The sequence below is a fragment of the Catharus ustulatus genome, chromosome 6 (assembly GCF_009819885.2).
Source record: "Catharus ustulatus isolate bCatUst1 chromosome 6, bCatUst1.pri.v2, whole genome shotgun sequence".
In the NCBI taxonomy this organism is placed as follows: domain Eukaryota; kingdom Metazoa; phylum Chordata; class Aves; order Passeriformes; family Turdidae; genus Catharus; species Catharus ustulatus.
In genome coordinates, this window is record NC_046226.1 from 31,576,768 (window position 1) to 31,709,108 (window position 132,341).

Here is a 132,341-nt window from a genome sequence, read left to right on the forward strand (position 1 = left end):
CTTAGTGTTTGTCTACAGTTTCCAAAATTATTTAGAATGTGAAATTCAGACTTTACAAGGAATTTAAGGCTTTATGCATTTCAGTAGCTGCTTTTCACAGCCATGTCTATGCACTGTTCAGAGTTTACCATGACCTCTGTGCAGAAAAAGTGTTTAACAGTTGTAGTGTCATGTAACATACTTCAAAACTAAAATATCTGTGATAGATACCCTAACACAGTCAGAATTATTAGAATCAACATTTAATTAAGGATCAAATTTATGAGGCTCTTTTAACTGGGCAACTGATTTAACAAGTTGCTGTTACAAGTTGAAGTAATTTACACTTCCTTAATTTGACAGAATTAGGCATGTTTTTTCAGAAAATACTTACTACCTGCTCAATTTCTTTTTTATTTTAAAGATTTCCAGCTGTTGTAATTTCAATTTGCATATCCATGGCATGCAAAGTTCACAATTATTTTTTATGCTGGTGCATCAGTGTAGCAGATGTTTTCTCATTTCATAAAGCTTACATGTGTGACTAGATTTAGTTCAGCAGTTCTATAAAGCCAATTCCATTGAGTTGATTACCTATCTAAATGAAGCATGGCTTTAAAATAATCATAATCGTGTGCTCCATGGTAACTTAGTGACAAAAGATGGGCAATATTTTCACCTAATGGGGTTCAGAGAGTTTCTGTTATTTTTCTGACTAGGTTTTACTTTTATCTTTTACACATGAAGGACTGCTTTGTAGAATCTTAATGACCAATGAAGGAAATAATGCCTGTTTAGGGGCAGTTTTAAAAGACACCTGGAAAAAGAAATGTAAATCCTCAGGTAACTTAAAGCAATGAAATATGTTTACAAGACTGTGGCATTTGTAAAAGTTGAAACTACAAGGGGAATGCTGCATCTTCTGTCTAACAAAAACAAAACAAGCAAAACAACCCGCAAAAAAGTATATTTTTCCTGTCTTTGTCTTATTAAAATTGAATGCAGCAGCAAATGCTATCCATGGGCTTAGATTCACCTCAAAATCCTTAAGCAGCTTTAGGACAGTTGTAGCTTCATAGTTTTGCTATGCAGAGATTTGTGAATATTTATCTCTTGTCACATGCAGGAGAGTTAAAATGAACTACAAATCTAAGTGTTCAGACTACCATGTTCTCAATGTTTTCCCATGATATTGGCTCTGATTCTCAAACTTCCAGAAACCTTGTCTCTCTTTGGAATATGCAGTAAGACCGTACATTAAAATTCAGTCTCTGCCCATTAGCACTCCAGAAACATGAGCCTTCTATAAAAGAGATTATCCCATACTTGTTCTTACACAGAAAACAGAAGTTGACTTTCAGTCGGTTGTGTTTGGGATAATGGTTAGTGAAATTATTTAGGACATGGGAGATGGAGATCTAATGTCATTCTCAGCCTGAGGGTTTTTTAATCTACCTCTCTCTCCTCTCTGTTGCAATTCTGTAATCATCCACTGACAAAGCAGGGTGAGTGAGATGTGGTGATACTGAATTACCACAGAACCACCAGACAGAAAAGAAAGGTTACTCTACTCTTGCTGTGTAATACTCAACCAATTTATTTTACAGCACTGAATTGGCTGAATTAATAAGTAAACAGAGACATAAATAGGCCATTTTGTGACTATTGTGACAGTGTAATTAAACCAGTTTACAATAATTACCTGTTCGTGCAATTCCTAGAGAATATTGATATTATTTAGACATCCAAAGCATCTAGCATCTTTGTATATTAGGCCTTCATCAACATAACAATACATGTTTAAACATGGTAATTGTTTAAGTATTTTGTTGCATGAAGAACTGTGTAGCATGTTTCCCATCAGACGTGATAGTTAGATGAAGAAAGTATTTTATCACAACTTAAAAACTTGTTGTCTCTTTATGCTTGTGAAATTAGAGCAGAATTATCATCCTCACCTGTAAATGGAAAAGCTCAACAAATTATTTTTTCAAGTACTTTATACAGCTACAATGGTGGTTTGAAATTAGACCCTGACTGCATAATCAGCATGTCTTCCTTAGCAGCACAGAATGGTCCTGCAGTTATTTTCATCTGTGGAGAGTTCTTGGATTCAAAATCTCTCTCATTAGTTTTTATTGTATTTAGCATTCTAGAATACACTTCTGCCTAAGCACCTTTTTCAGTAATACTCTCTAGTTCTGCCTGTGCCATACGTGCAGGAGTATGAAAGGATGCAATATTCCAAACTTTAATATCTAAATTGTATTACAATTCCTGCCATAAATTGGAGTATATATACTCAGTTAACTAAATTTTGTACTGTAGCCACCTGTGAAATATAATGCACTGCTGCAAAGTTGTCTTAATTTTTCTTGTACCCTCATGGAGTCCAGCAAATGGAACACCCAAAGGATTTCGTATCTTTTGCAACAGTTATACCATCCTTCATTTTAGGGGATTACCAGCATTCAGCTACTTTGGTCTGGGCAAGAAATCAATGTGATGCTCTATGGAGTATTCTGAAATTCATAATAAAGCAAAATTATGAGTGAAAAGCTGTAACAAATACATGCATGTAGAGAATACCAGTCCCTTTCAACTCAGGTTCACAAACAAATCAGGTGTCAGTCACAGCCTTACAGTTTCATTGAGTTCTGGACAGCTTCTGTACACATCATCATAAGAAATACCGTCTTTTTCTGTGCAAGATCTTGAAGTTATTTGCTTCACATGTCCTCAAAACTTACAAACAGAGAAGTACAAAAATAAAAAAATCAAAATCTCACTAGCCAAAAAGAGCTGTCAAAAAAATTCATTGCAATCATTGCAACATCTTCATTGTAACCTTCAGTTACAGATCCATGCTCCGTTCTCCTCAGTTTTGCATACACATTAACTTAAGACTGTACAAAGTTTCTTCTGCTGCTCTGTGCAGGGTGACACTGTAAAATTGGTCCACTTGAGACAGAAAAATCCTGACAACTCTTCTTTCCCCTCTAGTTTCAGCTTCTTTTACCTGATCACAGGTAGGTCAGTTTAATACGTATTTGTTTGCTTCTCTGAAGTTAAAAGGATTCCTGATGGAAACTGGCATTTTAAATAAATCTGGTCTCTGTAACAGGCTAGATTCTGTTCAGGTCCATGTTGGGAAGGGGGAATGGAAGACTATCAAAAATCTCCAGGGCAATTAAATGAGGAAAAAAATGTAATGGGATCTGTAAAAAGTTCAGTCTTGCAATACACTTGTAAAAAGGCCTAAAATTGAGAGAATTTTCCTAAGTCTGAAAATTTAATTTAATCTGTTGTAAGTTTGAATAAGAATATATTTCTTGACCATTATTCTCCTAAGGTGGGAGAAAGGAAGAGTAATATTGACTGATCTCACAGGTGAGCATTCAGGATGAATAAATACATGTTTACATTAGGCTTTGATTATGTAAATTGATTTAGTAGAATGAAAATAAGCAAAAGTCAGGCACAGTGTATAATTCTAGTAGCTTATGTGCATTTAAAATTTCTATTTCTTACATAAACTATCAGAGTTATTGAAATCTCAGATTTTTAAAAAGAAAATTAAGATATTTCAAGCCGGATTATGACTCAGAACCCTGTCCTTAAGATCCTTTGTGGTGCCTGTAAGATCCACAAAGCAACAGGGAGGACAGACTTTATATGAGAGGCAGTAAAAATGCTGTCAAAAGCTAACATAAACAAACATAAAATATAGAGAAAAATAAATGTGCTTTGCCATTCTGTATGACTCAGTGATGCATTATGCTTAGTAGTGTCAACCATATGTGTTTAAGGCAAAAAGGGATTGTATTCCAGCTGATGCTTTTTCTTTGATGTTACAATATACCTGAATCTTGTGCAACTCTGTATTATTCTGTGAGACAAAGGATGAGCAAATGAATTCAATATATCAATAAATTACAATTCAATAAAATTATTTCAATATATTTACTGCTAAAGACAGTAAGAACAAGATAATCAAGCTCCTTTCTACTTTCCCTGTTCATCTCTTTAGCCATTTTAAGCACTTTTTTTTTTCTTTTCTTTTTTTTTTTTTCTAAAGGGGTTAAAGGAAACCTAGTGGGCAATGTAGTAGCATTTTTACTGTATTTCTCTGAGTCACTAAGTGTCGTGAGAGACAATGGTCTCTGAATTTGTCTGCTTGGTCCCCTCCTTGCATCTGACATAGTTTCAGTGTCAGAAACAGGAACAAAGATTTGTTTAAAACAAAAAGAAAGCAGCAGGACTGAAAATTATCTATGCATATTAAGAATGTGCACAGCTTGGGAAAAGAGTGTCTTCTCCCCTACAGTCTCCAGTTCACCCGTTTCTTAGAAAATCACAGCTATTCAAGTTTACAGTGACCTCTTTATAAGCTGGACATTCAGAGATTTATGGAAAGATGACAAATTTGACAAATAGCATTTATAGCAAGATGAGACCAGCTACTTCTACAGATTTTGATTTACTGAAAAATAGTGCTGACAGATGTTTCTCAGTATACAATCATCTAAATAACTAATATGTTATTAGGGCAGAAATATTAAAAGAGGGGTTATTATTTAATCCATTTGTGAATATTTTTGCTATTACAATGGTTTCTGTATTGGGCCTCAGAGATGGTTGTATGTGATAGACATGAAGTGTCTAAGGCCTTCCAAAAGAGGATATAAACATTATTGCAACAAATAAATAAAATTCTCCAGAATTAATGCCATTTAGAAAAATGCCTTTCAAAAATATTTCTTCAGAAAACAGAGCAAAAACAAACTAACAAACAAACAAAAGAAGACAATAAGTAAGCAAAAAATAGTCAAAAGTAGAATACTGGGCCCTGGAATGGTTCTTACAATTTTTTTTTTATTTTCCTGGTATTTGCAAAACTTTATTTGCTAATTGAAAAGTAAGTTCATATGCTATCATCTCCTACTGTTTACAAAGTATAAAAAAAATATATTTTCTGAGACAAGGTCTTCACAGAAAGTTGCTTACATGATAATTTATTTACTCGCTTAAATTCTATAAAGGAATTAGTTTTTCCCACTAAGGCTTTGTGATTTTTTGTAATAAAACCTGATGACATAGTCAAAATCCTAACATGAATACACAAACAAAAAGAGAAAGGGCATAAAAATTAAGTATAAAGGTTTTAAATCTGAAATTTATGATTCAGTGTTTCTCATGCAGCAATTTACTATAACTGAAATAAGGACACTGTGTCCTTATAAGACTGATGTTAATTTGGGTCTAAAACACAGGACATCCCTCATAATGAATATGGGTTTGGGTGTGTCAGACACGTGTGTGGCTTCATTTGAAATTAGCTCCACAACTGAACATTACAGGAAAAGAATATGCTGAAGTTTCTTCCCATAGCATAGCAGAGAATGTCACAAATGAGTGACTCATTGCCCGAGCTATATTTTCAGTTTCTGTTGTGTTTGGTTGTCTTTCTCCTGTGTGGGAAGATGGCATGCCTGCTCTCCAAGCCCCACTTTACGTGCAGTGGCTGAGATATGGCCAGCTGCAAAGATGAAACAATTGGAAAATAGATCTCTTCCCCGTATTTTTCCAGAGGAGCCATGTCAGACAGCTGGAAAACCTACAGTGAAATTGCATTGACTCTGTGCTCTTCCACACATGGTGTGTAACATACAGAGTAGGTTCAGCTCTTCAACACACCATGCTGTGCTCCCTATGTGGCTCTCAAGGCCCCTGATGTGGCACTTTGGGACATGGTTTAGTGCTGAACAAGGCAGTGCTGGGTTACCAGCTGGGCTTGATGATCTTTGAGGTATTTTCTAAATTTAATTTATGATTCCGGAGGTTGTACCGAGGCAGGGGTCAGTCTGTTATTCCAGGTAAGATGCAACAGGATAAGAGGAAATGGAAGCTATGGAAGTTATACCGGGGTGGTTTAGATCGGATATTAGGAAAAAGTTCTGCACGGAAAGGGTGGTCATGGATTGGAACAGGCTGTCCAGGGAAGTGGTGGGATCCCATCCCTAGAGGTGTTCAAAAGGCATGTAGATGTGGCACCTGGGGATGTGGTTTAATGGTGAATACAACAGTGTCAGTCAAAGTCGGACTTGAGGATCTTCGAGGCCTGGTCCACCTCTAACAATTCTATGATACTAATGAGAAGACCTCCATTATCCATGCATATCCGTGACAATCTGTATCTCGTCTTTTCTGTTTTTGAAGATGGCCTATTTATGTAATTTCAAACAGAAGCACCCTTGATTTAATGTAAACAACCATACACTTGCATACAGAGAGGACAGCTGATGCTGGGGAAAAAAAGGAAAATAAGAATAATATTTAGGACCTTTTCAGGACCCTTCACAGTAAATGGAAAACATCAAAATTCACATGATTGCACTGTGGATTTTACAGGCTACATTCCCTCTAGTATTTACTTTTATCAGGTACGAAAGTCACCAAATTGCATGGAATACAACCTGAGGCAAATTTCTGTCCAGATCTTTCAACAAGCTTTATTTAGCCAGCTTCAGTTTCTAACCAGAGCCCTCACTGTATGGAAGCTACATATGGCTCTTGTGTGTCTGTGAGTCTTTCTTATATGATTTATTATTTCAATAGCAGGTCAACCAATTCAGTTTCATGCCAGAAGCTGCAAAGGTCATCATGTCAAAACGACACCATGGATTCTCATGTACTGCACTGCCCACAGTGTAGTATGCCAGGGTGTGGAGGACAAGCTCATTTATGTAGATAGTACTTGTTGGTGATGAAATATTCCTCCTAAAATAATAAAAGAAACAACTGAACACACTGCAGCAATAGAAAGAAATCTGCTGATGATTTGTATGCAAAACAAGAAAGAATGCTTCCATTTGCTTGACAGACTACTGCCTGCTTGCTCTGAACTAGCTCACTCCTTTTATTCCTCTCTTTCTTCTCTTCAAGTTGTACAAGATGGCTGAGTGTTTTACCATGCTAAATTCTGATATTTATGCAAGTGTACTGAGTACTTGCTATACATCTCTGTGCACTAGAAGCTGAACTTCAACACCCCTTTTGACTGTTGAAAAGATGTATCATGTGTATATATGGAGAAGGAATAATTATGGGACTTTCTTTCTTTTTATACTTGTTTTCTTTTCCTTTTTTCAGTTTAATGCATCCATCGATTGTTGTCACAATCATATATCTTCTGTGTGATAAAAAATATAATAGCATGAAGAAATGTATTTCTTATCTCCTTCAGCACCTCATCTTACAACCATACATGCTTTACATCTTTCAAATACTTAAAACAAAGTGCACAGTTCTCAAATCCTGTCCTCCCCACAGAGGTTTATCTCATATATACGCTCATTTCCACTGGACTTCACAAGCATCATGACAGATAGCAGGACAATTTGGAGTATGATGATCTTTCTGGCTTATTCCATTACTTTCTTTTCTTTGATGATAATTTTAAAAGATCTTTTTTTCCTCTGTGCTCACAAATCTCGTTATTTCTTTGTATGGAGAAGTTGCCTTGTGTGCTCAATCACTTCCTTTCTATGAGAAATTCATTAGACATAGATACAGTCACTCATGGTATTTTTTGAATTCTGTTGAACATGTATTTCTGACAAATGCTACGTGTTCACTCCAAGGCATGATGCAGTGTTAGTCATCTTTATGTATTCATACTAAAAATAGTCAACCCCACAGCCAACTACCTCTGTGTTAGTGGAAGCCAGCTCTGTGACTGTGGAAGGGTGACTAACTCCTAGAGCAAACATTCTCCAGAATGCCTCCGCTTACTCAGTTTAGCTAGGACATTTCCTCCACTCTCTACATGATTAATGTTCTTACCATTGTCTTCAACATTAGCTTTGTATTGACAATAGTAATGAGAAACATTCAGTGTGAAACTTTGTTCCAAATTTAAAAGATGTTCTTTAGTGAGTTAAAGGGGATATCTTTATTGTTTGTACTGCCTCATGTTCCATTTTTGCTAAATCACATGAGATCAAAATATGCCCTAAGGCATCTTACATCACTGTTACAGTTTCTAAACTGTGTGTTGGCCATTAACTAACAACAATTGATTGCTGTCAGATTTTACCAGGCATCACAGAAGGGGTCAAACTGATAAAAAATTTTACATTTTACAAGATTTTACTTTACAAGTATCTTTCAAGAGAATGTGAGAATCTTCCTGGTAGCAGAGAAGGAAACTGTTACAGACTTTTCTATTCTGGACTAAGTCAGATCTCTGCAATGCCAAATAATGGTTACAGTTAGCAACAAAGTGAACATTATCATGTCTTTTATATGTATATGCATGTTTGTATACAGCCACAGATATATTTGCTTGTGTGTAAAATATTTCAATGTCGATATATACATATTATTGATAAATAAAAGGAAACATGGACAAAAACTCACACGTGTCATTTCCAGCTCTTATTTTTGCAAACTACATTCCAAGTCCTAATTCTGAAGTTAAAACTATAGTTCACTCTTTAACTGAAACATATTTTCAGAAACCAGGCAAACATAAGTCAAGCCAAGGTATTAACACCAGTTAGAAAGAAAACTCCAGTTTGAACTTTCACCTGGAACTTGAAGCATTGCTGCATCCACTTCTGGGCCTCTTTCTTCAAGAAAGATAGTGAGGTGCTGGAGCATGTCCAGAGAAGGGTAATGAAGCTCATGAAGGATCTAGAGTGTAAGTCCTATGAGAAGTAACTGGGATAGCTGAGATTGTTTAGCCTGGAGAAAATGAGGTTCAGGGGAGACCTTATTGCTTTCTACAACTCCCTGAAAGGAGGTTGTAGTGGAGTGGGAGTCAGTTTCTCCCACCAGGCAACAAGTGATAGGACAGACAACATTGTCCCAAACTGTGCCAGGGGAGGCTCAGGATGGACGTCAGGCAGGAAGAAATCATTCATGAAGGTGGAGCCACCATCCCTGGAAGTGTTCAAGAACAACTGGACATGGCACTTAGCACTGAGGTCAAGTTGACATGTTGGTGACTGGTCAAAGGTTGGACTTGATGATCTTGGTCTTTTCCAACCAAAATGATTCTGTGATTCCATAATACATAAAAATAATAAGTTCAGAGGAAATATATCAGAAGTTGTCTTACAAAGTTGTTTTAATGAAGTGTGGTTAAAAAGATGGAAGGACTGAGATTTCAATCCTTGTGTTTAAAGCTAAGTATTTGTTTTGCTATTATATTACTATTTGATGAAAAGTTGGACATGCGCCAACACATGTGCTCACAGCCCAGAAGGCCAACCACATCCCAGGTTGCCCCAAAAGCAGCATGGACAGTTGGCCAGGGTAAGGGAGGGAATTCTGCACCTCTACTCTGCCCTAGTAAGAGTGCAGAATTTCCTGCCTGAAGTGCTGCATCCAGCTCTGGGGTCCTCAGCATGAGAATGATGTGGACCTGTGGGGCAGAGTCCCGATGAGGGGCATGAAGATGACCAAGGGCCTGGAGCAGCTCTCCAGGCTGAGGGAGCTCAAGCTGCTCAGCCTGGAGGAGAGAAACCTTCAAGGAGATTTTACAGCACCTTCCAGTACCTAAAAAGGGGTTATAAAATCCCTCTCTAGGGATTAGTTTTATACAGGCAAATAGTGACAGGACAAGGGTTTTAAACTGATAGAGGGCAAATTTAGAGTAGAGGTTAGGAGGAAATTATTTACTCAGAGGATGGTGAAGCACTGGAACAGGTTGCCTGGAGGGACTGTGGGTGCACCGTTCCTGGAAGCGTTTTGCGGCAGGTTGGATGGGGCTTTAAGAAACTAGATACAGTGTATGGCACCCCTGCCTGTGGCAGGGGACTTGGAATGGGATGATCTTTAAGGGCCTTTTCAACCCAAATCATTATCTTGTTCAATGATTCTATGATTCTGTTTGAAATGAAGGTTTGTCTCCTCCCTGAATCTTGGACATTTTCCTTTCAGAATTCAAACAGAGGTGACAAGAAACTGTGGTTAGTTAATTTTGTTTCAATGCTAGTCATTCTAAAAACAGCTATCTCCACAAGGACCTCAGAAATTAACAATTAACGCTCTTACTGAATGTTCAAAGTAATTATTTTTTATTGTTTCTAAATGTACTTTTTGTCAAGGACACACTATTCTTGACTAGTTTCCTGTCTGCTCTTGACACAGCAGAGATCTAGAACAATATTAGCATGACAAACAGAAATAACATCAAGGGGAATTATATACAAAACAAATTACTTGCTTTTACCTCACTGACTTCCCAGACTGTCTTAATAAATAATACCCTGGCTCCCATTCAACTCCCTGCTTGCAGTTCTAAAAATTATGGCAGATACTCTGCTTCAGTGTGTGTACTGAAAATGAGAGATACATGCTCAAGTTTAAAAAAAAAAAAAAAAAAAAAAAAAAAAGATATCAATCTTTAGCTATGTAATTTCATTTTTAATCTGGCCTTGGAAAAGAGGTGCAAAAATATCTCTCATCTGGTTTGTGCAACAGTTTTAAAGTAGTATACTCTAGAGGATCAAATTATTCAGGCAGCTGAATGAGAGGCAAAACAAGAGCCAAGGATTTTGAATAAATACTACAGCTGTGGGAAATGAGTTGCAGAAATAAAAGGAGGAGGGACTAGCTGGTTTTGAGGGTAATAAGCATATGAAATCTAAAGGAAACAGAGCAAAACTGAGTCTGATTTAACCCTAAATAACTTCACTGAGTTCATTAGAGTTCCATAGGATACTGAATACATAATCTCAGAAATTGGTTGGTATATGATGGCTGTGAATAAGAGAGGGAATTCTGTAGAAATACCAGGCCTTTTGTCTTAAGGTTTTTACATTATACTGTTTCAGAAAACTTGGAAAGTGACAGACTCAGAGTGGTAGCTAGGGCCAACAGTATTGCAAGCAGGTGTTACACAACTCCCCAGCTCCCCCAGCTCGAGTGCTCTGCCTTCATCCACAATTCCTCTGCTGCTCTCAGTTTGGATCACTCTATGCTGTTTTGTGATGATCTGGATAGTGCTCTTGTTACGCATACAGATGTGCAGCACCGACTAGAAACAGACCTCAAGATTGTTTCCACTCTAGGTATCTTGGCCTTTTGTCAGAGCTTTTCTGTTTTTCCGTGCTTTTCAGTCCTCTGTGTTTGTAAGGTTAAAAATAAAATAGGCTGAGCCACCAAAAAGTGATTCTCCACTAGGGACTGTTTCTGCTTCTGCAATTCTCTTCTGTGCACCCTTCCTTCCTGTTGACTTTGTTGCTTTGGATCTCCCATGCTAAGTCTCTTATTGCCAGGGAAAAGATTTTGCTGTTGTCCAACAGTTTTTCCTCGCTACCATCCCCATAAATGTTTGGGCATGACTAGCAGATGAGTATTGCTTCATATGGAATCTTGCCTCCTGTCTGTCCGAAAAAGAACGCATTTCTGTCCTCATCCAAAAGGCAGAGAAACAAATAGTGCATCCTTCACAAGCAAACTGTGTTTTATTTAAGATACACTGTGTACGAAAATATACACCCAGCGGTAACTGTGATTTCCTGTATCAGACCTAAGTTTTTCCCGCCTGGGCAATCTATCTGAAGTGGTCCTTTGAAGTTTCACCTGTTTCAATTATTTCCTGTAAGATTCTACATTTTTTCCTAGCTTTCCTGAAGATGAAAGACAGAAACCTGAGATTAACCCAAAGAAGGAGGCCTACCACTCAGAAATACCAAGAACTACATAGGCTAATTTTCAGCATTTCTTTACCTAACTGTGAAGTCAAAAAATGGAATCTCTGCCAATCCCACCCATCCTTCTTGTTCAAAGTACTCCTTGGTTACAATCTTGAAGTTCTTAGGTGCACTGCATTTGCTTTTTGCATAGAGCTCAAACCAGGTCCACCTCTCCATCTAACTGCTAACTTCAGGCAGTGCTGATGGTCAGCTCAGACTGTTATCACTTAGAGTACAACTGCTCTGTGCAGGACACTGACCCAGTTTCATGTGCTGGGTGCACTGCAACGAGAACCCAAGCCATGTAAAAATGTGCTGGTTTTGCACTCAGTTTCTTCTGAATGGAATAAATTCCATGAGTGATGCTTCAGTCCCAGCCCTAAATACTGAGAATTCAATACATTTGGCACTCAGGGGGAGGGGTCAGCATTGTGGTGGGGTGCCCACCAAAGCCACTCTGTCATTCAGCTCCTCAGCTGCATAGAGAAGAGAAAATACAACGAAAGTCTCATGGGTTGAGATAAGGACAGAGAGAGATCACTCACCAATTTCTGTCATAGGCAAAGCAGATTCATCTGGGGGAAATTAGTTTGATTTATTAACAAGCAAATCAGAGTAGGGTAGCGAGATATAAAACTAAGTTTTAAACCATGTTCCTTCCACCCCTCCCTTCTTCCAGGGTTTAACTGCCCTTCCAAATTCTGTACCTCCTCCCCACAAGCAGCACAGGAGGGTGGGAAATGGAGGCTGCAGTCTGTTCATCACGCGTTGCCTCTGCCACTCCTTCCTCCACAAGGGGGACTCCTGATATGCTTCCCTTGCTTCACCATGGGGTCCTTCCTCCAGGAGACAGTTCTCCATAATCTTCCTCCAGGCTGCAGTTCTTCATAAACCATGCTGCAGAACTTCTCCAGCGTGGAATTCCCACAGGATCACAGTCTCCTCCATGCCTTCACCTGCCCCATTATGGTGTTCTCCGCACACTGCAGGTGGATATGTGCTCCACTGTGGTCTCCATGGGCTGCAGGGGCAAAGCTGCTCCACCATGGTCTTCTCCATAGGCTGCAGGGGCATCTCTGCTTTGGCACCTCCTCCCCTTCTCTCTTCACTGATCTTGGTGCCTGCAAAGTTGTTCCTCTCACATATTCTCACTCCTTTTTTCTGGGTGCTGCTGGTGCTGTGCAGCAGAGTTCCTAACTCTGTAATGCCCGAGCTGCTAACACCACTGCTGATGGCTTCAGCCTCGGCCAGCAGCAAGTCCATCCTGGAGCTACCTGGCATTGGCTCTGTTGGACACGGGGGAAACTTCTGGTAGCTTCTCATAGAAACCATCCCAGTAGATCTCTGCTACCAAAATCTTGCCACATAAAACAAATACAAGCACAAAGAACAAATTAAACTAGGGGAAAGGATAAAGCAATAAATGTTTTCTACTTTTCACTCACATTTATAGAAGAACAAAATTCTGGGAAACATGATCTGGAAGGAACTTTTTCCTCACCTGAGGTGTTCATTTTCTGCAGTAAACTGCTGTATTTACTCACCTGAGCGTAGTAATAATAGTATTAGGATCTTAGGCAGTGTGAAAAAGAAGCAGTTGTAGAGTAAGCTATTTAGATGGGAAGATCTTTTCAAGAAGAAACAGGAATCCAAGATGTTTGTCATAAAGGATGGGGATAAAACATGAGGGAAGCAAACCAGTATTTGGCGCAGTATCTTTCCAAAGCATATCATTGCAGTTACCAACTCTCATGAAATCAAGACTAAGTCCATTGGAACAAAGAACATACAGCACTTTTGGTTTCTTAAACGCTTAAATGCAGAAATAGAGTTTTGAAAACTTCATAGTTTTTAACTATGGTTAATTGAAAAAATTTGTGGATATACTTGGAAAGCCAACAGATGGCTCCCAGCCACTGTATTCTTCCACACATCCTGTGACCATGACCATCTTTAACTACAGGTGTCTTTATAAAGCTTTCTATCATGACTTTGGGAGAAGGCCAAATTATCAATTGTGTCTTTTCTCCCTTCCAGGGGCTTCTCTCCCAAAGCTGGAGGTGGTCAGTATTTTGGTAGATGTTATCAGACTCTGCCTGACAGGAAGAAAGGAGGAATGTATCACATGTATGAAAGATAATCATAAGAGGTTTTGGGTTTTGGGTTTTTTTTTAGAGTGATAAATGTAAGGTTTCTTTTATTATTCTTTCTTATGTTGCCATTTCAAATATTTTCTATGGAATTATTCTTAGAGTACATACACATACATACATACACTGAGGAACTTCACAGTCCACACACAAGAATTTGTTCATGGATCTCAAAAAAAAAGGGAAAATACTACTCTCACATCTGGCAGTCATTTGTTCATCATAGAACTGTGTATCTGAAAGCATTGCATAATAGGTATGCAGGGCCAAAATCATCCTGGGTGTAACAGTACTGACGTCAATTCCCTTACACCACGAAAGAATTTTTTGTGTAGAATGCAAACTGTTTTCATGAAAGACAGAGAAACACTTCAGTATGGATGCTTCTTGACTTTATTTTCTTTAAACAGCTGTCAGCTGGTAGATATTGGCTTGCTGGCCAATTGCAGTAAATGAGATGGACCATGAAAAGGCAGAAAGGAGAATGGGTATGGAGACTAAAACAATTGGTATTGAGGATTTGAAATACGATGTGCTGTATGTCAGGGATGTTATTTCAGACTATATGTAGAATGATCACTTGAATTGTGTACCTACTTTAAGCTAAAAAACACAGGATATGGTCCTGAAATGCCTAGGTTTTCTTCATAATTAACATGCTTCAATCTCCTAGAAACATGAATATTTTCCTACTAACAAAGGGTAAAATTTTTAGGCATATCTATGTGATTTAAAAAGCAGAAGAACTCTTGAAAAAATGCAGGAGTAATTCGCAATTCTTACATCATCACTTAAATTTTAAATCTTCAAGTACATTTCCTCTCTTGTTTTCAAGGTGGCTATAGTTCTTGGAGCACTCCCTAACTCACAGTGTTAAAAACAGGCAGACTCCTTTAGCTGACATTTGAATTTATCTCCTGGTTTCATCTGTTGTGGATTAGGAACCATTCTACTAGCAGAGAAGCAGGAAGGGACATTGCTTGCAGAAAGGTCATGAAAAATGGGGAAATTAATATCTGGAAGCACTGACTGATGGCTGTCAAATTAATATTTCTGTAAGTTTTGTGATGTTAAATTGTGATTTTGAAATCTAGAGATTTTTTGGGGTGATCCTTTGTGTCCTAAGAAAGGCACATGTTGTACATCTTTCCAAAAGTAACAATGCAGATTATCAAAAATATTACCATTGAAGCATAAGATATTATAAAGGTCTTTATCCTTAGCCCAAATCAATTAAAATTGTTTCACAGATCACCTATGCTTTTTCAAGCAATGTCTGTAATTTACAAATTGTATCTGTCTGTAATTTGCTAACTGTATTGTCCTGTGCAGAGGAAACAGCATGACACAGCTTCCTCCCTTATTCTTCTGCATCCTTGGGTTCCTGACTCTGCTCAAAAGGAATTCCTGAACTTCTCTGAACAGTGTGCATTTGCTGTGGATACTTACAGTAGGCACAAAACTAAGCAGAGGTAATGCCACTCACAGCTTAACCTAAAATGCTAAATCAGGTCCTTTCAGCTAGGAATACCACCACTTCAAAAAATTGTTCTTTTTTTTCTTTTTTTTTTTAAGTGGTACACTTCTTTCTTAGAGAATTGAAATATTAAATGTATCTGCTGAATAACTTCTGTTTGTTTTTTTTAAACTTCTGTTCCTTTACAGTGTTCTCTCTTTGATTCTATTTAGTGAGAACAGGATCATGATACAGGCCCTGGACACATACACATTTAAACATACGAAATACAAACATTTAGAAAAATATATGATGGGTATATCTTTTATAAATTTTACATTGGAGTTGGATGTGAATTTATATTTTTTATATTGTTCAGGTAGTTTGCTTCAAGAGAAACTTAACCGAACTAAATTGAACTACATCAATATAAACTAGCTCCTGGAAAACAAAAGGAAAAAATCTCTGCGTGTGCATATGCACAGCTTTGAATTAAGACTATTATTATTTCTTTAACTGAGCAATTTCAGACTGAAAAAAAATCAACATTTGCAACTTCAAACACAAAACATCAAATAACATCCTTAGTCTAGTCACAGTTAACCACATAGTGACTAAATTTAGCATCAGCTAGTCTTCAGGATGTGTCCACAATAACAGATTACTCAAAATGTTCTACTGCTATTCCTTACCTAATATTATGTCTACAACAAAATGTGGAAGTTTAAAATATCTCTGTAATTATGGTAAACAGACAACAATCACTAAAATTGCAGAGTACTGTCCACTGTTCCTAATCTACAGGCTGTATATAGAAAACTAAATTAAACAATTCTGCCTACCACTAGTAGCCAAATGCATACTGAATTCCAGGTGTTAGTGAAGCACAGGGGAATTGTATTTTGAGTAAGATATAAATTCCAATCCTGATTTTTGTTAAGATTTTTAGATGATTTCTAATTCTGAACAATTAGTGTACGTTTCCTTACTAAGGAAATTCTAAGAATTCTCTGTGTTGAGAATTTTCACAGATGTTTTAAAATGTAGAAGTCATCAGAAAAATGACAGTATTTCCTCTTGCTTCCTTACTTTGAAACAGGGAAATTACTCAATGTCCAAAAACCTTTATTCAGGTTAACACAAGCCAAATTCCTCTTGGGATTGAATGCAGAAAGAAGCAGGTATCTTTAAGTGTCTCTCCAGGCATCATTTGAGGAAAGCAGTTCTTGTTTCCGGGCATGGTTTCCACCCCTCCCTGCCTGCGACCCCGCTGGTGCCCTTCTGCTTACGTACAGCAGCCTTTGAGAGAGAGCAGGAAGAGGCGAATCAAAGAAGCAGCTGTTCTCTGAATCACAATCCTCTCTGGATTTCTCTATTAAAAACACTAATAGAAAGATAAGAAGGAGAAGCCTAACATTCCTGGAAGCCACCTCTGCAGCTGCTACCGAGAAGCTCAGCAGCACGGTGATAAAGATGGATGTGAGTGCACACAGTGTCTTTTCTTTACAGACTGAGGGTCTCTCTCGCTTTGGCTTGTACAGTCTGCAGGGCTGGGTAGCTACAAATTCAGACTCATTTGTACATATGGTCTGTCAGAAGCTGCCTTAGTTTGGCTCCAGGAGCTTCCCTTCCATCGCACCCTGAGTAAAGTCTTCCCAAGCCCGCTTCTAATATTTTCAAAGCTCGTATTTAAGAATCAGCTCTTTCCTATTCAAATATATACCCATTTTTAGTCTACTTGCTTCCTGGCCTAAATGAACATGTAGAGGCCAAAATCCAATATCAACACCCTGTAAGAAGATTTCTATCAAGACACCTAAGAAAAATTTATAGAATGAATAAAGGTTGTTTTGCAAATTCAAGAAAATCTTTCCTTTATTTCACTTTGAACTGCATTATTTCTGAATTCAGATTATCTGTTTCTTAATTACTTCAGATGTTTTTTCAATTAATAGCACTGCAAGATGTCCTGAATTTCAAAACAAACTTTCTTTTGTCTTTCATATAACAGATGAATTAAACAGATTTTTTTAAAGATTCTCTCAAGATAATTGTAAAATGGCCAAAAATCAGTCATTTGTGGCATCTGAAATGCTTAGAAACATGACTGAAACAATAATCTATAAGTAGGGTTCGAGTTTTCTGGCCAGAGACCTGGCTTTCTGTTCAGGTTTTGCTTGGAATTTCATCAACAGTTAGAGATCTTAGCAGCAGCTAAGATCATAAAATCACAGAATATCCTGAGTTGGAAGAGACACACAAGGGTCACAGATTCCAGCTCCTGGCCCTGCACTGGACACTCCAAGAGTCGCACCCTGCGTCTGAGAGCAGTGTACTGACACTTGAGCTCTGTCAGGCTGGTGCTGTGACCACTGCCCTGGAGAGTCTGTTCCAGCGCCCAACCACCCTCTAGGTAAAGAATTTTTTCATGATATCCAACCTAGATCTCTTCTGACACAGCTTTATGTCATCCCTTGGGTCCTGTCCCTGGCCACCAGTGAGAAGTCAGTGTCTACCCCCCCACCTTTCCTCATGAGGAAGTTGTAAACAGCCATGAAGTCTCCCCAGAGCCTCTTTTTCTCCAGGTTGAACAAGTCAAGTTGTACAGATGCTCCACATGTGTCTTCCTCTTTAGACCCTTCAGTAGCTTCACAGCCCTCCTTTGGACACACTCTAATACCTCTGTATCCTTCTTATTTTTAGTGCCCAAAGATATACACAGCAAAATGAATGTAAGCATTCCTATATTATTAGAACCATAAATTTGCTTTTCTCTTCCTCCATTAAATTGTACAAAAATTGAGAAGTACATTCATTCACAACTGATCAGTTTCCATGCCAATTCCTGGAAGCTTCTTACACTTAATTCCTTCTCTTGGTTGCTATTTCCCTTGTGCTATTTTGAGAAACAAAAAACAAACAACAAAACAAACAAATAAACAAAAACAAGAAAGAAAACATTAATGATTCTCCTTCCTGGCTCATACTTCCTTCCTTTCTTTCTGCCTTTACCGAGAAATTGTATTCTGCATGATCTTCTTGAAAACTAGACACTCAGTTATTCCATAATTTATGTATCAAATCAGATGCAGACTTACTTAGATTAATAGATATTAATATTCCCTAGACTGCCACTTTTTATGCTCTTCCACAGTACAGCCATACGGTTCTGAAGTTTTACCTACACTCTTCCATTTTCCCATTCAAACCTAGATTTTTTTTTTTCATAGTCTAATACCTTTTGGTTAAAGGAATCCAGGAACTTCTTTTAGTGGGTCAATATGAAAAGAATTTCTAGTAAGTATGTACTCAAACTACAGGAGCAAGGTGGTGAGTATTATACATTTAGCATAATAAATCCCTGCCTATTAATTCAGCAGTCTCTTTGGTCAAATTACTTGACCCACTCCTGGAAGTGTTCAAGGACAGTTTGGATGGTGGTTTGAGCAATGTGATCTAGTGAAAGGTGTGCCTGGTCATGGCAGGGGGGTTGGAATTGGATGCTCTTTAAGGTCCCTTCCAACCCAAACCATTGTATGATTTTGTGTTTGTGCTTCCTTGCAAAACATTTACGTTCCTTCAATGAAATAATACAATCATATAACTAATGGAAGGGGCTGCAGAACACTCGCAGTTTTGAGGATATAGAACAGGTTTTCATGTGTTGAGGGCAAAGTCTGTCACTAAAATTTCAGATTTCCAGTGTCTGACATGAAACCAGAAAAATGTGACCACAACTTACTTGAAATATGTTTGTGGACAACATGAAAAATGCATAGACCTCATTGGATGAGGGAACTGCTACATTTCACCATGACTCAGTTAAAAATGAAAGCCTGATATGCAGAGAGTGCTGAAATTGGACATTTGGTACACCTCGTTGCTTTGTCGATATTAAAAGTCACCATGGACATTCAGAAACCTTTTCTCCTGTTCATTGTGCTTTTAAGCATAGATGTTAATAAATTTCATAATGTAGAAGATAATGAAAAAACAGGTCTGTCTGTTCTGACGTTATTAAAACTATGTTTTAAATTCCCATTCTGGTAATTTCTGCAGACCTTTTCCCATATATTTTGCATGTGGTACTAATATGGGCAGAGAAAAAGGACTTTCCAACAACTTTAGTTGGTGACCTTGGATGACACTTTACATTACATAAAGAGTGAAAACAGACCTAGATAATTACTTAAAACATTTGTTCTCTTGATTAAACATTTCATGAATACATGACTTTAATTTTCATGGTAACTTGGGCTTCTGAATGGAAAAGTCACTATTGAAAAAGAGCTTATATGCCTGACTTGGAGATTTTTTGATCATCCTTTGTTAGCTTTAGCATTAAAAAAAAATTGAAGCACACATTCCTGTAATATTTCATCAAGTTCTGACTAACAGAGAATCAGAAATCTTCTGAAATGTGCAATTACAAACAGGCATAAACTCTGAGACATTTTTGTGGTTTCAGAGAAAACTGACTTAAGTACATATGTCTGGAAAGTCCCACCAAGAAGCCACTTCTGTATTTTCAGGAAATTAAGCAAAAAGGCCTACTGCAATTCTTCTATTGTTTTTTGTTTATTTATTTTAAGACACATAATAAGAAATTTGTGATCATAGGTACAGTATTTAGACCACAAAGAAATATTTTGAAGATAAAAGAGTTGTTTATATAAACAACTGCTCTTAAAAATTTTGAGACCAATGGTCTAACAGTCTTATATTCTGTGAGACTGTGAATACTGGGAGGGTTCAAAGCTTTTTTGTAGCCATGGAACCAAGTCACGATCACAGTCATTCTCTTAAGTACTTTGTCTTTACTTCCCTTTTCTGGAATGACCCACAGAGACTACTGGACAGATGAAAAGTAATAGCATATGCCAGAAGATGCCTCTGAAAAGTCTTGATGAAAAGGGTGACTGGAAGAGTAGTATCCTGAATTACACTCTGAATTGCTACTCTTGAGCAAAACGGCAGCTGTACTAGATCTGAAGGACCCATAGCCCCACATCCTGTCTCCAGCACTGGTCAACAGCGGGGCCCTGCAGAAAAGTGTAAGAGGAAGACTATTAATCTCAAGATCCCAATGACCAGTAGCTTGGAATTCAGAAATTTCTTTATATAAGAACCTTGGGTTTGTCTAACCCCTTATTCTATTACCAAAAACATCCATAACTAGATATATAAAATCCAGTAAAAGTGGATTAAACATACACTTTCCCAGTCTACTCATTCTTTCAGATTTGAAGACTTCCTAATCCTTATACCCTTTGTGCAGCAATCCACCAACAGGTCTCTCTTGCAGCTAGACAACTTTTCCCCAAAACACTGTAAATTGCCAAAATCCATAATGTTCTTTGGTAAAAAGTTTCATAACCCTCCTGCCCCTTCTGCTTTGAATTTTAGTTATTTACTTATTTAGCTTAATTTGATTGTCACTACTTGCAGTTGATAGGGACTGCAAGAAGTTGGTCCATGTTAATAAATACGAGAAGGATTAAAATTACAGTCAGGGGGATTCTGATATAGCTCAGAACCACATTTCCCCTTTTCAAAAAGAAACTGTCTTCACCATGCATACTCTCTGCATTGACAAAAAGGAAAGTATTTTTCCTTTTGTTCAGTAAAGTTTACCAGATCAAAGGCTTTACCAATTCTCTCAGTTTCTGGATTTCAGCAGCACTTTCTGTCTAAAGCCCCTGGCAATCCAGAATCCAGGCAGAAGGCACTTGAAGGATTTCGAGTATGAGTAAAGAATCCTCTTCTGATCCTGAGAAAACAGATAAGGAAATCTGGAAACCAGAATTTTTGTAATAATACAGATATCAGACAATTAGAGACTAATTGCCAAACTGAAGGATGATCTCAGGATACTTCAACTCTGTCCCAGATGGCCTCTAAGCAATATTGCAAAGCTGTGAGACTCAGAGTGAGCCCTAAGCTGCACAATTAGTGATCACATTGGACGGATCACAAGTTGAAGCTTAAATAGAAAGTATCTGTTTCATATTATTGCTGTGCAATCTTTGAGTCTTTGTGCTGAGAAAAAAGATAAATTCTATACGACTAACAGAAAATGGAAGGAAACAAGAATATTTTTCATACTGGCATAGTGAGTACTGAAGTTCTGTCATATTTGTGCCACTGAAAGAGTGATGAGTTTGCATAGTTTGTACAATCACACCACAGGAATTGTACAATTCCACAGCACATTGTGGAATGTCCAGCAGCAGTTAAAGACACAATTCCTTTGTTCAGCAGCCTCTCTGGTGTTGTGAAAGCATCTGTCTTCTGAAAATGCAGGGTGCCTTTTCTTATTATTACCTTACAATTTGTTTTTGTTTTCTATTTTTAGGATAAAGTCCTCAAATATCTTACCTTATTAAAGGTAGAATGCTGTACAGAGTAGGCATTTTTGTGAGGGTTTAATTGTGAAAAATGTAAGCAGTGATGTGAATTTACAGAAGAACCATCCTGTCATCCTGTATCCTGCTACTCCCACACACAGCACAGTGCTGTGTGCAGTGTCACGGCCTTACCTTGCATAAGCCTCCAATCTGACAAGACATGACAGCTGAGCTTGCACACACCACCATGCCTTAGTGAGATGCTAGGATTTCTTATGCATAGTGACATGCTGATAAACTCTTAATTAGCTGCTGTTTATGGGTGTCTGCTTCTACTGTAGATCCTAATTCATTTGCCTCTGCCTGTACAGTGTCTCTGTGCCAAATATGGATTATATTGCAACTGGTATCCTCTTGTGTGTGCCTATACAAAGGATGATTAGATGTAAAGCCTTCTGTGAGACATTTTATATGGAAAACTACTTACTAAATATATCAGGTTGCACCAGACAGCTGCCTAAATTCTGGAATGAATATCTGCTAACCACTCATATGCCAAGATTGCCATTCAAAGTTACTTGTAACTATATCCACTAAAGCAAAAAAGCTATTTGGCACATAAAATTTTTCTGACTCCCAGTTGCTCTGATACTCAACATTATACCAGCCCAGCACAAGGGTGTCATTATACTTTTTCTCGTGTTACCACTCTCTGTGGTCTACTGTGTTGTCACTTTAAATTTCAGATGTCTGTTTCTAATTGAATGCTTCCTTCTGTGATAATAAAGGTGATCCATATAGTGATACAATGTCCTAAATATTGTAGGGTGTTTTCAGAACACACTAGACACTTTTGCTTTAATGCCACTTAATAACTGTTCTTTAATTACACACACATTTCTCAAGAGGGGATTAAAAAAGACAGTGAGGACTGCAGATAATATGCTCTATAGGGAGATCCATGTGAAAAAGGTATAAAGATATAAACACAAACTTTTTCTTTGCTCTGGAACCAGTGAAAGCATTCTTGACACAACTCCTTTTGTGACAGTATGTATATTCTCTGGTGTCTTCCCTCTTTCAAAGACACATGACATTCTTTTAGAACATGGTCTTCAGTAAAGATGCTGAATAAAATTAAGCTGCACTTAGCAGCAGATACCTGTTATATGCTGTCTTAGGGCAGCAATGAGCACAGTTGAAATCTGTGCTTCTGTTGGCATCCCTTGTCCCTCCCACAATAAAAACAACATGACTGTGCTGAGTAGATGTGACCTCAACTTTTATTTACATTGCCTTTTTTTTCATTATTTACACCTGTATTTAGATTTCACTCTATTTTAAACTGCTTTGTCATAGCTCATAATTTATATTTCCCCATCCCCTTTTATTTTGAGTCCAAATCATAGTAAAGCTTGTAAAACACAGAACCTTGTAGAGATGAATAGGGAGAAACAGCACAGGTTGTTTCACTAGAACAAAAATTTTTTCCCTCTTCAGATACCAAGAGACTTTATCTGTGAACCTAATGTGTGACCTTAAATCTCTAAAAATTCACAAACATGCTGAAGTCCTGATTCCCTGCCACTTTAGGTTTAGCAAAGTAAAAAGAGTTACAAAATGATCCTTGTGGCTTGCTACTTAATATATCTATCCAGTTATTCCTCTCAGAACTTGCAAGGATGGGTAAAAATAATATTCACCCTACTTTGTCACCCACCTACATTGCCCTTTTTTACCTCTCTGAGCTTTTCCTTGTCTGATGGACATGGGAGTGACAGCTGAACTTCCTTAGTTTGGCTGCCAAATCCTCTTTTCTTGTGGGTGTTGGGAGACTTGCTAGTAAAGGTACTTTCTGCATATTCGAATTTGAAGGTCATTGTCTGGCTTTGTGGTACTACTTACATAGTAAGCTCAGTGCTGATAATACAGGATCCCTTCTTTGAAGCTTTAACCCTAAAAGACACCATTTCCATTTGGCAGTAGTTTCTGATTCACATATTCACTGAAGTCAGGCTTCCTCTTTTGAGAACTGGAGGAAACTAGATTTGTCATTTGAAATGTCAGCAGCTTTTACATAGCAAAAAATAAAAAAAGATTGGAAGTAAAGCCAATGTATGATTTGTACTTCTATCAAAACACTGGTAAGACCGCTGAAAACAGGAACAAGAACAGGTCTAGGAATATTTTAAGTGTGGCGCCAAATTAGTTCCTACCTGTATCTATTAAGAAATAGAAGTCAGCAGGAACACAAAACACTGTTGCTTTTTGTTCCTTAATCTCCTCCCAATGTCATATTACTCTCATTGTACAGCTGGGTTTACAAGCTCCAGCAAAGGACTGGCAACACCAAAGGCAATGGAAAGCCCTGTGTACACATGTAGAGAAAAGGAATGTCATCTCCTTAAACAGCAATCTTACTTCTCGCTGTGTGAGACTGGAAATTGTAATACTCACCACTGTCAAAAATACGCTTTAAAGATATTTTTTTAAAATTTAACATAGAACTGTCCTTTATAAACTATTTTACGAACAACCAAAGGGCATTATTATCACACGGACAGAACATCAGTTTTTGTCAGAATAAAGTCAATTACGAAATCTAAAGCAGTATTTACATATTGAAAACCACAACCACATAATGGCAGTGCAGGACAGTTTCTGATCTATTGTCCATTTAAATGGGATCATTTGGCCTATTTTCAGAAAATCTACCTTGAATTAGGTCAGCAGTCTGGTGACTTCACCAATTACAATTACATTTCAGTGCATTCACCACAAGAGACTGAACACAAGACAGACAGACATGAAACTGAAGAATCAATAAAAATAAAATCTGTGGAAAATGTAGTCTGAGAGCATCGCTAAAAACCCAAGGTGAATGAAATGTTTGTAGATACAGGAGTGCCACGTGTTTGACACAGGATGACAGATGGGTAAAGGTGTGATTCACAAGCATTTACTGAACAGAGAATTAATCTCAATATTACAAGTAAATTTGTGCTGCAGAGGAAAGTCTGAGAGAGACCATATGGCTTTAAGTCAGGAAAATAACAGGTTTGTTGCCTGAAAAAAACCCCTCTCCTACTGAGGTATGTGGTTTTGATGGCAGATTTAGCAAATGATTGGCACAATAAAATAGAGTGTAATCTTAAGAACCACAGAATTATCCTACATTAGTGCTAAATGCTTTTATTGTATGGGCTGAAGTCTCAGCCTGTCTCTAAATGTTTGTGTCTATCTCTTGTTTAATATTCATTATTCATTTTTTTCACAAAAGATATTTTGCTTGAAGCAATGTTCAATATCATTCATCTATCCACTGATTTTAGATTTACTTATTTGGGGGAGAGACTCTAAAAAGCAATTTATTTCCATTTGGAAATGTGAACAAATAACAGGAAATTTCTGTTAATTTTGCAATTAATTTATTTTTATGGATGCATAAGTCAAAACTGAAAAAATCCATGTTTGAAAAATTTTGTCCCATTTTGAAGATGATATTACAATCCTCCACAACACTTTAAAAAACAAAAGAAAAGAAAAAGGCTGAGGGAAATCACTAAATCACTTATGTGTTTATTCTAAATATGTTTGAAGTATACAGAGGAAAAAATATCTAACTGTATCCTGTTTAGCATTCCTGGAAACTGGTGGTGACCTCTTACAAAGAGGAAACACATGGCAGAGGACAGAACACGATGCAACAGCTTCCAGAAGTCACACCTGAGCTGCACAAAGGAATTTGTGCTGTGTGTTGACTAGAGAACTGGTAGACAACAAGTGCTCGTAGTCCTTTCCATGGAGAGCACCCACACTGCTCCCTTCTGCAGTGGCAGTACCCATGGAGTGCAGTGGCAAAGGTGCTCCTGTGCCAGCTGCTGAAAGAGCAACCCCTGGGAAGCAGCGTGGGGGTAGAGGGGAGAAGGAGAGCAGCCAGAGTGCAGAGCTCCCCTCCAGCAGCACTGCTGTCTCCTGCTGCCACGTTTCCTGCCCGGCTAGGAACCCTCCCTCCCCACCAGCCCTGCTCTGGCAGCAGACCTGGGCAAATTACATGCGTGAAGTCTGCTTTAATCACAACCCTCGCAGCCACAGAGACACAACTTGTGATGCATCCTCTCAGTAATTCACCCGAAGGCAGACCAACCAGTTGAGGAAATGAACAGAACATTTGCATCCTCTTTTAGCATGATTCTTTCAATATTTCTCAAATGTGGGACTAGAAAACAATAACAAAAACAAATCTGAAGTGCTTCCTAGCAATTCTTGCATTTCCATGATGACCTTCAGTCTTCTGTGTAGCTGTGGAGAACCTTTATCTTCTGTGTAGCTGTGGAGAACCTTTATCTAGTTTCTTAAAATCTCTTTTGACCACTTCTATAAATCTAGTCAGGGTACCAACTCAAGCGCGTAACAGCAGTCCTAAGTGCCCCTAAATTACCTTCAGAAAATACCTGAGATGCCTCTCTTCCATTTACATGCCTGATTAAGTGCTTATTTGCTATGCAGAGCAAAGCTCTTGCTTTGAAAGTTCTGTTTACTTAACAATTATCTTTTTGAACTAGAGCAATGCTAGAGGTTTCTACTCTGGTATTTCCAAATCCCTTCTTGGCATAGTTAATCAATCCAAAAGCCTTTTTCTTGTTTAAACAGAAGACTGGGTTTATGAAGGCCACTAATCAAGTTTCTTTACTTGATGTTATAGTTTGAGTAGTCTCTGAATTTCTCATCTTTAATATGATCACACTGACCTACACGTTAGCTGATCACCACAGTGAGACAAAATAGTTTTAACTTCTGATAAGTTCTTTTTTTTTCTTTTTGCTTTCCTTCTGTAGTTTCAGTAGCTACAGAATGTTTGGCTTTCCCTTTTCCAGAGACTTGGCATGAACAGCTCTCTGGGAGAAAGAGCGTGTGTTCATGTCAGATTCATCTCTGCCCAAAATGTGGAGTTTAAGCAGTGGTCCATTAACGTCTCTGAATGATAATTTTTTCTTTTTTCACTCTTTGTTCTTTTTCAGAATCAGTTCACTTACAGGAGAACATGATCTGTCACCTTCTGGTGGGGCTGGATGCTATTTTAGCCCCCAGATTCAGTAAACACAAAGAATTTTTTTAGTTATGTTCACATCCCTCTTAAGATAGGCTCTCTTCAAGTATGCGTCAGTATTAGCCAATAAATAAGGCAAAGTATGTATATTTTCATTCTTCCAAGAATAGCCTAGTACTAAATAATCATAAATAAGTTGGACACTGATCCCAGCTAAGATCAGAACTCAAAATTCCAAACTCAGAGCAGAGCCCAATGTTTGAATCGCTTCTGTACAAAATGATATAAAACTTCCATGAATGTGGCTAATGTATTTCAACATAGAGATCTTCAATTGTTTTCTGTCTCTGCTTAGCTCTTTTCATGGCCTCAATCTTGTCACTTTATCTTTCTCACACTCAACTTCTCCAGCCGTAAAATGGTGTCAAACTGTACCTCTTTGTAAAGTATTACAAGATAAACTGGGGAAATTTTTCTGAAGTCCTGGAGTTCTATTATAGTAAAGATTGTACTGAATATAAAGCAACAGATTTCTATGCCATTCATCACAGGTACAAAACCAAAACATTTTTCTGGATATCAAAAGTGACTGGACTGCAGTTGTTGCCCTCCAAGTAATAATCCATTTGTGAGAGACAGACATAGTTACTAGGTGATGTATAGCATGGAGTATCCACCTGAGGACTTCCAGTAAAATGGATACCCTTGTTCACCTTTAGTCTGTGATCTGGCATATAAATGAAAAGTCAGAGGATTTAAAAGGTTTCCACATTTGGTAGGCATGCTGGTAATATTAAGACTGGATTTGTTAAGGAAAGCATTATTTAATCAAAATGTACTTCCACTTTTAAAAGACAACATGCATTTCTGGCAGATGCTTCTCAATACAGGACAGCAGTGAATCTTTTACTGCTTTGCACATGCAAGTCATTGCCAATTATGTAAATAGGGTAGATAAGAAACTAGAGAATCTTAGATCGGGCAGTGCTCTTTAATAGGATAAATAATTACACAAATATAGAAGTAATCAACCTTGGAAAGTTTTACTTTAAAAACATATCACTTTTGCAGTAAACTCAGTTACCCAGTCCTTGCATCATCTTGCCTTACAAATTGGCCACATACTCATGCTGACCTAAATTACTGGTTTGTAATTGGACACAATCTTTGAAAAGTTTCTCATTTGGGACTGAACTTTTTATGACCTGCATAGAAAACTGCTCTTTGCAGAGGCAAAAAAAAAAAAAAAAAGAGACAGAGACCATAATTTGAGCTGATGAGTTCCGCTCATAGGGAGAAAACAATTGATTTGGGAATTTAATTCATATAGAGATCATTCCAAGAAACATTTTACAAATACAACAAGCATAGAATGCTTTTCTGCAACTCAAGAGTTAAATTTAGCCCTTAAAAAGCATTTAAAGCAATTTCTGAACATTTTCTTTTGTCTTTCCTGTCCTTTCATGCTTTCATGCATGAAATGCAAAACAAGTCCTTCACCTGGGATTTTTATGCATAAGTTATGTCATCAGCCTTACTGCTGAAATTGGTTGGTTGTCCCAATGATAAATTAGTGATTTACTAAATAAAATCATTCTGTGCTGCAAATTTATTTGCCAGTGCTGGGCTTATGTATGTGGACAACAAATCTGAAAGTATGGTTGTTGTTGTAGCCAAACAAACCTGAATTTGAACATGTCCAGTTTATAAACTGCCAGCTAGATCCAGAAAAGCTGACTAGAGATAATACGTAGTTTTTGCCTACAAAGCAGGGGTGTAATGGGTCAGAGTTACTCCAATTACAACTTTTCTTCAGAATGCTTTCTCAGGATGGTGTAGACAGTTAAGATCAAAAATCTGTTCAGCAAAGTGTGAGTCATATAAGCAATAGTTTGCTGAATCATCCATTTTTACAGTTGAAGGGCTTCACTCATTCTTCTTGCATAGCAATTGCAAAAGTGCAGCCTAAACTGGGTATAAAATGCTCCTAAGTGTGGAGATGTTACTTTATATTCTTTGCACTCAGTTCCAGTGCAAATATTACTCACCATAAAGAGCAATGGCAAACAGAACTTGAAAAAGAAAATCCAGGGCACTGTATTCTGGCTATATGACATGCTGTATGGAATAAAACATACAAATTCACACACACAAAAAAAAAAAAAAAAGAAAAAAGGGTTATTTTGTTATTTATTTTGCAGTTTAGTTTTTCATCATGTGGCTTTGGGTCAAAGATTCTACTATTAGGTTTTAGAAATAGTCTTATGCTTGTAGAAAAAAAGAAAAGGAACTTATTTCAAACCAGTTACTAGGGCTAACTTTGCTTTAGAAAAAGCTTGTTTTGAAAAAAAATTTGAACATGTTCATTCCCTTAATTTTGTGTCACTAGCATAATATCTGAGTTATGAGTGCTTCTGGTAGTCATTACATAAGTCAGAACTTAGTTGCTTGTTTTTAATTGACTTATAAAATAGGAAGAATTAAATCATGTTTTGCAGTATCAAAGGATCTTCATGAAAGTTTCATTATTGAAAGTAACTGCTATCTCCACTATGCCTTTTGCATAAAACCCCCAAGGGAATGTACAAATATTCTAAGCTAAATCTTACAACCCTAGCATAAAATACTGATAATAATGTGGGCTCAGGCGCACAGAAAGAGCACTATAAGATATTAGGTTCACTGCTCATCATTATCATCACAACAGCCAACACTGAGAAGAAAATAATTTGAAAAGTACCTTGCATCTGCAAGTCAGCAAGAAAAACTCCAAGGAAGATGCTGAGACCAGATTGGCTGGATTCAAACTTCCAGTCTTTTCAGACTTGTAACTCCATTCATCCCTGTAACATTTTTCAATGCTGGAAATCTTTTGCCATGAATGTATGTTTTATGTTTGTCTATTTCAGTAGCAGTGACAGCAATAGTGGTATGTATTATTATTTCCTTAATGTGCAAAATACTAGTTTCTGAGCACCAAGGATACTCAAATGTCTGTGATCTCAGACCTGACAAAAGCTGGGTCACCAGACAAAAACTAACCTGTACTGAGTTACAGCAGCATCCATGTCATAGGTTACTGTTATTAAAGCACTACCAAAACTTAGCTTGGTTCTGCGATTTTTGTTGGAAAAAATTACTGTTTCAACTTCACTTAGAACTTAGCCTGTTAGCAACAGCAGCCTCTGAAGGATTTATTTATTGAACGCTTTAAAATAATGTTAAGAGAAGTGTTAACACATAAGCAACTCGATGCTGCCCATTAGGAAAGAGGAGTGACTAAGGTGGAGACTGACACACATCAGAGTACGAAAAACTTTTCTCTCTGCATGTCTTTTCTTGAGGTGTAATGCAATTGTAAAGCTCCATTTTAGAAACACAGAATGGTCAGGCATTAGTTCATAATGTATTTCTGTTAAATTATAAAATATGACTGTTTGTACTATGAAACGCTGAAATGGATTTTGGAGGGTTTTTTGGATATATTACCAACCCAAAATGTTTTTCATTCATTAATAAAACTAGTTAATCTATTTTCCAGTCTTTAACCAAAACCAAGCACTTCTGAAACCCTTAGTAACTGTGTTATAGCGCACAAACTCCTCTAATGAGCTTGCCCAAATCTGCCTTAAGGGGGCTTATTTGAACATTTCTATCCTCCATGTAAAAACCTCAGTCACCACAGCCTGCTCCATTATGGCAAAGCTGTAGATCAACCTATAGATACATATAGAGACAGCTTTTGCCTTGCACTTAAGGTAGGTCACATTCTCTTTGTCTGCAGGTGTCCTATCAAGATACTCATTTACAAGTTACTTTACAACATTATTCTCCATCTTCTATTCTATACATGCATATGTGTGTACAGAAAGACACAATACATTAAGATGAAAACTGGAAAGTACACATAAGTATCCAATCCACAAAGGGTTTTCTAAATTTCTAACTCTTCCTTTTCATCGGCACAGCCAATCTTACTGATCTTTGGTAGGAAGCTGAAGTTCCAGGATAATAATATGACACACAGGGTTGTTCCCTGCCTGATGAACGAAATGTGGATTTCAAATTTAGGAAATATTTACTGCATATTTTAATACACTCAAATATATTTAAAGTCTTTTATACAGCAAGATAATGCTAACTAAATGATCATATGTCAGTTCATTTACATGTGTAATATTTGCATGATAAGGTGTTGTGTTATGCGTTTTGTTGACATTCTTATACTCTGCCAGAGAATATGCAGAGTTAATGAAAGAAATTACATGATTTTCCTTGTAATTTTTATTTTCTGTATTATCACCATACGATTTAATTACTCTGATCAGTTGAGACCTGACTGTCATTACACTCACATAGAGTGTGAGTGGGCAAACATTTGGAACTATAATTGGTAATACTTTAACCACTTTGCATGAAATTATAGGCAATACTTAAATTTCTCTCCAAACTAATAATAATTTCAGCCTGGGAACATACTTTTTACTTCAAGTTTGGGGGCTTGTTTATTTTCCTCCCTAGTAACCAGGATTATATCTAAGTCATTTGAGTTCCTTTAAAAATCAGGCTTTTGTGTGCATATAGATTTGCTCTTGAAGTTTAATAAACAGTTTTGATTTGGAAATTAAAATTGGCAATTGATTACACCACTCTAAAGCGCAATATAGCTCCACACTGATGAGAGCTACTCATATAGATTTTACTGAAGTTAGGCAGGGCAAATTGCAGCTTACATACAAGCACCTTTCTTAGAGAGCTAAATGACAGATACTTGCTTTTTCATTGACTTGAACTTATTTGCAACCAATAACACAGATGTGATAAAAATCTGGGTAGTAAAAATGCATTTGCTTAGATTTTAAATGGTTTGTTTGAGACCTAATCTTGATCTTGTTAAATTTGCCAGTAAAATTCATGTAAACATCAGCTGGAGGTTTAATCCTTTAGCAGATTAAAATGTTCTTGCCCATAAGTGGAGATGTTAGCTATTGGTCTACCTGAAAAAAAAACCTGTATAACAATCATATCTGCCTGAGATTTAATTCGATGGCTCCTTCAATATTCATACTTGTGGTTCAGCAAAAGGGGAGGCTATCTTTCACAAGACACAGCAGACAATTACTGCTTTAGACTTACTGAATAATTCACTAAAAATGAATACTGGAAGAAGTGTACTTAATGCTTTACTCAATTCTGAAAATCTGATCAAAATGTGTTACTGGATCAAGCAGAAGCTTGGCACTAAAATCTGATACGCCTTTTCTAAGAGGAAGACGTTCAAAAGATCTTGAGTATTTTGATTAGTAAATTGGCAATTGTGATTGCCTGGGGGAGTGGACAGGGGTAGAAACTGTTTTATTGAACAGATGAGAATTCTGAACACAGCAGGAAACACAATATACAATGCTTTCCAAAAATGCCAGCACTGATATTAAACATGTATGCCTCATCCCACTTGAGCAATAAGAGTACTGTGACTTAAATTTATTTCCTATAGTGGGGAAAAACACATCCCACTGTGATAAAGCACCAGAATAACAATGAGACAACCTGGAGGACAAGCTCTGTGCTGTTCACTGTACACCTGTGCTGTAGTACCTGCCAGACAGGTCCCATGGCCCCTCTGTCCTATCCCTATGCAATCCTGTGCCAAACTGAATCCCAGCAAAAAGACTGCTGGTAATGTTGCTGTGCTGCATGACTCCCAAGCTGAAGTTCTAGCTCATGAGAACTAATGGCAATGGTATTAACCATTTAAGCACTATTTGAATGCTAAAACACGAATTCTAAGTTGTTTTCTACTTCGTGCTCATTTTTACTTCCTGATCCCAGAGGAACTGCAACAAAGCGTCTGTCCCTGTCTTCCAATATCCTTATTTTATAATCCAAGAGAATCTGGGATATAGAAAACACTTCTGGATATGGGGAAAATATCTCATCTGCATAACTGCAAGGTCCATTTCTTAGAACTTGCCTGGCCCGGTTCCCTAAATGTGGCAATTCCTACTACTTTTCCTGGACAAGCTCAGCACAGTGTCATGCGTGTGTCCCATGAGCAGGAAGCTTACCCTGATCCAAGGACACTTGCACCAACAACATGGTTTTACTACTGAATCTTTTTCAGGATCAAAAGAAAAATTATATTGCTTAAAGCCTTCCCCTGGGTGCCACAGGCCACCAACCAATCTTACTGCACAGTGAGAAACACCCCGTGCTTTCTTGTCCTTCTCTGCATGGACCCTATATCAAGCTACATTTGGAGGTGACGGGAAGTACAGCAGTAGTAGCAGTAGCCCTTGGTGTTGTTGGTATGGTTCTTTAAATAAAAATATGGGTAAAGAAGCCATCAAACAGTTCAACCAGGACAACATACTTCAAGCTGCATCTCCCTGTGCTTAGCAGATGACAAAGACACTGAACATCAAAAATGAAACCATATGGACTAAATTTTTCACCCACTCCATTCCCAGTTCCACTTTTTCTTGTGGCAAAGTCTGGTTTTGGCATTTGATCTGTTCTACTCACCCATCCCATTCCTCTGAGTAAATTAGTTGCATATGTAGATTTGCATTTGTATGTTTTCTAATGTCAGATAGTATCTAATACTGCATCTCTTTCAAATGAGGGTAAGAAGAATAGGCAAAAGCTACATTTTATCAGTGGGTTTCTCTACTGTCTTCTCAAAGAATGTAATACTTTTCTCCTCAGACTTCTGTCTTTTTTTGCCCTATCTTCTATATCTTGAAGAGTTCTTTGTGTGCTAGTTTCTGGTAGCTCACCCTCCTCTATTGAAAATACAAGGATTGTAAATAAAAAAAAATAGATTAAAAAATAAAATAAAGGTTTAAAAAAGCTGAAAAAAATCAAACTGCATTAAGAAAATAGCAACAGGCAAATGTGATCCCACACCATTTCCTAACTTGTGGTGTATGAGGAGGCAGTGATGGATTTCATGCTGTGAGTGTTTTATAACTACACTGAAAAAATAGCATTTTATTATAGGTTTGTTTCAGACCTCAAAAGCCTAATGATGGTCATGCCAAAATAGCACAACATGGAAGTCGTAAAATAAACCCCAAGCAGATGCCTCATAGGAATATTCTGTGCTGTATGATTGCAGGGTTTTATAGGGAAGGTTTTCTTATGCAGATAGTCCAATGGATCATTAGTGAACCTGCAAGTCTTAGTGGAGATTTCTCTTCTCTTCTCTGTGAAGATATAAGTCCTCCTCCTGATCCTGAAGGCTTTTTTGCTCATTTATTTTTGCATTACAAAATCTGAGAGATTCATATATCATGCTAAATATACTAGATCACCAATATGTTGCAGAGGAAATCTATTGAAAGTAGAAAATAAAATTTACAGTGATGCCATTACAAAGATCTTAATATTTTGTCACTTTTTCAGGTGCATTACTGCAATTTTCGCCAATTCTAGTTTCCATGTAAGAGTTACCAGACACATGCATTTGGGGAAAAGGATGTGTAGTATACATAGAAGAATGACTCACAGAAGAAAAGGGCAGAAAAAGAAGAGAGAGAAATATCTAAAACTGGGAAATGGATGGCAAAAGAGAACACAAAATCAGAAAAGTGTGAAGCCAAATCGGGGACAGTTTTAAAATCTAAAAATAAAGCTTTCAAATAGACACAAATAGGAGTAAAATTAGTATGATCCTCTATAAGGGATCTCTCCTTAAAATATTATTTGCAGTCAGACTGAAAGGGATTTTATTTTAGAGTTGATCACATTTTTTGAGATGCAGCCTGAGAACCATGATTTATGTAAAGAGACTCCTATGTAATATTAAAGATAAAGAGAATATTTGAAGCTAGAGAAAAATACTCCAGCTCAGTTCTTTCTTCATCCTGGCTGATTAATATTGACTTTCCCAGCCTTTCCTGTATTGCCTGATACCTGCTACTGCTTTTTCCAACTGGTTATTATTCGCTCAGCAGTAAGAGGAGAGAGCACTGTTTCTTTTACCTGGGTGGTAGTCACGTGTTAGTAACAATCTTGCTTGGAAAGATCCAGTGATTCATCCAAAATGATGGAATGGGGTATCCTGATCCATCCGAAAGTGGCACAGAAAGGGCTTCTCAGTCTCTGTGGGTTTTGAGATGAAGCAGGATTTATTCGTGATGGTGCAGCAAAAGAAATGTTCTCAGAACTGTTTCTAAGAATAGCAGGGTGACTTCTATAGCAATCCTGTGAGTAATTTGAGAGCAGCATCTATTCTGTGCTTCTGAATCCCATGAGAACATTTGAAACATAAATATATATAATGGTACAACAGCTTTTTTTTATCTGATTTTTTTTCTTACTTAAAATAGCTTGACTTGCATAATAAATATTCTGTGGTCTACAGTGTTTGAAGAACCTTTGTGTTATTTGGAAAGCAAGAGCATGCACCAAATCTTAGGCTTCATATTTCTTTACCTTACCTGTGAGCTAATGATGAAAGTCTATGGAAATGTAAGTGGTAGATTTGAGAATAAAATATCTGGGAGTTTCAGCAAGGCAGCTGAACCACAAAAGAATCATTCTCAGAAGATTCATTAAGATGCTGGTAAAGTTTCTTCCATGTGTTTCATTTAATAGAAGCAATCACTATACAGTAGCTAGCATTTATGATCGGTGAAATATACTCACGGCCAACGTAGGAGACAGCAATGGTCTCACAGTTTGAGGTAATCCCAAAGCAAATGTCAGCCACTCACCAATCTTGAAAGCCATTGATTACAACTCTGTTTCTAATGGAAAATCAAATAAAAGCATTGACACTGTTGAAGAAAGAAAAAGTGATGTGGAAAGATTAAAGGACCGACACCCTGATCTAGATGGACCCTGCTGAATGCAGCTGAAATGTTCAGATTAGTAGTGGCAAGAGGCAGTTCCTTTCACATTCTCAAAGTCTGAAAGCTGTTGGTTCCAAGGTCAGACTGCTTCAGGGCTGCCTGGTACCTAAATCATGAGATCTGGAAAGTGTTTCTTAGCAAATTATTGCAAAACTATATATTGCCAGTAATAGTGTCTTTCCTTTGGAGACATCCTTTGCACTGCTGGGATGGCAGATATCAAACAGACTATTTCCTGTAATCTAGAAGAATATGATTTCTTTACATTTCATATATATTTATGCCTGCAATAAGCTTATGTTTCTCAGTAATATCAATAATATAGTTTTACATTCTCACACCAGGCAGAAATTTGATCCTAAACCTACAAGCCATAAAAAGCACAGCAGCATTTCTAAAAGCAAAACTGAAAATGTAAAAATATGCATATTTGGAAATTCGTAATATTTGTTAGATCAGTAATACAGTGAAGAACAGAAAATTCCTAACAATAAGACTCATATGGCATAGAACTTGAAAATATATACAGGAACAATAGGCTGTAACCAAAGATTGCCTGAAAGTCCAAGTTAACTGCTACAGTCAATGTCATCTACATAAATGCTAAAGTAATAAAAGCCAACAAAAGCTTATTGCTACATACTGTAATCAATTTCTCCACCTCAAAATTCAGCAACTGATTTTGAAAGTTTATAAGTACTAAGAAATTTAGCACCAGATCAAGAAAAATGGTCTCCTTGATTCTTTCAATTATGTCTTTCTCCCACTTTGCCTATTCCTGCACTTTTAAAAACTTTAACAAAAAGCATGCATCCTATCAGATCATTAATACAGTGAAGCAAAATTTTTCTGATGGTCTCAAGAGATCAGGGACAAAAAATAGGCAAATGTGCTGAATGACTGTTTTGCTTGATGCCTTCTCATTCCTGCAGATAAACTTACCTTCTTTATCTGTTTTGAACAGTGGTTATACGAGTGCTTCTCAGATGGCATTTTTATTTTAAAAAAGGTATTGTATTGCTATGTTGATTTAGAAGGGCATATCAGCAAAGGGGTGGTATCTCAAGACTTCATTGATGGTAATCTAAAAGACAAGAGCTCAAAGAACATCCTCAAAGTGTATTTTTCACTGGATGGCCTTTTGCAGCTCGCCAGGACTCTGTGTCCTGAACGCAGCATGTTTCTAGTCAAATGACTGAAAAAAAGTTATTTGCTTTTACAGTAACATTTGTTTTTGCACACTAGGTGGATTTCTGTATAAAATATAAGTCAGTCAGCTGGTTTCTTCCAAGAAAGTTTCACTCTTTGATGTTCTCTTGAGGTTTAATTTCTTAATTCCCCAAAATGCTTTACCAGTCCACTTTTAGCATGCCCACTCTTACTGTTTGAAATTGATGCATAGCCAGTCAAGCTAAATAACAGTTCCCAGTAATCTCAGATAAACAGCACTTTCAGGCACACATTTTCTAGTCACCGCAGGAAAATAATGTGGTATTAAAAGAGTGAAATCAAGAGATCTAGAATCAGTTCATGCTTTTACCACAGGGACTCAGTACAACCTTGGGCTAATATAAGAGAAAACAATATACAGTACATATACTTGGGCCTCTGATGATCTAGGTGCCTCACTCACAATCTAGTCTTCCTAGCCAATTCCAGGCAACAGACATATAACAGTTGTAGGTGTTTCCCATTTCTGTCTGCAAACAGGACTGGACTTCCACTGTTTATTGGATTATTCTCTACATGCTCATTCAATGGCCAGTGCAATGAAGCCCAGATTTTGAGAATCATAGACACTCTGACACCAGCAGCATCAGCAGGTATAACGTCATGGAAGAAAAATAGTTAAAAATGTTTATTAATTTTGAAATGCTTAATTTTTCAAGAACAACTGAGATACAAATTTTCAGAAATATCTGGAGCATCCTTTTCTGAGGATAGGTTGAGGGAGCTGGGTCTGTTCAGCCTCAAGAATAGACAACTGAGAAGGCACCTTGTCTAAAGGGAGGTGGTCAAGAGGATGGAACCAGGCTCTTCTCAGTGATGCCAAGCAATAGGAAAAGAGGCAATGGACAAAACTGATGCACAAGAAGTTCCATTTGAATATGAGGAAGAACTTTACTGTGTGAGTGATTGAGCACTGGAACAGGAGTCTCTCTCACTGGAGGCATTCAGTAACTGTCTGGACACAATCCTATGCCATTTGCTCTAGGGTGATGTGGAGGTCAGACCAGATGACACTCTGTGGTCCCTTCCAAACTGACCCCCTGTGATTCATGCACAATATATGTGTTTATACTTATGTCTGTATATCTGTGCACACACTTGTGTATGTGTGCGTGGCTATACAAGCATGTGTGTCTGTGGATGAGTGAATAAGTGTACGTGAGTGTGTGTGTGTTTGTGTGTGTGTCTGTGTGTCTGTGTGTAAGACATTTTAGAAACGAGGGTACTTCACAAGCATTTAGAAGATTGATTTAGCAATGGAAGAATTCAACCAAAAACCCAGAGCACATTTCCAGCCATGTGTTCTTCATTGTACTTGTCGGCATTTCCATCTAGAATGAATAACTGGAAACACTCTGTCAGTACACCAGATCACAAGAGGAGCGGGATGCTTCTTGACTACCACACATTTCGTAAAAGGAGAAAAGGCTGTTTGCTGTAGTGTAAGTCAGATCAGGCTGAAGAGAAGCAATTCTGTCTCTTCCTCCCACACACAGACAATTTACACCTGCACAATTCAGCTGTGCTGAAGCATTTTAATAAATCTCAGAAAATAAAGAATAGGGTTTAAAATTCCCTTCTCAGGAAAGATCAGAGATGTAGGAATGTCATATCATGTATGTTGCAGCTGGTGTGTACAATGGAAAGAATTAAAAATAGTTTCTAAAACCTTACTTTTTTTTTCATATATTTGTGAATTGGATTTAGTCATTAAATTAACTGAACACTGTTCTTTGTACAGAAAATACATGTACTTTGTTATTTACAGTGGGAGATTTTTTTTATCCTTACAGAATGTGGAGGCTAAGAGGAAATATGTAAAGCATTACTATTATCCATGATTCATTGACAACAGGGCAGTTTTTGTCCATACTTCTTCAGAAATGGTGTTTCTTACAATAGTGCCAACTAAGAAAAAGAGCCCATTTTTCTAAGCACTATGGAAACAGAATAATCTTAAAACAAGCCCTACCTCAAACAGTTTACAACCTAAGGAATGAGAGAAAGCAGATAGCAGTTGTTACTCTTTATGTCTTGCCTTGTATAATGAAACTGTAAAGAATTATATAAATTGTTGCTAGTTCTGATGTCTCTTTGTGATTTGCAGATTAAACTGAAACTAAGTATGGTTTCTGCCTTACTGTTCCAACACATTTGAATTTCTGGATCTGAATGAACCTGACAACCTTCTTTCTCACAAAGGCTTTTAGTTTTACTTCCACAGTTTTTAAATCAAACTTGGATGAAAGGGGAGACCTGTTGAAGGTTGTTTTCTAGTGCCTTCTAATAAGAATTCTAAATCAGATGCGGCACCAAAATCAGATCACACTTCTTTACACTTACTCTGAATATTAATACTGTTTATTTGCCCTTAATTGTTCCGAAGTTGTTAACATGCTCTCATACAAACTAGTAAACGGCCGGTAAATGTTTGCAGACTGAGGTAGCAGGGAGAAATTTGATGGACAAAAATAGCTTTAAGGTTTTGAATGATAATTCTAATATCTTTGGGGAAGAAATAGTTACCCTGTCTCTACTACTTCTGTTTACAAAATGCCTCTTCAAATCTCATTTAAAAATATATGCAGGAGCAGTGGTCTCCATGCCACCTTACAAAATGCAGATGTGTCTCATCAGTTGTTCAAAGCAAATCATCAAGCTGTAAAAAGGCAGAAAGTAAGTAGAGTTCCTAAAGAACTGCTCTTGGATTAGTCCTATTTGCATCTAGATGGATGTAGATGTCACTGAAAACAGCTGTGATTATGAGATGGACTGACAAAGCAAAATAATGGCAACAAAGAGAGATATCACACCAGAAAACTGGGTGACTTTGAGGACTGGAGAAGCAGAAATGAAATTCAAATGCTAAAAACAAGCATTTTGAAACGAAGACCAAAAGTTTTATAGTAAGATCCAAGATTTTCAGCTAGAGGAGACCCAGGAGGAGAAGGACATGCAAACATCAGCTGAATACAAAATTATTTGAGCTACCAATCTACTGTAACCAAAGAAAAAGAGAAATACATTGATAGGCTGTATCAGGGATAAGGAAGGATTAACACCACTAATGCAGAACGTGGCAATAACTCATACGAATTGTTCTGCACAATTCATGTTCAAGAAGAATGAATTCAAGCTAAAGTAATTGCAGAGATGGGCTATCCAACTGTTCTTGGAAATAGAGATCCATGCATATGAGAAGAAAATGGAAGACTGTGGTCTGGTGCTTCTAGAGTATGGGGACTGATGTCATGACGGACTAAATACAACAACTGGGGAAATAACTATTAAAGTTAGCAGACAGTGTTGTCATAAGAACACATAGATATAATCTGAATAGATTGAACTAACAGATTTAGGCTGGATGATGTTTTCTCTTAATTAGGGAACAAAGAGAGAGACCAGTTTCCCACTAAGAACGGAGGAGAAACACATTAGGTTGTTCTAACACAACAGTTTGTTCTAATACTAACTATCAGTACAACAGAGAAATTATCTAACACAGGTGCTCATGTGAGCAGAGCCACATAAGTTAACTTTATGGTTTTTTGTCCCTATTACTTCATAAAATTCCTTCAGCTATCTATGCAAACCCTCATTTTTGAATTGATGTTTCAGCAAGGTAACTGAACCCTTTAGTCCTTTATCTATATACCCAGTCCCCCTGAACTAATCAAATAAAATATATGGGTTAAAATACTGGAAGCCAACTATTTTTGCCCAAATGATTTATCTGTGCCATACTGTGCTGTGTAAGATGGGGACTCTGCCATCGAAAAAGGTTTTGATATTATTGTAAATACAGTGTTTTCCAGGGCTTTCCAAAAGCCAACCGTTTAATTCCTTCCTAATTGATATGTTTACCATCCACTGTATAAAATGCTATTATAAAAAGAAATTTGTTAGCTTTATTGTTTAAACCCTGGAAATGTCAACTATTCCTAGAGAGCTGGTGAGCAGGCATTTTACTGACATGCCCATGTAACACTGAAATACACTGAAAATAACTAATAAATTTTTTTGGCAGATTTGTCCCTAAACTTGTGTGTGATCAGTCCACTAACAGGTACTGTCTTAACATCTGACAGACTACTGACAGCTGCAACATCTTTTCCATTTGTAGATGACTGTGATGTCTCAAAAGAATTAATTTCATCATTGATAACTAAGTTATTCTTGAGAAAGCAGAGAGAACAATGCAAAACAATTTATTGAGTCCAGTCTTTTTACAGAAGGATTAAGTGTGTCCTTTTCCTTTATAACTCAGCTCTCTCTGAGATCTGAGACTACCTTTTTATGGTTCACAAGTTGTTGTTGTAATCGACTTGGCTGCAGGCCCAAAGCAAGCTGTGTGACTCAGTGACAGTTGCAATCAGTGCAACCAGGAAAAAGACAAAGAGCCAATACATTTGGAATCCACAGCAATGGATGAAAATGTTTGGAGAGCTTTTCAAGAAGTCTATTGGTTGAAGAGTTTCAGATTAAACTGATGTTTAAAATATTAAATATCATTACCAAGAAACAGCATCTAATGTTGCCATTAATTTTTTTTATTTAAAGAGTATTATGCTTCAATTAGATACAGTTTTGCTAATGTCCCATAATAAAATGTGCCACTGTTGCTGTGCACTACAAGACTATTGTTTAGGAAATGCTTAGACATGTTTTAATACAGGCAGCAAGTTACACTATCCTAAAGCCACAAAGAGGTCAAGAATGCCATTAGCTGTATGCATGAGCCTAGACAGAAAATTAATTGATTATGACCATGCACCATCCCAGAGCCCAATACACCTTGAAAAATAACACATTTCCTAATTGCAATTTTCAGATTGCTTTGAAATAAAAAATGTTACTTCAGTAGAAGGTACCTAAAATTTTTCTTCTTATAAATAATAAAGTCTCTTTATGCAAAGTTATTATGTAAATTCTCTCAAAAGCATTTTGGTAGCATTTGTGTGATCTGCTTGTAAGAGCAGTCAGGAATCCACACTAACACTGTAGAGAGGAGTTGAATCTAGGGTGAGATACAGACAATGTTAAATAGTTACACCTGTTCTGCGCTTTCTGCAAGGAGAGGAAAAATGCACAAGCACATGAGAACGAGTTAAAGATATCCTGAATAGCTCCAACTTATGTAATAGCACTCCCACTTTCTCTGCTAGCAATTCATTGCTTCTTCATGAACAGAAATGTACTTAAAAGTCACCCACAATCACACATATGAATACAGTCCCACTCGCACATTTGTACAGCGATTCCTGTAATATTACCTTGTATCCAGCAGCCTAAAAATGAACTTTTAAGGAAGATCATACAATACACATTTTAAATAGCCCTGGGAACTCAGCAGATACATCAGTGAAAACTATGACATGTCCCCTTGTCACAAAGAGCCTTTGGTTACATAAAAATTGCCAGATTGGCTCAGATTAGTTGTCCATCGAGTCTTGAATCCTGTTTTTGAAGGTGACAAGTACCAGATGCTTCAGAGGCAGGTGCAAGAAACCCCCATACTGAACACTTATGTAATAGAAAGGGTTCTTCCTAAAATCAGGCAGTTGGTGGGTGGCTTGTGCTTCACAGCAGGAGAGTTTATAACGCCGTGAAATGTTTATCTTCGTTATGTAACCATGGATGTGATTACCCATCTATAGTCAGCTTGGGCAAAAAGTGCCACAGGGCTTTTAATAAACACTGCTAATCAAGACCTTGTTTTATTTCTCAACTGAGAGACATCAGAGCAATTGAGGATCTGAGAGACCATAGAGTATTACACCAATTTGCCAGACTAATAATCTTTTACAATATAGAAAGTACCCTTAAGTAGGGTTTGTTTGGCCATCTAAAAGCCGAGTGTCTGGTCTAAGCTAGTCACTAAACCAGAAATACGTGTTGATAACTAGAAGCAGTAATTTTTAGGGTAACACATGATGAACTTGAATTGGGGAAATAAGCAACAAGACTTTTTCCTTCAAGTCCTTCTTGGGAGAAAAAAAAATAAACCAACAAAACCAACCAACCAAACAAAAAAAATCTCTTAGGCAAATTGAATTAAAAATAGCCCAGATCTGAAGCAGACTACAATTCTGAAATAATATTCATCATCTCCTCTACTCTAGATGAAATACAGAGTTTTTAAGTAAAATGAAATGTTGAATTTGATCCACAGTAAAGAAGTAAGAACGGAAACTTGCAGTAATAAAGTAGGAATGGAAAAATGCAGTATAAATACCAAAAAACTCATCTGTACTGGATGCTTGATTTTTAAATAAGTTTATATTAGTGTTTCAGATTTTTATTATACTTCTCCAAGTAAAGCTTTTCTCCAAGAGGCAGCATGCATATATAATGATTAAATTGAATTTGTTTGATGGTACAATCATGTCATTAGTTAATTTAGCACAACTCTGTATGGTTTCTAGAAATAATGGCACATACAGAGTAGTCATCACATTGGTTTGCAGCACAAGACCATTCACAGGAAAATAAACAAGTACAGTCAGAAAGTCTCTGGGTTCATCAGTCTTTTAAATTAAATTATTTTGATGAAATGGCAAATATAAGCTTGATGGAAGAAGATATTGGAGCAACTAGGCACCTGAAGTGGTACAAGGCAAGTTCCCTCTTTGCTATCCTGTTACTGTGCAGTCTATTTTTTAAAGCAAAGACTATGTGCAACGTTCACTTGCACTTGAGTTAACACTCCATTCAGACCTTGCTTATCCATTCCTGATTTTTTTCTGCTTCTGTCAGACCAGAAAAGCTTGAGAAAGTCATGTATCTGTTTGCATATCTGAGGGATCCTTAAAAATAGAGTGAATATTTCCATTCTCATTTCTAGAAGTGAGAGAAATCAGGGTGGAATAAGAATTATCCTCCCATGTAAGTCAAGTGATGTAGGAACTTACTTCCTCATGACTGAACATATTAAACGCTTGTGTAAATGCTCCTTGTTCATTTTACTGAAAAAGAACCGGGTCTGCTTGAACTCCCTGCAGTGGTAGGTTGAACTGACCCATCTGTGCCCTAAAATGAATTAAAAAATCTGCATTAAACTGACCCATGTCAGCTGAAATCTCTTCAACTACATTGTAAGCTCTTGTTCCATCACACCATACCCTGGAACATATTTTAAATGAATTGCCAAAGACTGCACAAAACAGGGTTGCAGGGCTGGGAGGAGAACCAGGACTGCTGATGGGTCATTCTGTGTTCAGTGCATTAGGCCACAGTTTCCCCTAGACAGCACATTTCTGCACATGGTACAGAAATGTGTCTCCTGTTCCTATTTTATATGTGCTGAAATGACTGCAATGAATCTGTCCCCAGTTGCTGGCCAGCAGGTTTCACTATAATTTCTGAATATATTTGGGGTTTTCCCTTTGGAGGATCCTGAGAACTGATTTTCTTGGTGACTATTGATCACAAGTCAAAAAGTAAAAGAAAAAAAAAGAAACATATGAAAGCTTATATTACATTAAGAACAGTATTCTAAATAAGATTTTTGCATATTCTTCACAGAATAATTACTTCTTAGTACAACCATTTGTGAATAAATGAGTTTGTCGCCTTTTTCAGTGTACTTAAATAGTCTGTCTTCTTCCTTGGATTTACCCAAATTTGGTACCAAGCCACACTTTAGGCTGGCACAACTCACCACTGCCTCCAAAAAAAGCAGTTTTGCACTGTCACCATCTTCTTGCTCCCCACTCCACGTTATCCATTCTTGGGCGAGTATGAGTGTTTATCTAGTCACATGGTTAGCTGGAAATACTGAAAGACTAATCAGGATGTTTTTCCCACGCTAGCTTTAATCTAAGTGAACATCCCAGTGAAGTACATTGCCCAACACACAAATATTTGGGCCACCTAAGGGGCCAGATAGGGAAGGGAACAGAGTAGGAGGAAGGTGAGGTTGATTGTTTCAGCAGCAATGCTGTCCTAACTGGCCTTACTTCAAAGCATTTAAAATATCACCAAAATCAAACATGTATTAATCCCAAAACATACTGTGAACATGCTCAAAAACGATAGAATAAACTTTCTGAACAACTGATACCACAGATCACCACTGCAACTGCTGTGCACATCAACCACATCTGCCACATCAACATCACAAGATGTGTTCTCCATCCTCCCACCTGGGTCTCCATCTTTCTAACAAGTAGCAGTAATTTCTATCCAGATAGTTCTAGATTACTGCAAATCATTACCTGGAATAATTTATGAAACTTTGATATTCTGATGAGTTAGATCCATCTAAAATACATTAGAATTGATAAGGATTTGACTCTAAAATTGTTTTGGATCTGTGCAAGATTCCTGCATAGAACTTAACAGGATTCCTGTTTAGAACTTAACAAAATCTGACTTTGCTGATACACTAATATAGATTTAATCAGCTCGGTTTAGCTAAATCCTTATTAAGATGTGTGTAATGACCACCCAGTGTTTTAACTCACACTACGATTACAAATGAAAGCTACTGCAGAAATTCCCAAATGACCTCTAATAATTTTCCTCAAAATGGCTGAACATCCATTTGACCTTCATTTTTTGTAAATGCATTATTAGCATCTGGATACAAACATAAGCATCATGGTATTTTGTAGAGGCAGAGTTCAAAACTTTCATATTTAGGACTTAGAGCTAAGAATTGGTCACTTAAGTTCTGCAATGACTGACTAATCTGGATTGCATTACTTAACTTCCACTGATCCTATTATGGATTTCAAGATGTGAATGCCACGCAGATCAGAATTATGCAACCTAACCTCCATAATACATCTATATATAATTCTTCTGCCACAGACTCAGAGTCCTGCTACACTCCATGGCCACTCCTGACCATGCCATTCATCAGAGATAGCACAGACACATGTGGAACTGGCTCAAGAAATGGTGAATAAGAAGACTGGGCCAAATGTATATGCTTTGTACATGTCTGTACATGTTTTGCCCGTGATGGTATTTGGTGAGTGATGTCTCTGCTGGACCTTATCTCAATCCACAAACCTTTCATTATGCTTTCTCTCCCCAGTCCAGTTGCAGAGGGGAGTGACAGGGATGCTCTGGTGGGTGCCTGGTGTCCAGCCATGGTCAGTCCACTACACTTACACAGATTTCTTTTTGTGTTATATATGGCTTCCTAGTAGCATACATTACCCTCATTTTGCTTTAGTGGTAATGGTTGCCTCCCCAGTTCTCATTTCAAAAGTTTCACAGCTATCAAAATGCTATAGCAGAGCAATAGCATTGACATATAAATTAGTTTTCATAAAGTGCAACTTAGGAGGCATTTGATATAGCAAAACATCAAATGGAATGAAAAAATAATTATTTTTAACCTAACTTGCCCCATTGTATACTGAGCATATCTTGTGTCTAGATAAGGTGTCACATCTGTACCCACACACCAAAAAGTGTGAACATTTCAGCAGCTCTAATGAATAGAGTAACAGAAGTTTTCCTTTTTAGAGGTAACTTTTCCAAGCCATAGGGAAGGTGGCCAGATTTCAACTCAGAACACTTAAATTGTCCAGCTTCTAACAACAGAAAGCAAAGAGGCACAGAATTTACAAAGACAAGGACCCAAAATGTGGTGGTTGGGATACAAAGTAGTAAGTTGTCTGAGGTGTCTGAATGGTGACACACAAGCCTAACTTGCTTCTGCCTTGTTTGCACAGGCAGGACTCACAAATGGTTTATTTTAGCGAAATAATGCATTGAAAACATCTGTTCACTTAATTCTGCTCAAAAGAATCAAACCTGGAAAGCCCTGAAACCAACTGCTGCAAAATAATACCAGTACTCCAGGACTGTGTTCTTCAACCTTTCTAACCTGGACAGAGGAACACAAACAAACAGGATTTCAGAATGGAGACACAAATCAGAGCAGATTTTCTGTCCTCTTTAGGATATTCAGGTAAAACTGCTTGCAAGACCTCTGCTTCACATTCTGCTGCATGAGACTGCTTGCAGAAGTCGAAGAGCATACCACACGTGAAGGAGCAGTGGGTTCTTCTCCCCTTACTACCTCCACACAGAAAAAAAGAATCTCAGGATGAGTCTCATATTTTTCAGTTGACAACCTAATACATATTTTATTATTAATAAAGATGTTCATGAAAACCTTAAGGAGACTGAAATTATGTGAAATTATTTGTGGTATATTAAAAGTTCATTTTATTGCCACTATGAAAATATTTTTTACATTAAATATATTTAAGGAGTTAGAACAAAGAACACACACCTAGATCTTGTCAGCAGTGTCTCATTCTTCAGATGCAGTGACTACAGCTACGCGACTATCTGACAAACTGAACTATTCTTGAGCATTCTTGTACAGAAACATGTTAATTGACTTATCTTAGTCAAAATAACAACTTACAGACTGTTAAATATTTCAACTTTAGAGCCAAAAGAAAATGGGAAATTAATTGGCAGGAAGTCACATTATCTTGCCAGTCACAAGACAGGAAGTTCTCCGAAAGGATTCTTACTGCTAAGTAGAATATTATATTGTGCCCACAGCTGAGTTTTAAACACTTTTCACGTGAATTGTAAAATTATATAAAACTGGGTTTGTAATGTATTTTTAGTATCTGGATAAGGTTGTGCCACAAATAACTGTTCCATTTTTGAATGTACTCTTCTGAAAAAAAAAAAATTTACAAAACAGTTGGAAATTTTTCCCCAAAAGCCTCCTAGATAAAGAAGCAAACTTTAATACCACATGGCTGAGACGTGTGCTGCTTGAAACATGTTAGTGTCCTTATCAGAGAAAGCATGATAGCAGTTTACTGTAATTGTACCATTAAGTTTTTGGTAGAATCCTTTTATAGAAACATGGAATTTTGATCCATAGAAATATTGCAACATAAACAATTTAGAAACACCTTTCCTTGCCTTCAAGGTAAGATAAAAGTATATTTTGTTTAAAATGCTGTAAGTAACCACTCCACAAAATAAAAATCTGACTAAAACTGTATATGCTTAGTGAAAAGGAACAATTTCCTTAACAAATACGCTTCACAAATGCAATACTGCCCTGCTTCTGGGTATTCAAACAAATGATGTAAGTTTATAGTCTGGCCTTTAGTGATGTGAGGCATTCCAGATTCCCTTGAGATGGTGAAAACTCCTTCTCCTGATTTCCCATGTTCCTGTCTCTCCCTTCCTTGTGAAAAAGCCAATCAACAGTAGTGTAGGAATCAGACACATTATTATTTTATTATTGCCAGGGGAGCTTGCCCCATCTTTTTCAAACACAAAGAGAGAACAGGTCATTGCCACTCCTATAGTACCACTAGAGCTGGGGGGAAAAAAAAAAAATCTCACAGTTACAGGGAAAAACGAAACGGGATTACAATTGCCAGAGAAGGTTCTTGGAGAGCAGCTGTGAAAAAGTAAGGAAGAACACGGGAAGCCTGGGATAATGGAATGTGCAGTGCGAAAGTTATGTCTTACAGCAACAGCACCACTATGTTTTGGGTTCTCCATGAAGTTTAGACAATGAAATATATCAGTTGGCAAGTATGCATACAAAGACTAAGAAGGAAGAAATAAAAATCCAACCGACAGACAAAACCGCAGTATAATCTTTTATTATAACCTAATTTACTTGATGGTCTGACTCATGATTTTTGAGTCCTCCGGGTTTGCAGCTCTGCTCCACTTTTTCATCAGATCAAGCAGCACATTTACCATGCAAGTTCCTGAAAAGGGATTTGGTGGCAGCTGCTTCCTGATTTCACTGCTTTACCTAAATCAACTACAAATGGCTCAATTTCAGCGTGAATGTAGAAGGGACAGCTTGAGCTTACACAAACCCTCCCGGCCGTCAGAGGGTTTACGGAGTTACGGAAATAATTACAAAAAGGGCCCCGCTTTTCCACAGTGTCCGGGGAGCGCTCCGGTGCTCCAGGCTCACACGGCACCGCTCGGAGCAGCGCAGCCCGGGCTGCCGTGACCGCTCTGCCCGCTCGCCAGGGCAGCCGCTCCACGCTGGGACCCGGGGGCTGAGGAGCCGCTGGAGCAGCTCTCGGACAGGGTCCCGCTTCACCGAGCGCCCCTCACACCCCAGAGATAGCCGCGCTCTCGCAGCTCCGTCCACTCCGGCTTAAAAAAGTAGCAGAAGAGTGGGAGCCCAGCCCGCAGGCGGAGACTTCGGCGCCCAGCCGCGCCTGCCCCGAGCCCCCCAGTCGCTGCAGGCACCCGAGCCGGGCCCTTCGCCACCGGCGGCCCGCTTCCTCCCGCCACTCCCGGGACGCCCTTCCCGGCCCGGCTCGGAGCAGGGACCGCCCGGCGCGCCGGGGCCCGGGAGCGGCGGCCCCGCGCCCTCGGAGCAGGAAGGCGCGCGGCCGCGGGCATCCCGCGTATCCCTCCGCGGCGCCGTGCGTGCGTGTGCGGCGCGGCTCCCCGGGAGCGCGTGAGGCAGCGCCAGGGGGAGGGAACTACTTTCAGGAAACTCGAGCGTCGGGCAGCGCCGGGCGCCGCGGGCAGGGCGGCGGCGCGAGCCCGTCCGGTGGCGGGCGCGGGTCAAGGGGATTACTTTCCTCCCCTCGCTCTTCCCTCCTCTCCCGCCTCCCTTTCCCCCGTGGTTATTTTGGATCAAGCTGTGGCGGCGGAAGGAGCCTGAAGTCAACGCTTCCGCCCAGTTTTCCTGTGAGGAGGAGGCGGGGGCGGCCGCGAGGAGCTGAGGCGGCGGCAGCGGCCGCTAATGGAGTTGTTGCCGGGGAGGAAGCGCCGCTGCTGAACTTCCCCGCGGGCTTTCTCCCTCCTCTCCCCCTCACCCTGCAGCCGAGGGCTTCTCTCTCGCCCTGGCAGCTCCGCTCCCCCTCCCTCCCCGCGCCTCTCCTCACACAAACAGCCGTGACGCATCCTCGCTCTCCGCCGTCCCCCCCCTTCCCACCCCCAGGCTGGTTTAAAACGCCTCCCTCCCCCCGTCGCCAGCCCTCTCCTTCGGGCCGGCGCGTCCTCCCTCCGCAGTGCTCGGCGTCGATTTGGAGGGGGTGGGAGATCCTCGCCGAGCCTCTCTGCTCCCCTTTTCCCCTTCCCTCCCCGCCTGCCCCGGCCTGTGGCGGCTCCGGTGTCTGGAGGAATTTGTGCCGCCGCCTGCCCCGGCTGTGCGCGGGAGGCGGGCGGGCAGGGAGGGAGGCGGCCGAGCAGCAGCGGCAGGAGGAGGAGAAGGAGGAGGAGGAGGAGGAGGGGGGCAGCAGCGAAGGCGGCTGCAGCGGGAGATGAGCTGCAGCGGGAGGACGGTGCGGTGCAGCTTTTTGCGGCGGGGAGCCTTCCCTTGTCTCCACAACTCTGTCCCCCTCTGACTGGGAGCAGCTCAATAGCGGAAGATCCGTGGTTTTTGCTTCTGTTTGCACCACTACCTTCACCATCACCACCATCATCATCGTCTCCAAAGGCAGGGGAAATACGCTGCACCGCCGGACAACAGGATTTCGGGTTTCCAGGATCAAGACTGCTCTCCTGCTCCTTCCCCCCCGCTCCCTTACTCACCGCACGGCCCGTGCCCTGGCCGGGGGCGGCAGACCGGGGGGGGTAACAATGGTGAAGTTTCTGGTGAGTTCTGGCTGCGCCCTGGCTGCGTCGGTGCTGCTCCGTGTGCCTGTCGGATCGTGGTGAGGAGAAAATGAGCGAAGAGACGGCGACTTCTAACGAGTAAGTGGCGGGGCTCCCTCTCCTCTCCGCCCTGGGGTCGGAATGGGGATGGGGCTCGACGCGTCCCTTCGGCTCCGCGCCCCGCGGGGCCTTTGCCCGCGCACGTACGTGTGCTGTCCTCCCCTGCGCGGACTGCGCATTTCTGCTCGCGTACATGGAAGCCCAGAAGCTCCCTCTTTGTGGAGGAGCTTGGTTTGGAAGGACTACGAGCCGCCGGCCAGAAAAGCTTGCTTTAGTTAAAGCCCGGTAGAAAACGGTGCAGGTAACGATGGTGTCTTGGAGGGGGAGGATGGGTCTGAAATGGCCAGAGAGGTGTCGGCACGTACTACCTCTGATAATATCCTATTACTTGTAGATATTTCACATGGAAACTAGTGTGTGGGAGCTTCATCCTGCAGGAAACTGCTCCTGAATTTTAATTGGATGAGTCAGTCAGTGTAAATACAGCTTAAACCTACCCTAAAGCCCTTTTTTCCCTTTCTTTTTTTAATTTTCTTTTAATAAGCACTTGGGACTTTTTCCCCCTTCCCGTCCCCTCCCCTGTCCCCAGAGAGGAAATGGATAGTTCAGAGATCTCTTAATATTTTTACTTTGACTGGCTTGGAAGAAATCCAGAGGAGATTGTGTGTGTATGCGGCTGTATTCCCCTGCATGTAATCAGTCTTTGAAATGCATTGGGTCGGAGGCGATAAATGTTTGTCAGAAAACATCCGAGTTCTTCATGGCGTTGAAACAGGAATATGAAGTATTTTGAAACTTTTCTTTTCTCGGGAAGTTTAAAGTTGATTGCTGCGGTCTCCGAGCCGTAGCGTTACGATTTGCGATGTCGGTGTTTGCTCGGGCTGATTTTATGAATGATGCGGTGACGGCCGCGGCCATGGCGGTGGGGAGGGAGCGCTGCGCCCATTGTATCTGTAGGTAGCGGTGAGCGGCCGGGGAGCAGCCGAGCTGACAGGCAGGGTGCGGACGGGGCTCCTCCGGCAGGAAAGATGGATTTCCCATTTCACTGCCTTCTCCCGAGCAAAGCCTGCGCGCCTTGGCGTGCGCTCCCCAAACGCGGCGCTCGGGTCCCCGGGGAGCGGCGCGGGCCGGGCCCCGCGGGGAGCGCAGCCCGGCGGGACGCGGGGCTCGGGCGCTGCCGCCCGCGGCGCTGAGCGGGCCGGGGGAGCGGGGCCGGGGGGAGCCGCCGCTGCGCCCGCGGGGCCGGGAGCCGCGGCCGCCGCCGCCATGTTTCCTTTTTTTGTGAATCGCTCTCATTTGCATACCACAATCTCCATTCATAAAAAAAAAAAAAAAAAAAAAAATATTACGAAAAAGAATTGCTGTCACCACCGCTGACCTGCGGCGGAACCTGCCCTGCGGAGCGCCCGAAGCGGCTGCTCCCGGGCCGAGGGCCGGCCTGCGGCCCGCGGCCGGCGGCGGAAGGTCTCCAGGACCTGCTGTATTAATATGTGCTGTTCGCTGCTTGTTGACACAGTTATGTGGGAAATATCAGCTCGGGGAGGTGCTGGGAGCACGTGATCCGCTCCATTCATAAAATACCTGGCTGTCCATTCACAGTGCAGTACAGTGTCTGCATTCAGCAGCTTCGCTGATCAGACCTGCATGGGAAGGGAGAGGCAGCCAGGCCGGCAGGTTTATCGGAGAGGGCAGCGGAAAGAGGGCTTATGGCTGCGACCATGGGAAGTTACTGTAAAGGGACATGTAGAGGGATGAGAAAAACCGTAAAAATGAGGCTATGTTTACCTATAAAGGAGCATTAATTCAGAAGTATCTCCTCGCTGAACCATTTTATATTTAAACTAGGAAGAATTTTATTTAGAAAATGTTGAAATATTTTCCCCTTCAGAAATACTCAGTCAAAAATAGAATACTGAAAATCAAATTAATTATTGCGAATATATTTTCAAGACAGTGTATTAATCCATTTGGAGTAATTTACATTTTATTGAACAATACAGCCTTAACATCTGCAAGAGATGAACATGGTGCAGAAGGAAGTCAGTCATACCTAATGAGGCATCTGAAAATGTTGCCTGTTATAAAATGCAGGTGACAGTGAAGACAACTGAATTGATAGAAATCAACATTGTGATCTATTTTTTTTGTCTGTTTGCTTTGAGAATTTTGCAGGAGATTAGCAATCATAGTTTCTCCTTAACCTATGCTGTGGTTAAAGAGACCTCTGAAATATCAGAATACCGGAAATGTTTATGGCGTAAATTGTTTAGGGGAAAATGCATTATCTTTGATTTTTAATTTATCGAAAATTTTAAAAATCCACTGTGAAATTTGCTGATGAAGGATCCCCAAAGCAGACAATGTATTTGTTTGATGTAACAGTTTTGTGGTTGCCACTGTTAAAATGGTGATGTTCATTGCTCATGAGTACCCTTTTTCATTATCTTAACAAATTATACTGAGGTGATCCTTAATTATACATTCATAGAGTGGAGGAGGCTTGTTAGTATAGCCTAAGAGAATATCTGAAATATTGTTAATCTTTACTTAATGCAAGAAAGGAAAACTCATATATAGTATTTGCTTTGACTTTATTCAGTGGTGCTATAGAGCTAAATATGTTCTTATATAAATACCCTTACAAAGCACTATGAACGATGCTTTTTCTTAAAGAATAGATTGAATTTTTGATTTATTTTTTTTTTTACTTATTAAAATATCAGAAGAAAAATAAGAAAAACGTTTCTCTGTTGCTTTGCTTTTTTTGACAGCATTTTTGGCATGACCAGAGTCATAATTTCTCTTTACTTGCTTTTGCACACAGCAGAAGGGTGTCACTTTAAATGGCTGGGAAATATGATTGAAATGCCAGATAAACTGTTTCTGAAAATAGGACAGATCTACAAATTGAGATTCATCGTATATTAAAAGTTCTCAGTGTTTAATTTTATCGGTACAATTGATGACATCAATAGCCTTGAGTTCATTTACAGACCTTTTGGCATCTAAGAGTAAATACGGGTACTTTGCAATGCATTTTGTGTCATTGTAGCTACCAGGAATATTCTGGCAATAATTGAGCATTATTCTTTGTTTATAAAACTTCATTTTACAGAGTCAGATATAAATATTTGTGGTGTCTAGAGTTTGACCTCAGTTAATAATAAATTCTCAGTGGTGGTGGGAAAGATTAATTAAGAAACTACATTAAGGACTACTAGGTTTCTTCTTCATCATGAACATATGAAAGGCAGCCTTATAGAATTCTGATTACTACAGATGAGTCTTCATTGGTGATTTTTACATTATTCTTGTAATGATGTTTTTGTATTTGACAGTTAGCAATTAGTTAAAGAATTTCTATACCTGCAGATCATTTTAGTCTTTTTTTCCCCCAGTGATGTTTTGCACTGAGGGTGGTCAGCATCAACATAATATATTCCCCAAAAGAACCAGTTTTTAAATGAAGGGATTAGTAGAATTTTTGGACTCAGGGGTCAATTTGCTACTCATGGAACTTAACATAGTAATGTTAAGGAGGGATGTCAGTGAGCACTGTACCAAATTCCTGTTTTTGCGACAGGTATTAATTGCTGTCTAGAAATGTGACTGAATTTCAGTGTTAGGGAAAACAGAATGGTTGCTGTGCTGGATAGTCCTCATTCAGTAGGGATGAATGATGACAGGCTTAAGATGGAGTCGTAGTTGCTGCAATTGAAAAGTAGGAGCACTGCTTTACTGGCTTGTTTACTTTCTTCTGTATTGCAGGTGGCTGCTTTTTATTTCAGGGAATGCTACTGCTCTTGAATCATATTCAGAGTTGCTTTTACATATTGTATTTTTACAGATTCAGACTGTCACATGCTGATTGTTTTACCACATAAATATGCTCATTTTCATAGATAATTTAATTAAAGAGATCATAAATTAAACAGGGTATATTCTAATACTGTGTCCTTAACAGCCTCAGTTATGATGCTATAAACACCTTCACATGTTGATTTGAAAAAGTAAAGGTGAACTAAATTTTTAAATAAGGTATTTGTTCGTGTCTTCCTTCAATATGTATGAAAATACTATTTGTGCTTCAGAATTGTATTGAATTTGTCTTACAAGCCCAGATACTGGAAGATAATGTGAAATTGTATCACAGAAAGTAATGCCTATTATTTCTGGGAGGATTTTAACACTTTTTAGCAGGATAATTTTCTTTCAGATGTTTAAGGCATATATAGACTCTGAAATTCTTCATCCCTTAATTAGAGGAATTTGTAAATAGAACTTTTTTTTTTTTAAGGAAAAGATCTTCTAACCCAATCGATTATATTAAATAATTGCAATTCTGATATACTTTCATTTGAGAGAAGATTACTTTATAGAGTCCTTGGGAGGCTTTTCCAGTCTTATGAACTGATTCTTGCTGTTTGGTTTTATGTTGTATGACACTATTTTGAAGGTGAAGCTGAATTTGCATGTTACATAATCTGAGAGTCAGTTGGGAGGGGGGTGGTTATTTTTACTTTTTTCTTTTAAAAAAAGGTTCACCCTAGCAACAGTCCTTGAGTACTGTGATATTGCAGAAAAAATGCTTTTGGATATTTCAGCATAACTGAAGCCATCAATACTGTTTGAATTCATGAATGCCGAGTGTTTCCCTCGTTTGTTCATTGAAAATGTAATGCTCTTGATGTGTTAAAATACATCAGAGTGACTTTTAAAGTAAGAATGTTTCTTGAATAGAATATATCCTGACAAAATCAGAAGTCACAGGATTGAAGCTGAGGGCAATCCTGGTGTATTTGGCAGTAAATGCTGGCATTTTTGTTATTTACCCATTCTTGTGTATATCTGGAGAAATTGTATGTATAGGTGATGACTTAATGGGATTATGACGAACACCAGAAATAAAAAATACTTTTCAGAGTATTAACACTAGTTTAAAAATGAGACAAAGGAAATAATTTTGTCTTTTTTGATTTTTACTCTGCTGATTCTAAGAGTGGCTATGATGTGACATAGGGTGTATGTTTTCTTAAATGCTGTTGTTCACATGTTTAAATGTTTGCTTTCTCCCTTTTACTCTTCTTCCTCAGTTAGAACATGTCACAGGTTACTTAAGGGAACTTCAAAGATGTCTGGAAGTTACCATATTGTTCAGGATCCTAGTTTCTTTATGGCTGCTTTAAGAAGGAAATCTCTCTTTTTCTTATCTGTTCTAGTGTGCAACAACACTTCGACAAGTAAATTTTAAGTAGCAGAGTTTTCACAGTTATTGAATGGCTGGAATTGATTGTAAACAAAAATTTAATGTTCCCTAAAAAGATAACATTTCTTCTTCCCTTCTCCCTTGAAAATATTCATACCTCTTTCTGAAAGCACTTTCTGTTGTTACTTATGTGTTTAATTATGGCCAACTAATGTGCTACAAAGTTTCTAAATTAAAATTCAATAAGATGTAAAAACATTTGCAACATTTTTTTATACTTTCTAATACTTTGTTAGGTGTGTCTGCTATCTTCAGCAATGCTTATTTTTATGTGGAAGGAAGAAGACTGCTCTTGTGTATTGCCATATATTTCCAGACTAAAGACAATAGCAATACATACTTCTGTGTGCTTAGTTTTTTCTACTCTGTAAGTGAAGATTTTTATTTTTGGTAGTGCTTAGACTATGCTCTGGTAAAATCTGTTGGCTGTCACTATTGTTTTTCTCATAAAGTGATAACATTTTGTATATGGTAAAATATTTTATGGTACATCATACTAGCATAAGCTCTACCTGAAAGTTGTAATAGGAATCAATCTATAAGACTGCAGTGGTATTGAACAGCATTTACACTTGTGTAAAGCAAGCAGACGTTTTAAGTGCATGTGTTTTCCAATCTTTTCAAGTTTATCTTTACAGTAGTGTTCATGCTAATATCTGTGATACCAATTTGTTTAAAAATAGATATCAATTTGTCTATATTCATTGCTTTATTTGAATTTTCTCCTACATATGAACAAGAAAAAGAAGAAAACCCAAGCAACCTACAGGTCTTTAGATATGCTAAGGGACAAAAAATTTACATTTAAGTGCTCTGAATGCTAGAATTTGTTTATACGTGTGGTTCTTATTAAATAACAATTCACTTGCTACACACAGGCTCTAACTCCCAATGCTCTAATTAAGGTGGGGAAAACAGATGATGATGATGATACTATTATCATTATTACTATTGTTATTACTATTATTAATTTTATCCCAGTAAAATGATGGTAAATTAATCTGTCTGTGAAAGGATAAAGCATTTTTCTCTGTAAGAACTCACTGTCATGTGACAGTAAATAATTCAAACAGGGAAAACAGGCCAGAGAAACTTCAGTTACTGTATTCCATTCTGCACTGCTGTCTGATACCAAGCTTCCATCATATTTTTCATGTGTACACTGTGCAAGAATTCACCAAATGTGTATCATTGAAACATCTAAACCATCTTAAGAATTAGGTGGTATAGCATCTGTTTCTTTTTTCCCCTACACCTCATATGTATTCATTCCTGTGTCTTGACTACTGCTGTCCATGATGTTTTAATTAGGTAAGGAAGTCTAATTCTGTTACAGCACCTTTAATGCTCACCTATTCGGAATGCCAGAAGGAATTCTGTGGCCCAAATGCTTGGCTCGAATGGTTTAGTGAGGCAGTTTTCGACTGGAATGGTTTGTGATATGTGACAGCAGGTGTCATTAAAGTCTATGGAAGAATTGGGGTTTTTTGAGGTTTTTTTTTTTAAAATTCCCAAAAAACCGTGATAAATGAATAGACCTTTCCCAAGATGATCTGACAACTGTTGACAATCACCCTTTTTCTTTGACTCCTGCTGGTTAGTTGAGACACTAAACTGAAGTTTATCAAATCAAAAATGAAACTGATTTATTTAAGTTTTAAGTGAAGTCAAATGCTGTCAACAAACAAACATACCAACAAGAAGCATCATGGATTTCATTAATGAAACAAGTAATTACTGTAATCTAGTGCCAAGTTTATTAAAATTTGCTACTGAGACTGACTGTCTTCCCTAAATAACCCCAGAACTGGTAAGATGTAGCTGTCAGTGAGGATTCTTGCCAGGCGTTTTTATTACTTCAGAAATCATGCAGAACTGTTTTGGTGAAGTGGTATAAACCTTGAGGGCAGAAGCGATTTCTCTCTCCTTAGCCTTTTGAAAGGATTAAGTTAGGGTAGTGAAAGGTGGGAGTACAGCACCTGCTCTGATTTAGGAATTTTTATGTAGCTTCTTAGAAACTTTTTAGTCTCTCAGATCTGGTAAAGTATTCTGAGTCCTGGATATTCCTTTCTGTTCATGGTGTGCTTATTCTTTATCCCAGTACAGCATGTCTTAACATGAGGCCTGTGACTGGATTTGGTACATGTTGAACCTTGAACAGATTTTTTAAAGGTGTAAAGAAACTAATTCAGGATTTAGAGGTGAGATTTGTACATTTAAAATGGGACATCCTGAGGGTTTTTTTAATCTTTATGTGGAGCTGACCTTATGTAACAAAGCTATATGTTTGTAAGCATCGCTTATTGTTGATAGTCTCTGACCTTTACTGGCTTTAGGATCAACAGAAATTTGGAGGTATCATAGTAGGATAGACTTTGGATAGATATGTTTGTACCCTCTTCAGGGGGTAGTTAACTATCTCATTATGAGTTCCACTTGTGATTCAAATGATACTGATATGTGCTACTGATGATGCAAAAAACTTTTGGCATTGCTGTCTCTAATTTTGGAAAATTTTTAAGAAGATATTGATTGCTGGTACCAGTTGCACATAATGAGCGTGCCAGGGAATACAAAGTTGTAAAACTAAATGCTTGAGAATTTTTGGGCTTGAAAACTGAGAATTTTTTTGTGCAAATACAATCCATGTGGCCAGGGTGTATGAATTTTGATGATTTTGGTAATAAGACAGATACAGAGTTGTAATCAAATCGCCTGGGTTCTGCTCTCAAACCTTCCATATTAGGAAATGGCCGATTTTATTTTTTTTCAACCCCTTGCCTCATTTACCTCTCCTCCTGTGCCAGAGAGGAGGATTGTGTCTTCTGGTCATGCACAGGTAGCCCTGTGTAATTGAAGACTACATCTTCGTAAGTGTTAAAAACCTATAAATACTAATATTGAAAAGTAAAGCAATATTCTGACAGATGTGATAGGGGATTTTTGTTAGGGGATTGTTTCTTGACTTTAGTCTGATTTTAGTCTTTTATCTTCAGATTTCAACTATGGGAATATTTCAATTGTTGGTAATATTGCTGTAATTGCATCCAGACTTGTATCTTATATTTTTTCAGCTAATGTGATTTTCTTAATCGTTATCTGAAAGTTGGGGTTTTGGTGATGGGTTTTTTCCCCCACCAGTTTGGAACCTCTTTCTAGTTTTTTGAGCAGTTTGGGGGAATAATACGTTTACCATATTGAACTTTATTTATGTTAGGTTCTTTTAAGGCTGTAATGGCATCTGTTACGAGAGGCTGTGCATGCTAGACACATGCATCACAATGTGGCAAGTCACAGAGTGCCAGTGAGACTGTTAACAATGTATGGACTGATTTGCTGTGGAGACACCTAACTTAAGGGTTGCCATTAAGACTGGGTTTTCTGGGGTGTCCCTCATGTATGCCATAGGAATGGTGTTATAGTTCAGGCCTGTAAGTGCAGGGTACTTGCTGCTCTCATCAATATGAAAATGTCAGTTGCTTCTAGTTTCTTAATGAGTAAATATGTTTGCTGTCTGGATCTGTTTTTTGTTTTTCTGGGGGGGTGGGATGGGTAAGGAAACTTGTAAATAAACTGTGTTCGTAAAATCTTTTACTGCGTTGTGCTCTGTGGTTCCCAAATAAGTTACTGTGTTTAAATCAGGCCGCTATTAATTACACAGTTTTTTTAATGCATTAAGACCCATAAGTGTCTTGACAGAATCTTGCTTCAGCCTCTACTTCTTTTACCCTCCAGAAAAGTTTTTAATGGATGTGTAACCATTGCTTGAGCAGTCTTGTGATGATCTCTAGCACAGTACTTTCATGCTTGCTGTATTTGTACTGAACGGGGCTAGCTTAAAATATCTTATATTGTCTTAGGTGTATTCAACTTGACACATCCTCTAGAAGAGCCCCCATATGCACCTTAAAATGTACTGCTTTGTTACTATGGTGATGCAGAAAAATCGTGCATGTTAACAACCCGTGTTAGGTAATGGAGGATTTGCAGAAATCAGTTAAGCATCTGCCTGGGGCAAGAAAACTGAGTCTGTTACCATACCTGCACCCCAGTCTCTTGGCTGCAGGCAGGCTGAGGGAATCTTATGGGACAACCAGCTTCCCTGTTTTCAGGCTGTCTGAGGGGAGAAGATGACTTTTTGGTAATGGTTTCAGAAGGTGAAGTAGTCTTACCTAATATACTTTTAAGTATCTTCCACGATGTAGTTAGGGTGCTCTGCATGGTGTAAAGGAGATGCTTGGGCAAACGTGTTTGTCACTGACACAAACCTCATTTTGCTATTCTTTGAACTACCTGAGCTGATGATGGATGAATTCATGAGCTTTCATTTCTCAGTTATGGCTGCATGCAAACCCTGCACAAGGAGAACATGTCCACATTCATTCCCCTGAAGCAAGGCAGAAAACATGAGCACTTCCTCATCTATTAGTTGAATTCTGGATGAAGAACAGGTCTATTCAAGGAAGATATTCCAGAACAACACATGAATTTAGGGTGCTGTACTTTAGTATAGTGTAATTTCCTGTGGAGGCCTTTTATTTTCCCTGTTCTGAAGTTGTGGTTAACTAGGGGAAAACTGATAAGCTTAGTTGGCTAATTAGAGGAGTGTTTTCAAGTTCTCCCCTCTTTCCTTCTCTAAGTTTTAAAAACTGTAGGTTTTTGCATTAACCATTTTGTTTTTTTCTTTGTGTTTTTTGGTTTGTTTTTTATTTGATTGTTTTGTTACTGCTGTGATCTTTTCCATGTTTTGAATGTGTAGGTTTCTAGCCATTCTCATAGGTTTTGGTTTGTTTTTAGCATTTTTAGGAAGCATTTTTTTCTGAATATTTCTCTATTAGTGTTCTCATACAGATTATACTGAATAACTTCTCTGGAAAGTAAGCCACTGGTTAGTGTCTATTGGAGATGTTTCACTGGCCCATTGAGCGTCCTTACAGGTCTTAATACCAGGATTTTACCCTTGAGCAATGCTAGCAAGGGGTTTGTCTTTTACCACTCTGGAACAATGAAAACACAACCCAAATAAAAACATGTGTTTCCTTTGCTATAGAAGGAGAGAATGCTTCCCACAGGCTACAAGTTTGTACTCTTTTCATCATTGAAAGAAGACATTACAGAAATGTTGAAAATCAGTGTTGAGACACTTCTCTGCTACAGAAAATTCAACTTTTTTTGATATTTGCAAACAAATCTTTCTGAAGTAGAATTACAGTTCCATGTATAGCTCCTTTTTGGAACAAAACCAAAGATTAGACTTGAGGAATAACTGGAAATAAGTTTACCAAGTCTGTAATTTCAGCTGGTTTTTCAGGCCTGAGTGGATAGATTGGCTTTTCTACCATTTGGTAAATCTGTACTGCTTGAGCTTTAACCCCACAAGTGAAGCTCAATGGATGAAATAAGCACTTTTACATAGTTTTAAGATTCTCATGCTCCTTTCAGGATGAGCTTGGATCAACTTCGCATCCCAAATAAGGCATGATGATCCAAATCTCTACCATGTACTTCAGTAAGAGATCATTTCAGTAGAAAAGAAAGTAGAAAATAGCAGAAAGTAGAAAATTCAGTTGAAAGAGAGATTCTAATTGTATTTCACATGGCAAAGGAGGAAAGATCAAGTGACACTTCTCAAGGGCAAGAAAGATTTTGGTCAGCTTTTCTGAGATTGCTTCACAGCTTGTGTTAAAGGCAGTTACAATCAGGTGATGCAGAAATTGTTGTATTCTACAGTATAAATTATTTGCTTTCTGCATTTTTTGTTTCTTCACTTATACCTATGTATTTCACAGTGGAGAAAACATAAATGTAATTTCCCAGTTACAGCATTAATGCCCATGATCTGGGATGTATTTGGTGAGAGGTGATTGGCTTCTCTTATTTTGTCTAAAGAATAAAACAGTATATTTGATTCCTGTGGAATTCAGTTTTAACGGTTGAAATGAAAGATGCTGTTCAATCTTTTATCATTAAAAACAAAAAAAAAAAAAAGTTTGTATGTTTGTATTGTGTTTTCAGTAGGATATAACTTTGGTTATCTTTATTTACACTGGGAAATGGTGTTCTCCGAAAGAGCCATCTTGCTTTCGTCTGCAATGAGTTCTTACTATAACTCAGCAAATAATTTTGTCAGGATGTATTCCTGTTTGTCTTTGGGATTTGTCCTTTGTCAATAACAATGCTGGACAAAAAGTAGGAAAAACTTTTGGTCTAACACTTTCTTCATGCAATAGTCCAGTAGATCACAAGAAGCTCAGATCAATAGTTCTCACAGTTTAAATAGCTAGCTACTGTTTGTATGCCTTTAACTTACATGACAGTATGATCAGAAATTGCTCTAGCATCTGGCAGTGCAAGTAGAGAGGTTTATGTATTCCTTCTGTCTATTTTTTAAGGTTTGATTTTTCCTAATGATAAACTTCTGTTCATTAATCTTCAGTCTCTCAGCTCCATTATGTACTATTTTCTTCACAAAGGAAAATGTTGTGTGTGTGCTTTATTCATTCTAATACTAGCCTTGCACTGCAGTTGCTCCAATCTTGGTTGCTACCAAGTGAGGTTCCAAGATCCACAGGAGCTAAGTTGAATTCAGTATTAATCATATTCCTTGAAATTGCTCAAAATTATTTCTCTGTGGCTCTGAAGGGTCTCAAAGTTGTTGCTCCTTTGTAAAAGTGCACAGAAAAAGATACTCACAAGCAGATCTTCATAATTCTAGGAGTGTTTTTAAGAGATGTAAGTAAATGCCCCTCCCCCAAGCAGTATGAAGAGTTGTAATGATATAGCTGATATGTGCTATCAATGGGTTTGTTGTAGTGCTTTCTGATAGCCTACATAATTTGAAATACTTAACCCTTCAGGATAGGTTTGAGGGTTTGGTTTGGTTTTTTTTTCCAGACCCTTTCTGTTAACCTGTGAAGTATTTCAGAGTAAACTACAGTTGTATAAGTACACAAGTCATTTAAAATAGAAATAAAAGAGAATTCCATTAATGCACTGTGTTTAATCAGCACTGACAAATCCAGTTTCACTAAATATAAGAGTACTGGTGCTGTCATTTTGACATACAAAATAACTTTGTCTCTATGTAGTTAATAGTTCCCTCTTAAAGCAACTAAAGCAAATTTACAGTTGAAATCAGTTAATGAGAGAGAGTGGGAGTAGATTTATTTTAAATCTACTGAACTTAAATGCTCAGTTGTTTGCTTTTTAATGATAAAACAGATCTATGGTTTGAAATGGTTTGGGGAAGTTGTGACAAGGCAGATGATGATTCAGAACTGTTAAAAGACTACAGAGGGGTCAGCTACAGTTTCTCCTTTCCAAGAGATTGGGAATGTCCCTTTGAAAATGTCTGAGAAACTCAATAGACATTGAAGATGTTCAGAGATGCTGTTAATGCTGTTAATACAGTGTTCCAAGAGCATCACAAATGAATAATGATTTGGTACTGTATTTTATTTTAGCTGCTTAATGCTGCTGTTACCTGAAGATTATAATGATTTACATAAAAACATAAGAGTTGCCATAAGGATCTGGCAAAAATTTTTTGTTGACATCCTTTCTCTGACTTTTCCATTTGCTATGGAACTTGGCTAAATTCCATATGCATCTGTTTCCTCATCAAGAGGTTTGAGCTGAAATATATTATTTCTTTCTTTGGTGGGGAACTTTACCATGTGGTTGTTTGATAGGGTTTCATTTGACCTTAGCATAAAGTTAGGTTTGGGTGGTTTGTCTGTTCTTAATTGAAGTATTGTGTTTTCAGGCATTTAGAAGTTCAAGCAAACTGAAATTGCTATGCCAGCTTGTGCAGTTTTGATCATTTGATGTAACTTGCTGTTCATGCTTGATGGTAGAATTTGAAATGACTCTTACCTAAATTAAGTATTTCAGTATCTCTGTGCAGCATGAATATTTCTTTTCTTGAAACCATTTGTCTCACAAGCATGTGAATAAGATGAGGGAAAATGGTAAGCATGATGTTCTATGAAAGAACTTAGCAATTCAGTTTTGTTAGGAAATGCACTGAATTTATGGTCATGTTAGTGTCAACTGCTTTGTTTCTGATGTTAAGGTGGTGTTTTAGCAGATAGAGAAAGGGATTGGGAGGTGCTGGTGTTCTTGGGTTTTGGCCTTGAATGAGGATCTCATGAAGTAGAGGGGAGAGAGTCTGTGAGTCTGTGTCGCTTTGCTTCAGTCTCCATTCAGTCAAGGCTCATTCATTAATACTTGGAAACTGGTGAGTTTCTTGTTGGTTTTGTTGTTGGGTTTTTTGTGTGGTTTGGTGGGTTTTTTTAAGATGTTGCTTTACACTAGATACAATTGAGGCACAAACTAAGGATTTATTGATTAAAAGTTAGGTACTTCCAATTTTACCTATGTGTTGCACTTAACTGTAGATATGTAATTTTTGTACAGAAAACAAAATATGCTTAATGGAATTCAATTGAATTCAGGGAAATTCTAACTGGTTATTTGGGCCAAGGCAATACTGACGGCAAATGTGAATTCATATGGGTTTGAGAGAGCTGATGAGTGTTTGTTTTAAGTTACATTTTGTGTGTTATTGGACTAGAGTTGAATTATGTATACCAGGGCTTTTTTTTTTTTTTTTTTTGCACGCAACACTTCTTCAGCTGTGGAATCTTTTTTCAAGGTGGTATTAGAGAGATATCAAGATATGAAGGTATCAAATGAAAATAAGGGCAGGATGTGGAAGGAAAAAAGTAAAGCTGCTCCATGTCTACAAAATACAGTAATTCCTTTTCCCTAATTAGAGCTGGACCTTCTGCCAGGATAGGTCTGCTGTTCCAGCTGGGACTTGCAGTAGGTGATATATACCATTCTTTTAATTCTCAATGGCATTGATGGAACCTGAAGCTACTTTTCTTTGCTCCTGTGTATCCTTGTTAGAAGTTGAAATGAAAGGCAATAGAGACAGTAAGACAATGCTGAAAGACAAAAAAAAAAGGGACTGACAAGGAGAGAAACCTGGGGCCTAGTTTTAGGTATGCATTTAAAACTCAATTAGGCAAACTGCTGGCATTAAAATTCTAAAATTATTTCAGATACCTGCGTTGCAATTTGAAAGCTGCTCTTGTAGCAGTTTTTTAAGGTTTTTCATTGAAGTATATAGTACAGTGAACATTAGTGTCCTTTATTAAGACTGCTTCTCATATTGAATTATTGCCCTGTTGCCCAGTGCACTGAGTTCTGGAAAAATACCTAGTAAACTCTACAGCCTAATTGATGTTCTGTTTGGCAGTGTTGGAAACTATAGATAGTTTGTCTAAGAATTGCTTCCAATCCTACCAGTGGTATCCATGGCACTAGTAAGAAAGCATTTTTAGGCGATTTTTATCAGCTTCACTTGTTAGCTTGCTTGCTACTTTAAAAGACTGCCCGAACACTATTCTGAAACTTTAAAGAAAATGCAAAGAGAAGTTTAAATGTCTCTGTGGGCTATACAGCTGCCACTCTTTATATGAAGAATGACAGGCTTCACCAGAATGTCTGGCTCTTAAAGCAGGAGACCATGATGCTGAAACACATTAGAGCAATGTTATTTATATTCTGCCAAAAGTAATTATCCTGCAAGACTTATAAATATGTGTTAGCTTTTATGTGTGTGATAAACTCTACAGACTTCCACAGAGATCTGTAGGTCTACTCAGAGTGATATATTTAAATTTTTGCAGGACTGAAGCCCAAGTGTTTGCATAAAAAGATGTTTCTAGTTGCAGGCATATGCTGATTATTCAGTAGTGTGGCAGGAGTGTTTCTTTGGGATTGGTCTGTTATGATTAGGATTGTTAGTATGCCGAACTAAAGAGTTTTATATTTAATAGTATTTCGTAAGAGTTGTTTAAAGAAATCTGTCTGGATCCACCAGTATTTCTTTTCAGTAACAGCTTCTAAGCTCCCAAGGGCTCTTACCTGTCCAAGTACCCTATTTTTAATTTCTGTGAATCCTTTACTTTTTTTTCCCATGAAGATGTATTACTCCTTAAAAGTACCTTCCAGTTAGTTACTTCAGGCCCTAAAAGTGGCTTTGTTCTATGCTGTGTCTTTTCGTCACCCTGTGACAGAAAATGAGCTCCACTGTTTGAGAGGAAAGGCCTGTACTTTGGATCTTGGCTACTAAATAGAGCAGCTTTTCTGTTCACCCCACAGCTGTTGTTAATGTTTCATTCTGCAACTGCTAAAGGATGGGCAAGTAACCATGCTCATATGAGACAAAAATATAACTCCATTAGTCAGCCAGCGTGGGTTGTTGAAGCAAAAATGCAGGCAGTATTTTCTCCTGGTGGAGAAAAATCCATCACATCCTATTAAAGTTGCCATTAGCTGACTATGGGGCAATGTACATTTCCTGAATTCATGATTGCCTGTTCTCCTTACTTTGATGGCTGTCTACTTTAAAACTTGTAATTTAGTCAAACTATTATAAGATTATGTTACATCTCTGGGGTTAATTTTATTTGACATATAATCTGTCTGGGAAAAACCCTTAAGAAATAATGATGTTAGATGCTAACTGAACCTCAAATTTCTCAAATTATTGTTGTGTGAATTGGAGAACCTCATTCCTAAAGAGGTTCCATGAGGTTTCTCAAATCTATATTGCTCTATAGAACTTCTAAGATTTAGTATTTAAACTTGGTGCTGTTAAACACAGATTTTTAAGTTTCTATCAAAGGTGGCATTGGGGGAAGGAGGGTTTTGTTTTGGTTTTTTTTTTTCTTTTTTGGGTTATTTGGGTTTTTATTTTTTATAGCTGTCTTCTGAAGGTTGAAAATGTGATAGGTTAGTGGCATCTCTGACATTCTCTTGCCAGTCAGTATTCATTATAAAGTTTAAGTGAGGGAAAGTTATAACCCTTCAACTTTCTTACACTGACGTTTGAACCCTTAAGGTTTTTGGATGTTTAATCTTCATAACATGAAGTTATGATCTAAAGCAGAACCAAGAAGATAAAAAGGTGCTCACTTTTCCTAGCTGCTTATCAATGAAAATTATTTTTCTTTGTTATTTTGGAAGTGTGACTCTTCCATCATATCTAGAGCAGTGTTTCACTAGAGGATGACTTTTTCTCTCTAAGGGAATAATGTATGTGGTCAGGCTTCTTCTTAGTTTAGTGTTTAGGGATTTTGTTAAAATCCCTTATTTCTTTAATTATGTATGTACCTTTTTTAGTGTTATATGGACAGAGTGAAATATGCAGTCTCTTAAATTGAGAGGGGTATTTAAACTTAACTTGAAGATTGAGTGGCTCTTTACAATAACACTTCTGGTGTTAGTGTATCAAACATCATAAATCATTGGTTGCAGGTTACACGTACATTAACACCTATAAATTAAAGGCAGACTAATTTTCAATTCTTATGCTGACTGACCCATGACTGTTTCCACATTGTATAGGGTATTGAAGAAGAAATGATGCAATGGAAAACTGTGGTTTAGTTTTGGTCTTTATTGCAGTAATGTTTCAATATAGACAGATCTTGAATGTATCTCCAGCTCCTTGACAGTTCTTTCTCTGGTGGTTTTCATGTTGCTTCAGGGCAGGTAAGTAGGCAACACCTTCTGCCACTTCAGTTTTGCTTGCTAGTCCCTCTAGCAAAGCTGCTTGTTCTCAGTAAGTTGTCTATGGTAGTAAAGAATCGAAGAGCATAGCAGTGAGCAGAAACATTTAATAGGAAAATTAGATGACTGTGTTGTTATACAGATATAATGACTCTACTAGTTGAATTAAACTAAAAAGTAAAAATTACATAGCTGAGGGAACTATTTTCTATCAAGTCATGTATGTTGTATAACCTAAAACGTAGTATAAAAATGCTGACAAACTTTTGTACTATTTTACATAAAACTTGGTTGCTGGACTAAAAGCTGTTGTAAAATGCAATTGTTAATTCATTAGATTGAAAATAAAATCTCTGTAAAAATAATTTTTAATTTATCAGAAAAGAATATGTGCAAGATCCTATTTCAGTGTATTTGAAGAGACAATTCTGGTTTTATGAGAGTTAAACACAGGTTTCATGGATCTAAAGGCTGTGCCTTTTTGGGAATCCTGTCAGCTCTTCACTGAGACTGAGGAGTTGAATATCAGCTCAGGTGCTGTCTTGAAGTGGTTTTCCTACTGGATTTTTGCAATTTTGTGTTCAATAAAACGTTAATGCTTTCCCTTCCTGGAAGGAAAATCCATCTTCACTATATTTCTGATTGGCCTGGTCTTGTCTGGCTGCTTCCAGGCAGTCAGGGAGGTTTCTTTTCAGAGTCTAACCTTTTTCTTTAGTCTCACTCACTAGCAGTGGGCTTATCCTCTGCATGCATTGCTCATCAACCAGACACTATTTTTTCTTCAATACAGTAATTTTCTTTATGTCAAAACCTTCCGGCACAATACATGGGAGTGTTTGGTTTTTCTCCGGACCTCTTGAAGTCGCATGTAGGCAGCTAGACAGAAGCTGGAGCATATTTCTGTGGGTATGAACAGGGCTGCTCTTATCCTTGAAGTAACATTTTCTGTTCTTCCTACTTGTTACTTGCTCTATTAGGCATAGATGTAGTAACTGGTCTCTGTGAACATAGGCATGTGGACACTGGTGTCTGTAGGCTCTCGCTCTTACCTGCTTCTCTTCAGATTAGCTTGGTAGGAAGCTTGTTTTGCCTCTTATGGATTGAGAGAGATTGCCATATGGTCTGGTACAGTTCATGTACACAACTGTGATCCAGTAGAGGAAAGGCAAACTCCCAACCCCCCTACTGCTGTTTCAGAAAGGAACAGACAGGAGGAAGTAGGAGTGAGAACAGATTTCTGGATAGATTGGTAGGCAGTGGGGTGAATTCTTAGCACTTCCCACCAGAAGTCTATTCTAATAAGCGTTGGATTTTAACTGTGTGTATGCTGCTCAAGAAGCTGGAATATTAGTATGAAGAGTAAATGCATAAATAGATTTAAAGGGATAATTTCAATTTAAAATGATAAAAGTGTTTATTTCATATCTGAAACAAGACTGTGGTGCTCTCAACCTCTAGCTTTGCAAAGTTAATCATGGCTTGTTTTTTTTGTTTTTAACTTCCATTTTTTCAAGCTCTACATTTGGCTGAATGTATGCACTACTGGCTTTATCTGGAAAATACTGCTGTAACAGTATCCTGACTGAATGAGACTTTCTTAGGGTTCACACCTAGGAAGTATGTGTATAAATAGATTCACAGGGACTGAAATATGCCAAATGCAACAGAAATTTTTTTCTTGGTTTCTGGGTCCCTTAAAGCAAAGGTGTAATGTTAGTTGTTTCCAGAGTGTACAAGAGGAACAAATGGATTTTTATGTTAGACAAGTGGCTAGGATATTGGTTATCAGTTTCAGTCTGATTTAAATCTTTACTGCTTTACTGAGTTAAAACTGTAAACAATGAAAGGGCAGTCTATTTAGAATTTTTTAAAAATTGTGTAGACTATAGAGCAACTTCTGTGGCTTTCCTGTGGATAAAAAAAATCCCTTATGCATACATGTGTCCCCCAAAATGAATATTTTAGATAAGTCTTTAAAAACCTATGCAAATCTGCATTTCTAATGATGAAATATAGTTTTGAACTGCCAATGAAAGACATAGTTTGCATTCACCTACACAACCTTGGCCCTAGATGTAAGCGGCACATGACTAAGGGTAAGTTGGGGCACTGATCTATCAGAAAAATCTTTTTGGGAGGATGAGTTTTCTGTTTTGGTTGCACAACCAGTTCCCTTTACAGTTGTATACCAATTTAAGTTAACACAAAGGAGGTAGGAGAATTGTCTACCAAGACTGGAGAAGAAAGGGGGAGGAGTTCAGGCTGGATTTAGGTGTACAGTTTTAGCTTTCCTATTATCCCATAAAAGCAAATAATTTTTACTGCAGACCTAGAGATGCCAAATCACTGATAGAACTCTACATTTATGGCAACTCAGACATCTCCTATGGATAACATCTTGCAATTAATAAGGAATTCAAAAAATGAGAGATCTATGTAGCATTTATGTGCTATGCATAGTACAGTGTACTCCTATCACGTAACTGTTCAATGGAGCATCACCTTTTAATTTGTCTCCTAGAGATGCATCGTCTGTCTGTGTCAAAATGCTTACATGAGTGCAATCTTTTTTCTTTTGAGTGCCAGTTTACTGGAAACCAGTGTTTAAAGTTTGGAATGCATGGATTTTTGTATTTGTATTATTTCCTTGCATTCTCAACAAATGCTGAATAATTTTTTGTAAATAATGATTCTTATTAAAGGATGAAGAGTTGCAAAACTTGTAGGGTTTTCATGTTTCAGGCTTTTTTTTTCCTTCTTCCTCTTTTGTAGAGGGGAGATTTGTATTTCCTCTCCCTTATGTGCTTGGCATAATAATGCAGGAACACGAACGGGGTGGGAGGGGGAAGTGGTTACAAGCAGCAGTGGTTCATGATGCCAGTAGTACTGTAGTTTGGAAAATGTATTTTACCAATAAATTGACTAATCTAGATTAAAAGCATCTCCTTTACAAGTACTTAGTTAAAAATACAGTCACTTCATTGGTTTTGGTTTTTGTTTATTGTGAATAAATGTTTTGTAGCAGAAAATGTTCAGTTGCCAAGTGAGTTTTTCTAGGTTGTTTTTAAAGGGTAGTTTTCTATTTTAGAACCTTTTTTGGGTGATATTTCCTTGAGTACTGGTGACTATGCATCAATGAAGATGAGGAGATGAATCACTTCAGGCAAATCACATTTGTTTGGTATGTATTAAACTTCTTCCAAACAGAGGCTGCTATAATTCCTTTCCAGTGAAAAGATCCAGATGGAATACTCCTAACTGTTCCTGAGACCTATGGTAGTTTCCATTCTCTTCTAAATTCATACAGTAGGACTTCTATCTTTAGTGCTAATTTATTGTAAAATTTTTGGTGTATTAGTATAAAAGTTGGACCATATATACTGTATCAATGTTTTAATGTGCAGAACAAAAGTACTCATTTATTTTATATCTGCACTGAAAATACTAGGTTTTGCATGGATTAATGATACACAGATTTAAAGCTACATACAGGTTATATGTACTTGTAATTTATTCTCTTCTTGTGATGTATTTTCAGTTGTATTTCTTGAAAATTGTGGTTTCTTTCACTACATTAATGGATGAACTTTTTAGTGTTCAGAATACCTATTTTCTGTGCTACCAGAGTTAATCCCTTTGCACCTTTTGGAATCAAGAGTGGGGTTTTTTTGTGTATTCAGTCATTACATAAAGGAAATTGTTTGTTTTGTTAGCATGTAAACTGGGCATAACCAATAAAAGGAGGGCCAAAACCTCTCACAGTAAGAATTTAGAGAAAGAAAATATGTTTCTTGGGAGGAAGAACATTTTTTTCCATTACTTTTTTACATGTTTGGTCCTCATAGTTCCTCACGTATAAAGCCAGAAAACTTGATCATTAGATTTTCTCTTTATGCTTATATTGCAGAAAAAGGTCAAATGTGCCAAACTTCGTGACTTAAATCCTAGGTGTTCAAATTGTTAATTGTTTCATAATCTTAAAATATATATGTAATGTAGATAAGCAGGCAAACTCCAACTGAGCTGTAATTTACTGATCAGGGTTGGATAATTGTACTGGATTGTACTGGAAGTTGCTCTTTCTTCTGGATTAGTCTTGATTCACATCAGCTTTCCCAGGGTTGATAACTGCAAATCTGCAGGAGCAGTGGAGAAAGTGCATGGTAGAAATAAATGATCAGGACAAGAGTACAATGGAGAGTGCTTCTGGCAACGGTGCCAGATCATATTACTTTAAAGTGTTTATAACAATAACTGTAGTGTAGGTATGCAAGTTGCCTTGGATTTATTAGCAGGAGATAGTGTAGAACTGTCAGTAGTTTTGTGTTCTTTCACAAGTCTCTGTTTAAGAAGCTCCTGAGATTATGCTGCAGAGAAGAGTTTCAGGAAAGATTAAAAGAAATCTGATTGCTCTGCATTTTCGGCTGTCTCTGCTTACTCATTGGAAATGCTTCTTAAAACCATTCTTTCCACTTCTTCATGATGCTTACCAGTTTTACACCTGTTAGAACTGTTAATATGGTTAGATTTTGATACAATAACTTGTATTTTCTGGAAATTACTTAACATGCAGTTAAAAATTATAAAATTCTATTTTACTCTGGATTCTTTTAATTTGAACCAATCTAACCAATTTTTTTCCTAAGTTAAATTCGCCTACTGCCTTTTTAATCCAGGAAAAAAAAAATCAGTGTATTGTAGGAAGCCATAGCATAACAATTACATGTCAAACAGTGATGTGCATTGTGGTTATGCTTGTCGTTGATGAAGAGCACCTAGTTTTTCCTCATGTGTCTGCTTCTTGTTTGGGAAAAGGGGATACTGTTTCCTTTCTCTTTCCTATTTCTTCTGCATCCCTTTCCCCGCCCCCCCCCCCCCACTTTATTTTTTTCCCCACTACTCTTATTTACTTGGCAGCAGACAATTTACGCCCTCAATCTTTTCATGTCACTGACTTTTGAAATGTCTATGACTTTGGTTACTTGAGTTCTGGCATTTTTAGCTCCCTCTTCTTCCCCTTAAATAACACTTGTGTAATGTATTTTTTTTTGTGTGTTTCCTAAAGAAACAACTGTGTCAGATGGTTTTTGCTTGGTATTTTTTTATCATTTTTTTATGTAGAATAGGCAGTATTAGGTTTTTACTCAGTCTTCTGTTAAAATGCCTCATATAGATGGTTGTATGGACTACTGGGCACATAACACTTCCCAGTCAACACAGGGGTGAAGAAACCAAGGATAAGCTACAAAGATATAGCTACCTAATGGTATCTAAATTTACAGTGGCAGTTCTAAATTTCCTTTACTCAAATAATTACTTCTCTTTAAGAACTTGCTGACTAAAAAAGTATTTTATCCATTCCTCCCAGTATAATTGAATTTACAGGCAAATGAATCTGTCCAGGAATTGCTGCATGACTAGAGAAGATTCTTTCTTCTCTTTCAACTCAATTTAATTTCTTGATATTTAAGCAACCAAATTTAAGAAGCAGAGCCCTCAAAAACACTACACTATTTTACATTCTGTATGTAAAGCTTGTATGTGATACATGCATTCCCAGTGTTGGGTTTTGAGCAAAATGCACGGAACTGTTAGATGAACCTGTGTGATGCAGCCAATACTTGAGACTTAAATTCTTAAACAGTGAACATTTTAGCTCAAAATTTAGAGATTGTTAGCACCACTAAAGCAGTTAATTGTAATATGCTGTTGGTCCTTTGACTTTGCTTTTCAGCCTGCATAATAAAATGCTGATTGTTTTTCTTCAGCTAATAAAACACTTAATGACTTCTCCTGGCTTATTTGAATTACTTGGACAGTATTCTTGCAGATAAAAGTACTCAAAATTCATTGTTATTTATAATAAGGGAAAATTATTTGTAATCCTCACTGTCCTGTAGTAGACCCTGTCCTTAGAGTATAAATATTAAAGGTCCTTCTGTTGCTGCAGTAAGAGCAAAGGTCTGTAACAAAACACATGGGTACTATCGAAAGAGCCAAATTGAAGTCCTTGAGTTTGATCTTCTCCATCTATACCTATTTGTCTGTTCTACCAGTTTAATTTCTCCTTATGTTTACTGAGTATATAATGTCTTCAGTCTCTCTAAGCAGAGATACAAAATTTTCTGTTTTTTCTTCAATTATCCATTATCCTTTTTAAGCTGCTGAATAGACAGAGCTTCAGTGATTATTGTAGGAGTTCTCATGACTGTCATTTGTAAAGTGTGAATTTTTTCTTATTTTTGTTTATTGCGTATTTGGTGAGAGGGTAACTTTTCTTCTGGAAAAGCAGCAAACAATGGAACTTAAATAATCTTTGTTTTGAACTCAGAGGCCTTGCACTGCCTTTGTTATGATCATACACAACCTATGTATTCATTACATGCAACTTTTTTTGTAGAAACTTGTGAAGAATAATCCTTTAGCAGTAGTTGGAATGGGGAATATAGTAAACCAAGGCTTAGTTACACATTTTTAGGGGTGATGCTGTTAGTATTCCTATGTTCTGACCTTAGGGCTCATGGGTCACCTATTTCTCTTAGACTGCTGGTTAGACTGCTAATTATTACTGAGCTTATCAAATACAATCATACAGTTATATAATGGCTCTGTGAGTTACATTATTCATGCTGATGTATGGCAAATATAAGGGGCATCCATTGAAACATTTTGTATAATCTTATTAATATTTTATTTTTCCTGGTTTGATGGATTATTGTAATAGAAATATTTGCATTTGTATTTCACCTGTTTATTTCCATTTATTTCCTCTCTGTGAAATATTCACGGTTTGTTAAAATGACAGAAAAGACTGGTCCAAACCATGAAATGTGGCGCTGTGTAGCAAGGGAATGGTAACTTCTGTTTTTTGATCAGTGGACATGCACCTTTAAAAAAGTTCTGTAAGTTCACAGGCTTCTTTCTTAAGGCTCATTCAGACTGACTTTTTTACTTTGACTTTGCATTTGATTTGTAGTCTTTCTGTTTTGTTAGTGCAGACATTTATGATTTGTCCATTTGTGTGTGTTTGAAACATCCTTTGGATGTTTTCTGTTATGGTGTTAAAAGGAGAATTAGGGATTTTCTTAGAATATGATTTACTTTGCCAGATTGCTTTCATATTGTGTGGTTGAAGTCCTTGAAAAGCCACATCAATGCAAATGTTGAGACAAGCTTTAGATTTAACAATATCAATGAATGATGCTACAATTTCAATTCACATGGGTTTAAGCACATGAATGTTATTTGTATACAGCATTCATTAGCAATCTCACAGCTCAGCAAAGCTGTTAGAGTATTTTTATAAGTGTGCATATGCTTTATTTGGTTCCAGGTTCTGTTCCTATTCTGTGCAGGCTGAATGGGAAATGCATGCCAGAAATGACCTGTACCTTTTAGAAATGTCTTTTAATGTGATAGGATTAAAATTTAGATTTTGTGTCTGCCTACCTAATAACAATATTAGGTGAGTAAGCTCAGTGGGTCTGGTGCTTTTTTCTTCCATTATGCATTGCCAAATGTTCAAGAGTATGTAGCAGCTCACCCTCTAAGCTCTGTACACCAACATGCAACTCTGAGCTTCATTGAATTAATGCTCATTTCAGATGCTCCCTGGCCCAAAGGGTCTGTAGTCCAGGACAACCTGACAGGGTAAATACAAAAAATCTGTGATGATATTTTCTGACCTGTTTGAGAAAGTATAACAGCTTTGTCCTTTATTTTTTGCTATATAAGTTCTTAGGTGGAGGAAAATAACAGCTATCTGAGCATTTGTGGAGCACTATTCCTAAATACAACAAGCAGTGGAATAAAAAGTACGCAGGTACTTGTTTGAAAATAACATATTTAGTAGTCTGTTGTACCTTAGGGTAGCTAAAGTAGTTTATAAGGAATATGTTAATTACCTTCATCTTATTTTAGTGGTCAGGAGCTTTATTACAAAATGACTTGTTGATTAATGTATTCACGCCTGTTAACAGGATTTCCGGTCCTGCCATCCATAACCTCAGTGGCTAGATGATCAGCTTTGACAATGAGAGTGATCTAATTGCACTTGCTTACTTCATACTTGGACTTTGTGAGCATATAAGACTGGAGGAAAATGGCTGTGAGAGAAAAGAGAATTTTGACCTGTCCAGATACGAATGTTACCTAAAATATTTCCATAAATTGTTGTCCCAAACTGTAGTAATCATTGTTATTCCCAGGAAAATGAAATGTGCAAATGAATCTGTAAGCTTTATTAAAAAAAAAAAAAGAAGTCTAGACTGGATGGTGCTGTTTGATGAAATGCACTGGAAGTGCCAAGCTGTCTTAGTTTCAGTGGAATCTGCCTTAGGCTGCAGTCTTGTGCTTGTCCTAAGTTTGCTGAAGAGCTCAAGAAAATGAAAAGCTTGTGTTCCATCATTTCTTTAGATGTTTCTTTGTTTTTGCAAGGTTGGAAATAAATGATAACTTTTCTCGTTAAAAAAAACCCCAAACTAAACCTCTTTCTCTTGTTTCATTTGCGACCTCATCCATCTTTCTTTACACATTTCCATGGTAAACAAATCAGAATTAATACATGGCATCAGTACCCAATAGCTTGGTAAGAAACAAGTAATGATTTCACAGAATTAAAAGAAGGTGCAGACAGTTCTGTGCTATAAATGGAATGAAGAGATTCTTGTGGATCTTCAGAAATTCTGAGGTAAGGAAGAAGCAAAAACTATGAGAATATATGCTGAGAAGGGAATTCAGGCTAGAATAAAGAGGGGATATTTCTGGAGTTATAGCTCTCAGCCTTTAAAAATGAGGCAAATTTAGAGTTTTCTGGAAGAAGCCCATTAAATTTGGAGGGTACATGAGTACCAGGATCTGACCACTTGAATTATGTTACCCATCTACCTAAAACTGGATGGAATTTAATCCAGAAGTCTTTGGTACCAGCAGTCCTGTTTGTGTACAGACGACTGTGGAAGTGGTCAAAAGCATCTTCCATGTCCAGCTTATCTCATAAACTACTACAAAGGGAAATTACATACTATATGATATTTATTTCATTCTACTACATGTATCCAAAACCTGTAGAACCATCTTTGAATGTTACTTTGACTCTTTTTAATTTTTGTGGGGAAGTGTAGAAGGAAAATAAGAATGTTTGGGTTTTTTATTTGATTGTGTATTTTATATTTGGTGCCATTTTCTAAGTACAGTAATTTCACTATAAGGCGCACCCTTTTGAGAAAAATTTTGGCCCAAACCCGGAAGTGCACCTTATAGTCTGGTGCGCCTTATGTATGGACAAAGTTCGGACATTTGCCAACCTGGAAGTGGCAGGGCTGTGGCAGCCGGGTGGAGGTGGGCCCGCGGTGCCACGGCGGCCCGGTGGAAGTGGGCCTGCGGGACCACGGCTGCCAAGTGGAGGCAGGGCTGCGGCCAGCAACCGTGCGGGGGGAGCCGGCGGCAGATCCTCGCTGCAAAAAAAGTGCGCCTTATAGTCGTGAAATTACTGTAATATACCTTGACCAGATGGTGTTACAGAACTATTTCTATTATGAAAACTTAGGCCTTCAGAAAGCAGTTTCTTTAAAAGGAGTAGAATCCAAGTATGTGTTGTGATCTCCTTCAGTGTGACAAAATATTACTTTATTTAACCAGCCTTCATGGATGATATACAGAAGTAATAGAAACTAGCTACAATTATAAAACAAGAGAAGATGCTGGGGAACAGGGCTAAAATGTATTTCATACAAATGTCAAATACATACTTTATATGTAATTTTGATGGGTTTCAAATCTTAACAGCTTCTTCATTTTTTGTATGTTCTTGTGCTTTGCAAAAGAGCTTACAGCAGCAGTCATTCATCCTTGTAGCATTGATTACTTTATATGAATATAAATATTAAATTGTCTATATTCAAATAGGAACAATAGAACCCCATTCCTACTTTTATTTTTTTTAATTATTCTTATGGTGTGTCCAAAGAACAACTCATGAGAGCAATGTCGTATTTTGACACTTGTTCATTTGTGTCTCATTTTATTTGAATTGTAGGTGCACTGTTAAACACTTCTTTTATGAACCTCTTCTACTAAATAATAATTGTAATCATGTATTTTTGGCTCTTTTAGGATTCCAGTTATCCGTTCCTATTTACATAATACTGTAAATAATAACTTTTTCCTTCTGCCATTTTGGGTTCAAGCCATTTTACTTGGTAGCTCAGGTTTCTGTAAATTGATTTTCTTCTTGTTGTGTTGTTGGTTTTTTGGGGTTTGTTATTTGAGCAGAAATGTTCCATTCAGGTTTTTTGACAAAATACAAAGCTCTTCAGTAAACCAGTGGGGTTACCAGTATCCTAAATGTAACAGCATTTGTGTGTAGTTCCTTCTGGAAATCCATGTCTTTCCTTGCAAAACTCCTCACAGAAAGAAACTTCCTAGCCATAGTAGCCTTGCACGTTTACTGTTTATTGTGAGAAATACCTCTTGCCTCTTTTTAAAGGAGAAAATTTGACAAGTCTTGCCTTCTACCAGTATAAGAGTTTGGAGTATATTCTGATTCATTGATATCATTTTGGGAGGAGCAGGGTAACAGTGATGTTAAGGAGAGCCTCATTTAGTAACTGTTATTACGGCACTATCCTCTTCATTAAAAAATAATAAGATATGCTGTCATACATTCACTTGATGTAAATTATGTCTTCTTTAGCACTTGTGCTACATTTGCATCTCCTCCTGTTTTAGGTAAGTCATTAATATTTTGTGCCAGTGGCACTCATTCTCTAAAGTTTTAGTAACAAAGATTTATAACATCAGCAGTGTACTGAGAAGGTCATGTGGTATTGGTGACATTATTTTTCTTTCTATATTGAGTCAATACTAAAAAATTGCTATCTGCAAGTAAAGCAGACTTTAACTTAGTGGTCTGACAGTACCTTTTGGTATGTACTTATGGACATGTATGTACTCATGATAACTTCTCTGGCTGGGAATTATAAAGTCTTCTGCTAGCTGTTTGGATAATAAGAACCATAAAAAGCCAAGTGTGATTCTTGTATGCTCTTCTGGTAAGGCTCCAAACACAAAAGTATATTGCACCAGAAGCTGGAGGGACTAAAGTGTATGTGTGTAAGTGCCAGTCAAAGTTAAATAGCCTTGATCCATGACCATTTCACATTTGGAGACCAGCCTGGAACTGTTACTTGGGTGCCAGCAAAGATAGTGTAATTTCATAGCAGAGTGTGTCACGATTTTTCAGAATGCCTTTTTTTTCCCTTTAGCCTTGTCAGAATTGTTTAAATAGCACAGCCACAACTCTTGCTTCGAAGTATCATGAATTTTTATAAATTAACCCATATATTTATGGGTTATATTTATGAAGTTGTATTTTATTGAAATTGCTGTGCTTTGAAATATGAAATTAAAGAAAAGAGAGAATGACTGAGATTGGAAGGCATCTCTGGATGTCATCTTTCCTGCTGCTCAAGAAAGAGTCACCTAAATCAGCTTACCTAGGACTGTGTCCAGATGGCTTTTGAAACTCTCCGAGGATGGAGACTCCACAGCTTCTCTGGATAACCTGCATCAGTACTCAGGTACTCTGACAGGGAAAACATGGCTGCTGATGTTCAAATGGAACGTCCTGTGTTTCAGTTTGTCCATTGTCTCTAGTGCTCTCACTGGGCACCACTGAAAGCAGCCTCTGTCTGTCCTCTTTGCACCCTGCCTTGAGCTATTTGTATGCACTAAGAAAATACCCACAAGTCTTTCCTTCTTCCTGGGCTAAGCAGTCCCAGCTCTCTCAGCCTTCCCTCATATGATGGATGCTTCAGTCTCTTAATCATTTTTGTTGCACTCTGCTGGACCCACTCCAGGAGCTCCATGTCTCTTGAGTACTGGAAAGCCCAACACTGGACAAAGCTCTCCAGATGTGGCCTCAGTGGGGCTGAGTAGAGACAGAGGATCCGCTTCTGTGACCTGCTGGTAACATCGTTGCCCTCCTTTGTCCCAAGGGTGTGCTTTTGGCTTGGTCCCTATGAAACTTCAGGTCCATTTCTTCAAACCTGCTTTCCAGCTTTGAAAAAATTATAATTCTAAGTATTTTTACCAAAGCTGAAAGAATCAGTTTCTCTTATGGTTCAGTTTATAATTCCACTTGCAAATTCAGGTTTCTTGATGGTAATGGTAGTAGCTGTAGAGTACTAAAAAAAACAATTAGCAAGTACAGTACAATTGCTTTAAGCAACATCTCTGAAATCACTTTTGTTTTTTTAGTCCTATATTAAAATAGAAATATGCAAATGCAGTACAAGAATGGCAATATTTAATATGAATTAGGAGAGGAAACACTTGCATACTCTTGAAGCTAGGTTAAAATATATGTAAAGACCAAGATGACTGCTTCCCCACTATCCCCAAAATCTCTTCCCCTTTTTCTCTGGGAAAATTATTTTGGCAGAAAACTGTAAATATTCATTCTCTTCTGCTTGGCTAATGGAATAAAGGACAAATGTAGTAACATTTGTTATTTTTCTTGTCTTGATATTAAATGTAAGAAATACCCCAAATGATCAAAGTAATTTATTTTTCACCCAAAAAAAAAAAATCACGGTGGTGAAATTACAATTGTGTTCCTTCTCAGCCACCAAAAGCAGACTTGTTCCTTAGTTGTTGAGCTGAAGGTCCCAGCCTGTCTTGGCCAGTGACGTGCTTCCTGACCTTGCACAACAGTTCAGTCATCCAGCTCATAAGTCAGGGCCCAAGAGCCTTGCAGTGATACAAACACACAGCTTTTGGAGGGAGGAGAGAGCCTTTAAAACGTCTTGTCAGATTTTAATGCTTGATGCTCTTAAAATGCCTGCTGCTGGCAGGCAAGGACTGTAGGTCATATCTTTCCTGTCAACTTACGGTTTTTAACCCTTTGATTTTGCCCCTAATGCTTTCTTACAGCTGCTTAATTCATCCCACTTTAGATTTTGATTTTGGTATAATCAAATATTCATTTGAGTATATTTTTAGGATGAAACTTCACAAACATTTTTATGATGTATCTTAAAATAGCTTTGTTTCAGGTTTGCTAGGTATAGCACTCAGATACATGCTGTACTACTCAGTAAGTCTTCACTGCTAGAGGGGAAAAAAGTGTAGATAACCTTTTTTTTTTTTTTTCCTTTATTCCAATTTATAATTCCCCTTAATCACATAAAAATACTATACTCTTATCTCCCACCTGAGGCACTCAGATATTAGAGAGATCTGTTTCCTTAGTTGTTAAAAACTGGTCTTGGATTCCAGTGTTGTCTTCCCCAGTCTTACTCATCCTCAGTACTGACTTCAAGAAAGCAACATGCTGCTTTGGCCAAAGTACCATTTCCTTTAAACCTTGCTCTGCCTCAAGAATTTCTAGTGGCCACAACCAAAACCAGGGAGTCTCAGAAAAGGTTGGCTTCAGTACAGTAGCTTTGGACCTGCTCTTGAAATGCTGCTCTTCATGCTCCATTCCACATGCCTATGGTAGCTCTGGTAAAAGGCTTTGTAAGAGCAATGCTCAACTGATTGCCCTGTTTGTTTGATTTTTCTTTTGTTCAGGTATTCCTGATAAAGCTGCTAAACATGCAAGAGTAGGTAAAAACCTTAGGCTTAGCCTTGTCTGACCTTTTTCCCACCACTAAGGTACACCAGCAGTTATTTGTTCTAAAGTTCTATAATGCTTACGGATACAAGACTTTCCAGCACTTTCATAGCACCACTAGTGTGACAGGCAGATCCTGGTTTGTTTGCAGAGGATTTTGGAAATGGGAATCATTCATAGGTCCTACTACATTCTGGTTAATTGCAAACGAGCTTTTGTTGTTGCTAAAAATAGCTATTGTTACCAATTGTGAGTTCCATTCAAATATAAAAAATATTAAACAACAGCCACCAACAAAAACATGAAACTAAAAATCTTTGTAGACTTAGGCATTGTTACAGGTACAGAATTTTTCTAGTCAATCTACAGGGTGGTTATATAGAAAAATTGGCTTATTTAAATTTAAGAGATTGTTCATTAAATATTACTTTGGGGGGAATTTTATTTTGCACTAATGCATTGGATTTAATAATAGTTTCTAAAATATTTGAAAGGATAAATGTTTAAAACATTCCTTTGGAATATATGGAAACCAAATCACAAGGTTGTTAACTAGACCAGACCAGACATCTCAGTATAGGATGGGGGAAAGAACCCCAACACTGACAGAGAGCTCTGGTGAATGGATGTTGCTTAAGCCTCTGTCTTTGCTTCTCCTTGGCAGTTCTTGGAAAGAAAATGGATGTGGAATGTGAACTTCCATTTTAAGAAAAAATTAATGTTGTAGTAGGTTTTCTCATGTAGCCTAAGGGAAGTTCTCTTTAACTGAACTCTTGCTGCAGTCGATTGATACACAAATAAAAGCTCTAATATTCAGATTTATGACCAAATTTATAGAGTGAATAACTTAAAAGATAAATTTGTGGTTCACTTAAATTGAGAATAGTAAAGACAGTTTTTAGGCTTAACCAATCGTTGCATCCTATTTCGTATTGGTTTAGAGGAGAGTCCTGGTGTCCTCAGTTTCTGTCAGAAGAGACTCTTTGAGAGAAATGAGATGAAAGACTACCTGTGTAGGAAGTGTACAACTACAGTCTGACCTTAGCTCCAAGTGAAACACAGTGGTAGAGACCAGTGAAAGAATGATTCAGCTTTCAGTAATATTATTAAGCGTCGAGATGTAGCCAGTTTTATTTGCAGGCATTAGAATTGTGATAGATGCGTACAATGAAGGATTGGACTTTAATATATTTGTCTGCTGTGTTTGAATACTTAACTAAAAGATGTTGGTAAAGAAATAGTGAGCAACATTGACTGAACTGTCATTTTAACTATGAGATTTAGAGAGAGGAGGGGGCTTTTCTCAGAGGCAGCAAGCAAAATTCAACTGCCTATAAGCTAAAAATTTATAATTTTGTACAATTTTCTCTTTTTCCAACCGTTATGTATTTAAGCTTTAGATGCTTGCTCATATATATATATATATATACACACACACACAAGTGAATCATTTGTGAATCATACGTGTGTGTGAGAATGTAATATATTAATTACGCAAAAAAGCCTACCTTTGTTATTTTGGGGATTTGGGGGGGGATGTTGGAAATAAAGCAGTGCTCTTTTAAAAGTGCAACGGCTTGGTGAAGAGTTTTATCTCAAATGCAGAAGGAACAAGTTTGATCTCTTCTAATATTTCCTCTTCAGCCCTTAAATTTGACATCACTGGTGCTAAGTGGCATAAGTACTTAAACTCTCAATCAGGAATATGTTGCAGAAAGATAACACCTTATTTTAAGGTGTTGAAATGTTCAGTCATCGACTGCTACATTCATCCAGTAAACTGTACTTTAAATGTAACATAACATCCTTGGCAAACCATGGGGTTTTCCAAGTGGTGTAGTGGCAAATGCATCACCAAAACTAAAAGTTTTCACTTAATTTAAAAGAAAAAAACTGGGAGCAGAGAGAGAGGGAGGTGACTAAAGTCTCTTTTTCCAATACTCTGAAATTTGGCTTTTAAGTAATGGCATGATAATAATTTGTTTATTTTATAAAAATACTAAATGATGGAAAAAGATGTTAGATTGTAAAATGCAAGTAATTTTACACACAATGCAGATACAGGAGAGAAGCGGCAAGTAGACACTGCAAATATGGATTTTAAGTAGTTGAAACTGGTTCTGTTTTCAACCCCTGCAGTGTGTGTCCTGACCTACCCTTGCAAAGGACAAGTTATATGCAGGGGGAAGAGGGATAGATGAAGGGAAGCAGGGTTTCTGGCTAGAAGCCTGTTCTTGTTTAGCTTTCAGAGACAGAAGGCCTGACCTCTTTCTGTTTTCTTGTTCTCTTTTCTGTGCAATTTCATAGTGGCTGACTGGTTTCGTGATTAGTCTAAAATAAATCAGGAGTTGATTCTTATTCTCTTTCCGGCCCTCTAGCTACATCATTGAGTGTAAAGTTTTTAGAAGAATATGAGTTTGATTTGGCAACTATATTCTCTGGTTAAGCCTCTTTACAAAAGATCTTGAGCTCTGAGAAGTCCTAATGAAGGCGTAAAAATACGGAGGAACGTTTTTTAGAGAGTGGTCTTAAATTGTTTTCTTCTAGGTGATGTGTTTATGAAAAACCAATGTTAATTATTGTGATCCTGGTTGTGGGTTTGTTGGTTTTGTTATGTTTTTTTACTAGACTTAGGTTGTTTATGGAAAACTAATTTCTTCTTTTGCTTCTCTTTCAGTAATAGTTATGCACGAGTGCGAGCTGTGGTGATGACCCGGGATGACTCAAGTGGTGGATGGTTACCACTTGGAGGGGGTGGACTAAGCTGTGTCACAGTCTTCAAAGTCATTCCCCAGGAAGAGAATAGCTGTGCTGATTTTCTTATCCATGGAGAACGACTCAGGGATAAAACGGTAGCAATTTGCATCCATTTAACAATCATATTAAAACTATGTGGGACATAAGTATAGATGCTTGCTTATTATTGCTTGTAGACTAATAAGTAAATTTGAAGTAAATTTATAGTCTGTCTAATGCTGTTGCTGAACTTTTCTATATCAATGATGTGTACCAAAAGAGCCAGTTATTTGTTTTAAATATAATACCCTGCTTTTTTAGAATCAACCACATTGATTTTTTTAGAAACTCTCCATCCGTTTTGGTAAAAATTTTGCAATTAATTTTTCTTCCAATGGAAGATTAAAGTATTGTTTCTATATTTAGGAGGAGTGTTGGAAATGAGAATTTTATTAAGAACATGAAATCAGGTGGAATTCCTTAGTAGTGATTTGGTTAGCTGTGGAATATGGCTATGACAAAAAGAAGCCATTTTACATGAGAACAACTTTGAATTGAAAAACAGCATGAAGCTAACAGGTCCAAGAATTGACCTGGTTTGATGAACACATAGACAATATTCATTCATCAGCTACCTTACATAAAATACCAGTAATAAAAGTCCCTTAAGAGGCTTCATGAAAATCAACCTCACAAAAGGAAAACTGGTGTAGGATCTCAGCCATTTCTACATGCAAACGTAAGGGAGACAAAATAGGCTTACTAAGGATTGTTTGGTTACTTGAGTGGCAAACAGATTTCTCAATGGTGCTGTGTCTCACTGTGGAACAAAGAAGTGGAGAAGGCACAAAAGCTCCATCTTCGTGACTTTTATCAAGAATTTTTTCTTTTCTGCAAATGAACTTTGACTCCTCTGTAAGCTTAAAAGTAATTTTATACTTCTTATACTGTACTACTGACCCTTCCTCAAGCACACCAGTTTCTCCCCTGAGGCAGGACTGCTGAGTTTTCTGCCTTGACTGTGACTATTGTAGGAAGAGAGCATATAAATAGAAATTCTGCTGACTCAGTTGTTTCAGTGGGGCGTAGCGCTATTAGCAGAGTACCCTGTGTTCCCGCATAGCTACGTGCACCTGCAGTTCCTTCCTCACTTAGCAGTAGTTCCCTTTAGCACTTTTTTTAGCCTTGTTGAGGCTCTTTCTGAGAAGCTTAATTGCATTTAGAGATACTTGATAATTTTTTCTTAATACTTGGAATGTTCACAGCTTGCCTTAAGAATAATAAAATGCTCCAAACTAGAGACTGGCTTAATGTTTTGCCTGCATGCATATAAATATATCCGGCCATCAGTGTTCTGATCTGTTTGCAGTGTCCTCTCTCCCATTTCCCCAGGCAAGACTTGTTTTGTTTCCACTTCTGGTAGAAGGTTTTAAATGTTTCTCCCCCTCTTCCTGTCTAAAATCAAGCTCATGATAGCATGGATATGTTTTCCAAACCTTTATTGTCTTGAACAGTTTGTTTTGTTTTCAGTTTTTTGTGTGTGTCCCATCCTGTGTCCATCTGTCTTCCTTGTACTTGCCCCTCAAATGTGACCTAACTAGTCTGTCAGGGCAGATTGTAATCTTGCTGTAGTTCTGGGAAGTTTCTGTTGGAAGCCAGCCCCTCGAAAACACGGGATAAAAGGTGGAAGTGCAGCTTTTAACATCTCTCCTGTGTATATTGAATAAAGCTCAGGGAACTAACAAATATAGATTTAGGGTGTGGAGAAGAACACTGGAGAGCCAGTAATTCTTTCATAACTGAATGAAAGGTCACTGTGTATTCATGTATTTCTACAGACTTCAGATAATGCAGTTATATGCTAATATGTAATGAATTAACCACCAAGTAGTATATGGTATGCAACAAGAGCCCACTTGGCACAGAAGAGTCAAGATCCTACACCAAGATACATGATGACAAAATTAGATCATGACACTTACTTAAAAGGGCAGAAGATAGCAGGTACTGAAAGAGAAGTTCTTTTGGGCATGTCACTAATTCTAAAACTGTTCTGATCATTATGCTTTCAATATGATTAATGGTTTTTACATTAATTCTTAGGATATTCCTGTGTTCAAGCATAAATTTTAACTTTTTCTTTAATGAAACCAAAATTTGGGGTTTTAGTCCAAACAGAAGTGACATGTGACTATTATATTTCATAATAATTATATATTTTATTTTTTTATTTAAAAGTAAAGCAAAAGTGGAAGTTGCTGTGTTTGCTATTGAGTAAAACCCAAATATTTTGATCATCTTCAGATTTTACAGAAGCGTTATGCTGAATCTACTGTTTCTGTGCACCAACTTCCCTCTAGTCTCATTTTAGAATGCCCTTATTACATCTCAGTGCCTGAATAATCTTTGAAGTTAGCATGCTGTTTAGTTGGTTGCTCTGCCATTGTATTTGAAAAGAGAGCGTAATTTTTTCTTTTTAAAACTTCCTAAACAGTTTCTAACATTTTAGCTATTCAGACTTTGAGTACGTGTCTCTTCAGGAATGGTTAATTAATAATCTACTGTAATATCTACAAGTCACTTGGACCATAGTTTCCAGTTCACTAACTTTTTGCAAGGTACACACAGCTGTTTCTGAAAATACTTCTGTGGATTAAAAGAGAAAGTCGTTTTTATAAATTAACTTCCCCACATTATCTAAAGTCACATTACACATTGCTAAAATACCTTTCTAATCAAGATTATATCTTTATTTTCTCTGGCAAATAAGTCTCTTCTTTTGTGAACTGGCCTAGCTTCCAGAAAATGTACAGAAATTCTCTTATCCTGGAAACCTAGAGTGTGGAACTTGGAATACTTTTCTGTGATATGGAGAAGCATAGATTTTGAAATATCTTAGGTTAGAAAGTAAATGGAGTTCAGATCGATGGCTTTTACCTAAGATAAATGTGAATCATGATGCCAGTATAACTACTTAACCAATGTGTCAGCAGAAAGGTGGAATTCTCTCCCAAAGCAGCTTGAAATCCATAGGTGAGGTATTTGATGGAGGTATCTTCCAGATGCCTCTTAAATGCTTATACTGAAGAACTAATTAACTTTATTTGCTGCTTCTGACACTACATTGCAGTTCCATTCCAGTGTGCCAGATCTTTCCGTGTATTTTATAGGCTATACAGGCATTTAATTTCAACTATGGATCTCAGTCTGTAAGTCAACTATATAAATTAAATACTCCGGAATTAACAGCAAAATATTGAAGATCCTTGTTGGAGAGGGCTTGTGTTGTTTCTTTTTAGACCTGAGAGGCAGGTTGCAGTCAGCCCTCCTATGAACCAGCTTCAGACTATGTGTAGAACTTCCAAAATTTTTGTGCAATACAGAGCTATTTAAAACATCTCGTGGCATTCACGCAAAACATCCTAGTTATCTGAGAAGAAAATCAAAGTGGTGGCACCATTGAATTCATTTGAGAGAGAATGCTCCCTGTTAAGTTTGCTCAGGTTGTTTAGATTTGTGTTGGAATGTAAGGGTATTTCATGAAGGCTTTTCACATAATTACACATTTCCCCCTTTATTATAATCACCTTCCTAGACCAGGCTCCAGCCGGTCTGCTTGGAACAATTGCACTCCCTTGTAACCTGGTCAGGTCTGCTGTTCTATTTTTCTGTGTTTACAGCAACTCTCTTCTATCTTAATAGCACTAAACAGTGCTAAAACTTAGTAGGCACAAACCTACTGGAGAATTCTACCTTTTTGAATGAAAAATCTGATAGATTTCTCTGGTTTATTTTCATCTCCAGTCTTTTGCCATGCAGGTTTTTATCAAAGGAGAAAAAAATATATATACCAGTATCTTTTAGATCATGAATCAGGAGTGACAAAGTTTACAAAGTTTAAAGATCTTTCCTTTGAATAAAAAGAAATAGTGTAAAGGAAGAGACACAAAGCTGAAGCTTCTAAAAACCTGCTGTTTACCAACTTAAGTATTTACTTTTAAAATTGTCTTTAAAGTTTGAGGGAAGGTTGATTCTGATGGGCTGTAGTACAGCCCTTACATCATCTTCTTTTTTGAATTGAGTCAAAGGAAGTATGCATAGAATATTATGTTACTGTGGCACTGGGTTCATATACTCTGTAGCATGCTTCTTGTTCCCAAGAGTAAAGCAGAAAAAACATTTTAAAACTATGTACTTATGTTTGTAGATTTGGATTAGGAATGAGAAACAGAGAAGCTGTCTGTTTTACCTGTGCTCTATGAGCTTTGAAAGTACAGCTAGAAACCAGTAAAATAGTATCCAGTATGTCATAATGTTCAATTATTTGGTCTGTTACCAAGAAATAAATTTGTATCAAATGCAAAAGTTTCTTTTTTTTTTTCTGAAATAAACTCTAATGATGTCATATCTTACATACTCATTATATTTCTGTTTAAAAATATCTGGATTTTAAATGCTGAAGAAAATTCTGACTCTGGAGATTGATACTGTCTACATAAGCCGGATAGACTTTATTGTCTTTTAAGAATTTATTTAGTTTTTAAAGATGAGAAAAGAAACATTAAGCAAACAAGTATTTTTGAGTAGCAATGAATTAATTAATGTTATACTTAATGGCATCTAGCTATTAAAAGGATTTTTTCATTAAACAGGAGACATACAACTCTATTTATGCTCTTGAGAATTTAAATATTTTGTCATGTGGATCTGGTTTTCTTCTGTCTTGAGTCTGATGATTCTGCAACATTTTCTATTATGTGCCAAAGTGGATGTTTCATATTGACATGGAAGTCTTAATATAAGTCTCCAAATGAAGGAATCCTTCAGAACAGTAACTCATGGGTTTGGTTATTTTTTATTAAATGAAACTTAGTTAAGCTGTAGGCACTTTATTTACAATTTTTCAGGTCTTTACTGTGCTTATCCCTGGAGATCTTGGGAAAAGTCTACCTAAAAGGCTTTGGGAATATATATTTTGGATAAACTTGTGGGGGAGTATAAGATCTTCACCTATGACATAGGGAGTTCTGAACCATAGCAAAGTGCACTAAAAAATTATTAGAGTTTTGAAATATAGCTACACTGAAAAAGCTTGGTTTCCATTTCCAGGCCTTGGAGAATACGCGTATGAGGATACTTCCTCCCCAACCCCTATGGCAGTTTGCATGCTTGAGCATCAGGAAGCCTTTGGCAAAATTAAGTTTTTAATTTAAAAATTCACTGTTCCTGCAAAGCACAAGAGTGTTTCAGGGAGAGAAAATTGTTTCCGGGGATGGTTGGTATGTTTTTTATTTGATTTGGGTTTTTTGTATTTCTGGATGTAACAAATACTGTTGAAGGCCTGTATGTTTATTAATTTGTGTCCCACTGCTCATTGAGGCCTATAGCTTTTCAGTTTTGTCTCAGGTTGGGCAGGCATCAAGTCTTGCTTGTATAGATTTTTTATCTGATAACGCATACAATTTTAATGCAACATATTTTTCCCTTTTCAATGTCCTTTCACTTATGTCTTCTGTGTTAAGTAGTCTGTTTTCATACTGTTTAGATGGGAAAAATCAGTTGCTGTTTCCTTGAATCAAGTTGAAAACAGTTACAGTGTTGGAAAGAATGTTTGCTTGTTTTGTTCATCATAGCTTATTATATAAGGGTTGGAAGTGGCAGGTGAGTGTTGCTTTTTGGGCTGGAGGGAGTTGGTTTGGGGATTTGTACTTTGGTTTGTGTGTCTTTGAAAACCATCGCTTCTACTCAGTGAAATGTTAATCCAGTTTTTATCTCTAGTGGTAAAATTGTTACTGGGTATGAATTTTCAGTATGAAGTAATATGGATTAATCCCTTTGGGACCAGAAATTCATTGTGATGCTATAAAATCAGGCTTGCAATACATTTTGTTGATGTTTTGGATGACATTGCATGCAAAATAGACTGTTAAAATAGTTGGTGTTAATGTAATAGACATCCCCCTAAAGAGCTCTCACACCTAGAAAAGGCAATGATGTGAGAAGCCTTCATTTTTAACTGCTCTTTCAAAGAGGAAGCAAGTTTAAAATCATCAAATTATTTGATGGACCTTAGCACTGCAGAATAATCCTTTTTTAATTCCTGCAACAACTTTTTCTGCAGACCTACAGCAAACAGATTCCTTTTTATGTTTCTTGTAGGCAGTTTTACCTACATATTGTTGACTATTTAGGGAGATCTGAGGAGAGAAACAAAAATATTTAATGCTGAAGGAGTTTATATGTGTAGAAAATCATTATCCTTCTAGAGGTAGAGGTAAAAGGCAATAACAGTTGAGAGGAGATGATTACTGGTGGGTAGTAAGGGGAATAAATAATGAAGAGCAAGAGATAAAAACCTATTTACCTATGTAATAATTAGACAATGAAAGGAGAAAAGAAGCACAAAGAATATGTAAGAATAGCCCGAGTACTGGTGTGTGTGTGTGTGTATATATATATATTTAAGTTTGAGGGGTTTTCTCAATATAATTGTTTATACTTAAAGTAATTTTACCATATCCTATGAGGAATTTTATATCTTTTCTTTTAAAAAACCACATACGTAACAGAACAATTAATTAAAATTCTAAAAGTTCATCAATGAGATGATAGAATATCATTGAAATTATAGAATATTGAAATTCCTCATTCATCTCTCAGTCTGTGTAAGCCTTCATCATCAAATACAGAGGCACATTGTCTTGCTGGGAGCTTTATTATACTGCTGTAGGAACAGATCAGGGCATGTCCCTCCATACTTTCTGGTTCACATTGGATTTTTTCAAATCAATAAACACTCAGTGTAATAATGTTGCTTAAAATAATTTTTGCCAGTAAAGTAAATATGCAAATATAATTTTAAAACCACACTCTTTGAAGGGGAAAATGATAAGGCTTTCCAGTACCTGAAGGGAGCCTGCAAAAAAAGCTGGAGAGGGATTATTTGACAGAGCATAGTGTGACAGGAAGAGGTGGAATGGCTTCAAATTTAAAGAGAGTGGATTTAGAGTAGGTACCAGGAAAGAATTCTTTGTTGCGAGGGTGGTAAAGCACTGGAACAGGTGGCACAGAAAAGTGGTGAATGCTCCATTCCTGGAAGTGTTCAAGGCCATTTTGGGTGGAGATGTGAGCAACCTGGTCTAGTGAAAGGTCTCCCTGCCCATGGCAGGGGGGTTGGAACTAGATGGCCTTTGAGGTTTCTTTCAATCCGAACCGTTTTATGATTCTATGTGAAGACTGTGATTTTGCTTTATAACTGAATGTGCATGTATACCTGTAATGATTTTGTACCCAAATAATTCTGTTAATTATTCACTGTTACTGGTTTTTTATAGTTGAACATGAGCTACAAATGATTATTTGTCAAGTACGTTCATAAAGATTTCAGGTTTTATTAATTTCATTTTTTGAAACAATTCTCTTGTATTACTTTCACTTGTCTAGTAGCCTTTCTGGGAGAAATCTGAAAAGCTACCTGAAAGCAACATGAAGTTAGTCTAGTCCTAAAAGATTTTTGTAGATCCCAGTGATACAGTAAAACTATATCAGCACCCAATGCTTTTTGGGAGGATGTGACCTATTTAATTTGCTGAACATCTACCAAGTCTGTACTGGTTGTTGCAGGTATGAAATACTTTTGTGGCTATGAGATTTTTGAATAGGAGGATTGACTCAGTAAACAAATAGTGTCTTCAACTCATACCACTTATCAGCAACCGATGATTTGACCATAATGGAAATGAAGTTAAAATTATATCCTTGTAACAGGAAGAAATTTGAAAAGAGACTTCTATGAAGTATGTTTTTAGGTAGTTCACAAAGACTACCTTTTGTTCTCACATTAGATACATTCGTCATTGATATCTTTTCCTTCTGTTTTCTTTCTGAAAGGTGGTCTTGGAATGCACATTAAAGAAAGACCTTGTTTACAACAAAGTTACTCCTACTTTTTACCACTGGAAGATTGATGACAAAAAGTTTGGCCTCACATTTCAGAGTCCTGCTGATGCAAGAGCATTTGATAGAGGTATTCGAAGAGCAGTAGAGGATATTTCTCAAGGTACATATTTCAGGTGAAAGACTTGGTGGGATGGAGGAATATTGAGTGTTTACTAAAAAAGATGTCAAAGCACTTTGTGTAACATTTGCATTGACAGTATTTAAGGATGTGGATTAAACTACAGTATATTGGGATTTTAATAGTTTTTGAAATAGCACTTCTGACATTTCTAAAGTGCCATTTATTCAAGTGTCTTAAATTGTTTCACAAACACTAATAAGGTAATTTCCTGAAACATCCCTACATAATAAAGCATTGCCTCTTTCTTTTAGACATGAAGAAAAGCAGGAAGCTGGAGTGTTATATTCTCTCACTTGGATCTTAGAAGCTTTTTGCAAGTCCTGTGTTCTTGTAGGATAAGCTGTGAAGTTGAATGATTTGTGACCTGTTGAGTTCTCTATTTATCTGCTCATACTCTCAGTTAATAGTTTTATTTTTTTCTAACTGCTGAGTTAGTAGTAGTACTGCATTCTGTGTAGTTCTGAGGACAGGTTTTTTTAGGAACAGAAGAAGAATTTACTCAGACAGCAATATGGCCATCTGGTTCCAGAGCTTCACTGAATTAATGGAAACCAGTGAACAAACTGAAGGATATCATCAAGCCTAGATTCTGAGCTGAAAATAAAATAAATGTATTGCTGGATCGATACAGGGAGGGAAGAGAACAAGTGTCTGTTGAACTGAAAGAACATCTCTTTCAGGCTTGTAAAAAGGGATTTTATGTGTGTTATCCTGGTAATGAAGTGAGGACCATGTTTCTGAGGTGAAATGCTCTTCGTCATGCTCTAAGGACTGCTTTGGAATTGTGTTAGTATGATCCATATCCCTTCAAGACAAATAATTAGAGAACATGAGAGTCATTTTTTCTCTTAGGGTCTCACAATTTCAATTTCTGCTGATTTATAGCAAAATACAACACTGTGTGCATTCATGCCAACCAAATGTCTGTCTTTAATTTTCAAAATGCTTTATTAAAAGGAGTATATTCCCTTGCTTCTCATTGCTGATGACACTTTGAAAATGCGTTTATAGGGAAAGTGGGAACAAGAGAGAGGAGTGTGGCTAGAAATACTCAGTATAGAAAATGCAGAGTGTAGAAGTGAATGATGCCTACTAAATCAATTTGAAATGCAGTGATCTATACGTTAGAAAAGTAAACAAGAATATTTATATCATCATCACTGGATATTGAGAAATGGTATGGATTACTGGAAACAGTAAGTGGTAAATGCGAAGAAAATAACCTTGTCTACTTTTTTTTTCTTTATGTGAAGGTTATCCACCCTCCCAAAATGATGTTGAAGTGGCAGAAGACTGCTTTCAAGTGAGTAAATTTTTTAATTAATTGTGCATTTTTTCTTTTACAAATGTATCCAACGGATTTTGCTCTCATTAGTGAGAATAAGCAAAATAAGAGCAATAGCAAAATTTAGTTTAATTAAATAAGTAAGTTCCAGAAGAATTATCTCAAAGACTTATGATATTGTCTGTGCTAAACAAAGTTGTTATTGTTTAATCCATAGGATCATTAAGTATCCTGAGTTTAATTTTTAAGTTTAAAATGTCTGTTCAAGTTATTTCCTCTTTGATCTTATTGAAGTATGCAATATTCTTCTAGGAAATAGAAAATAGAGGGATAAAGAATTTTTTTACTTGTACATCTTATTTGTTTTTTTAGATTTCGCTTTGCAGTGATAAAACACTTCTAACATCAAATGGTTAGAGTTGAAAAGATGCTGAGACAATGGTTGAAAGAATATAGTCCAAACAAAGACAGAAGTTCAGACAATTCTTAAAACCCACTGAAGATAAAGTAGTCACTTGTTGAGATTCAAGTTTTTATTGATCCTTTTTTTTACTGTTCAATTTCTGTAGGTCATAATTATATCATATACCATAAATACTGTAACACTGATGCATAGCACTGCCTGGTAATAGCCAAGAATCTGTGTGATTAAAAAGCCAGTATAAAAACCATTATGGAGATGTATTTATATATACACACACACACAGAGTAAATAACTATAATATAATTGAGTAAATCCTACTTGTGTCTATGTATGCTTGTTATTTTTTCCTTCTTATTTTAGTGAAAGCCATGTCTGCATTCCCACATATATTCAGTTTTCAGAGTGCAGAAATTTAAATTAATATGAAGATGGTAAAGAAACAAGTTGACTCTGGGGTCTTAGTGACTATTCAAAAAACTGATAATGTTGCTAAGTGATTTCTTCTGGGAAACAGTCTCATTACTTCTGCAATAATAAATCTTGTGTCACTGTAAATAGATCCAGCGTAGAACCTCTAGAACACAAAATCAAGAAAATTAGCAGATGACTTTGAAGATACTATGATAGGAGACTGAGAGTCAAGTATTTAAAAAGGATGCTGCAATGCAGTGGCAATACAGAAGTCTCCTGATATCTTTTAATTTTATGGTAGAATAAATGTATTTCTTTGTGTAAGTGTTGGTTGTGTAACCACCTGTTGTTCTTTATTTGCAGTGCTTTTTTTAAGGCAATTGAAAGTAAAATTGCTATAAATATTAGATATTTCAGATTTTTCAAAGAAACAAGATTTTGACAGGGCAAAGGAAATATGTGCCAAAGTTAATGCAGTCCTTAATCAACTCTTAAAATACTTGCTTAAACATGCTTTGTTGTAAGGATTAATAATTGAACAGTTTCTACAGGCCTAATGAGATGAGAACAAACCAATTTTCTCTTGATTTTGCTGCGTAGTTATTGCTTTTGTATATAAGGATGCCAAAATTGAGGAAAATACCTGAAATTCATTATAGTTACAAATTTGTTATTGGGAAAGTGGAGAAAATTATTTACAACATCTATATATATGTGAATATCAATACACCACCTATTTACATATATAAATACAGGTTTAATTTATATTCCATTTTAAAACATAAATGTGTATATTTTTTTACTGTCTGTAAACCAGATATATTGTGCATGAGTATTTATATATATTATATGTATTACAGGTCAAAAAAATCAGCAGAACAATCTTTTACATTCTATACAGGAAAACATACTTAATGACTTCATCACAATAGACATTGCTTAACTGTGCATTTGTTCTGTGGATAGATGTCCTGTTTTCTAGAAACAAAAAAGCTTGCCAATATCTCTTACCATATCTGCATACCAAAGTGAAATAAGTGATACTAGCATTGCCTATCAATAACAATACCAGAAGGGAGAAAAAAAAAGAAATGCAGAGAAAACTGAATCCAACCTGGTTTAGCTATGCTCCATCTAAATGAGGTTTCTGTATCAATAATGAAGCTGTAATTGCAGGGTTATGAACATGAGTGTAGAAAAGCTTTACACCATTTTAGTTACAGGCATCAGGTCTGGTCTCCAAGAATACCTTTGAAATACCACATAGTCCACATTCTCTTTCAAATTAAATGTTCCCTCCTTCCAAGACTGATACTCTGATAAGTGATACTGGATACACCAGGGTCTTTTTACCTTGATGTGTAAGACCATCATTCTTTAAAGAGAACATACTGAGTATTTGAAGAGTTGTGTTGACTTGTCACCAACTTCTTGTGACCTCTATGTAGCTTAATGATTTTTTGTTTCCCTGTTTATTTTATGAGCTGTTTTCCAAAGTCTCTATTAGTATTTTTGAGTGTGTTTTGGAGTATATCTATGCAAGGGCATTTTGGAGTGTGGATAGAATATTAAAGAGTATTTTTTTCTATACTGTTCTAGTCATCTGACACAGTAGGAATTTTATATTTAGTAGTAGAATCCTATATTTGAAGTATAAATATAGCATTTAGGTTGTACATAAATTTCATTAACTGTGGCTTGGTTTTGTTGAGTTTTTTTAAATGAAGATGACTAGATGATGAAGAAAGCTAAACATGCTTCATAAGTTATTTTACTAGCTGGCTATATTTGGTGCTACAGACAGCAAATAAAATGATCCAAAGACAATCAAAAATTATCATCTTAGTGTGAAGTCTCAATACTTCCTTGTAATGAGTATTATCACATTTTATTGAAGCAGTTAGCAGAAATAGTGATTGTCTGAAAGTTGTACGTGCATATCTTAAATGTAAATCCAAAACTGAACTCTTGCCTTGTCTAGCAACTCTAGGCTTAGTATGTTATACCTTGGTTCACTAAATTTTTGATTTTTTAATTTGAATTTTGTAAATAAAATCACCTAGAGAAAGCATTTTTTTTGCTGAAGAGCAAATGTATCATTTTAAGAAGACATAGCTTCATTAGAGTTTTTTTAACCTCTCTGTTGTTTGCAAATAATGTTAAAATCCTAGTATTAAAATATCATCACGTAGGGGTTTTCATGGTTGCTTAAATTATTGCAATTATTTGTAATTGTTTAATTAACTTATTAGATGCAAATTGTTCGTATCATCAAGTAAGCCCTAGTCTTACTTTCAAACAGAAATACACAAATGAGTTAAGGCAGAGCTATCTGACTTTCTGTAGTGTTGGGTAATGGAACCTGGAAAAGTATATGTAATTACATGGAAATATGCATTGGGAATTTGTTTTGTGTTAGGAAGTTTAGATGTTAGTGGTATAAAACCCAGCATCTTGAATGCGGTAAATCAGCTTAAGTAAGTCAGTTTGCTTGTTTGTTAGAGGACTGGCTTAGGTTGTTTTCTTTTACCAAATGCAAACTTCTTGCTTTAAAACTCACCTAGCTTAACTGAAAAAAAAAAAAAAAAACCAAAAGTATTTTTAGAAGTAAATCTAAATTAAATCTAGAGCTCATATGATTAAAATTATTTTTGTGGAGGTTGAGAAATAGAGTAGCTGAACTTTACTTTCTTTCAGTTTGTGTTGATTCAGCCATATTGGTGTTATTTATAGGCTACCAACACATTTTAATAGTTTTGAAGTAATAAGACTGGATCACTTATGCTTTTGAGTTTCTTACTAGTGGCAGAAGAAAACTGTAGACTGATAAACTGTAAGCAGAAAATAAAGAGTTTGGCTTGTTGTTTCAGAAGTAAGTACATTGGACTTTTTGTTAATAGGAAGGTGGAAAGGCCTGCAACTTACATGCATCTTAAGTGGTTTTGGTGCAGGCAGGGAAGATATCACTTGTTCATGCACTGCTCTGTAAATACACTATTTAGTGACCTCTTCATAAAGACCTTCAATGACCACTCAATTTATTTTGTCTCTAACAAAATGCTTGCAGAAGTTTTATTTTACTAAAATAACATTATGACTTGTAAGGACATGTGAAATAATTTACCCTTGACACACACTAATTTCTTACGGATATGACAATACCACATGGTAAAACACTAAAGATTAGAAATATTTTATGCAGTTAATAAATTGCTTAGGTCCAGTTCTTAGAACTAAAAGTAATACTGATTCATATTATCTATTTCAAATAAAGATATTCATATATTGTGCTAAATAATTGTGGTTTATTAAGCTTTTTTTTTGTTAGAGTTGTATATAAAAAACAGAAGGAATTAGATATTTTTCCTCACCAGTATTCCTAGCAGCCTTCTTACATGTTGTGTTCTCTATATATTCAGGTGGAAAAGCCTTTGCAGAAAGAGGCATGTCAAATGTCTTTTTTAGTTTAAACTGTACAAAATATTCAGAGTAATCTAGGTAATATTTCAGCCTATGTCAGAAACACTTATCTGAAAATAATAGGTTTTTTGCCAAATAGATCACTCCATCAGTCTCAGAAATAGCCAAAGCAGAAGGAAGTAATTCAGATGTTTTTTAAACCTGTATCATTTATTCAGAATCGAAAAATTAAGGAAAAAGCATTTAAACATTTCTTGTGTTGTGAACATCAAACTGCAGATTTTCGGGCCTCATGGGAAGTAAATGCAAGAACTGGGATGCAGCGGAAATGTGGTCTCTCATCCATCCTTCTGTGTAATCATTAAACTTACTTAGAGGAGAACATTTTTAACAATGTTTGCAGAACAATGTTGAATTCTCTCCCAGACTTAACTCTGGCAAACTGGGAGAAGTAAGGAGAGAAAATCTGAAGAACAAGAGAAGCTCAGTCTGGTTTTCATTTTCTCTACAGCTGTCATCTGGCTTTGAATTCTGCTGGAGAGCTACAGCTGGAGTCATTTTATTGCTTTACCCAGCATCCTTTTGCTTGTGCGCACAGAAATGTTTTAGTAGTCTTGGAAAAAAAATTCAGAGTATCTCTTAGCAACCATAGGACAGTAATTATTATACCAGCAGCTGGGAGCAAACCAGATTTCCGTTGTGCATTAAAAACTGGCGTAGGTTACTTTACAGATGATACTGAATAACCTATGCCAGTGCTGTACTTTGCAGGCTGTGGTTAAAGAATATTGAATGTGGGCGGTGTAATTGCTTTGGACAGTAGAAAAGAAGAATGCATCTCTGTTAGTGTGTGATACTCTGTATATGTTCTTGTGGAAAACTTTGTAAGTTTGCTTCTTACTTAAATGTATTTTCAACACAATACCATTTTTGTTTCTAGGTCTTCCTACTTCAGATTGTCAGTGTTTCCATTATAAATGTGAATTTTCAGGTGTTTATGACCTTGTAATAAAACATCACATTGGAGCAGGAAGTGTTGTCCAAGGAAAAGGTTTTTGGATACTAATAAATGAGGTTTGACTGTATCAAAATTACAGTTTAATTAAAAGCAGAGAGTTCAGCATGTTCATCTGTCATTTCTGTAATTCAGCAGTGAATATTTATTGGCTAAATAACTGACATGTTTGCTTTTCATTTTGATACCAGAAGTCAGTCTGTGTCCACTTACTTGTAGCGTATAGGTTGGTAAGCTGAGCATTGTGCTTTCAGAAATGCTGTCTAGCGAGTTCTTGCCTTATTAAAGGTCCCATGCTTTTCTCTGTCTGCTGCCACCCTGAAATTTGTCCTTGAAGTCAATTAGTTTGAATTGTGGTTATCTGTGTTGGAATTTTCTGAAAGCATTCTTTGATAATTGCTGGGTATAGGGCAGAAAAGTTTGCTTTAAGATTAAGGTTTGGGTTTTGTACATCATCTGGCACTACTGGTTAGCACGGTAACAGATATCTGTGCCTGTGTCCTTCATTAGATGGAGTCCCCCTTGACTGGCAAGGGGAGTACTTGTGTCTGCCTCTGTGAGCATGTGCATCTGTCCTTTTTGCTCTTTTGTGTAGATAGTTTATTTTTAAAGAAAGGTGTGAATCACCTGCAGGGACACAAAATAATGCAGGCTGCTACAAATCTCACCCAGGGATAAAGACTGGCTTGTGGGTAGCATGTGCTTTTTCCGTGGGAAGGAAGAAGTTTTTGCACCTTGCTCCCTTCTCCCTAGACCACTCAAATGTATAATATGCAGGGGAGCACGAAAGGGGATGCTTATCACTGAGGTTTCTGTAAAATGGCTTCTAGCTGTTAACTTAAATGCGTGTAGTCATTTTCAACATTGCTCAGACCAAAAATGGTTGTAGGCATTTCTTCCTCATTTTGAATACAGCTCTTCTGCGGTCTGAACCACTGTTTTGGAAGCTTTTTATGTCATTGAGCAATGTATCTGCAAGAGGACCTCCTGCTATGAAGATGTTTGATATTGCACTAATATTTTATGCTTTTTGCTCTTAAAATAGGTATGCATATATAAAGTCTAATTGTTGTCAGTCATTCCAATATTTTGTTTATACTCCTTTCCCAACAATGTTTGACCAGAAAACTTAATTTTGACAATAACAGGGTCAATTACTTTGTGGTGTTGTCATGCTCAAGAATCTGAAAATAGCACTTCATTTTGGCATTTTGCCCACCTTCAGAATTTTGCAGGCGAACTTTAACCTGATTGAGTGAGCTTCTCTCTTTCTTGGAGTGTAATTATACTGATCATTAATTAATTACTAAATTTAACATTTCCCACAAGGTTCTTCTGAAACAATATATAAATTCTTAGTGATGTGATGATTTTCTTTGTCCTACAAAATCAGCTACAGACCAGCTACTTCATACTGTCTAGATGTTTTAGAACTTGATACATTAGGCTTTTATGTATGTGAGGTACTAATGTAATTCTGGAATAAGTTCTTCAAGTATTTGATAAGTGAAAACTAATGATTTTGAGTTAATACTTAGCCTGTCAAAACTTTAGGTTTGCCTTTGCCTCAGTGTTTTTCTGTACCATTTTTATTCTTTTCCTCTAAATGTTTTCTTGATACATACAAAACCTTAAAATAAAGCTGAAACATTCTGATTGCTGGAAGCTGGATGATGCCAGAATTTTCTGTGTTATCCATGATGACAACCAGTTAACTTTACACCAAACAAAACATACAGTACATTTTTGGAGGCCCAGTGGAATTTGTATTAAAATGCTCTGCTGTATCTTAAGTATGTCCCAGTCAGTCAAGCTTAAATAATGAGAACTTTCGTTTTTCAATTCATTTCAGAAATTGAATCATCTTACAAGCCAGTATTTCACCCAGACATACTTCCTCTTCCTTCTTCTGAATGGCACAGGTCCTTCAGCTGTCTCATCATACATTGCCTCGTGTCATTTTTGTATCAAATTGCCTGATACAACTGTAATTGCAAAAAGACAGTCATTACATTTTTAATGCGCACTTGCTGCAATTAGATATTTTAATTGGGCCAGTATAGGTTAAAATTTACTTTCTCTTCCTTTCCATCTGATTTTTCTTTTAATTTATTAAAAGATCTGATTAGCTTTTGCATTATTAGTCTCAGAATTTTTTTTCTCCAGTTGTGTTTTTGTAAATACTGGTAGCCTTGTGGGTCGTTAGAGAAAACATCTCAGAGACAGGTTAATCTCTACTTCCTTAAAGAAGTCTGATTTGGCAACTGTATTTCAAAGGCATGTATCTCTAGTGCCCAAGTTGTGTAGTGTCTGCAGAGAAATTCTGTATTTACCAAGACTGACTCAAAATAAAGAAAATACTTGCTACTTCTAAATGCTTTCAAAAATGTGCATTTAAGAATATTTGTGTTCAGTGATACTTCTAACACATTATATAGAATTTTAACAGACGTATGTATGAACTTGTTGGGTCTGGTTTTGTTTTTATATAAATGCAAAAATCATTTCAAAGGAGTTCTTATGTGTTCTAGACTGCTCAAGAAAATACATCAGGTTCACTAATGAAAGATCACCTTTTTCAACATGAAACTGTAGTAACCAGTGAAACCTACAACAGTGCAAATTTAAGGCCTTCATCATTTGAGGATTTCAACACCAGGAGAGCCTGTTTACCAAGCCAACCTAACCAGGTAAGAATACCAATAAAAGAAGCAGTGCTTACTTTGCCAGCTGTATTAATAGCACAGTATGTTGTTTCTGACAAGAAATCATTGTGTTCCGAGTCCACATACTCAGCTTTTTGAAATTTTCAATATAAACTTTTCAGCTGAAATATTATAGCATTAATATGGCAGAGGTTAAGCTTTGTGAAGGTATTTACCTATCTTTGTAGTGCACCAGACTACATGAATAAATCTTTAATTTCTTTGAAGTCGGTTTTTGTATTGCAGATTTCAATATCCGCAGTCTTAAAAAGCCATTTAATTTTTTTCAGAAAATGTTAATTGTGTATTAGCTCAGACTTAGTTAAATGTATACTGATACTCATTGGCTTAGAAATATTGAAAAGTATCTTTAAAATTGATGTCTTGGATGCGCTGTACAGTAGGGCACTTCTGCTAAATATTTTTATTGAAACATTGCTTGTGCTTTCTAAATGCATATTTAAACTAAAGTATCTGTTTTGGTGCAGAAAGGAATATATATATATCAGTTATGTATGAAAAGTGTTCAGCCATTGGTACAGCTTTTCCTTTAGCACTATATTTTTCTTTTTTTCTAAAAAAGAAAAAAGCTGAAAGAACTGACGCTTTTTGTAGAGTGGAGAAGTAGTCTTAGTAAGTTGGATTATAATTAATTTGGTGGTCTTATGTCTAGAACCAACTACATGGGAAGCTTTTAGAATATGCTGAGTAACAGAAGTCAAAGTAGAATGCAAGTTCAAATGGTTCTGAAGACTTGCCAAAAAATATCTCTGCTGCTTGAAATAAAGCTTGTTGGTACCCTCAGTTATTTTTGCAGAGAAAAATAGGATTGTACTTAAGTTTTATATCAGCTAGTCTTAAGCTGCTTTATTGGGCAAAAGAAGCAAGCAGTGTCATCTGGAGAACTAAGAAGCTTGAAATTATTAATTTTTCATCTTTAATCATTGATCTACTCCAATTATCTCTTTGTATAAATCACCTCATATTTTTGTTTCTGTTAAAGTACATATTTTTCCTTCTTCCCCTTTACTTGCAAAGACAATTGTAAATATGTTTTAGAATAGAATGGCTGGGTTCTTAGGTTATTGCAGCTAATATTTAATGGCTACAGTAACTCGTGATGTATGACCTGTTAGTCTTGTCTCTGTTGTAAAGTGCAGTAGCTTAAAATACCTGTACGTTTCAAAAGCATGTATAAAATCATCTACTGAGAAAGAGATAATTTAGGTTGTGTTAACTGATTAGTCAGTGTCTGATAGAAATTAAATAGAAATTTCTTTCAAATGACAACATTAGAATTCAGTTTTTGAAAAGTGAAGTTATGGGGGATTCCATGAAAATTTAAGTAGATATTCTTTAAAATATTGTTCTCATATTGTAGCACCACCTGCAAGCAACAGACGCACTCTGGTTTTGCATGCATTTAGACATAGACAGGTCACTAAAACCTCACATTCTGTATGTGCACAAACTGCACTGGCTCTGCTAAACTCCATGCATATGACCAGGTGACACAGCAGATCTTGAGGTAATTACTGGGTTTATTTCAATTTTGTGTACATAAGTTTGAACACTCTTACTTAAGAGTGTGCTTATAAGTTGAATAGCTCAAGAAGTACATAAAGAAATGGTTAATGACAATTCAGATTTTACCTGTAATATTTTGACTGTTAGTAAAAAAGTACTCTAGTCCTTCAGCTTTTCAGCTTCTGATACACAGATGTGTGTTAAACTTAGTACTTAGGCAGCTGCTAGTGTCTTCATTTTGAGAAGTTGCAAGGAGACCAAAATCAGGTATATCTCTTTAAGGAGAAACGGCAAAAGCTACAGTACCAAGGAAGTGACTGTGCCTTGTTTAAAGGTGCATCCCTTCAAGTAAGGTGCTGCACTTGTGGGTTCAGTTGTGTCAACAGAAATTTTCTGCCTAATTTCCAGCTGGCTAATCATTTTCAGAATCAGATTCTCTGTGGAATTGCAGTTTGCTGTAACATTCTTCCTCCCTTCCTGCTTCAGCTTCACATAGAGGACATTTGTACTGAGTTTTAATTTTTACTATTTGGAGCACTGAGTGCATTATTCTCATTAAATTTTGCTGCTATTTGTACCTATCTGAATTTGGGTTGTGAATTGTTCCTAAGTTTTCATGTACTTCATGCATTCACATAGTTCCATTTAACACCCAATGAGTAAGCTCTTTCCAGCATTTCTCCAGTTTGTTTATTTTTCAGCATGTTCTGCTCAAAAAATATTTCTTAATATTAGTACCATAAAGAATGTAGTGGTGCCTCGTTTGTAACATGCCAGTTAAGCATTTTTAGGTGTTGGGCTCAAAACTTAAAAATTATAAATGTGTTCTATGTACAGGATGTGTTCTGCTCAAACAAATAAAAAGCCTTCAAAGACTAAGGAGAGGTCAGATTCCTACAGTTGTTAGTATTTGTAGTGATCTTTAATGGCTGTTAGCTGTCTGGGCAATGGGAGGTTGAGGGTGGGTTTTTTGTAATGAGGTTTTAGGGGGTTTTCTTTTAAACAATGAGTTTTATTTACTGTCTTGAGTGCATGCATAATGTTCTATGTGGACAGTGGGGTAAGGATCCTTTATGCCTGTAACATGTGGAATTCTAATTACTTTTGTGGCTTTTTTTTTTAATAAATTTATGCCGTAAAATGCTCAAATAAACCAATTAGCCATAGTTAGTTATTTTTGCTAAACAATAGATTCTTCCTCTTGTTTGAAAACAGAATAGGCTGAGAAGCAGTTGGCTTTTATAAGCAAAGGGGAAACCTAACTGCTTTCATAAGAGCCTGGGAAGTATGTAAGAGAAGCAATGTTAGCTGAATAGGATATAACCTTTCTTCTCCCTGTATCCTTGAAACCTTGTGGAAGTTCAGCTATGTGGCTTGGAGCCAAGAAAAAAAAATATTCTTGTTAGCATACTCCAGTTGAAAGTCCCAGGGCAAAGCATCTCTAATTACAGTTCTGTACTCATCATACAAGGATTGTTGAGCAGGGAAGTGATGGTTAGAGCAGGCTACAGATATTCTTACATAATCAGAAGATAGCATATTTTAAGAAGCTCTTCCTTCCTCTTTTCCAGCTGCCTTCCCTTTTCCCTTCTGTGTCTCCTACCCCAAAACCAGGACACGCAGACTTCAGCACAGTGGGAGCATAGACACATGCAAAGTGACACAGAAGTCTTTTATACCTAAAACCTCATTTTCAGTAGTTTCACACACTGCAACAGATTAGGAACATGCTGTTCAATTGTTGTACTTGACTATGGAATGGTGACACATTAATTCTCAGTAATTTGAGTACTAATAAGGTAAACCCTCTCAAAGCAACAATACTGATGCCAAAGATTATTCCCAAGTAATTCATGATTCTGGAAGAATTTGTAAGACTAATAGGTTAGGGAGTGGAAGGGTTTTTTGCCTTTTCTGAGAGATGGTTTACAGGCTGTGTACTTGACAGAGAAAAAGGCAGAATTTGACTTGAAGCCCACTCATAATCTGGCTCTGATTATAATAGCCCTACAGTGTAGGAAAATAATTGCTGCTTGTAAGGTAGAAATAATGGGGCATACTGAGACCCTTGCTTTTTTGCTGCACTGTCTGCTATTTTCAGGAGCTACTTTTATATACATGTGCTAAATTGTTATGCTGTCATTATTTGCACCTTTTCTTGCGAGTAATCCACTATCTTACACTTAGATAGGCCTGCAGTATTTCAGTTTGGATGATTCTCTGAATTTGGTCATCTTTGACTTTTTCATGCCCTCATGCCCTTTCATTGTAAGGTGGAAAAAACAAGAACTCTATCTTATTTCTCTGCTGGTTTCCTATGTGTTTAGCACATTCCTTATTTCTTGCCTTTTGAAGTAAAAAGTCTTAAATTATGGTCAGTTCATTATAAACTGAGAATTTAAGAAGTGCTTTGGGTCTTTGCCTGCCGGTGTCCTAAACTAATTAATTTAAGTACTGTGTATTAGCTAAGGGGAGACGCATTCAGAAGGTGCTGTTATTGTTTGTTTGAATGTTATGCTTCATACTGCAAAATCCTTATCTAGATCACAGCTTTGATAGTATGTTACCAGCATTCAATACTCTTGTATAAATTGGAAAGAGTTTGGAAACTTAGAGCAGGAATTAAGGAATGCTCCTGGATAACAGAGTAGTGAATATATCAGGGAGTTAGTCCTAAAGCAGCAGATCATCACAAGAAATCAGCACATAAGGCATAATTAATCTGTGGAATTATTTTCCACTTTAAGATGTTAGCACTCTAATTATGAGCATAATTCACAGAGCAGCATCAAGTTTTATGCGGATACCAAAATACTTAAAGCTCTCACGAGACACTAAAAGGTCAGGAAAGAATACTATAGCTCATAGACCTAATACCCTCCAGAAGACTCATTATTGTGGGGATGTTTGTGAATTGTAATAGTGAGAAAATAATGTGAATTTTTTTATCCTCAGGCAGCAAGAGAAAAAATTTTGGATTTTACTTTTCTAATCTAAGTTTTACATTGTAGGTGGACATAAATTTGGGACTTCACCAAAATAAACTTCTCTTACTTTGCCATTTCAGGTCCCACTGAAGTCAATCAGGCATGTTAGTTTTCAGGATGAAGATGAAATTGTCAGAATAAACCCTCGTGACATTTTGATACGTCGTTATGCAGACTACAGGCATCCTGACATGTGGAAGAATGACCTGGAGAGGGATGACGCAGACTCAAATATACCATTTTCTAAATCAGACAGTAAAAAATCTGACTATTTATACCCATGTGGGGATGGAACTAAGTTGAATTCCCTAAAAGACTCAAAGAGTTCTGTGGTATTTAAAACTCAGCCTTCCTCATCAAAATTTAAAAACTCAAAAAGAAGAAAAGAGGATGGTGAGCGTTCCCGCTGTATATACTGCCAGGAAAGGTTTAATCATGAAGATAATGGCAGAGGAAAATGTCAAGATGCGCCAGATCCTATTAAAAGATGTATCTACCAAGTTAGTTGCATGCTTTGCGCAGAGAGCATGCTGTATCACTGCATGTCAGACTCTGAAGGAGATTTCTCTGATCCTTGCTCGTGTGACACTAGTGATGACAAGTTCTGCTTACGCTGGTTAGCACTGGTGGCACTCTCGTTCATTGCTCCATGTATGTGCTGCTACCTCCCCTTGAGAGCATGCCATCACTGTGGTGAGGTGTGTGGGTGCTGTGGAGGAAAGCATAAAGCTGCGGGATGAATCAGTCTTGTGCCAAACAGAGCTGAAAAATCTTTGTTTCCAGGAAGCATCTAACTTGGATTTGTGGAAGCTTTTTGGCAAGCTGAAGGGAATCTTCTTTCATGTAAGAGATGCTTGATGTGGAGGAAGCAACAAGACTTGTCAGACCTTGGCATTTTACAAGTGCTAGCCACGCCTAACTATTTCCTTTGAGTGCGTGGCATTTGTTGCAAGTTGTGAAGGAGATTTTGCAAAGGAAAGCCTGTTCTTATTGGCTATAAAATGAGTATATAAACTATGATTATACTAAAAGGGATTAACTTTTGCCACTTTGTACATTCATGGTTTAGGTGAGGGGCTCTTTTAAAAGGATTAAAACTTATCTGAGGGGAAATTTTAACTAAAAGTGCACTAGTGACAGTTGATTTAAGATTAAGAAAAGTTAATACTCAGCAAATGAGAAAAGAAACTGATTTTAAGTGCAACTAAATCACTTATTAATAGTTTTTTGGAAGCAACTTTATGTATAAATAACAAATGTTTATATTTAACTAAATGTGTAAGGTACGAATTATTACATGTTAAACTTTCCTTCCCTCTGATATAGTAGGTATGGACCATATCTACTGTCACATTCCATGGTAGTATTTTAAATAGTTAATTTAGTTGCATTTTTATTCCAGATGGACAAATTGATATTTTCAGTCCTGGTTCCCTTCAGCTACAGTTTGTGTTGAATTGTATCCATGCATTCTGATAATCTAAAAACCTTTAAAATATTAATTATTCTAGTCTTGAGTGACCAATATTTTTTTGTTAAGCACAGATGTAATTGTCTAAAATGTTCTTGTTAGAACATAACATTTATTTTTATATATATAAATGACTTTGATTTCAACATAATAGCAAAAAGGATGTTGTTTCTGTTGTTCAACCAGCAAGTTGTTTTCTTTTGGGGTATCCTCCAAAAATACTTTCTTGCATATTCAAATGTTCATTAAGCGAAAGGTACATTAAGGCAGTTGTAACAAATTGTCATCAGTGTTCTTGTTTATCCTTCTGTTAAACTAGGATCCTGTTCAGCTGTTTATCAAGTACTATGATTAAAACAAAAGATTAATAACAAAAGTGAAATTGTTTTCATTATTTTGAACCACAACTTTTTCTAATTTGAACGGGCAAGAACAAAAGTACTGTGTGTTTTGTTCAAAAAGAACAACAAAAGACTTAGCTTGAGAAATAAATTACAGCCCAGGCAAAACTGAATGACCTTCTTAATTGGGGAAATTTGAGGGCGGGGCTGGGGAGGGAGGCTGGAGAGTGAGTGTGTGTGTCTGTATTTGTGTGAGTGCTGGTATATTGTGTGTGGTATTTCTTATGGTTTTGTACTTAGTAAACCAAACTTTCAGGTAAGACTCAATTAACCCACAGAGAATTTTTAAAAATATTACATGTTGTGCTGTGTTATGAAATAATAATTATTTACTTCTTGTTAAAAACATGTACAACACTAAACACAGTTATAATTCATTAGAAAATGTGCCTGTTTGATATCTTGGCTGGAGTGGGACACATTGTCTTTAGTATACCCTTGTTACTAAACACAGAAAGAAATAATTTTATTTTTAAAAATGCATTACTTACTTATCTCACTTACATGCATTTCTTCAATATCTTTTGTGTACTTTTTTCCGGCATGTATCCAGCCCCTTAGTTTTCCTTTGTAGCTCAGAAGTGAAATGAACAAATGTATATAACTGTCTGTAAAATACTTTTTAAAAGAAAACATTTATATTTATATTTATATTACAGCTTGAATTGACCGCCTTGTGTACATAGATCATCTCAAAGTATTATTTCACATTGAAAAAGACGACAAATATCTTGATAACTATAGAAGTTATGGAAGAGCTTCTAGTTTTGTATTAAGAGTTGATTGGCTAAAGTCCAAGAATATGACATGGCAGCAGCAGTCTTGAGTTTTACTGTTTATGTATTTGAAAGCTGCTACTCTGGTTGGTTTTCATGCTTCACACATTTTCAGCTAAACTTGGTTACCTAGAATAAATAGACTGTTAACTTTAAAAACAGCTTTCATTTAAAAATGGTAATTTTTCTAGTGAATGAGAGGAATTTAATATTTGTAAGTGCTAGGTTCCTAATTCAAGGTAGAGAGGTATGAACAACCTAAGAAAAGAACTTGCTGGCTGTATAAGAAAATGCTATATAATCATATTGTATATATACTTCAGAAAGAAATTAATTTTAGCAATTTCCTCTGAGCACTATACAACATAGTGAAACTCCTGGTCTTGTACTGTATCTTATGACACATATACTTTAATATTTTTGTTAAATGTGTGCATTAATATTTTCACCTTGCATTTAACTACTTAGCTGCTGAAATGTTTTCACTTTTTTCTTTTCTCTTTGAAGACTTGTATCATCTAAAAGCAGTTACTGAATGGGCCCATGCTTGCTTGTTCCTGTTGTGCTGCAGGTGGCAGCCAGCTTGCCTGGTTTGAGAGACCAAAGGAATGCAAAGATCCGAGGTTGCATAAGGATTGGTTTTAGTTGCATGCACGTGTACTTTTTCACTGGTGCTAGGGCTCTTACCCACTGTTTCATTTAGGAGATGAGCAGTGGAAGGTAGACATACAGCAAACCCATTCCAGAACAGCTTGTTGTATCCATACATCTTCTGGCTTTGGCGGCACGTAACATTCATTCTGTCTCTTCTGAAATACTTCCTTGAGCGTTTGGAAATAGAGAAATTTCTTCCCCGATCCGTAATCCTTGCCCTTAACATTGGAGCTGTAGTTTGTCAGGCATGTATAGCGGACCTTTGTGTTTCTTGTTTCCGAGCCTTTGGAAACCGCCACTGAATATTAAGTCCCTCGCTCGTTGAAAGCCTCGGTTACCGTGAAAATTGTTTCCCCTGGAAAGTGGGGGAAGTGAAGGGAGAGCGGCGCTCGGGCACCATCTACCGGGAAAGCTGGGCAGCCTTCAGGCACAGCTCCTGGCGACACCGAGCTAACGGGCTGTACGTGCACGGCTTAAGGTACGCCATGAGGTTATGCTATAGCCAGGAATTTACACAACAGTCATTCATTTGCAATCTGACTGGGGTGCTTTAGCTCCTCACGGCTCTTAAGTTTCATTATTAATACTGAAGGAAAAATCCTTTAACCATATATTTTGTTAGGTTTAACATTGTTATGATAGCCTGTTACAGGAGCATAAGAACCAGGAATGAAATGAAAATTCTTTTGATTGTGCCACTGGGCCTATAAGAAGAAAAAGTTTTATATATTTTTTTTATTATGTTGATTATTTTATTAATTTCCGCTCTCGAAGTTCTTCCTGCAGCAAAGTGAAGGAGTTTTGATGCTCGTGCGGAGGGAATTTGGCCTTTTGGTTTGTGATACAAATCAAGTTGTGAGTATGCACAGGTGGGTGTGTGCTCTCGCACATGAAATTCAGTAGCTGTGAAGGATATACCTACAACTGTATGCATGGATAAAGCAATATCTAATAATAATCTGCAATTATTGTGGTAACTGTTTAGTAAACAGCATGATGTTTTATAAAACTCTTCAAGAGCTTATAGAAGCAATGTTTCAGTCTTAACCAATGCAGTTTCCTCTAGAGAAACAAAGGTATTTTGAAGAATGCCTTAGTTGTGCGTGTTGGAATATAACATTCCCATTTTGGATGAGTTCTCTTCAGAATGATCTGTTCGTGTGTACCTGGAGGATAATGTTGAACACTTGTGTAAATAATGCCCACATTTAAATTAGACTTTAAATATTTTCCAAGCTTATGGCCCAACATGCAGCCAGTACAGCTATGCATTCATATTAGTAAAATGAAGATCAAAATTGCTGACTGGCAACAAAAACAAGAACTTTAAAAAGATGCCTTATGGTACTATTTGTCCAGCAGCTGGGTGGATAAAACTTGTTTACTTTGGCACATTTGCAAATATAAAGATGGGTTGAGGGGGCTGTTGGGTTTTCATTTTGGGTTTGGGTTTTTTTTTTCCCTCTGAAGGTTTCCCTTAATTGTAAAAGTTGTGGTTCATTAAAGCAATTAAAGCATATGGTGAAAAAGCAGCCTTCATGTTTAAAGCTGCAGTATAAGCTGTACATGTTTTCTTTCTTTTGCTTGGTGCCATTTGCTTTTCACCCTAATGACCTCAAAGTGCCTCATGTGTATATTGTTTCCATTAAACCTCAACTGCTATTTGCATATAATAAATGATGTATAATTTAATTAATTCATCCCATAAGTGTTTGCGTAAAGAATATGAATATAGCTTGTTATTTTGAGTATAGAATGTAAATATGTCTTTAAATTTGTAACTGGTTTGTTACATCATATTCTCGTAAGTTGACATAGTAGATAACACCATAAAAACTGTTCCAATGTTTTTCCTGTAATTACCTGATTAAAACTATCTTGAAATGAAAAAAATAACATGTTTTCCATTCTGTGTTGGGATTACTCAGAACAGTGCAAATGAAATGAAATGTTGCAGCTCAAGAACAGAATAAAAACAAGTAAATACGGGTATTACCTTCAAACTCCAGCATCATTCATTGTAGGAACCATTTGTAAGGGTTGTTATAATGTTTTAAAGAAAAGTGGGCTTATACCAGTTTGCTTTGTATGCACAGCAGTATTCATCATTGACATCATGCTGAGGAGGTCAAGATTCCTTTACATAAAACATATATATCTGAGTTCCCACTTGACCCCATCACAAAAATGCATATCTCTGAATATAATGCTAAGCTTTGTGTAAGCTACAGAATAAGAGATACATCAGAAAAGGAAGGGAAACTAATCAGTCCACGAAGAAAAATGAATAAGTAGAAATCTGTGAGACTGTAATTTGAAAGTTCAGTGGTCAGGGTTTAGGATAGATTATTTTAAATTGAATTGTATTCGCCTCTAGGTTTTACAAATGCTTTGTTATTGGTTACAGCCAATAAAGTAATTCTTCCTGTTCATTTGATCAGTTGCTAACTTGAAGAATTTTTATTGCCAGGTGTAAATGTTACATGGAGTATAAAGTGTAGATACTTGAGCTTTTAATTGATGATGTGAAAATGCACCTCTACCAGGGAAATGAAACAGACAAATTAATTGAATGGCAAATAAAGGTGAAGAGTTATTAGGCAAAATTATAGAACTATGTGAAAAACGCATATGAGGAAAGTAGTTCAGCATTAAACATGATTTCATACAATTTAGAAACCTCGTCTTACATCTCAGACAAATCTACCTTAATGTCACGGTTAATGCACAGTCTTCTGGGTTTGAACAAGAAAAAAGGATAGGTAATGAGTCCTTGTTCTTTTCTTTTTCTTGTTGATTTCTTATTCTTTGTTCTTCTTTATTTCTGTTTTTTTATTTTGTGGGTATTGTGGTGGTTGTGGGTTTTGTGGGGGTTTTCTGTTTCTTCTCTTTTTTTTCTTGTTCTTTTTTTATTTGCAGCTGAGTCAAACTCAGTTGCTGGAGTTCACAGGGCTGGTGGCCAGTTTCTAAAAAGAATTCACAAAAATATCCAAGTCATTGAGTAATTAATAGTCAGCCCTTTGTATCACTGTTTCCTGAACCTTTTGGCTTACTGTCATGGATTGCTATAGGATCCTGTGCCAGAACAGAAAGACTTCAGTCTGTAGGACTGTATCGTCACTTCCATAATTTGAGAACACAAGCTGTAATTTAACAGCTTGGAAACAGACATAACAAGTAAATGAATGACAATAAAAAATAATCCGCATTTTATACCTTTAATTAGAGATTGGACAGTGTGTATACACACACAATGGGATCTGACTTAATTGTACTTTGAATAATACATACTGTGAATCAGTAACAATACTTGGTTTCACCTAGAAGGAAAAGGGAAAAAAAGAGATAAATCAGTGCTTCAAGAAACTTGTATCTAGATATTCATGCCCTGCCTTGAGGGGTTTGGGAATATTTGAGAAAATAATGTCTTTGACAGAGTAAGCTTCTCAGATTAATTGTGATTTCAGCTAAGTGGTGGTTTGGCAGACTCCAGGCACATCTCAATACCCACCAAATTATATCCGATGTTTTTAGCAATATGCAATTATCTATGTCAGTTCAAGGTAATGCACAGGAACAATTATTTCATGTTTGGCATTTGCTGGTTTTTTATTTTTTAAACCACCAACAAAAACCTCTTCTGCATTCTGATTTTGAGTAATAGAAATCAGGGTAAATAAGCTAACCATATAATAACTGTTTCAAAGAAGAGGAGACACCCTTCTAAATGTAGACTCAGTACTGATCAATCAAATCTGTTTCTGTGGTCAGTGATAAAAGTAGCTATAAGAAAGCCTGTTAAGATGATTAAAGTTACTTTGTATGTAAAACTGGCTTTGAGTTGTGGGCTAATCTTCCTCACCCCAATACTGCAAGCTGTCCAACCACTTCTGTAAGAGCTCTCTCCTTCCAGTACCACATTTCTAGGATACAAATCTATTTACACCTGATGCCTCCTAGCTCTCTGTGTATGTAACTTGCCATTTTGTATCCCATGTAAACAAGTGGTGTAGTGAACTGCTTCTTTCTAACTGAAAATAAGAGAATGTTGTTTCTGAAGTTGAAGGGGGTTGTGCAAACATATTGCTGCTGTCATCAGTTATCATTGCCCTTCACTGGAGCTGGCTGTCTCACCTGACAATATGCTTAGGTGCTTTTCTGTTGCTTATATTGCCTTTGAGGGAAGTGTTACAGTGATTTTTTCCTGTCTTTTCTCCATAACTTTTTCCCTTTTTCTTTCTGTGTGTACTAAAGTTGTCTTCAACTTTCTCTGCCAGCATATAGAGTTTTTACAGTCTGTGTGATCTGATGATGATAGCTGCTGCTTACTAAATGCCCATTATAAATAGTATTTAAAAGTTGTATTGGAAACATCACAAGAGTTTGAAATACTACATCACTCTCGAATATGGTAATGCCAAATAGTTGTCTCCATTAGGTGCACATTCAGGCGCAGGCTGACCAATACAAAAAACTGTTTTCCAAGTCTGAGATGGTTTTACCCATGTTTACTTTTGTCTCTTGCCTATTTGCATTTAACTGTTTAGAAGACGGGTAGCAGGCTGGATTCTGCAAAACATTATTGGGCAACTCTTTTCAAGGGGAGCAGGAAAACTAAAACACTGAAGCTCTAAAAAACACTTGGGTTTGCTCTCTTGCCCTAACAGTCACATCAGTAATAGAGTTAAATAATTTTAGCCATTATTGGAACTATGTTGGCACCAACAAAGTGGAACAAATTAGTTTGGGAAGGTTGTCACTGTTGGCCTTCAACAGTACTAGAGACACTTGAGTCACCAGCTGTGCAGGATGCACTATTCTTGTTTTCTGTAACTCTACCACTAAGTATTAAAAATGTTGCTTATGAAGGAGACAACTTTTTTTCTTTCAGGGCTGCTTCTCTCATGAGAATGTTGAATGACTCTTCCTGCTTCCTTGGGTTTAGTGGTCTTCTGTTAATTCTTGGAAGCCTGGAAATTGGTGGAGACGTGAGAAGTGAGAATGGTGTTCCCTGCAAGACGAAGAGGTATACTGTTGGACAGAGGTTAAATTATCTCTGTGGAATCATGGGAATAGAGAGGGAAAGAAGAGGAAGAGGAGCATCATCTGGACCCTGCTCACAAAATTAATCTCTTCAGGATGTGTTGAAAAGTGATGCAGCATTAACAAGAAATCTCAAACATTCTGACTACAGCTATGCAGTTTCTGATTTCCCAAGTGCCTTTTAGTGTACCTGAATTAATAAGTAAAGCCTGATACAGTCAAGGTCCTGGCTCTTCCATAACAGGCAGTGTCTCAGAAATCTGCCAAGTCATAGTACAGAACACTCATCTTTGTACATGATGCATGTCTGGGATTTGCGCAGATGAATTGATTGGTATTGAAGGTTAACTGCTGTCCAGACATTTTAATTAACAATGCTGTTCTAAAATGGTGGTGCTATCCAGACTTCTGATTAATTCCAGTTTGTGGCAGACTTGCACGGATTTTTTATGTTAGCTACATTAGTAAACTTATATTTCTAAAGTCATAGCTCTGAAGGCTTTAGTGCATTTGGAGCCTGTTAACCAGAGAAGTGATGAGTCTCCATCCTCAGAGACATTCAGAACTCAATGAGGCAGGTCCCTGAGTAATCTGCTCAAGCTGACCCCACTCTGGGCATTTGAGGTTGGACTAGGTGGTCTCCAGAATTCACTTACTGCAGCAGTAATTCTGTGGCCTTTCAAGAAAATTACGAATTTTGAAGAAGCAAGAGAGTGTCAGAATAAGTGATGTGATTTACTGCCTGCTAAATCTGATCTCTAATTTTGAGGCAAATCCTACTGTTAATGCTTGAATATTACAAGCTATGATCGAAGGATTGTCATTTTAGTCGTGTCATCATTATAACTCAATGTTTTTCACTGTCAGAATTATTAAAATATGAATATATTTCATGAACAAAGGTTTTTCAATATAAGTAATAGGTATTAGCATGGTATTGAGGTGAGGGGGAAAGCTAAGTGTTAGTAAGCTTAAAAATATTCACAGGTGTTTGCGTAAGTACTGAACAGCTGCTTCACATGCTCTTCTGGCACAAAAATGTTTTCAGAGATTTGCTAACTTCAAGATAGTTTAGTTTTAAAAAAAAAATAATCAGGACCTCCAAAACCTTTTCCAGATAACCAATCTATCTTAAAAGCACCTCTAAATCCTGGCTGGAATCTGGCTGGGGCCTGAGCCAAGCAAGGTAAAAACGCCTGTGCGCAGTATATTTTGGAAGGCACACACATCTGCTCAGGCTGAAGCATCAGCAGCAGGGTGAGACTGGATGTGGGTGAGCAAGGCAGATCTGGCAGCTAGTCAGTGAATCTGGGACCCTGTACCTACTACAAAATTTAAATTGTTCTTAGTAACCAGAGCCAGAGGATGGGTGGGGACTTGAGAAGACTGAGTCATTCTCCTTCATGCCACTACTAAAAAATCGAAATAATGTTACTGCACATAAATATTCATCCCATTTTTAGACAGACATTTTTCTCAAGTGGTTTCTAGAATAGATTTTAACTATGTAATTGCCAGTTCATATTTCTTAGTCCTGTTTCTCTCTTATGAAGTTTAGAAAAATGAAATATGCTAAAAATTTTGGCCCTTTTTGTGTTTCTGGAAAATTCAAAGGTACCTGAACTGCATTGTTTGTCTTACTGCCAATGGATTCCTACTAGTTTACCTCCAGCCAGCAGTGAGGTGGTAAGTCTGGCTCATCAGCTTACTCAATAACATGCTGATTGTGACTCAAGTTTTTCCTGCACTATCCTTAATGACTTCATACTCTCTCTAGCTTTTCTCTCCATTAATCCACCAGTGTCTCCAAAAAATGCTGAATTACTGCCTAAAGTTTCTCTTCCTTTTAGACCTGTCACATCTTTGCTTTCCTCTCAGTCCTCATTTGTTCAGCCTGATACCTTGAACTGGCTCACGTTGACGTGTGGTGGTAGTTATCTCTACTGACAGTATTTTCCTTCAGTGTTTATTAATGTATTTTCTTGGTAAATGCTATGTGAGGCTTTACAGTAGTGTAAGGAAAGTAAAAGGATTTTCCCTCAAGATCCACCAAAAAATCCCCTATTCCTCCCACAAGGTGGCAATTAAGCTAAGGGATGGTGGGAGTGGTTATGCTGGTTGTACTTTTCCATGCTATCACTCCTCAATCTTGCAGTAATATACCTTTGGCACCAGAGTTAGGATTGTAAGGAACTGGAGCTGTAAGACTCACTTTGACTTCACACCCTGAATGTGTGGCCCAGATGTATTTACTGAAATTCCTTCACTGCAGCAGTTATCTCCATTCCCTCTGAATTTCTCTAACATAAACATTTACATTTAGAGGGAAAAGTAGAGTGAGGGTTAGCAGATCTGTATTATAAGTTTGTTAGGACAGTTGCTATTACTTGGAATAGTTCAGAAAATGCTCAACCAGTTGACTTTTCTAGAGGATATAGAATAGTTTCTTTCAAACTAACCTTTGCGATGTGCTTTGCCCAGTGCAGGTATTTCCTATTGGCTACATATCTGCTGAAGAATGAGATAGAAGTTACCTGTAACCATACCCCTGGGATAGGCTTCAGTGACATCTTGAGTGCCAAGCTGCCTGCACTGGGAAACAGCTTATTTCAAGACCTTGCTCCCTTGATTTGTATATTTTTTCAATCTTTTCTTAAGGGCTTGCACTTGAGCATCTACTTTGAATCTTCTGAGGAAGATATAGAAGCCTTCCCCTCCATGAAACAGGCAATCTTAAGGTTATACATGGATTCTTATACATAAGTGGAGTCTTTTTGTAGACCTGGACAGAACACCACCTGGGTTTGCTCTTTGATTCATAAGTAGCATGTATTAAATCAGTGATGGGTTGCATTAGTATCATTTATCCACAAATGACCTTTAAAAAATGTAGGCCTCCTTATCAGGTTGATGGCTAAAGGACTGTCCTTCGCAAGACATCAAAGTGATACAGATTTGTAAATGGACAAACTAGGTCCTGCTATGTATGTGGGCCTCTTCTGGGATTGTTTGCCTTCTAAAAAATTTTGTGTATGTGAAAAATCTCACCTTGTGTTATCAGTGATTGGACTGTAGAAAAGATCTTCAAGCATGCCCAGTTTAAAACTGCGTGTGTGGTAACTCGACGTAAGAACATTTACATGGAACTGCTCCCACGTGTTGCAAAGGTCATTTAGGAAAGGCTGACATCATTAATGATTCATGTCTGCAAAAACACAGCCACTGACACACTATCACAACATCACTTGAGATGAAAGTCTTGGCTGTCAGAGCATTTGGTGAACACACTGCCAGGACTTGGTGGAACTTTGACATCTGTGATACAGCCCAAGAGGAATTTCAGATTGCATATTTACATGGATTATTGAATGGCACCTCGTCAGCTGCAGTTGTCTTGCAATGATCTTTTCTTCCCTATTTACACTACATGGTGCAGTTAATGCTTAACTATATCTCTGACTTTGAAGATCAACTCTACTTGCATTAATCTCACCAGCTGCTGGCATGCTTGGATAGTCACTTACTAGACTTTAAACAGCTTCTGAAATGTGGCTGGTAGCAACACGCTAATAAAATTTTCAGTGAGTTCTTTTCTTCCTTTTTTTTGAACAGTAAGTAACTTGACAATAACACATCTACAGCAACAGTTTTAAAGAAGATTTTGAAAGACTGTCAGTTCACTCTTACCTTGATTTCTTACAAAATCGGAGAAAGCTAGTAAAGAGGTAAGTATCAACAGGTGCTGCTTACTGTCAGTAGGCATAATCTAGCTATGTTATTCATATATCTATATATAGATAGATATAGCTATGTTATGCAGAGTTATTCAAAAGCCTGCCATGTCGTCATGTAGATCAGCACAATACCTGAGAACTTAGTGTCTTACCTTTGACTTCTTTTGATACTCCTTTTGACTGTTATATCACAGCTAACAGTAATTTGTGCTGTCAAATCAGGACTGAAGCAAAGATCTTTCCCAAGCAAGTTTTTTTCGTAGTATCCTCCCAGTCAAGTATATATTTGAATACAGGAACTTAGAGTGATCATAAATGTAAAATTGCTTTAAATATTAACTGGGCTCATATACAGTGTGGTGAATGCCAAGGATTGCTGCGTGCACAGTCTTGGTTTAATCCAAAAACTTATGCTTGCTGAAGACTTTTATATCCAGTATGCATGTCAGTGAGCAAGCAGCAGTTAATCAGTCAGCTAGATAACACGTAAACTATGTCTTACAGTGGTTTATTGACAGTCTTCCTCAGGTGAAATAGCTCCAGATGAGTTATTAAGGGCTCATGCTATAATCTGTATAAGTTTGTTTCAATGTTTTCAAGCCATTAACTGACCAGAATAAGAAAGCTGAGCTGGGATTTACCTTAGCAGCTTGGTATTCAGCCTTGCTCAACCCCTGCATTAGTTCTGCTCGTCTTTTAACTCAAACACAGTCATTTCAGCTCTTCTACCAACATAAATATTGCATGCAGCACTCTGCAGAGGCATGGCATGAAAAGTTTCTTTTCAGCTGAGAAGAGCTTAGTGAACCACAGCATGTCCTGAGGAATGGCAAATACACCCAGCCTGATGTTGAAGCAAATTGTGGTATCTTAAGCAAAATCTCCATAGCCAGGTAAACAAATTGTGGTGTCTCAAGTAAAATCTCAACAGCCAGGAGGTTCTGCTTCTCTCCCACCACCAATCACACCCTAGAAAAGTGTTTTGGGTTGTTCTGTGGTTTTTTGTTCTTGTTCTCAGCCACTTGTTTGCTTACATACATTGTTCCCTGAGCAGCAAATTTAGGCTTTTATGATACTTGCCATTAGAAGAGCATCAACTTTGGGAACATTTGTAGAAGTGCCTCATCTATATGCACACTGCTTTAGAGTTCTTTTGACAGTGTCATGGACAGCTCTTTTAGGAGATCTGTTATAAGCCTGGATCTTCAAGAGCAAACATCAGGCAAGAACATGACCGCTATCCCTTGTAGTCTCATAGGCTCCTGTGCTGTGACTTGAAGCCTCCTGACACTCTGTCAGAGATGGAGTTACACCTCATCTCATCACCATTCACCTCAATGATGAAATTGCAAATCTTCAAATCTTGTGCTACGATGTACAAACCGTGACAGTTTTTTTCCAGTCATTCCCTATGAATAAACAGGAAAAAAAAATTGACAAAAAATGCTACTCCTAAACAATGTTTCAAGAAAGAAAAAGCATATAACAAGGTTTCCATCAATAATATCACACATAATATCTTTAGTTGTCAGATTAGAGGACAATGTACCTTCAGCTTGAGGTTCCAGCAGAGGAAATCCATCTATTCATTTTGAAATGCTGAAATGTGATTACTTGGGCTTCTTGATCTTATATTCTTCTTTTTACACCACCTTTTCTTCTTATGTCAGAGCTTCCATTGCGACCCCACTCACCATTTAGTATTTTCATTATTTAATTACATTAATAAGCACTACCTGCACAGCTTTAAATTATGAAAGGCTAATCTAGCTTTCTGCCACTCCCCTTACACATCCTGACAGGCCAGGTGGGAACTCCATACCTGCTTCCTCCGCCACCAAATATCCCAAACACCCCAAACACCTAATCTTTAAAAGCTGGATTACAACCTGGAGAACAGCCCTGTAAATATGTGACCCTCCCATGCACTGGGTTCCAATGACCTTGTTGTGCTCTGTTTTCAGCTCCCTTTTGGATTGTGGTTGTCCCAGTTCCACTTTGCCTCTTTGCTTGCTTCAGTACATCTATTCCAGCTGGTAACAGGCCTCTGAGTTTTTCACTGCTCAATGAATGAACCACATTGATAATGTTTTTGCAAGTTGCATGGAGAAACCCTGTTGTGCTTTTCCTCCCTTACTCCCTCTGCTGTAAGAACCTTGCATAAATTTGTGTCACTTAGTCATACATGAATAAGACTCTTTCAGTGCCATAGAAAAAAAAAAGTCATTGAAAGGCCAGTTATGAAAAATAAAATTAATGTCCCTTAAATCTAGTAGAAACTGTATATATTAATTTTTAAACTAGATCAGCCCTTTAGCTAGTAGAACTTCCTATTTAGGTGCTGTTATTGTGCCTTACATTTTGAGTAAAGCAAAAGGCATGGATTACAATTTATGGAATGAGGAATGTCAACAGAGAATGTCACTGAATATTTCAAAAATTGCTTTAACCCATAAGTGGTTAACATTAACATTTGTTTAGTGCCAATGAAGTTAAATTTATGTGGCACATAATTTAGGAAATTGAGTAGGCAGAGAGCTGGTGGATGCCTTTTTAGTATAAAAAAAAAAATGTTCATTTTCCGTTAAACACTCACACATTTGTCATAGCAACCTTGAAGGTGGCCATAATGCTAAGCAAAATAAACAGTCCTAGCATAATGTTCACTGTAATAACATGTCTCATGAGCTAGTTCAGTACTCCTTTTTATTACCTTATTTTCATTGCTCATTCACTGTGTTGGAGTTCTGTTTTGTGGTTTAATCATTATTACATCATTTTCCTTTCTTAATTTAAAGGTGCTGCCCTTTTCCTGTCATTCCATGACACCTCTTTACTACATGCACGTATCCCTCTTAATTTGTTTTATTTCTTAACAGTGAGTTCTTTACTCTATTAGTTCTCAATAAAAACTAATAGTTGGGTAATTTTTTTTATAAATCTAATTAGACTCTGCTTTGTCATTAGGAGAAAAAAATGCAACAAGAAGGACAACAAGTAAAGGGCAATACAGTTAACCAAGTATGACAGTACAAAATGCATAGAAAGGTTCTTCAAAGTCTATCATATTGACATCTGTGCAAAACAAAAAATTCTAATATTTACAGCTAAAGTTCATCGAATTTCATTAATCTTGGACAAAGCAGCCTACATTTTGCATGAATTATAAGTTTAAAGTAGAAAAGCTGTTCTCTAGTCTTTTTTCCTCCTCTTCTTTTTGGAAATGAAGATACATAGGTAAAATTGAGCAGAACAACTTAATAGAGATTTGCAGTAGATGGATAATTGCTCTTTTATGTGTCTTCCCTGTTACTCCAAATACACTCAGAAGAACCCCCACTGACTCTCCCTGGGGCTGGCCAACTGCCAGGTCAGGACTGAACAGGAACAAGGATTCAAGGCTGACACCCAATTTTAGCATCTTACACTTTAACAGCTGACATAATAAAATAACTGAATTGTTTGATTTAGTTTATCTCAGATAGCTCAGGTAGATAAAGAAATACTTTCCAAAAATCCTTCTGAGAGTCCCATTTACTCAATTCTAAGTTAATTTGTAAAAAATAACTAGCTGTTTTTAAAGTCTCATATTGTCCAACTTCTGATATTCCATTCAGGTCTGTGTATATAGGTATGAAGAAATGGCCTTTCAGACATCCAAAGTACATCTGATAATGTTTAGCCACAGTGCCATGTTCACAGAAAGACTATCTAAAAATTATGTAGAATCATCCAGGATTAATGAAGAGCAGAAGGAAACAACAGAATAACCAGAAATTAAATGTGCTGATATATTATGGATATTTGCTTTATAAACCCCAAAGAAAATGTCACAATTCTTCTCCCAAACCAAAAATATAATCCAAAGAATATGTACTCATTCCCAGTTTCTCCCAGGTGCTGATGCTTCAGCAAGGTTCCTTTCACTTAGCTGTCTGCATTGAAATTTGATATCATAATTATTTCAACAGTTGTGTGGTTTTTCTCTTTTCTCACTAATCCCCTTTTCTCTGTGCAATGCTCAGGTACCAGAATAATGGGGAGGAAATGCCATTATAGAGCTTGTTTCCAAAGGTCCATCTGTGTGCAGGAGTGTAGATTGAGTCAATTTTGGCTAAAGCATGACAAATTATTTATGGAATTAGATTTAACTGAGTATATAAGCCCTAACCTTTTCATGCAATGGTATTCTGAAGAAAATAAGAGATTAGTCAAGAACTGACGGGCTAATGTTTTTTGTATTTGTTTTATGATGTTAATTAGGTTTAAATGATTGTCTGCCATTTACCTCAGACCACAGGATTAACTAAATGCCTTCCTATTGACTCCCTCATCAGATTATTATCACTGTTTTTTCCATGCAGTATTATTACACACAACATTTACTTTAATTTCCCCCAAATATTTAATAAAAAGTGTATTCATTATATAATGCATTTACTCTTAGAGTCATGAAGTCATGAACTCATTTTAAGGACTGAGGAAAAGAAGCAAATACAAAATTATTATGGGCAAGACATGCTGTCTGCCTCAGCAGTCACTTTAATGTCTATCATGGAGAAATGTATTTTCAAGGCCAATTGTGGCACAAGTATTTTTAACTTGCCCTTGCTTACACTGGTTTAAATCTGGAATAACTCACTAAAGTTAGAGAGTAGAAGCCTGGATGAATTCCACAAAGTGAGAAATGAATTTGGCTGCTAGCATATAAAACTAAAGCTGTTAATTTTCCTTTTGATTCTCAAATTGGTCATTTCTTCATAAATGTTTACAACAGTTGTAGAATCTAGGAAGAAACTTACTCAACATTTTGGTTTGAAAATGCATTTTCTCCAGCTGAAATCTGTGTTTCAAGAGAGTGTCTTATTCTATCAAGTACATTAACCTGGGCCCCTTTCTGTGTACAGCTGTACTGCCTCTTCACTTACCAAGTGGTTTCCTTTATAATACTTCCAGGAGGTGTTTCCTTTTCATGGACAGCCAACTGCCTCTCATAGGGATTGTGAGCTAAATTCAGAGCAAGGATTTTTTTCCTCAGGTGTTTCTGTAGGCACTTACAGACACATCAGTGCTTTATCTACTCCACACTAAAAAGCACCTGAAATCACTCAGTGCCTAGTATTTCATGTGTGAATTTATATTATCTATTGGCTAGACATACAGGTGCATCAGGTTGCAATCACATCAAACAGCAAGTTGCTGGGCAGCTCCAGGGATCTGCCAGGATTCATGGAACAAAGGTTCCTCATAGTTTATCTATGATTCTTGATTTACTAACTAAAATTCTCCAGTAAGGAGGGCACGTGAATTAGTCCCAATAGTTCAGCCTGTTAGGCTAAGGGTGCCAGGCTTGGACCCCATCAGTGCTAGGATCAGTGCTCCTAAGTGATGGTGATTGTTCCATCCGCCTGGATCTCTGAAAAATTTCTTTAGTGCAGTGTTCTTTCTATAGGACACACACTTGCTATGTCAAAAAGACACATTTCCAAGGCATGAAGCTACGCATGGGTAGACTTAATTCTAGAAATTTCTCAGTGAAAACAATTTATTCATAATAAATTGGCAATCTTCAAGAAGAAGGCTTGCCTGAGAAAGGCTCAGCCTGCAGCCTGGTGGGATGGGGACAGGGACATGATGGGGGCTGTGGCTGGGGACATGAAGCAGGGAGAGCAGGCAGGGGAGGGTAACACAGGGTGGGCTGATGGGAGTTGGCAGACAGGTCTGGGGGTGTTGGAGGGGTGTGACCAAAGGCCACACAGTAGAGGCTCAGATTTGGATCTCCCACAATATAGAAAATGCAGAAATAGTGAGTTAAAATATACAACTTCCACCCCTCATTTCTTAGTGATTAATAAACACAATTTGAATGTTGCTTAGAACAACAGCAACCCTTGGAGCCTTGCCTGTCCCTTTGTATTTCCCAGTGGATAACTAAGCTATCTCTTACTCAGATCAATCAGTTTTATGAATTTTACCCTTCCACATATAAGACTTTTCATGCTTTATGAAAGGTAGGCTGGACTTTCACATCACAGCATTGCAGCTGGTAGCATGCAAATCTAGGAGAAGACCTGGGCCCCTCCACTAACCTGTCTTCAAGAAAACAGATAGAGCTGAAAGCTGGCCTAGGCACTGCTCCAGCATGCTATCCTGACTCCTCCCTTTTGTCCACCATATTTTTATTCTTTAAACACAGCAGTTTCTCAGTGGAATCACCAACTAAACCAACTTCTTCCATCTAAAAATACTTTTCCACTATCTATGTTTTAATAGAGAGCAAGGAGCACCAGCCCTGTGTGAGAAAAGAGCGGTGAAAAGATCCCTAGGTGCCTACAAGGTGTACTCAAATTCTCCTAAAGGAGCTTTTCCATTGCCACAACTGGGCCATTGACAACTTACATGCTTTGTATGTACTGTGATTTGAAACAGAGAGCTTCCTGTCTTGCAAGATGCTGAAATCTTCATTTAGTAAAAGAAATAGGAAATGGCATACCTCAAAGTTTGGTCATGTCTCAGCACTACTTACTTTTCATTCCTATTTATGACTGGAAATCTTCTAGGTAGGTTGGTGTCTGAATGAGTGCCTATATCGTAAAAAAACAAAATTAGGATGAGCAAAAGCTCCTACAAAAGAAGTCCTAAATAATACCAATGTGTTGGAGGTGTTCCCTAATGTTCAGAACAAGTAAGGAGAATTACAATTTGGGAAGGTCAGCATCAAGAGCTAACATAAAATGTATTAAAAGTAAGTTTATTGTTAAAATGGGGGGGGGGGCGGTTTAAAAGACTATTAAAGAATATAATTCTCAGATAAGTAACCTGATGGTAACCTAAGTACCTAAATGGATCTAAATGCAACATGTAGCTCTGTGTATGGGGCTTACAATAAAATTCAGTTAAGCTGTGAAGTACACTTATTTACTAGTTTGTTTTTACTTGCTACATGACATTTTGCTGCAGAAGCCAAATATACTGAAGCAAAACTCCTCTATGAACACACCTGAACTCAAAGATGAGTTAGAAAATAAGAGGCAAAATGTATATTTTCAAGTAAATGTAACTAGAATTTCAAATAGCTTGAATTTAATATATAGGTTGTTTCCCCAGAAGTTCTTTCCATTGCACCAAGGGAAGATTACCATCTATAAAACCATTCTATGCATATACATCGTGTGTGTAAATGGTATAGCGAGCACCATTTATTGACATACAAAGAGCATGAAATACTCTTCCTTCCTAAATTATCTTCATTGCAGCTCATAACCTCATGTTTTGAGATTTTCTTCCTGTGTCTCCAAACAGTACACCCTGAATATGATGATTTCTGTGAATAATCCTATCATGTATATTGTAATAAAAATGTGAATTAATAAAAGAAAATCTTGTATTGGCAAAGAATAAAAAATACATTTGCAGAGGCCATAATCTTTCATTCCTTTTCTCATGCTACATAATTTACATCAAATCCCAGCTTAGGTTAATTCATCTTTCATTACAGTCATCTTAATTTTGCTTGCTCACAGGAAGAAAGCATAGCAAGTAATATATTATATGTATCACTTTACCTGCCTCTCCTGTTAAACTGAGTTTAAAGATTTTGTAGACTGAGAGCTATGGATTAGGTACCTCTGTCCTCACTTCCCTCAATAAGAGGAAGCAGTTTATTTTGCAGTTTTTATTTTTCTGGCTTCCTCCAGACACTGTGAAGTTGAAATTTCAAGACTGCTTGTGGCCATTTCATTGCTGTCAACCACCAGACATGAGCTGCTGTGCCTAAAGTGGCTCAGATAACAATAGTTTGCTGATGCAAGATACTGCAGCTATTTGAGAGCAGTAGAGAGCTCTGGGGCATCGAAAGTGTTTCTAGCAGAGGGTTTTCCCCCTCAGTTTTATAGAACTGAAATGCAGGTCCACAAAAAGAAGGTATTAATGATGAAGATGTATGTATTGGAAATAGAAAGTACTGTCTTCCTTATTTCTCTGTTCTGTAGTGTATTTTTTTAATATCAAATGAAAAAAAAGAAAACAAAGGGAGCAAGAAAACCAGATATTTTTCCCTATCTGTGTCATTGAGCCATTACTTATGTGGTGCATGAATTACCAATGCAAATAGTGAGAGGGATAGAGTATTTACAGAGTAGCTGGAGGAATTGTGGAAGTGGTCACACACACACGATGACAGTGTCTTGGTTTCACCCACATTACTCCTTCTTCTCAGTTACAGAGCCCCCAGATTCCTGAGGAGCAGCCATATGGTCAGGGAGAGGGGAACTGATGCTGCTTGGACATGATTTGGGACTGGTTTTTCTTCTGTGCTCTCAGACAGAGAACTCCTTGAGGACAAGCTGGGCTTAGGTGGTTGTATAATTTCACTGTATTTCCTAAGCAATTTTTTTCAAGATCCTTTTCAAAGGCTTGCACAATTCTGCTTTCCATAGTTTATGATCTTATCTTCTGGTTTCTGTTTTAATATGCATGAGAAGGTAAACTGTTTGCAAAAATTTGTCATTTTACATAGTCCTTTACAGCAAAACTACTATTTTAAATTATTATACTAATATTAAGAGGATACACACAATCCCTACCAGATTCTTTCTGAAAGAATTGATAAATCTCTGAGCTTCCTGACCATTCCTCAAAGGCATTTAAAAATAAAAAAATTGCTTGTGGATGACTCTTCTGATTTCATCTCACCAACAGTATGTTGAGAGCATCTGAGACTTATGCAATGCAGGCATTTAGGAAAAGGGAGAGGAGACTATTCTTAAAGAGCTTCAATGATGCTAACAATTAGTGTCATTACATGTTACCAGTAAGCTCAGAAAAAAAGTTAGAAGCATCCTAATAGCATCAGCCATGATATAATCATGTGAAATTGGACCCCCAGAAAGGAAAGCATAAGCAATAAATGTACTGGAAGTCAGATGAAGAATTCAGCATTGTCAGAATGGAATCAGAATGGAATGGGTCTAAACATTTTTTTCAGATGGGGAAAAGTAGCCATTAGAAAAATGATTGTTGCTATTTATGGACATCAGGTTGCTAAGTGACATCATGTGATGTTCACTGCTTCATCGGCCACCCACAATTCTCAAGGAATAGCAACAGAGGGAGTGAAAGGGCTGAAAGAAAACCAAAAGGCTGAGTTACTATTACAAAAAAAAAAAAAAAAGGCCTACAGTTTAAGGGAAAGGGGAAAAAGCTTTCCAGAAATACCTTATTTCTTTCCCTAGGAGAATCCAATAGAATTATGCCAAGATCTTTTCACAAAAGCACTACCTAGGTGAATCATTTGAAAAAGAGAGACTAAGAACCAAAACCTCCCCCAGCCTGAAATATAAGTTAAGAAGCTGCTTATATATATATATATATATATATGTATGTGTATGTATGGATGTGGGCACATATGGGAGTTTGTATTGAATGTTCCATGAGAGGAAGACTCCATTCATTAAAGGCCACATCATACTTTTAAAATTTGCTTCTAATCCTGTCAGATTTCAATATTTTGGGCTTAAATGCTTCACGCTCCTTTAATTTACTAATTTTTTTATTATTTCAGCTATGTCACCTCAACTGCTTTGCATATATTAGATTATTTAAGCAACCATTTCTCTGAACCTTTGCCATTTCCTGTGATTTGCAGTCTCTTGAATTTTATGAGGGAAACTGGAACAAGGACAAGATTGAGATGGAGAGGAGAAAAAGTTTGGATACATCCTGCAAAAGCATGGGTGAGAAACTGACTGAGCATGGATGTAGAAAGAGAGAACATGGAGAAGAAACAACAAACTGCACAATTAATTTGTTTCTGTTGTTTCCTAAGAAAAATTGACAGTACAGATTGGTGGTCAGCATCCAAATCTTCATCATTTCCTGTTCTGACACTCCTATCACTCAGGACTTGAGGAGCATGTTACATAACACAAGCATGTTCAGCCTTTCATGCTAGTATGTCTTTTTAGCTGTTAATAGTCATGCTTTTAATCCCTCCTTTTTTTTAATCATTATGACTTCTTTTTGATGGCTTTTTGACTGCTTTACTCTGGACCATAAACATTCATTTTAACTTTACTGATGCTTTGCTTTAACCTTTAATACTAATATGTAAAATGACTGAAAAACATAAGTACACCCTAAATGTCTTCTTGTAGAGAGGGAAAAGCAAGAATTTAATTCCATGCACACTTGCACACTTCTTTGTTGACATTTTCATTTGTGCTGTTGAAAAAGGAAAACCCAGCAAAAAGACAAACATGCCCTCAGTTCATTTTCCCATGCTAACAGAGTAGCTTTTTTTTGCTGTGGTAAACACACCTTCCAGACAGGGAGTTGCTTTCGGACTTTAGTGGTTCACTCCCTTCCTGTTTGAGACCAATTATGTCTCATTTGCAATACCATTAGTCAAGGAAGTGGCTATCCTGAGGTCACTTCTCAGCCCACCCTTCCTAAATGGCACTGGTATGCCTTTCTTCCAAGCCACCAGGATGGGAGGCTGGGCCCTGTGTGTGGTGTAGGCTCCCCCAAATGCACAAGCAATGTCAATCTTTCAGGACTGGCCACAGCTAGTGCGAGTTGAAATGCTCCAAAATAATTTGAAAGCTGTGGTTTGAAAAATGATGCTGGCTATTCATTAAAACAGCAAGCATGATCAGACCAAGCCAATTTGCTGGTTTAACAGATGGAAGCTTGTTAAAAATCTTCATTCCAATATGTTAAGAATCCAGTTTTGCTATAAATTGTGAAGTATGACTTGTGAGTCAAGCCCCAGTGGAATGGATGCCTCATACTCTGAAAGTCTCAGGTTTACATTTAAGACCCAACATTTACTACTGTATTCAGGGATTTTTTTTAGAAGTAAACTAGTCCCATCATTTAATAATATTAATAATAATAATGTCATTTATTTTAGGATAGATAGTCTGATACTTTACATTTTATCAGTCAAGAACAGTCTGATGATTATTATTATTTCTTCTATTTATTAAATTCTGGTCTACCATCTTTACTACCCAGATAACACTGTTCTTTTATACCTGAAGTAAAGAGTTTTAAATCATTTCCCAAGGTCACACTGTGTACATGACTAGCAGAGAAATAATGTTGTCTTACTATATGCAGAAGTTCTTCCTTTCTCTGGTCTCTCAGCAGGGGTTTAATAGGGGCAAAAAACCCACAGAAAATTCACTTAATTGTGGAAAATTCATAGGAAAAAAGAAATAGGTAGTGATAAAAGGGATTTAAGAGCCGAAAGAGGGAGCTGCTGCAAATCTACATACTCAGTTTCCCTATGGATGCAGCTCAGTGTCTGTGGTGCCCTTGTTCACAGGCTTTCCTGGACAGCCCTGCAGCCTTACGGTGTTAGACACAGGCTGCCAGGACTCAGTAGCAGATTTCTGACCTCAGGGAATCCCTCTCGGGTAACTCACACTCTTGATCACATACCTTCTTTGCCATTTATTCACCACTCTCTAATTAAATTTGTACTTGCTGTAACTATCATAAGGCTGTTGTACTTTCTTAAAACGAAAACAGAGTAAGTAGCACTCAGGCACCTATGACTACATCATACATGAGTATAAAAGATTAAAATAAAAAGCTTGTGTACATTTATGAGTAAATTAACTTTCAACCAGAAAACCTAAAGGCAGGAACACTTTTGTTTGGGTTTCACTCCCATAACTCCAGTTTTGAGCTGAGATTACTGAAGTTACCCTTCAGTGAAACAATGAAAGAAGACAAGAATGGCTGTAATACATGAAGCTGCTCCCAGTGAAGCCCCACCACTTAACTTCTAAGAAATAATGTCAGTGTAAATCATGATGTGATGAATGCCTCACTGAAATGATTCATGCCATATGGTCTGAAGAGCAAAATGGGCACAGTTTATTTTTAAAAGAATAAGAAAAACGAACTTGGAATATTCATTGCTTTGTCCTGCCAGGCTGAACATTTGCTGTAGCAGGGGCCAGGCTTACTGCAGGTCTGTCTTTTTTTGCTCACTTGATATTTTGCACTAATTTGTGGCTTCAATCTCATTCATAAAGGAACAATGTCTACAAAATTATGACCAGCACTCTTCAGCCTCTTCTGCAAACAAATGTTCACTGGGCACCTAAGGGCTAAGGGCTAAAACATCTTCTCACTTTCCCTTAAAAAAAAAAAAAAAACCCACAACAAAAAAACCATCAACAGAAATTTCAGATGTAACTAATCCTTACAGTATAATTATTATGTCAATAGCAAGAAGACAATTAACCTGAGTCCCCTGACAGAGGTGAAAGGTGATGGCAATTCCACATGTCACTCAGCTTTCCTTTTAGTAAAGCTGCTTATGTTGAATGCCTTTCTTTCTGTATTGTTGTGTATTAATATATTCCATGTGAAACTCCACTAAAGCAAAAAGAAATCTAGATTCTTTAATAGTCATAATACTTCTCTTGTAATGCACCACTAAGGGAAAAAAAGAGAAGCAAATTATTCATATTTATTTAGTGATGCTGAAAGGTGCGAGCACGTCTCACTGAAGTATTTAGGCCCCACACTGACCTCAAAGGCAAATGACAAAACTCAGTAACTTCTACTATGTGCACTTTAAGTCTATAAATATAGTATAGAGTAAGACTGCCTTATTTTATTCCAACTCAAGGACAGGGAAAAGCCACCATCTTCTTAGACAAGTACTGGAAAAAGGGTACTAGTGGGTATGTTGCAGTCACTGTGCAAGATGCCCTGGTTCTGCCCTCTCCCATCCCTGTGCCGAGAGATGTACCACAAGAAAGTCATTTGAGAGCAGTCCATTTTCCAGGACCTGAACTTTGTATTCTGCAGAATTTATTACTATGCATAGTTTCTTGAAAGAATTCATTCTGGACTGAAAACTTTGGTGTCACTGCTTCAGGCGGCTTGCTTTGGTCTGGAAGATGCTAGAAGGATGATTTCTAAATCAAGTATTTATGATGTGATGTCAAGTTCAATTTCAGCATCATATCCGGTAAATGGATGGGCAGGATCCTTGTGGCAAGTGGAAATTTGTTCAGGTTCGGTGACATTGATATCACATCATTCACATTGCAAATACTTCATTTGTGAGACTGATGTAATTAAAATATATAGATCAATGTCAACTTGCAGTCTGATTCCACGGTGATGTAATGAAGTTCATACTGCCTGGGGTGGCTATTCCTAAATCATCCTTAAAGGGAAGAATAAGCTTATGAAAGGATTAAAAGCAATCGAACATTAGCTTTTAAACAAGCAAGCTACACTTGTTTAAATGACAGCAAGTCTGAAGAACAGAACCTATTTTTTAAAAATAGGTTAAAAGAGTGATCAGCACCTTTTTACACATGGAAGCTGAACAGACATTCTGGACGAAGTTAAACTGATGAAAATACATCTGTGTAAAGAAGCTATTTCATTGAGACATATAAACCTGTTATTGATGTATTTTAAACTTAGAAGCTTCTTATATCAACTTAAGTATGCGCAGAGTGCTGTCTTTTCTCAATCATTTTTAAACTGCACATACAGTACAACAATGCACGTAGGTGAGCTTGGATTAGAGGAAAGCATTTATCATGTAGTACATTCAACTCCTTCTCCACTCCTATGATCCCCTCTAGTGGTCAATTAATTTTCTACTAAATGTTTCTTAGTACTACAGATTACTTGTACCTCTCCTGCATTAAAACAGTGTCTGGCTCCATTCTGTTTGAATTCAAGAGACCTCATTTTTTATTCCTGTGCTGCATATGAGAAGGACAGAGCAATGAATCTTTTGAAATGTGCAGCTGTGGGTAGGTTTATTTTCCCTTCTAGGAGCAGGCAGGTTGTGCCCAGCACATAGAACCCAAAGCCATCTCTGTTGCAGGGCAGACCAGGAGGCGATGGCCCTGCTGCAGCAGTCAGCAGTAAGTAAACAGGACCCTTCCAGCCCATCCTTGCCATTAGGCTGTCTGAGAGTGCCCATTGCAAGCCTGGCAGCAGGAACAACTCTCAAGCAGTTTTGAACAGCGTAACAATTTGTGACTTGTCATATTTATACAAGTAAATGCTTGAGGTTTACCTGCCTCAATAGTAAACTGAGTCATGTCTTTTATTTTTTAGCAAGATTACAAGCAGCTTGTAACTGTAGAGATTTCATACGAAGTGGCAGAAGACCCTTCCCCAAAATTCCCAGCTTCCCCTTGCTGTGCAGATACAGCTGCCATCAGTTCACATTGATTCAAGTCAGTGCTGACCCACTGCTATCTTCATTTTCTAATCTTAGCTATGCGCTTCTACTTCTGCCTTGTGCTAGTGCCAAGAGTTAACCTGACTGCTGAGGGAGATGCCTCACTGGCAGTCCAGTGAAAAAGAAATTCTGACAAAAACTGCAAAGCTCTGGGGCATTGGTGACCCAGCTGAAGTCACACAGGCCTTCTGCTGGAAAATAATGGCTGTGGAGGGCTGAGACCTCTTCCTTTGGTGCTCTCACTTGTGTGCTTGTTGGTTTATGTTTGTGTTTGTAAATTGCAAAGGGCATGGGGCAAAGGCAAAGTCCACACCCATGGGCACAGATGGTTACAGAATGTGTTTTAGCCAGAGTTCTCATGATTCTCTTTCCCATCCCCACAGATGGGAAGCTCAGGAATGGACCCGGAGAAAGCTGTGGACTGCTTGAATGGTAACACTATGAGAGCAGCATAAGGATACAATCACAATCCAAATCGTCTTTCAATTGTGGGTGTCACGACACAGTTTGGGGAATTCAAACTTGTTTTCCCTGTACAGAACATCTCTAGTTA

At 37.3% G+C, this 132,341-nt stretch overlaps 1 protein-coding gene across 2 annotated transcripts; it reads left to right on the forward strand.

The window, feature by feature from the left end:
• Positions 1-49,998: 49,998 nt before the first annotated feature.
• On the forward strand, positions 49,999-110,018 carry SPRED1 (sprouty related EVH1 domain containing 1). 2 transcript variants are annotated; one of them, XM_033062405.1, is made up of 6 exons: positions 49,999-50,455; positions 83,561-83,735; positions 91,510-91,678; positions 92,953-93,002; positions 100,786-100,944; positions 105,554-110,018. In XM_033062405.1, exons 1-6 carry the CDS (start codon positions 50,427-50,429, stop codon positions 106,211-106,213), a joined length of 1,242 nt encoding a protein of 413 aa, XP_032918296.1. In that variant the 5' UTR covers positions 49,999-50,426; the 3' UTR covers positions 106,214-110,018. The 2 variants fall into 2 exon arrangements, with proteins under 2 accessions (XP_032918296.1, XP_032918297.1); XM_033062406.2 differs by lacking the exon at positions 49,999-50,455 and adding an exon at positions 50,589-50,717.
• The last annotated feature ends 22,323 nt before the right edge of the window (positions 110,019-132,341 follow it).

What these genes read in the sequence shown, in the direction of transcription:
- SPRED1 (XM_033062405.1), top strand. Translation starts at nt 50,427, where the DNA reads ATGAGCGAAGAGACGGCGACTTCTAACGA. An exon ending in AACGACTCAGGGATAAAACG is followed by an intron (nt 83,736 to 91,509) that starts GTAGCAATTTGC and finishes TCTTTCTGAAAG; the next exon opens with GTGGTCTTGGAATGCACATT. An exon ending in AGTAGAGGATATTTCTCAAG is followed by an intron (nt 91,679 to 92,952) that starts GTACATATTTCA and finishes CTTTATGTGAAG; the next exon opens with GTTATCCACCCTCCCAAAAT.